Genomic DNA, 123,337 nt, shown 5'->3' with positions numbered 1-123,337 from the left:
ATATGCTTTGTGCATAACCCAAAAACAATCATGAAGGAAAACAATTACCTCCTAAGACCATTCATGTGCCTTCACATGCATAATGGTGAGGAGAGTGTGCATTTTTAGAAGCTACTTCAACTCTGGGCACGCCTGCACAACTTTCTGCAAGTATGGCCAGCATTTGCATGCAACATCGCAGAAGAAAAAGCCCACCGTGTCAGCAGAAGACAGCTTCTTTTGCAAGTACATTGGATAGCCATACATCTCTCTGTACATATTGAGGGCCCTGAGGAGCACGCTGTGTCAGCAAACTGCTATCTCAAGGCCCTCCTCATCTACTTTGGCAGATGAATTTCCTGACGTCTCTTTGGCCGCTGTCAACTCTGACGTGCTACACATTCCTTTGCCTGCCGTCTACAACATGAAAATCACAGTGAAGTGCAGAGATGAACTTAAAAGAAACAAGTTCTAAACTGGGTGACATTAAAGCTAGGAGCTGTAAGAATAATTACATGATTGGTCTTTGTATGGACATGTTTGACGAAGGATGACGTCATCGTCTTTCGCCAGGAAGACACCTGTCGTAGAAGCCCTTCTCAACACTACATAGAGTCAGACTGCAAGATGACATCACACAATTATACATCAAACCAAACCACAAAGGCGTGGCAAGTAGCCTAGAGGTTAGAGAGGTGGGTTGCAGGTTCAAATCCCAGACATCTGACCGTGTTGCTCCAACCTCTCTGTGTGTGGGTCTGTGTCTGTGTTATGAGAATTTTGTTATCAATGTTCATAAACTTCAATTAATCTACTCAGTCTGCAACCCAGAGTTTGTAAGATTCTGGTTGAATGAAGCAGACGAGTCTCAGCTTACTATAGTCAAAATGTTTATTCACGAGAACGTTCTGACGTCCAAATACAAAAACATCCATTTTATACTGGCTTCTTACTCACATACCTTCACACAAACAGTAGATATCCTACGCACATACATACACACAAACAGTAGATGAGTTTTATCCTTCTCCATAGTTCTCACCACTGTGTATCACTACCCAGCCGACAGTTCCATTCCCCCGAGATTAGGGAAACCTTGAGAAGTACTCCCTGTCCTCATAAGACTCTCAGAGTTCTAGCTAGGTTGGTTCAAACACAGTTTAATTGTTCTTCGGTATTTTGTTAGGCACATACATACAAGTTCAAATCTTAAGCTACACCTTGCTCAGACAGTCTGTGTTTTTCCACTATACAGACACATTGTTTAATCTGCAACATGTTTCATAATTTTCTGCAAGCCTAACACTTTCTCCCCTCCACGGGTGGAGACAGGATGTCCTGAAAGGAACACAGTAGTACAACTCGTCTGTCGATAGCTCCTCTTATCATTTGTTTCCCACTTGCACCCTGCTTACATACTAAAAAAAGAACAAAAGGTCCTTGTTCTAATTCTGACTAAAACTACACATATCATCAGATTATAGTTTTATGATTCTAATCAATTTCATACAATTATATGGTTTCAGTGGAATTATTTAATCATTATCTTTCAACATATAAATTATTTTATCAGTCTGTGTCTCGGGGGGGTTTGGATAAAGCAAATAGAACAAATCACTGTCTCACAATTTTTCTTCAAAGAAAATGACCTTCTAGTTGACAATTAATGTTCTTCTAAAAAAAAGACCAACTGCAATATAACATCACACAAAAGAAGAGCAACATGCACTTTAAGACGGTATAATTATACCCTGAACAAAACATCGACACATAAGAAGGTAGTACAAACCCTGAGGCTTTCTGGAAGCGGCATTGCTTGAAATTCCCATCCACTGATATGGCATGCATCTCCTGTGAGCAGTCAGGACCTGCCTTGGGGACGACCCGGAGAGCGAGGTGCTGGGCAATCCGGACGGAGATGGTGGACAGGTTGTAGTGCCCAGAGTCGGGAGTAATTATTAGTTTGTGATAAAGAAGCACATGTTGTGTTTTCTGAACCGAGGGAGTAGTGTTAAGATCCTAGCCTTGATAAATCTGTTAAGAAATCCTCCTAGGGAGATATCGCTCTTGGCATCTCCCTTGGTGTTCCCTTAGGGCAGGGTTTCCCAAACCTCTCCTTGGGCCCAAGTCATTAATTACATTATTTAAACAATCACACAGCTGTGGCACAGCCATGGGTAAAAGACAAACTACAAACCAAAATGTGACACCGAAAAAATAACAAATAAATTGTTCTATATATACAGTGCATTCAGAAAGTATTCAGACTCCTTGACATTTGTTACATTACAGCCTTATTATAAAACCGATTTTTATTCACACAATATGTAAGGGGTGCGTAACTGGTGGCAGAGAAGTCAGACGCAGGAGAACAGAACTGGGTAATAACCGGAGCAGTTTAATATACAAAACCACCGGCATCCAGAATAGCAACGTATGGGTACAAAACCCGTCGCGCACCAGACAACAATGTGCACAAGCACTTACAACAAACAATTCCACACAAAGACATGGGGGGAACAGAGAGTTAAATATACAACACGTAATGAGGGAATGAAAACCAGGTGTGTGGGGAAACAAGACAAAACAAATGGAAAATGAAAAATGGATCGGCGATGGCGATGGCTAGAAGACCGGTGACGTCGACCGCCGAACACCGCCCGAACAAGGAGATGAACTGACTTCGGCAGAAGTCGTGACAGTACCCCCACCCCCCCTTGACGCGCGGCTCCAGCGGCGCGCTGACACCTGCCTTGGGGACGACCCGGAGAGCGAGGTGCTGGGCAATCCGGACGGAGATGGTGGAACTCCCGCAGTATTGAAGGGTCCAACACATCCTCCACCGGAACCCAGCATCTCTCCTCCGGACCATACCCTTCTCAGTCCACGAGGTACTGAAGGCCCCTCGCCCGACACCTCGAATCCAGTATGGAGCGAACGGAGTATGCCGGGGCCCCCTCGATGTCCAGAGGGGGCGGAGGAACCTCCCGCACCTTAGTCTCCTGGAGTGGGCCAGCCACCGCCGGCCTGAGGAGAGACACATGGAACGAGGGGTTAAATCGGCATATTCGGGGGGAATGCGCACGGTGGAGACCTGGTCTGGACTTTCCACCGTAGTAGCACCTACCGGAACCCCAAAACTCCCAGAGCACTCTCGCGACCACCCCGTGAGAGCCCTCCGTTGCCATGAAACAGTGGGGTCATGACAAGCTAACCAGGGTAGGCCTAGCACCACAGGAAACGCAGAAGAGTCAATGAGAAAGAGACTGATTCTCTCCGTGTGACCCCCCTGCGTTACCATGCCCAGAGGAGCGGTGGCCTCCCTAATTAACCCTGACCCCAATGGTCGACTGTCTAAAGTGTGAACTGGGAAGGGCATAGCCACAGGAACGATGGGGATCCCTAAACTATGTGCAAATGATCTGTCTATAAAATTCCCAGCCCGCGCCTGAATCGACGAGCGGTTAAATACATAACACGCAATGAGGGAATGAAAACCAGGTGTGTGGGAAAACAAGACAAAACAAATGGAAAATGAAAAATGGATTGGCGATGGCTAGAAGACCGGTGACGTCAACCGCCGAACACCCCCCGAACAAGGAGAGGAACCTACTTCGGCAGAAGTCGTGACACAATACCCCATAATGACAAAGTGAATACAGGTTTTTAGAAATGTTAGCAAATTGATAAAATATAAAAACAGAAATACCTGATTTACATAAGTATTCAGACCCTTTCTTATGAGAATCGAAATTGAGCTCAGGCTCATCCTTTTCCATTGGTCATCCTTGAGATCTTTATAAAACTTGATTGGAGTCCACCTGTGCTAAATTCAATTGATTGGACATGATTTGGAAAGGCACACAACTGTCTATGTAAGGTCGCACAGTTGACAGTGCATGTTAGAGCAAGAGGCCAAGCCATGAGATCGAAGGAATCTCCGAGACAGGATTGTGTCGAGGCACAGATCTGGGGAAGGGTACCAAAACATTTCTGCAGCATTGAAGGTCCCCAAGAACACAGTGGCCGCCATCATTCATTTTCATATGGAAGAAGTTAGGAACCACGAAGACTCTTTCGAGAGCTGGCCAAACTGAGCAATCGGGGGGAGAAGGGCCTTGGTCAGGGAGGTGACCAAAAACCTGATGGTCACTCTGACAGAGCTCCAGAGGTCCTCTGTGGAGATGGGAGAATCTTACAGAAGGACAACCATCTCTGCAGCACTCCAACAATCAGGCCTTTATGATAGAGTGGCCAGACCGAAGGCACTCCTCAGTAAAAGGCTCATGACAGCCCGCTTGGAGTTTGCCAAAAGGCACCTAAAGGACTCTGACCATGAGAAACAAGATTCTCTGGTCTGATGAAACCAAGATTGAACTCTTTGGCCTAAATGCCAAGCGTTACGTCTGGAGAAAACCTGACACCATCCGTACGGTGAAGCATGGTGGTGGCAGAATCATGGTGTGGGGAATGATGAATCATGTTTTTCAGCGGCATGGACTGGGAGACCAGTCAGGATCAAGGGAAAGATGAACGGAGAAAAGTACAGAGAGGTCCTTGACGAAAACCTGCTCCAGAGCGCTCAGAACCTGAGACTGAGGCGAAGGTTCACCTTCCAACAAGACAACGACCCTAAGCACACAACCAAGTCCATGCAGGAGTGACTTCGGGACAACTCTCTGAATGTTCTTGAGTGGCCCAGGCAGAACCCGGACTTCAACCTGATCGAACATCTCTGAAAAGACCTGAAAGAAGCTGTACAGCGAGGCTCCCCATCCAACCTGACAGAGCGTCAGAGGATCTGCAGAGAAGAATGGGAGAAACTCCCCAAATACACGTGTGCCAAGCTTATAGCGTCATACCCGAAAAGACTCAAGGCTGTAATCCCTGCCAAAGGTGCTTCAACAAAGTACTGATTAAAGGGTCTGAATACTTACGTAAATGTAATATTTCTTATTTTTGTATTAATTTGCTAAAATGTGACATGAAAATAATAGCTTGGCTGTAATAGCTGGTAGCCATGTTGGTTAAGTGTGCCTCAAATTCTAAATCAATCACAGACAGTGTCACAGGCATAACACCCCCACACCATCACACCATCTTCCTCCATGCTTCACGGTGGGAACCACACATGTGGAGATTATCCATTCACCTACTCTGCGCCTCACAAAGACGCGGCGGTTGGAACCAAAAATCTCATATTTGCACTCATCAGACCACAGGACAGATTTCCACCGGCCTAATGTCCATTGCTCGTGTTTCTTGACCCAAGAAAGTCTCTACTTCTTATTGGTGTCCTTTTGTAGTGGTTTCTTTGTAAAAATTTGACCATGAAGGCCTGATTCACGTAGTCTCGTCTGAACAGTTGATGTTGAGATATGTCTGTTACTTGAACTCTGTGAGGTAAAATCTTAGGTGCAGTTAATTGCCGATTTCTGAGGCTAGTAACTCTATTGAACTTATCCTCTGCAGCAGAGGTAACTCTGAGTCTTCCTTTCCTGTGGCGTGAGAGCAAGTTTCATCATAGTGCTTGACGGCTTTTGCAAATGCAGTTGAAGGAATTTTCAAAGTTCTTGAACTTTTCCGGATTGACTGACCTTCATGTCTTAAAGTAATGATGGACTGTCATTTGTCTTTGCTTATTTGAGCTGTTCTTGCCATAATATGGACTTGGTCTTTTATCAAATAGGGCTATCTTCTGTATACCACCCCTACCTTGTCACAACACAACTGATTGGCTCAAATGCATTAAGAAGGAAAGAAATTCCACAAATGTACTTTTAACAAGACACACTTGTAAATTGAAATGCATTCCAGGTGACTACCTCATGAATCTGGTTGAGAGAATGCCAAGAGTGTGCAAAGCTGTCATCAAGGTAAAGGCTGGCTACTTTGAAGAATCTCAAATATAAAATGTTGATCTGTTCAACACTTTTTTGGTTACTACATGATTCCATATGTGTTCTTTCATATTTGTGACGTCTTCCCTATTATTCTGCAATGATAAAAATTGTAAAAAAAAGAACTATGGAATGAGTAGGTGTGTCCAAACTTTTGACTGGTACTGTATGTCATTAAATGACATGTGCTTAACTATGTGGTTTTAATGTACAATAGCTGTGGTTCCTCTTATTTTGGGAGTAATATAACATGATCTATTTTCAATACATGCAACCTAAGAGTTCATGCATGCAAGACAGAGGCTTAGGTTACAGTCAATCGGTCTGAGGGTTTGAAAGTTTTAAAGAACTACTTTTTATTTAATCCCACATTGAAATGAAAGCCAATGAGACAGCTAAAATTGGGCAGTATATTACAACTGTATTTAGTACTAGATAGAAATGTCCTAACAGGGTAATCATGCTGCCTGACAAGTTGAACGATGCTAGCCTTGATGAAGCCCTTACTCTCTTGTGGTTGTTGTAATGTAGCGTGATTTCCTTAGGGTCACGCAATCTGGCTTCAAGCCTACCTCAGGTCAATACCCCCTTCTATCATTTGCTGCTCTGATAAGCAGAAGTAGGATAGTGTATGAGGATCAAAAGCACGTCCTGTTGAGGGATTTGTGATAAAGAAGCACATGTTGTGTTTTCTGAACCGAGGGAGTAGTGTTAATTAAGATCCTAGCCTTGATAAATCTGTTAAGAAATCCCCCTTGGGAGATATCACTCTTGGCATCTCCCTTGGTGTTCCCTTAGGGCAGAGTTTCCCAAACCTCTCCTTGGGCCCATTCAGAAGTTTCACATTTTTGTTTTAAACCTTAACTGGCACACATGGTTCAATTAGTGAACTATTCATCAAGCCTTTGATGAATTAAATCAGGTTTGGCAGTTTAGGGTTAAAACTAAATGTGAAACTTCTGGGAGGGCAGGTGGAGAAACGCTGTGTTAGGGTCAGATGCCCCAGGGTAAAGCTCTATTTAGGGAGATACTCCCCCATCATTAGCTGCAATATGGTCACCTGTTCCGGTAAGGTCTATGTCCTCTGCTGTGACTTCTGATGACAATAATATACAATTAACATGAGGCAGCCAGGACTGGTGAGGTTGTAGTCCAACGGAAGCAAAGAGTGGAGCCGATCCTGGGTAAAACTTGCTATTAGGCTACAAAAGCACACTTTTAAAGGCAACAAAACAAACGGAATAGAGCGCTTCGTAACTGAGGGTTGAACACATCCTCATTTGCGTCTCCATCACAACCTCACTTTTGTGCAGCTGATGCTGGCTATTTAATTGGGAATTAAAGGGGAAGCACCCTATTGGAAGGAGAAGCACTGAGACGGTTCGGACAAATTCAGGGCTGTCACAATATGCTCTCTATTTAGAAACAAAACTAAATAAGTACATAACATTTACCATGTCTTGAGGCCTTCTTAAACCTTTTTTGTCCAGGTCTTTGGTGAATGATGTTGCTGCGGCTGTCCCACTCTATCCATTGGACAGGGGCAAGGCTAATGGAAGGAGCAGGTGACTCGCTTTGCAGCTCGCTCCTTCTGATCCTAAAGTATTTATTAAAATCAAACATAGAATGGGAATCTGTGTGTGATTAAAATTTCAACGGTGCGGTATGTACCCAGAATTCAACTGCCTTAAAAATATACAGTGGAATTGGGAAGAAATGTCACTTACAGCTAGCTACATGTGGAAATTATATTGCTGTGTGTTAGCTTTCTTGTAGTGCCTCCTCAAATGCCACCTGTGCCGCATCACGCTCTTTGCTCAAGCTTTTTTCTCTATTTGGTTGAACATAAGCATTATTGCATGTTGACATAGAAAAGCAAGTACTAAAATGTGTGATCATATACTGTGAGACACAGTCAAATATATAGTAGATTCACACATCAGAAGGAAATTGGTATACATGGTTGATTTTCATTATCGTGGGAACTGCCTTATATTGTGTAAAAGCCAAAGGCCAAGCCTCCACAGTTAACATGTTTTTGTTATTTATCTGCTTTAACTCAACTTTATTAACTAGATTTGTATATTGACATTTACACAATTTGTATACAGACAGCAAAATGAGAATTACAGTTTAGTTTAAAATGTGCAGCCACCAGTGTAGCGATGTAATCATATTTCTATGGCACACACAGGCCATAAATAAACTAGCTACGCCATCAAATATCTAATTAAAAGGCTTTTTATTCGGTTTATTGGTTGCAACCCAGCCTCTCATTAACTATGTACAAATAAGAACAATGTTTTTATGTACTAATTAATGAGATACTGGGTTGGACTTGACCATATTCTACTGTGGAGCGCATGCTACCGCCCACCACACGCTCTTCTACAACTAAAAGGACCAATGAACCGTCAATATGTAAATCAACAAACCACGATTGGATGGATTGGAACTCCAGGTTTGACGATTTGGCCCCTCCTTCACATGAATGAATGGAATTTTCCACTATCTCGCGTTCAGTAAATTACACGACTGCGAGACTGACGATACTTTCAAGTACAGGAACGAAAGATCTCATTTCACATTTATTTTAGGTGAGTATCATTATCGAACGTTGGCAAATATCAATGTCTCACCATTGTATTGACAATTGCAATGTCATCGGTGATCTTTTTCCTAGCAATACATTATTGGAAATGCAGCGGCTAGTTAGAAGTTAGGCAACGAGCTCGCCCGTAATCAAATAGCTCACGCTAGTGCAACTAAATTACATGCCAGAGATTTGAGTACGAGTTGTTGCTATAGATATACTTGATGATTAATGTTTCAGCAACGTTAGCTATAGCTAGCGAAGTTATTGAATTGGCAATTTCCAGATAAATACAAGCTAACTAACGGTAGCTAGCAAGCTATAAGTTAGTCATTATACGTTACCATGGCCTTGGTAATGTTAACATTAGCTAAGTCAGTAAATGAGGCAATGGTAATAACACATATGAATGTTATTGAATAAGGTTGCTTGTAAAAAATATCATAGATGAATACACAAGTTAGACTGGAGTTGAATCTTGTTCACATGCTGACACGGAATGTGTCTTAGCTAACTTAGCAACTGAGCTGATGCCTCGGGGCCAAGAACACTTTCAATTCATGCAAACGGATGCCTTTGAGGTAGGTACACCCAAAGGACACTGATTAGCACTAACTTTTTAACATTACTAGCTACACGCACATTTTACTCAAGAGTAGCAAGCAGGTTGTAATAATGCGTTTATAATACGTGGGTCAACGTGGACAGTACTACTTGAACTGGGAGCAACGAGTTGTGCTCTTTATTTCTTAAATTTTTATTTAACAGGGCAAGTCAGTTAAGAACAAATTCTTATTTACAATGGCGGCCTTACTGGGGAACAGTGGGTTAACTGCCTTGTTCCGGGGTAGAACGACAGATTTTTTCCCTTGTCAACTCAGGGATTCGATCTAGCAAATTTCGATAACTGGCCTAACGCTCTAACCCAGGGGTGGAGAACCTTTTTGCCATCAAGGGCCATTTGGATATTTATAAATTAATTTGGGGGCCATATTATTACAATTGGCTATTTTCTGATTTATTCATGTGTTAATGTGACTTTAATCACTGACATTGGTTTCATTGTTTAAATATGACTTATGTTGTCTCCTTGAGTATTTAGAAAAGTGCTAGTCCTATTTAAATAAATATTAGTATTGTAAATAATGCTATTATGATTACTTGTTCAAACTCACCTCTAATGCGATGGCTGAAACAGTTTATCTTTGACGTGGCGTTTGATGTCAGCTGGCAGTGAAGATGACGCTACTCGCAGCTGGTTTTCCAGGTTTGTGTCAGTCAGTCTTGAGCGGAATCGAGTCTTTGCAAGAATCAGTTTGGAAAAGAACTGCTCATAGCAGTAGGTCGTCCCGAACACAGATGCAAATTTAAGTGCATGTCTCCTCAGAACAGGAAAATGCTCAGCACTAATGTACATTTTGTAGAACTCAAGGAGAGGGAGGTTGTTGTACCTGGCTTTGAACTCATCATTGCTTTGCAGCTCAATGACTTTGTGTTGTAGGCCATCCGGCACATCCGCTGGTTCGACGTTAAACGGGGTTGCAAATATGTTCAACTCCAGTTGTTTACTTTTCACATCCCTAAACTGCTCACAAAATGCCTTTGCGAGCTTTCCCCACTCACCGGCATATTCCCACGTCATCTCAGGCTCTTGTCCTTGCGTAGTAGGAAAATGCACTGTGTTACCCCTTTCTAGTTGGACTTGCCACAGCTTTCATTTCGTACGATGTCACGTTTTACAGGAGATCGCTGAGAAGCTGGTTCGACCCTTTGGAGCTTGACGTTCAAGTCAGACAGATACTTGGTTATGTCCACCATGAAGGCCAAATCAAACATCCACTTGTCATCACTCAGTTCCGCGACAGGGTTCCCCTTCATCTCCATGAATTGTTTACATCATCCTTCAGTCCGTAAAACCGCGCAAGCATATTTCCACGGCTCAACCATCACACCGGTAAACCAGATCACCATACTCCGATTGGTCAGACCAGTATTGAATAGACTTTAGCATGGGTACTTCCTGTTTGATTTTCTGCCTATAGGAAAGGAGGAGCAACATGGAGTCGTGATCAGATTTGCCAAATGGAGGGCGGGGGAGGGCCTTGTAGGCATTTTGAAAAGTTGAGTAGCAGTGATCCAATGTTTTACCAGCGCGAGTACAGCAGTCAATGTGCTGGTAGAACTTCGGTAGTGTTTTCCTAAAATTTGTTTTGCTTTGTTAAAATCCCCAGCTACTATAATTGCGGCCTCAGGATATGTGGTTTCCAGTTTGCATCAACTCCAGTGTAGTTCTTTGAGGGCCGTCATGGTATCATCTTGAGGGGGAATATACACGACTGTGACTATAACCGAAGAGAATTCTCTTGGGAGGTAATGTTGCTTTTGTGTACCTCGTCCTCTAGACTAAAAGTCTATATATAATCTCCCTGGCTCTTCCCCTCCAGAACTCTACTCAGCTGCTCATCAGCACTTGATCTACTGACCACTACAATCTACTTACAACTAGCTAAGATCTCACAGCTCCGTTCTACATCTGCTACCTATCTGAAATATACCATGGCCAAGCAGCAGATCAGGTACTGTCACTGTAGGTTTCTCTATCTCATACTGTATGTTCAATAGATGTTACTAACCCCAGAAAATTAATCATCAGTACAGTTTTCATAAGGGCATGCATCCATTATATTTTATCTATTTCAAGTGCGTTGAAGTTCTGTGATATGCCAATCTGAACATAAACTCAAACTGTTTTTTTCCAGCCTTCCAGCTAAACTGATTAATGGTGGTATTGCTGGCATTGTGGGGGTTACCTGTGTGTTTCCCATCGACCTGGTAAAGACCAGGCTACAGAACCAGAGGCAAGGCCAACAGACCTACAAAAACATGTGAGTCCTTTACTCTGTCCTCCCTTCTCATGTCATGCCGTGTGACTGCATAGCTAAATCTTGATCGTTTATTGGATGATGATAATAATAATAATACATTTTTTTAAACTCAAAGGCATGGAAGGATGACACTAACATACCTGCCAACATGCATGCATTTTTTATTCCATGCACACAATTACAGTTCAAAGTAGCTGGTACTCAACCGTCTCAAGTTGGAGCTGAGCCAGTCAAACGACTTCGGCGAGTTGGAAAAATCTCTAGCGCTCCGTCCCGTGGCCGTAGTACTATTGTCCTTCCGCCAACTGGATGGCAGCTCCCCACTTCGTCCATTGATACCACTTATGTGTGAGGGGAAAAATAGAGAACGAACTGTTAACCAAATATATAACATTTGTACAGATGGCGGCAGGTAGCTTAGCGGTTAAGAGCGTTGAGCCAGTAACCAAAGGGTTGCTGGTTCGAACCCCCAAGCCAACTAGGTGAAAAATCTGTCTGCACTTGAGCAAGACAGTTAACCCTAATTGCGCCTCCTGTAAGTTGCGCTGGATAAGAGCGCCTGCTAAATGATTCAAATGTAAATGTTGGTGTTAGTCAAGCACAACCACTATTTTGTAGTTGGCTCCTTAGTTAAGGCGTCATTACGATGAAGGTAGTTAGCTACAGAGTTTAGTTAACTAAGTGAGAATACTTTCTTGCCCGCACATGCTTTGATCTCCGCAAAGGTAGTGGGTGTGAGGGCATTGACGAGCAAGGAAACGTGCAGGGTTGCGGTAGTTTAGTGCGCGTCGCTGCATGGATGGAAACAGACATGGCAGAGAGAGCTGTTCCGCCCAATACTGTCCTTCAGAGAAAGTTGTTAGGCCTACTAATCTGAACAGTTTATGGTCATTAATCAGTACTTGATCTGTCCTCTTGATATGGCTATGTCAACAGTAGGCTGCTAATGATGTGATAATAGTCAGTTCACCAATGACAACAAGGCATGCTGAATGAATGGTCGCCTAGTAGTCGGACCTAACTTGATGGATGAGGTCAGGGATAAAGATCTGCAACAAGCTCATATAGGCCTAGTTCAGTTGTTTCATATTCCAAATAGCTTACAGTAAACTAGAGTACGACATTGCATCCAGTAATTGAATTATTCAGAATTTTCTCTCCGAACAAAATTTAAGACGCCAGTTTACATTTTCACTAGGCTATCCACATCGACACCTATTATTTAGAATAATCACTACCCCAAAATTTAACCTAGAAAAATTGTCATTGGGACTACAATTTTATTTAGGATCATACACAAGACTTGGATACAATGTTTGATGTAGTTTCAGACTCAAGGTTTCAGGAAATGGCCGTTGGAGTTTTCCCTTCCTGACCGTAGGCCTACATTAGCACCACCTTGTCGGAAAATCCTAGGGAGAACCCTGATTTGAACAGTTAAACATATTTCTAGTTGGCTACTGATGAGCAGGCAATTACCAAGTATCCATAAGTCTATAGCCCACCATTCTTATTGAGGCAGTCTTTTTGCCAACATCATTATTATGCTTAAAAGGTGCTCAACTGGTAAATTCTTCAAGGTTAGCAGGTCTGCACTAAATATATAGGATGGGATATCTTGGTCAGTACTTCAAAGAATCCGGTTGCCATTGTGAAAGCATAGACTAATGCCAGGTTTTGAATCCGGTGTCTGTAACGACTGACTCCCGCCATTGTCCTATTCTTTCCCGTTGAGTAATCCTGAGGAATGTGCGAGGGGAGATGAAATTTCCCTCTGCTCTGTGCACCCATTCAGCTGTCATCTCCACTCCAAGCCTTAAGCCCCTTGATGTTCCTTAGTTGTGTTTCACCTACATGGGTAGACATGGCTGTACTTTGTATTTACATATTATTTGTTGGATGACGTCTCTTTGAAACTTTTTGTCATGATTGCAGCTATTCATGAAATAATTAGTTGTTGTGAGAAATTTCCCTCATTCTGACATGTCTTTTCTCTCTCAGGATGGACTGCCTTGTCAAAACCGTTAGATCAGAAGGATACTTTGGCATGTATAGAGGTAAGAGTAATTTCATTTTTAGTCTTAGTTTTATAGTAGTGGTTCTATACCTAGTCAACGGGGTTATTAGTGAAATTGCAACAAACTGATCAGAATTGAATTATATATTGACTTAAAGTATAAGCTGTCAAGTTGCTGTTCATAATTCATGCAGTAGTTGCTCATTACTGATAGAAAAAAAACAATATTCACATGTGACCTTAAAAATTGATAGATTGTCACCACAATGTAGTGATGTTTATATGCATCCTTCATTATGCAAATTGTTTGTTACTTCATGCTCATTTGAATTTTAATTGAATGACAAATGGTAGAATATTCTCCATCAGTCCTTTATAAAAGGAAATTGTCACATTTTCAATTGATCACATGATCAGTGTTCAGTGAAATGCATTACTATAGCCTTACTGAAACTGAATATTGTATGTAACACATTTATGATGGGCAACAGTGTCTATTGTGGAGAGGAGGTTGGAGCCCGTTTTATGGAGCTCCATTTGTGTGAGGAATGCTTGTTTTTTTTGCATCTGTGTTTTTCATATTACAGACGTGGATCCCCCTGGGATATTGAGAGGCTAGCCGATATGGCGCAGCCACGCTGGAGGCAAATCATTTAATGGTTCTTACTACACTGCTCTATTTCAACTAGGCAAACATTGTTGTTTTTTTATGTGCTATCTGTGAAATATTTTTCTCCTTCATGTCTTTATACAACTTATTCTCACCTCTCCTGTCGACTCTTTTGACTTTCTCTGTTCGTTCACCAACACTTGTGATCATTGACATTCAGTGTTCTTGGGAAAATGTATATCGTAGTAGTTGCTAAGGCTACCTTCATTCTCGTCTATCCATTCCCCACTGGCACGTAGACTAGCCTACACCTTAATCTAAAGTCTTCTTCCCACATAGTTTTCTAAATAAATGTTGGTCTTTCTTACATTAGATTAGCCTAACTTTTCACATTCTCAATTTTCATTTCCCATCCTCTCTGCATGCCCTTTTCTGGTCTCTTCTCATTCATGTTCTGCTTTCATCATGTTTCTCATGTTTTAATGTAACTCATTGTCTTGACTTGCTTGTGATGAATTTTTAAGGTTTGACTAATGGTCAATTGTTTTGTCTTCAGGTGCTGCTGTGAATCTGACCCTGGTCACTCCTGAGAAGGCCATCAAACTAGCCGCAAATGACTTCTTCCGGCAGTATCTTAGCAAAAATGAGTAAGTGACAGTTTACATTTCTGCCATTTTAAAGACAGTAGATTAAGAGGAAGATTGATGTAGTGTAATAGATGTGTAATAACGTGTCCAACTAATCATTGACGAGACCAATCCCATGCATGCTTTCTAATCTGATTCTTTGTTGCAGGAAGGGCTTGACGGTGTTTAAGGAGATGTTGGCAGGATGTGGTGCAGGCATGTGCCAGGTTGTCATTACTACTCCTATGGAAATGCTCAAGATTCAACTTCAGGATGCAGGAAGGCTAGGTAAGCAAGGTCACAGTATTTTCCTGATTTGATTGATGATGGAAGTTTATGCAAATATATGAATGTATTTTTGTTGTTTTTCATCCCAGCGGCTCAGCAGAGAAAGCCAGCCTCGATGTCACCCACTAAGTTGGCTTCCACCAGGGTGCTGAGCAGATCCTACAACGCGGGGCCCAGCACTGCAGTCAGTGCGTTGTCTGCTACCCAGATCGCCCGGGAACTTCTCCGCACACAAGGCATCCAGGGCCTCTACAAAGGCCTCTGGGCCACCCTCATGAGGTAAGGGATTGTTACACATGAATGTGACTCATGTGAAGTAATTTGTTTTATGGGGCGCTGGGCTAGAAAACAAACAGGAATATAACTTATATATATAAAGTTTAAGAACACCTACTCATTCAAGGGTTTTTCTTTATTTTTACTATTTTCTACATTGTAGAATAATAGTGAAGACATCAAAACTATGAAATAACACATGGAATCGTGTAGTAACCAAAATGGTGTTAAACAAATCAAAATATATTTGAGATCCTTCAAATTTGCCACCCTTTGCCTTGATGACAGCTTTGCATGCTCTTGGCATTCTCTCAACTAGCTTCATGAGGTAGTCACCTGGAATGCATTTCAATTAACAGGTGTGCCTTAAGTCAATTTGTGGAATTTTTTTCCTCCTTAATGCGTTTGAGCCAATCAGTTGTGTTGTGACAAGATAGGGGTGGTCAACAGAAGATAGCCCTATTTGGTAAAAGATCAAGTCCATATTATGGCAAGAACAACTCAAATAAGCAAAGAGAAATAACAGTCCGTCATTACTTTAACCTTTCTGGCGCAGGCGTTCCGCTAGCGACCCACCTCGACAACATCCGGTGAAATTGCAGAGCGCAAAATTCAAATTACAGAAATAGAAATATTTAACATTCATGAAAATACAAGTGTCATACATCAAAATAAAGCTTGTTAATCCAGCCGCTGTCAGATTTCAAAAAGACTTTACGGCGAAGGCACACCATGCGATTATCTGAGGGCAGCGCCCCGCATACAAAAGCATGAAAAACATTTTTCCACCAGGCAGGTGCGCCACAAAAGTCAGAAATAGCGATTATAATAAATCCCTTACCTTTGAAGATCTTCTTCTGTTGGCACTCCAAAAGGTCCCAGCTACATCACAAATGGTATTTTTGTTTGATGAAGTCCTTCTTTATAACCCCAAAAACTCAGTTTAGCTGGCGCGCTTCATTCAATAATCCACCGGTTTCCCTCCTTCAAAATGCATACAAAATGAATCCCAAACGTTACCAATAAACTTCTCCAAACAAGTCAAACAACGTTTATAATCAAACCTCAGGTACCCTAATACGTAAATAAACGATAAAATGTAAGCCTGAGAATTGTTATTGTCTTTACCGGAGATAAACAACAAAGAAAGCGCTCTCATCCACACGCATGAAAACACTACAGACAAAATGGGAGCCGCTTAGAAAAACTACAAATTCTATCAAATTTTTCCAAAAACAAGCCTGAAACTCTTTCTAAAGACTGTTGATATCTAGTGGAAGCCCTAGGAACTGCAATCTGGGAGGATTTCGCGTCATAATAAACATGACAGCCATTGGAAACAGTGGTAGGCTGAAATTATTATTTTTGTTGGATGGTTTGTCCTCGGGGTTTCGCCTGCTGTATCAGTTCTGTTATACTCACAGACATTATTTTAATAGTTTTAGAAACTTTAGTGTTTTCTACCCATGCATATCCTAGTTTCTGGGCATGAGTAACAGGCCGTTTACTTTGGGCACGCTTTTCATCCGGACGTCGAAATACTGCCCCCTAGCCCAAAGAGGTTTTAAGACATGAAGGTCAGTCAATCCATAAGATTTCAAGAACTTTGAAAGTTTCTTCAAATGCAATAGCAAAAACCTTTCAAGCGCTATGATAAAACTGGCTCTCATGAGGACCGCCAAAGGAATGGAAGACCCAGAGTTACCTCTGCCTCAGAGGATAAGTTCGTTAGTTACCCGCCTCGGAAATTGCAGCCCAAATAAGTAACAGACACATCTCAACATCAACTTTTCAGAAGAGACTGTGTGTGAGTCAAGCCTTCATGGTTGAATTGCTGCAAAGAAACCACTACGAAAGGTCACCAATAAGAAGAGACTTGCTTGGGCGAAGAAACACAAGCAATGGTCATTAGACCGGTGGAAATTTTGTCCTTTCGTCTGTCCAATTTTTGTTTTTGGTTCCAACCGCTGTGTCTTTGTGAGACGCGGTGTGGGTGGACGGATGATCTCTGCATGTGTATTTTCCACCGTAAAGTATGGAGGAGGTGGTGTTACGGTGTGGGGGTGCTTTGCTGGTGATACTTTGTGATTTATTTATAATTCAAGGCACACTTAACCAGCATAGCCTTCACAGCATTCTGCAGTGATACAACATCCCATCTGGTTTGCGCTTTGTGGGACTATCATTTGTTTTTCAACAGGACAATGACCAAACACACCTCCAGGCTGTGTAAGGGCTATTTTATTAAGAAGACGAGTGATGGAGTGCTGCATCAGATGGCCTGGCCTCCACAATCCTCCGACCTCAACCAAATTGAGATTGTTTGGAATGAGTCGGACGCGGAGTGAAGGAAAGCCAACGAGTGCTCAGCATATGTGGGAACTCTTTCAAGACCTTTGGAAAAGCATTCCAGGTTAAGCTGGTTGAGCGAATGCCAGGAGTGTGCAAAAATGTCATTGAGGCGAAGGGTCGCTATTTGAAGAATCTCAAATATTAAAAAATATATTTTTTTATTTGTTTTAACACTTTTTTTTGTTACTACATGATTCCATATGTTATTTCATAGTTTTGAGGTCTTCACTATTGTTCTACAATGTAGAAAATAGTAAAATAAAGAACCCCTTGAATGAGTAGGTGTTCTAAAACTTTTGCCGGTGTTATGTAATGTATGTATGTATGTATGTATGTGTAAGCAAGCATGGGCGTATACGTACAGGTTGGTCTAATCCTGGATGCCAATTGGTTAAAAATGCATTCCAGTCGGTGTCTATTCCACAAGTTACCACCTGCTAAATCTATGACTTTGAAATGCCTATTTACTCTTTTCCACCTGACTGCGCAATCCACTGTCTCATCAGTCCAGGCAGACAATTTATAAACTTGATAAACTTCTGGCTGCACTGCTTGACGTGACCGTAAGTTAGCCGTAGTTGGCTAGATAGCAAGCAAGGGATAGGAATGTTGTCAGCCAGTCTCGGGCCTTTGCCTCGGGCCTAACAACAACTGTGCCAATTTATACTCCAAACACTGGCTTCTCTGGCATTATAGCTTAAATCTATAACTAAACTGAGCAAAATAAGAAATGTCCCTTTTTCAGGACCCTGTCTTTCAAAGATAATTTGTAGAAATCCAAATAACTTCACAGATCTTCATTGTAAAGGGTTTAAACACTGTTTCCCATGCTTGTTCAATGAACCATAAACAATTAATGAACATGCAACTGTGGAATGGTCGTTAAGACACTAACAGCTTACAGACGGAAGGCAATTAAGGTCACAGTTATGAAAACTTAGGACACTAAAGAGGCCTTTCTACTGACTCTGAAAAACACCAAAAGAAAGATGCCCAGGGTCCCTGCTAATCTGCGTGAACGTGCCTTAGGCATGCTGCAAGGAGGCATGAGGACTGCAGATGTGGTTAGGGCAATAAATTGCAATGTCTGTACTGTGAGTTGCCTAAGACAGCGCTACAGGAAGACAGGACGGACAGCTGACCGTCCTCGCAGTGGCAGACCACGTGTAACAACAACTGCATAGGATCGGTACATCCGAACATCACACCGCGGGACAGGTACAGGATGGCAACAACTGCCCGAGTTACACCAGGAACGCACAATCCCTCTATCAGTGCTCAGACTGTCCGCAATAGGCTGAGAGAGGCTGGACTGAGGGCTTGTAGGCCTGTTGTAAGGCAGGTCCTCACCAGACATCACCGGCAACAACGTTGCCTATGTGCACAAACCCACTGTCGCTGGACCAGACAGGACTGGTCAAAAGTGCTCTTCACTGACAAGTCGCGGTTTTGTCTCACCAGGGGTGATGGTCGGATTCGCGTTTATCGTCGAAGGAATGAGCATTACACCAAGGCCTGTACTCTGGAGCAGGATCGAGGTGGAGGGTCCGTCATGGTCTGGGGCGGTGTGCAACAGCATCATCGAACTGAGCTTGTTGTCATTGCAGGCAAACTCAACACTGTGCGTTACAGGGAAGACATCCTCCTCCCTCAGGTATCCTTCCTGCAGGCTCATCCCGACATGACCCTCCAGCATGACAATGCCACCAGTCATACTGCTCATTCTGTGTGTGATTTCCTGCAAGACAGGAATGTCAGTGTTCTGCCATGGCCAGCGAAGAGCCTGGATCTCAATCCCATTGAGCACGTCTGGGACCTGTTGGATCGGAGGGTGAGGGCTAGCGCCATTCCCCCCCCAGAAATGTCTGGGAACTTGCAGGTGTCTTGGAAGAGTGGGATAACATCTCACAGCAAGCACTGGCAAATCTGGTGCAGTCCATGAGGAGGAAATGCACTGCAGTACTTAATGCAGCTGGTGGCCACACCAGATACTGACTTACTTTTGATTTTGACCCCCCCAAAATTTTTGGTTATTCACATGTCTGTGGAACTTGTTCAGTTTGGGTCTCAGTGGTTGAATCTTGTTATGTTCATACAAATATTTACACATGTTAAGTTTGCTGAAAACACATGCAGTTGACAGTGAGAGGACGTTTTCTTTCTTTGCTGAATTTATTTACCAACCAGTGAAATACTTGTTTTGTGTTTCAGAGATGTTCCCTTCTCCATGGTCTACTTCCCACTGTTCGCCCACCTCAACCGGCTGGGCCAGCCCTCTCAAGATCAATCGGCACCCTTCTACTGGGCCTTCTTCTCTGGCTGTCTGGCTGGCTCTACCGCAGCTGTGGCAGTCAATCCTTGTGATGGTGAGTTCGTAATCTCTGTCTCGGTTTGTTGACCCACTTTTATTAAGCTAGTGGAATGTGGGTTTGATTTACTGCTGTAGTTCCTGCTATAACAAGTTCTCGCACTTTATTCCAGTTGTGAAAACGAGATTGCAATCTCTAAACAAAGGCGCCAGTGAGGAGAGCTACAACGGTGTGGTTGACTGTGTCAGGTACGGAGTCAGTCTTATCACTCTTAATACTTGTATTTTCCTGCCTTTGATCTTTTTGCAACTTCACAACCAGTGAGGTCTATAATAATTGATTTACACACATTCCTGCAGTTCAAGCAGTGATGATTTATTTATTCTCTGTCTCATGGCAGTAAGATCATGCGTAAGGAGGGTCCCTCTGCCTTCCTGAAGGGAGCAGGCTGCAGGGCGCTGGTCATCGCTCCTCTCTTCGGCATCGCACAGGTCATGTACTTTATTGGCATCGGAGAGTTCATCCTGGACCTGTCCCCTTTCAACTAACTACCTGTCTGCGTGAGATGAGCAACCCTGCCTGGCTGTGCATGGGACTCTCACACGTCGGATGAAAAGTATCTCAGAAAAAGACTGGCAGCTATACACCGTCAGTATATATTACAGAAAATAAACCCACGTAAGACTGTTGAGGTGTCAGAGCTTTGGAGCCTGGAAAAGACAGGAAAACCTCCTGTATGGTCTAATGGCTGCACTGCACGTCCTCCAAATGTTTTCCTGGCTTATTTAATGGGCTGTGACCAATGTTTTCGCCAGTTTGCTGAACTGGGGACCGAGAACTGCAAGTGGCTCTGCCTGGGGAGCACCTCTGGTTCCTTTTTCTCTGTGAGGCACAGGAGGTGGGGACCACTTCAACACAACCAATGACTGAAGGCCATTTCACACCTTTAAAAAAAAAAATGTAATTCATTGTTTGTCTGAAATTTTTGGGGGGATAATTTAAGATTCCACTTTTGTGCTGTTGCTTGAATGCAATAGTGTGGAGTCGAGATGTTGTGTGGGTATTTCAAAGCCTCAATCATGTACTGTATTTGCAATCATGTGACTTCTTCAAGCCTTCAATTAATCCGATTTACATGTCTGAATTGTTAAATTCACTGTGGTCAACTGAGGCCAAAAATCTCGAAATATTCTAGAAGTAGCTTTTTATCATTTTTTAAAAAAAGAAACACATTTTTAACTGGCACCATTTCACCAAGGTTTAGTTTGAGATCGATGGACCAAGCACTTAATGGCTATTCCACAGCAACAACTCATGGTTTGTTGCCAGACAGATGACCCCCATCATGGTTTAATGAATTGTCAGCACTGTTAATCTTTTTTTGTATTGTTTTTATATTCTATATACTTGTGAGATGAATTCATATAATGTAGTATATACATTAGAGTTGTGGAGTGTTCTGTTGTTGTCCATGTTACTTCAGGGATATATATATATATATATTAGGTCAAGACTTAGATTAGTTAATGGCCATTATTTAGTTTTTTTTTGTATTAATAACATGCCCCTAAATTTCATGCAAATAGTTTTGTATTTTCCTTATGAGTGGATTGGTATTTCTCCACACTGTAAGGAAGCAATACTTTATCCAGACTGACTGAGCCTGCCAAATGGCATCACTGATACGATCTGCACCCAGGTAATCTAACACAGGAAATGACTGTTACATTGGTTTGTATGTTGTATTTCTAGTTTTGTTTGAGTATATGTTTATCAAATAAACATCTAACAGCTGTCTGCTCTTAACTGGGTTGAATAGTCTCATTTATTTGCGCTTTCTCTCAGGATATCCCAAACATTTTAAAAGAATAGAAACTTGTTCCCATTACTGTTTTATTTTACAGGCAATTAAACCGCTACTAAATGGACATGGTGATAAAAGCGTTCATTGGTTTCTTTTTTTTGTTTGACATTATTAGCATAAACTGGATTCTACAACAGCCTACTGTGAATAGCCTACAACGCCAACAAGAATTCACACAAAATACACGAACTCACTGTAACAGTTCACACATTGCATGCTCTAATAGAGATCACTCAGGACAATGCAAAATACATTTATCCTCTAGACTTCAGAAGGTTAGACATTTACAGAATGACAGTACTTCATAAATGCAGCTGCTTCCCTGACCCAGAACACTGATGACAGTAGTTATTCAGAATGTCAGTCAAGTTGAAACGGGCTCTTTTTGCTGCAAAGGTGCAAGTCCCAACAACAGTTATGTAAAACTCCCAAGACTGGAGTTAAGGTTACTGACCTACATACAACTTTAACAAGCAGATTGGTGACTACAGTAGCCCTGTACATGCAATTAACCCTTAAAATGGGAAATCTGCATTTGCTACATCCATTCTTGGACTTATAAATATCTACCCATTGATTCTTGAAGAATATAACGTATTAGCGCCTCATGGGCTTAGTTTAACTGTTGTACCCCACCAGAACCCCCAGATATGCTTGTTTTACTCCAATGTTTGTAAAGATAGTAAATGTAAACAAACATATGGCCTTAAGATATGGTTAAAACTAATTTTTATATCATGGATGGTCAGTCCTTGCATCCATTGCTCTGTCTATTCATTTGAGAGTGGTTACAGCCCCATCCCTCAGCTTTTTACCAAAACGGGTTGGTAACACACTTTGTTTCAACTGCTGATTGCCCTTTTAAGTTGAGGTTACCAAAGACATTGAATCAATAACGTTAAAAAAGCACACAAAAAAAGGAGTTTGTATTTACACCAATGCTCCTCCGCCATCACATTCTTTCATCAAAAAAAGGGAGACGTTACACGTACATGGAATGGTAGCAGTGTTAGAAGAGGGTGCGAAAAGTGGGGAATGTCTCAGTGTACTGCCAAATCCTGAGCCATGTGCATGGAGAGAAGCGCGAGAGGGACCAGATATTTAGTTAACAGAGATGCCAGAGGAAAGAGAGATGGCCTGGTCCCACTGGCTCCACACAGTGCAGGCCTCTGTCTAGGGGATGGGGAAATCCTGGTGATATTTTGGGTGTGATATCACACCCACACCACCAAATTGACCCCATGGACTTGTATGTTTGTGTTTAAAAAAAAAAAAAAGGCTCCTCTGTCATCCAGCCCAGATGTGATGTCACCTCCTCCATCAGGCATGGCGATTACAAAGGGCTGGTGGGTCTGCAGGGTGGGAGGGGTAGAGATACTGGGTCTTTCTATATCACCTCCCTGTTGTTCCGAATTGCACAGCAGAGGACCATACTGAAGATCATACCAATGACCTGAGGCAAGAGCAAAAAAACATCTATATTAGTAGACTATAAGCTTGTAATACAGTTTTTTTGCAGTATGATGTGTAACATTTTGTAAATAATCATATGTAACATAATGTAATTTGTGCCCGAGTGTCAGTAAGATCCTTACCATTACTCCTGCTACACCAATCCCCACATATCTGATAATGTAGAGCTTTTCATTGAAAAAGCCCATTATTGCATTCAGACAGTCCTGGAAACATAAAGATATAGGATAATGTCACTTACAATACCTTTATTCACTATTTCTTACAAAATAATAAGAGCACATTAAGGGTATATTAACCCTATGCTCTAAGCACAGTTAACGGCACCACTGTACTATAACTAGCTTATAAAACTAGATTTTTTTATTTTGTAATGTGACCAAAACAGCTGTAGGTCTACAGTAATGGCGCTCAGTAGGGGACAAGCAGTAGGCCTATGGTAAAACAATTTTCGTTTTCAACATAGAGGATTCATCTTTGCATCTGCCATTATAGCGTGACAGCGTGGGAAGGGTGCCTTTTCTGTCCCCAGGAAATGCGGTGTCTTTACTGTCCTAAGGAAATGTCACTTCTTATTTAGTGTAAAATGTGGATTCCAAAAGGCTTTAAATATACGGTCAGGTGTCCTTTACTTTAAATACACAAAAATATGGATCTTGAAAGGGAATTTAATAACTTTTGTATACTTTTATTCAATGGATGTAGGCGTTTTTGCCATGTCCCCGGTTGTTATTCATCAACTTCCACGGGAAATATAAGCCATAAAGCCTCTCTGATTCAGAGGTTCGGTTAAATGCGGAAGACACATTTCAGTTGAAGGCAGTCAGTTGTACAATTGACTAGGTATTTCCATTATGCTAGCTCAATCTTGCTCACTGACAGAGCTTTGGCTAATTTAGGCTCCAAATGTATGTTGTAAATAAAACAGGTTGGAAAAAGCACCAAAATAAAAATGAAGTGCCTGAGCTTGACCAATATGTTTTTCTGAAAGTCAAACATGTCCCTTTTCTGATAGAATAATTTAAAAAAGTCCCCTAAAGTTATAAGGTCCAAAAGCCACTGCATAGTATGAATGACACGGCAGCGCCATTGAGGCAACCTCCATTTTGATGTAGTCAGTTTTCTTCACGATTGGCTGATCCTTCCTGATGACCCGGTTGGACACGACTCCAACAGGGTCACCAGGAGGGATTAGCCAATGAAGTTGGAAATCCCACCCAGTTGACTAAATTAAAATGGTGGCAGCCCTCAATGTCGCTGCCCATACTAATATGGCCTTTTGGCCACTAGAGGCCTCTATCAGAGTTGTACCTTTGTGTCTTCATCAGCATCAGGACACAAAGGCGAAGGTATGGAGACACCACAGCAATTCAACTACGGCAAAAAAAAAACATAGGATATCAAAAATAAATATTGTATATCAACACATAGAAATGGACAACATTGACTGTGTGACATGATCATGTACATATGAGAGCAAAAATAAAATGTAGTTTAACTCACAACATTGTGGTACATTTCAGCTACAGCAGTGCGGTTGGAATTTTCTGAATTCTCTGAAATAGATTCACTGTAGAATTGTTGAACGTCTTCGATGATCTAAAACATAGATTAAGGATGAATCAGTAAATCAAATAAGTAAGAGATCGAGATTGCAGTACAAACAAGCGGTTGTCTTTAATTCACGTTTAATTAAATATCGGAACATTGATTAAAGTGGATATACCTTGTCTTTGCTCATGAATCCAAACACACCTGCAGCAACCTCTGCACCAAAGATTACAAGAAGGCAGGCAAAGAACTGCAAAACAGAGAGGGCAGTGGTATATTAATTCACAGAGTATCCTGTACATTTGGCCAGGAGATTTCCCTGGTCAGGACATATGGTCAGCTAAAACTCAGGGCCTACAGTATGCTAATACAGTCGCTAGTGAAAGTCTACACACCCCTAGCATAATCTTCACATGTTGTTGCCTTAAAATTAAATATACAAAAATAATATCTTTTTTTTTTTAACTGATCTCCACAACCGACTCCAAATGTTCAAAGTGAATTCAAAATGAAAGTCTTGTGGTGGCAGCATCATGTTATTGGCAGGAACTGGGGAGTGTCAGGGTCAATAGAAATATCAAAGGATCAAAGCCCAGGTAAAAGGTACAACAACAAAAAACCTAACTCTGGATAAAGTTGTATTTTTCAGCAGAACAATTACACAAAATGTGAAGGCCAGACACACCAGAATGGCTTTCCAATAGGTGTTGATTGTTCTTGAGTGGTCTGGTCTCAGTTCTGACTCAAATTTGCTTAAAAATCAGAGACAAGGTGTGAATATTGCTGTCCTTCAACGATTCCCAACCAAATGTACTGATCTTGAGCAATTTTGACAAAAACAATGGATACTGTTGCTCTAAGAGTTGTGCAACGTTGGTAGAATCTTATTCAAAATAATTCACAGCTGTGATGGCTGCCAAAGGTGCTTCCACCAAGTATTACCTCTGGGGTGTGAAGACATATCAAGACATTTCCATTTTTTAAATGTTCTATAGCTGTCATTCACTTAAAAAAAAATAAGTGAGTTGGTTGTGTAGATCGGTAGGATAAAAAAAATTAAAAAACACTTAACAGTGAACTTCAAAATGCAACAGGTGGAACAGGTTATGATCTAACATGTGCAGTACATGAATGACCTTAGGCTAAAGACACAACCTGATGCTAGGCACCTGAGGTAAATCTCCCACCAATTACCCACCGACGCAAGGAGACACTGTGACTCCTTCACAGCTCCACAGCAACCAAAGAATCCCACCAGCATCATGACCCCGCCTGCACCAATCAGGATGTACACGGCTGAGGAGAGAGAGAGAGAGGAGAGAGAGAGAGAGGAGAGAGAGAAAGAGAGAGAGAAAGAGAAAGAGAGAGAGCAGTGAATCAACAGAGGGTGGCAGCATTAGGCAAGAGTGTAAGACATGGAATCTACCATGCAGCACCACAATCTAACTACTAAGTAAAGTGTTGGAGTATCCAGTATGTAATACTATCTTCATGCTGACTTTATGAACTGTAAGTTCAAATGAGTCACAGAGGGAAAAGTGGTGAAAAGTCTCATCATTAAAACAAAGTACTTTCCCACTTCAAAGTGCTCATTGCACATTATTCAAAGTTACTCTCGGTTGATTTGAATATATTTTGCACACCCTGGATAGCAATGTGTTGCTAAGGTAATCCAATGTTCCACTTTGCTGAATTTGCAGCAGTATATGTCTCTGTAATCTGTCTCATCAACACAACGCTTATACACTGCTCAAAAAAATAAAGGGAACACTTAAACAACACAATGTAACTCCAAGTCAATCACACTTCTGTGAAATCAAACTGTCCACTTAGGAAGCAACACTGATTGACAATAAATTTCACATGCTGTTGTGCAAATGGAATAGACAAAAGGTGGAAATTATAGGCAATTAGCAAGACACCCCCAAAAAAGGAGTGATTCTGCAGGTGGTGACCACAGACCACTTCTCAGTTCCTATGCTTCCTGGCTGATGTTTTGGTCACTTTTGAATGCTGGCGGTGCTCTCACTCTAGTGGTAGCATGAGACGGAGTCTACAACCCACACAAGTGGCTCAGGTAGTGCAGTTCATCCAGGATGGCACATCAATGCGAGCTGTGGCAAAAAGGTTTGCTGTGTCTGTCAGCGTAGTGTCCAGAGCATGGAGGCGCTACCAGGAGACAGGCCAGTACATCAGGAGACGTGGAGGAGGCCGTAGGAGGGCAACAACCCAGCAGCAGGACCGCTACCTCCGCCTTTGTGCAAGGAGGTGCACTGCCAGAGCCCTGCAAAATGACCTCCAGCAGGCCACAAATGTGCATGTGTCTGCTCAAACGGTCAGAAACAGACTCCATGAGGGTGGTATGAGGGCCCGACGTCCACAGGTGGGGGTTGTGCTTACAGCCCAGCACCGTGCAGGACGTTTGGCATTTGCCAGAGAACACCAAGATTGGCAAATTCGCCACTGGCGCCCTGTGCTCTTCACAGATGAAAGCAGGTTCACACTGAGCACATGAGCACATGTGACAGACGTGACAGAGTCTGGAGACGCCGTGGAGAACGTTCTGCTGCCTGCAACATCCTCCAGCATGACCGGTTTGGCGGTGGGTCAGTCATGGTGTGGGGTGGCATTTCTTTGTGGGGCAGCACAGCCCTCCATGTGCTCGCCAGAGGTAGCCTGACTGCCATTAGGTACCGAGATGAGATCCTCAGACCCCTTGTGAGACCATATGCTGACACATGCACATTTGTGGCCTGCTGGAGGTCATTTTGCAGGGCTCTTGCAGTGCACCTCCTTGCACAAAGGCGGAGGTAGCGGTCCTGCTGCTGGGTTGTTGCCCTCCTACGGCCTCCTCCACGTCTCCTGATGTACTGGCCTGTCTCCTGGTAGCGCCTCCATGCTCTGGACACTACGCTGACAGACACAGCAAACCTTTTTGCCACAGCTCGCATTGATGTGCCATCCTGGATGAACTGCACTACCTGAGCCACTTGTGTGGGTTGTAGACTCCGTCTCATGCTACCACTGGAGTGAGAGCACCGCCAGCATTCAAAAGTGACCAAAACATCAGCCAGGAAGCATAGGAACTGAGAAGTGGTCTGTGGTCACCACCTGCAGAATCACTCCTTTTTTGGGGGTGTCTTGCTAATTGCCTATAATTTCCACCTTTTGTCTATTCCATTTGCACAACAGCATGTGAAATTTATTGTCAATCAGTGTTGCTTCCTAAGTGGACAGTTTGATTTCATAGAAGTGTGATTGACTTGGAGTTACATTGTGTTGTTTAAGTGTTCCCTTTATTTTTTGGAGCAGTGTATATTTACAGAGGCCTGTGGATGTCCTCATTAGCTGCTCCACCCCTGCCTGAGCAACAATAACCCTCTCAATACAAGGAGCAGGAAGAGAGACCATCATCGCAGGGCAGGCCTAACAAAGACTCTGCTGGGGTAGCATCTGCTCTGAGACTAGTGTCACGGTCACCACAGCACTGCGGCTCGGATGGTGTCATCTCATCTCCCCTGTGATGCTCCCCCATGCCCCCTCAGCCCAGCCCTCACTACCAGCCCTTCCCTGAGACAGTGAAACAGTGCGACACTTAGACGATGATACGGTAGAGTAATGGTACACCTGGGAAGTCCCCATGCTCAGTGTGTGGCTTAATCGACGACACAGGCAGGAACTGCTACGGCTGCCTAATTAGACCACATGGGGGCCCATGGTGCGCTGAGGTTGTTTTCGTTGTTTAAGAACAATAGACAGGAGGTGAAGCGCAGCGGTCCGCTGTGGCTGCACTCTGGCTGGGGGAGGAAACTGGAAAGAAGAGGGCTGGCTAAGCTCATAGCTGATCTCCTGCTTAGCGATGGAAAACATCATGAGACGAGACAGGCGCCTTGCTTTACACAAGCAAAGCCGGCGATGTTGATAAGACAGCCCTCCAATCCAAACACATGTACAGCTCCTTTTCAGTGTCTGCGATATCTAAGCATTTGCATTTCTGTGCTGCCCCAACATTGGTGGAGGTTATCAATGGGCAATGCAAATCTTTGAGTGTTTAGTGTGCAAATTGACTAGCACTGTAAGTACACTGCTCCCCATTGGCTTGCCTCAGCTTACACAGACACAGAGGCACAGAGGTGACAGAATGGAAAGTGAATCATCTATAGGGAATGCTGCCTCCTTGATATCTGTCCCTCTATGATATCCCTGTCTAATTAGTCTCGTCTTCAGTACAACCGCAAAAAGGTAACCTTTCCCTCACATATTGTTCTTATGCTGCCCAATATAATATTTATCTTGTATCCAAGGCTCCCTTGGACTATGACCAAAACATGATCAATCTTAGTGCTATGTTTTTTGCCCAGACATTTGTAACGTCTCCACATTAAATGTGAACTCAAATGGATCCGAATACGAGGTTATGTTGGCTACAACAAATACAGAAAGCCTTATTGGATACGATTTTGAGTTTGGTTTATGATTCCTGTTGCTGCTGTTCTATTGCTACCATTTCATTACTAATCAAAGCTGTCATCTGATGCTTTGTGTGCTTTGCTTTTTACTGTGAGCTGGTCGAAACACTTACTATCTGCATACTGCTCGCTTTTCTGCAGAAAAGTCTAGGCGTCAAGTTATATGTAACACGATTCCCGAGCCTTGTTTTATATAGCACATCTGTTCAGGACAGGTGATTGTTATGCATTGCCTAGACATTACCACACTCAGAAATCCCTATGTTGGGGGTAGCTCTCTTTGTACCACATGGTTTGGATGCCCAGGCAAGAGCTGGTATGGCATTTGCATTGAAAGCCAAAATGAACTTACAGTGTTATCATAGCCAGCTACATTGCATACATCGTCCCATCAGTGATGACACACCAACCCAAAAGGCTTGGGAATGTACCCAGCTCTTCTTTTACTGCATTTAACTAGGATTTAATAGAAAAGCTGGCATCAGATGTCGGTATCACAGTGTGCAATGAATTATGCAATTTTTGATGATATCATGACTCTCTGGCTGATGGGAGTGGCGGTCGCTAGGAGACAGTCGCCTCAGAGGCCACCCAATGAGCTACAGCAACCTGAGGGCAGCAGCCAACTGGGTGAAGGCATGGGGAAGAGTTGGTAAAGTGAGTCACCATTTTAGGTTACGCTCTAAATGGAAGTAACAAGAATAGGCTGCATTCTACTCATGTCCATGTAGGAGACCAATTGAGAGAGAGGATATTATACGGAACACCGATACTTAATACTGAACGTTGAGAGGCCACTTGAAACACAAGACAGTGTCTTTGAATACATACAGTATACAATGGCTAATATAGATTGTGACATGACATGGGGCAACGTGTGAATAAAATGTTATTTCAAGTGTAGTTTGCATTTAACCGGACGCTCAGGAAAATGCCCCTCCATGCACTTTCTCTTCAACAAGCTTTCGTGGGGAATATGTGTCTGTTGTTGCAGAAATCAACCTATTATTATGTCCTACAAGGGTATGACCGCAGGCGATTTAGTGTAACTTTAATTTTAGAATAATCCATAAAAAAAAATGCAAGGTTCCTGTCATAGCGTATATGTTCCTATGGGACAGAAACAAGAACAGGTTAGATTGATGGGAAATGCTCCAACAAACACAAAGATACCCACCCATTAAATACTGTACTTACATTTACATTTACATTTAAGTCATTTAGCAGACGCTCTTATCCAGAGCGACTCAAATGTATTCCTACCTAAGTAAACGTTGTAGGTAGCTGGGCCATGTTCAGTACTAGGATATGTGCAAAACCTTTTTGAAACAGAGGAAATGTAACACTTTGCTATGGCTACGTTGTGCAAATACTGACCATGGTAACTAAGTACAGTACAATCATTCCAATAGAACCAGTGGGGAAGGTGTTCCGACGGTCTAGGGTCCTGGTCTGACTGTGGACTCACCTATGAAGAAGGTCTCGGGGGCTCCCTCTCCATTCAGGAGCTGGTCTGTCTTTGGGTCAAACATCAGCCATAACCCCACTGCCAACACCAACGAGCCACACAGCTGGGGAGCAGAAAAGATCAAGCATGCACATACCATGAAATAAATACATCCTCAACATTCAGGGAATATTCACTGAATAACAACGCAACACAGTAATCAATGAACACATCTTGCACACTATTGCTTAATGTACACAAATGTGTATTTTGTCATCATAAACCTTGACCTTTTTTTAAAGCATCATGTTGCATACTATAGATGTGAGATACTGTACAGACCGACTAGTGTCTATGAACGTTGTTTAGTCTTGACCTGACCTTGAGAACAGATCAGGACACTGCACAGCATTGGTCCCCATGAGAGCTTAAATAGAATAACCCATTGATTGAAACCCAGTAACACAAGGTGGTGTCACCCATGACTCCATGTGACTTCGTCACATGTACCATCTGGCCTTTTGTAGAGGCCTGGGCAGATGCTCTTTGGCAGATACTGTTCAGTAAAATGTTTTACTCTGAAAACAACAATGACTGTCAAAAAGGCTGTTTCAATGAACATTCAGTATCAAATAATTGACTTCACAACTAACTAGTCCTTGTGTCCTAGTGTCGATGTCGGCGCCAATGCTGAAACCTAATTAGCATAATAAAAACATCCCCATCAAAACCCGTCAGTTTAAGCTAGAGAAAACAGTTTTTTTGCATGGGCTGCGTCTCAATCCACCGCTTCCGCCAATGGCGGCCTTCCGCATCTGCAGTGGAAGGTGGCTAAGCTACAGTGGTGTTTGTCAGGCCATGAGACATCCCGAAAATCTGTCTGTAGCAATCTGAACGAACTAGTATGACCGCTATATGGAAAGACGAGACTCTCACGAGGGTGTTCTCTGTTATGCTCTACGACCCCCACAAGCGGCACGGGACCGCCGATCTGCCAACTTCTGTCTAGTATCCAAACAGTTTGTGCTACACACTAATATGACCCCTCTTTGTTTTGCTCTAGGACACCCACAAGCCTCACAAGACTCGTCTGAAGATAGCTCGGTACCAGCTAAAATAATGTATGGAAGTAGCAATCATTGAAAATAGTTTAGTGCCAAAAAAAGGAGTTAAATATGGGTAAAAATATATGAATAATTTCCTGATCTCTCAGAAATAGGACAGGTACTTTAAAACAAACTTCCTTTTGATTATCTGGTTTTCCATGTACAGTTGAAGTCGGAAGTTTACACACACTTAAGTTGGAGTCATTAAAACTCGTTTTTCAACCACTCCACAAATTTCTAGTTAACTATAGTTTTGGCAAGTCGGTTAGGACATCTACTTTGTGCATGACGCAAGTCATTTTTCCAACAATTGTTTACAGACAGATTATTTCACTTATAATTCACTGTATTACAATTCCAGTGGGTCAGAAGTTTACATACACTAAGTTGACTGTGCCTTTAAAGAGCTTGGAAAATTAAAGAAATTGATGTCATGGCGTTAGAAGTTTCTGATAGGCTAGGTGACATCATTTGAGTGAATTGGAGGTGTACCTGTGGATGCATTTCAAGGCCTACCTTCAAACTCAGTGCCTCTTTGCTTGACATCATGGGAAAATCTAAAGAAATCAGCCAAGAACTCAATTTTTCTTTTTAGACCTCCACAAGTCTGATTCGTCATTGGGAGCAATTTCCAAACGCCTGAAGGTTCCACGTTCATCTGTACAAACAATAGTACGCAAGTATAAACACCATGGGAACACGCAGCCGCCATACTGCTCAGGAAGGAGACGCGTTCTGTCTCCTAGAGATGAACGTACTCTGGTGCGAAAAGTGCAAATCAATCCCAAAACAACAGCAAAGGACCTTGTGAAGATGCTGGAGGAAACAGGTACAAAAGTATCTATATCCACAGTAAAACGAGTCCTATATCGACATAACCTGAAAGGCCACTCAGCAAGGAAGAAGCCACTGCTCCAAAACCGCCATAAAAAAACAGACTATGGTTTGCAACTGCACATGGGGACAAAGATCGTGCTTTTTGGAGAAATGTCCTCTGGTCTGATGAAACAAAAATAGAACTGTTTGGCCATAATGACCATCGTTATGTTTGGAGGAAAAAGGGGGGCGGCTTGCAAGCCGAAGAACAACATCCCAACCGTGAAGCACGGGGGTGGCAGCATCATGTTGTGGGGGTGCTTTGCTCCAGGAGGAACTGGTGCACTTCACAAAATAGATGGCATCATGAGGAAGAAAAATTGTGTGGATATATTGAAGCAACATCTCAAGACATCAGTCAGGAAGTTAAAGCTTGGTCGCAAATGGGTCTTCCAAATGGACAATGACCCCAAGCATACTTCCAAAGTTGTGGCAAAATGGCTTTACAAAGTAAAGGTATTGGAGTGGCCATCACAAAGCCCTGACCTCAATCATATAGAAAATTTGTGGGCAGGACTGAAAAAGCGTGTGCGAGCAAGGAGGCCTACAAACCTGACTCAGTTACAACAGCTCTGTCAGAAGGAGAGGGCCAAAATTCGCCCAACTTATTGTGGGAAGCTTGAGGAAGGCTACCCGAAACGTTTGACCCAAGTTAAACAATTTAAAGGCAATGCTACCAAATACTAATTGAGTGTATGTAAACTTCTGACCCACTGGGAATGTGATGAAAGAAATACTTCTCTCTACTATTATTCTGACATTTCACATTCTTAAAATAAAGTGGTGATCCTAACTGACCTAATACAGGGAATTTTTACTCGGATTAAATGTCAGGAATTGTGAAAAACTGAGTTTAAATGTATTTGGCTAAGGTGTACGTAAACGTCCGACTTCAACTGTATGAATCTGGTATTCAATGTGTTTCTATGGGCTAATAGAAGTAAGGCCAAATTCAATGTTTCATCAATAAAAAATGTATACACTTTTTTTATGATTAAAGGGGTCTTAAAATTCCAAATAAAATGAGTAAGTGATCCTTGATATAACCATCTTCAGACAATTCCATATGTTAGCTTACTACAACCCCCCACCCCCCTTAAGTATTACAAGTAGACATCTAATGGTGTTATGTTGTAATAAAAAAAATACATTATCTAGTCTGTCGTTAACTTCTGGGGACTTTGTCCTTCAGAGTACCATGTACCAGGGCAGCCAGAGTAGACACTGCCTTAAGGTCAGTGTTGCATTTGAACCCCCTAATGATAATGGCAAGGATAAGCGGAGAGTAAGCTGATCCTAGACCTGTGCCTACAGCTAAAACTCAGAGCTGGACAGCCCATGGTGTCTCAGCCACAGGCTGTGCCAGCCTCACAGGCCTACAGTCTATAGATGGGTGACGTAACACACACTGGCATTGGCTGCCCGTTGGCACTGTACCCCAAACTGACGCTGTACGCTTTCTCCTGTCCACTATGACCCGCCTTCTTTGGCTCGTCTCACAACGCCACTGCTTTTTGTCTCTTAACTGGGCACAAAGGGCTGCTGTCTGACAAAGTGACATCACTCTTCCCAGCAAAAAGAAAGTCACATCACAGTGCCAACTTGTATGAGGGAGAGGGATAGGAAATATGGTTGCAAGCAGGTTGGCTGCTAGGCATTTGTAAAGTTCAGCATATTAATGAATACTATGTGTTTTAAATCACTTACAATTTTAGAGGCCAAAACAAAGGCTTCCAAACTGGCTGTGATTACAGGGCAAAACAGATCAAATGGACGTGGTTAAATATTCAACCATTAAAAGTTTAAGACCTGCTGCTACTCTGATCTGTCCCCTATATACATGTAACTGTTAGGGAACCACTACAATATATCAGTTAAATTCATACAGCATTCTTACTAACGGGTGCAACAAGTATAGCCTCTTACAAGACACACCTCAAAATATGTTAACGAGTCAGAAACATCAATACCATGCACTCACTAGTAGTGATGTCACGTGTAATACTGGAGCTCTGAAATATGCATCGAAGTTGCTAACGCCTCGAACACACCTACAGCTTTACGCAAAATCTTACACAGCATCATCTTGATATGTGTGCAACAACAGAACGCACTGCAACTGCCTCTGCAAGGCAATGCTGCAAGGCACACATAGCATTCCATTGGAAATGAATGTACTTCTGGTGTGCCCAATTTCAAAAACACTGTTGGTGTGATCGAGGCGTAACTTCAAAGCAGTGTTCCGATGTGTGTATCACTTTATCAGAAGTAAGTCATCAGCTTCGTTTGATCACGTGCTTTTTCAAACCATGTGTTGCAAAACGCAAGATCCCACTCATATTACTGTGGTTCCAGTGCTTTCTTCGATTAAGCGGCTTTCAAACACCAACCTTTACTGGATAACGTACTTAAAAATATATAGTTAGGATTTTGTACATGTCATTTCACCTGAATGGTAGATTTGAAGGTTGAGTAGGGAACATGCAGGGACATCAGGGTATGAGGTTGAATCCTGTTTAAAGCACATGAGTTTGAAAATAATTTTATGTGAAACCGAACATTCTGCACTGTTGTTCAAATATTATTTTTATTTAGTATAGTATAAGCTTCTGTGTTAAGCATCCTAAATAATGCCATATATTCAGTTTTTGAAAAATAGTCAACATGAAGGCAAAATAGGGAAGCATGACGTAAGATGCAATCCAACTAGGCTATTAAAGCCCAAAACTTACCGCTGTGCCACAGAGTTTTTATACAAATTCAACAGTAAAATGTTTTGTAAAATGTACATTCTACAGTGTCTTAGTGTTGAAATTACAGTGTGCTGTAAAACACATTTGCAGTATTTTGCTGTGCATTCTACAGTGTTTTACTGTTGAAATTAGAGAAACGTCTTACAGTGTAAATCACAACAGTCTAGAGCAAACTATGCATACTGCTGTAATAGATGTCGTTATAGTGCAATTACATAAACCATTTCATTAATATTTAAATAACATTTTATGTGGAGGTTCATTCACACTTTGAGTTGACACTAAACATGAAGTTCAGTCAGTCCTGTGAAGAACTGTGACCTCAGAATACAGATGTAATAAACAAATAAAATCCAAATGTATTAGTCACATGCACCGAATACAACAAGGTGAAATGCTTACTTTACAAGCCTTTACCCATCAATGCTGTTCAAGAAATTGGGTTAAGTAAATATTTACCAAATAAACTTAAAGTAAAACATACAATAAAAAGTAACACAATAAAATAACAATAACGAGGCTGTATAAAGGGGGCAGAGGTTAGTCGATGTGTGGCACCACCTAGTATACCGAGCCGTTGCAACGGGATTTGAAAATTTAGTCCATTAGTACAGTTGCTTGGTCAGTGGTAAGACTATAAACTGGACAAAAGTGGGCTACATGAGAAGTGCAATACTGTTTTAACCAAGTGTTAGTGCGGGTTTTCAGTAAATGTATGTAAATCATGAAGCTCATGCGCAAATTCTCAACAACAAAAGAGTGATCAAACTAAGATCCTTCAACTATATCTGGAGGGAGGTGAGTCGTGGTTAAAGGAGTTACCATGAGAACATGTCTTTGAAGAAATACTGCTGTAAACATTTCATATAACGTGTGCGTGCGAGAGAGCGCGTACACGCGCGCTTTCTATCTCAACCATCAAATAAGAGAATATGATTATATTTGGTAACAACATGTTTCCGTGAAAATGAGTTACATTGATAGAAATCCGACAACAACAGAGGAAATGTACTTTCCCTCCGGACCGGCAGAATAATATAAATGCATCAGCTACAGCGGCGTGAGAGATGGATTTGCTGCAAAAAGCATCTGCAATTTATGAGGAATCACTATAAATCACAATAAATTCTGCACACATGCAACCATGTTTATGATCGAATAAATGTATCGGTAGTAGGATCAACACTTACCCAGAATATGAAGTTGAAAACAAAAAGGAGATATTTCACGCATTTCATCACACCTTGCACTTTACTCATGATTCCAGAGATTCTGTAAATCCGTCTCTAATACGACCAATAAAAGAATGAAAAGACAGCGATACTTAGTTCTACATGCGTCTTTGACATCAACAATAGTCTACAACCGCGCTGCAATCTCAAAATGACAACATTGGAGAAGCTTTACACCCGTTGTTGGACCGCCCATTTCCGTCATTGGTTTATGAGTGGTACAAATTAATCAGATGGCAAAAATGCTGTGCCCTCGTTAAACTTCCACTTAATTTGATTGTATTTGTTTCTTGTAACAAGCCTATTTTATCCTAGGCTGAAACACTTTATCGAAGGACTGCATTTATAAGTGTATGTTTTCAACCCGTGCAATATTAACTATAAAAGGTTTATTATAAGCTATATTATTTCAACAGTAATGTTTCACTAAAGACATTATAGCATGTAGAAAAACATGCTTACGTTAAATAGCAATGTGTGAGTTGATTTCATGCTCAATCAGATGGCATTCTATAGGCTATATTCTATCTACAGATTATATTTTAAGATCTTATTTCCAAAAACTGAAACTTGGTTGGGTGCAAATGTTTACATTCAATAACTTTCTACCCAACCCGTTGAAGTGCATTATGCCAAAAGAAAGCCTAAGACATTTACACATTAGATAAATTGCCATGGCTGTAATGATACACTCTTAGAAAAAAGGGTTCCAAAAGGGTTCTTTATGGAGGGTTAGGGTTATACCAAGAACTGTTTTGATCTGAAGAACCCTTTTTGGAAGACATGGATTCTGTTTCGCGCCTCAGGATATGACCCAGATGCAGACACAGGAGGCGGATGGTTCGGTTCTCAGAATATTTATTATCACAAAGGGTCAGGCAAAAGGGCAGGTCGAGGGCAAGCAGAGGTTCGTAATCCAAGACAGAGTCAACAAGGGACAGAACGGCAGGCAGGCTCGGACATGGAGAACATGCTCTTGAGTCAACCGGGAAAAGACAAGGATGTCATCAAGATAGACAAACACAAACCGGTTCAACATGTCACAGAGCCTGGAACACTGCGTTTGGTCAGACCAAACTGTATAACCAGGTACTTGTAGTATCCGCTAGCCGTATTGAAGGCTGTCTTCCACTCGTCTCCTTTCCGTATCCAAACCAGGTGGTAGGTGTTCCGAAGGTCCAACTTCGAAAAGATGGTCGCACCCTAGATAGGCTCGAAAGCCAAGGAGAGAAGTGGTAGCGGGTAACAATTTTATACAATGATATCATTGTGGCCCCAGAAGTTGAAACATGGGCGCAGGGTTTTGTACTTCTTTTCCACAAAGAAAGCTCCCTTCGGCAGAGGAGACTGAAGGACGCATGATTCCGGCCAATAGAGAGTCTTCAATGTATACCTCCATGGTTTTGGTCTCCTGGCCAGACAGGGAATAAAGCCACCCCTGAGTTGGTGTGGTGCCCAGGAGGAGGTCAATAGCGCAATCGTAGTGTCGATGCGGAGGAAGGGATGTGGCGCGAGCCTTGTTGAAAACCTCCCGGAGGTCCTGGTACTCCGCGAGAACGGCGGAGAGATCCGAGGCTTTACCCAAGCCCACAAAAGGACATCCCAGGGCAGGCTGCGCCGCCTTAAGGCAATGTGCGTGGCAGAACTGGCTCCAACCCAGGATAGAACCAGTAGCCCAATCGATCAGGGGGTTGTGCCTCTGGAGCCATGGAAATCCCAAAATCACAGGTGTATGAGGAGATTAAATTAGTATAAACTGTATGGACTCACTGTGATTACCCGACACTTGCAGGTTAATGGGACCCATACTGTGAGTGACCCTGCCAATGAAGCGTCCGTTCAAAGCTCTGGCGTCCATGGGAATGGAGAGGAGTTGAGGAGAGATACCCAGCTCAGATACCAGGCTAGCGTCCATGAAGCTCTTGTCAGCCCCAGAGTACTCAGAGATTCTGACTGGTCACCCCACAGCAGGATAGCGTGGACAGGAGTATGAGTAATTGGAGTCTCCCTGTATGGCCCATCAGCGTACCCGTACCTACTGATGAGCCTGGTCTTTTATTGGACAGGTGGATATGTCATGTCCTGTTGTACCACAATACAGGCAACTGTTGGAGCTCAGCCTGCGTAAACGTTCACTAGGAGACAATCTAGCCCTGCCCAGTTGCATGGGCTCAGGTGGAGACAAGTGAGAAACCGTGGACGAGCGATTGTGGATGAGAACAGACCTCCTCTCCCTCCTGCATTGCCATAGGTGCCTATCAATCCTTATATTCAAGGGTAACTGAAGGGTAACTCCCGGGCTGTGAGTTGGTCTTTGATTTCCTCCGATAATCCATGAAGGAAGGTGTCAAACAGGGACTCCAGGTTCCAGGCACTCTCGGCGGCAAGCGTGCAAAAGTCTAGCATGTAAAAAAAAAGTCTGCCACACTGCGGGAGTCTTGACGAAGTGGCTTCTGAGCCGCCTCTCTCCGGGAAATTGAGCACCTTCCTTACCTTCGCCACGACATCATCCAGACTAAGGAAAATGGCTGATTGTTAATACCACACCGCCATAGCCCAGGCGAGCGTCCTTCCCGACATCAGCGTTATAAGATACGCAATCTTCGACTGATCCGAAGGAAATTAAGAGGGCTGCAGCTCAAAGATGAGGGAGCACTGGGAGAGAAACGCCCGGCAGGTTCCAGGATCTCCTGCATAGGTAAGCGGGGTTCTCAGGAAAGTGGGGTAGGCTGGGGAGAAGCATCACTAGTAGCAAGGTTACTGAGAGCCCGGGAGGTTTCCGTTGTGGCTTGCTCCAGTACTTGACTATATGGTCATGGCATTCCTCCAAGGTATGGAGTCCCTCCATGAGGTTCTGAAGTAGCTCCTCGTGTCTTCCAATGGTGGCTCCTTGCAGGGAGTTAGTGTTGTGGAGCTGGTCTGAGTCTTCTGGGTCACTCATGGCCAGTTTGTCCTATCACAACTCAAGATTTGACCCAGATGCAGACACAGGAGAAAGATGTTTCGGTTGTCAGAATATTTACTATCCCAAAGGGTCAGGCAAAAGGGCAGGTTGTGGGCAAGTAGAGGTTCGTAATCCAAGGCAGAGTCAACAAGGGACAGAACGGCAGGCAGGCTCAGGGCAGGCAGAAAGGTCAGAACCGGGAAGACTAGAAAATAAAACTAGAGAGAAGCTAACACACGGAAAAAACGCTGGGACGACTTGACGAGACAAGACGAACTGGCAACAGATAAACAGAAAACGTAGGTATAAATACACAGGGGATAATGTAGAAAAATAGGAGACACCTGGTGGGGGGTGGAAACAAGCACAAGACAGGTGAAACAGATCAGGGTGTGACATTATGTGTAAGGCAAAAGGTTATACTCAGAACCTATAACATCATAAAGACTGTTTTTGGAAGTAAGTATTTTTTTGATGATTCTTTGGAAGGCAAGAAGGGTTCTACATTGAACATTTATCATATTTCCCAGCATGCTCTATTGCAGGGTGATTTTCATAATTGTTTGTTTTAATATCTGTGTTTTTTTCATGTATATTGATTGGTTGATTCATGTTATGCTACACAAAGATACATAGCGTAAATGTTTCTAAACTAATCCAATCTGTTAGTAGGCGGACTTATTGTACCCCTTACAGAGATGGTTGTCCCGGTTTATATGATTGAGGCAGTCTCGATAATTATTTCAACCCTGGCAGTCATTTGGAATTTAGGCTGTGGGTAATAAAACATTCCTCTTGTTTGAAAATCATAACTTTATTGATGGGAAACTACATTTCCTGAAGCATGAAGCTTTCCAGGCAATTGTGTAGAAAATAGGTTCATTCAGAGCTTCATTATCAGTTCACAATGCACATTAATGACATCTGCTGATCAGCAGTAAAAAACAAAGTGTGAGTATCAGTTTCCACTGATTTATCAAAACTTCATGGCGCGTCAGTAAAGTCGTTTGCTTTAATAGCCTACAATCAATTGGATTCCATCTTACATCATGCTTCCCTGTTTTGCCTTCACATCGACTATTTTTCAAAAATTGAATCTATAGCAGTGCAGAAAGTGTGGCTCCACATAAAACTATTTTCAAAATAGTGTGCCTTCAACATGATTCGACTTAATACCCTCACATCCCTGAATTGTCCATAGTTCCCTACTCAACCTGCTAAGCTACCAGTCAGGTGAAATGACATGTACAAAATCCCAGCTATATTTATAGGTACGATATCCAGTAGAGGTTGGTGTTTGAAAGCAGCTTAATTGAAGAAAGCACCGGAACCACAGCGAGATCAGTGGGATCTCGCATTTTGCAACACACAGTTTCAAAAAGCATGTGATCAAACTGACATTCAGACGTCATTGATGACGGATTTCTGATAAATTGATACACGCATTGGCACACTGTTTCGAAGTTAGCTGCTTAGCAATTTCGATGCATGCCTTGGAGCTCCAGTATCAAACGTAACATCACTACCTAACTCTGTCTGGATTCCAATAGGAATTAAACATCACATTGCAAGCCAGCACAATGTGATTTACAGGCCTGTAAACCAGGAGTTTCCCAACACCACTGAGTTAGGGTATATGAAGTTTTGATAAATCAGTGGAAAGTGATACTCACACTGATACTGAAACTGAAACTGATACTCACACTTTGTTTTTTACTGCTGACTATACTAGTTATACCCTAAAAGGGTTCTCGGTATATCCCTTCATAGAGGGTTCTAGGAAGAACCTTTAGATAATAAAGTGGTTCTCTGTAGAACCATATGAGAACGCATATGAGAACCCTGTAGATGTCCTGGAACCATTTACAGGGGGTTCTATGAAGAACCCTACATAGATGGTTCTAGGTAGAACTCTCTGCAAAGGTTTCTACCTAGCACCAAAAAGGGATCTCATATGGGGACAAACCAAAGAACCCTACATGGTTCTACTTAGCAACTTTTTTTCTAAGAGTGTAAGTGGGCCATTATATTCGTTCCTAAATTAGAAATAAATAATTAAATGAGCACAGTGTCCAATGGTCTTATATCTAGAATCAATATGTTTATTATGAAATAGTCCTGTGGAATCTTCGTTATGCCAAAAACACCATCATGACTTTTGTAGGTCACTCAGGATTCCACTGTCAAGACATTTTGTGCATCAAAATCACCATTGACAAAAGAGTTTGTTAAACAAGTGTTGATACATTAGAAATGTTGCTGGTATTAAATTCCCACCAAATATATGATTGTAAATTAATGCAGTGTGCTAGCATAATGATTCAGAGACAATGGGTGAAAATCTAAATCAAATCAAATTTTATTGGTCGCATCACATACACATATTTAGCAGATGTTACTGTGGGTGTAGGGAAATGCGTATGCTCCTAGCTCTGACAGTGCAGTAATAGCTAACAATACAAAACAATACACGTACATCTACAAATACATTTTTTCAAATTAAGAAATAGAGAAATATTAGGACTGGCAATATCAGAGTCCGGAATATAAATGTATATGTATATGATGGGATGTGTAGACATTATGGACGGTATATGGATATAATATGTAGTATATCTGTAGAATATGTGAGTTTGAATAGAAAATGTACACAGTGGTGGAAAAAGTACTCAATTCTCGTACTTGAGTAAAAGTAAAGATACCTTAATAGAAAATGACTCAAGTAAAAGTGAAAGTCACCCAGTAAAATATTACTTGACTAAAAGTCTAAAAGTATTTGGTTTTAAATACACTTAAGTATCAAAAGTCAATGTAGTTGCTTAAGTACGAGTACTTTTGGGTGTCAGGGAAAATGTACGGAGTAAAAATTACAGAATTTTCTTTAGGAATGTAATGAAGCAAAAGTAAAAGTTGTCAAAAATATAAATAGTAAAGTACAGATACTCCAAAACACTTCTTAAGTAGTACTTTAATGTATTTTAAAGTACTTTACACCACTGTTTGTACAGCAATAGTTAAATAGGATAGGCCTTGACTAGAATACCGTATATACAGTACATATGAAATGGGTAAAACAGTATGTAAACATTATTAAAAAGATCAGTGTTCAATGCCTCTATGTACATAGGGCAGCAGTCTCTAAGTTGCAGGGTTGAGTACCGGGTGGCAGCCGGCTAGTGACAGTGACTAAAGTTCAGGCAAGGGTACTGGGCAGAGGATGACTAGTGGTGACTATTTAATAGTCTGATGGCCTTGAGATAGCTGCTGTTTTTCAATCTCTCGGTCCCAGCTTTGATGCACCTGCACTGACCCCACCTTGTAGATGGTAGCGGGGTGTACAGGCCGTAGCTCGGGTGGCTGAGTTCCTTGATGGTCTTCTCGGCCTTTCTGTGACACAGGGTGTTGTCGATGTCCTGGAGGGCAGGCAGTGTACCCACGGTGATACGTTGGGCAGACCACACCACCCTCTGGGGATCCCTGCGGTTGCGGAAGGTGCAGGTAGTTGATGTTGAGGGAGAGGGAGAGGTTATTTACCTGGCACCACTACTCCAGGGCTCTCACCTACTCCCTGTAGGCTGTCTAGTCGTTGTTGGTAATCAGGCCTACCACTGTCATGTCTTCTGCAAACTTGATGATTGAGTTGGAAATGTGCATGGCCACGCAGTCATCGTTGAACAGGGTGTACAGGAAAGGGCTGAGCACGCACCCTTGTGGGACCTCTGTGTTGAGTATCAGCGTAACAGAGGTGTTGTTGCCTACCTTCACCACCTGGGGGCGTCCCGTCAGGAAGTCCAGGACCCTGTTGCTCAGGGCGGTGTTCAGACCCAGGGCCTTGAGCTTGTTAATGAGCTTGGAGGGTACTATGATGTTGAAGGCTGAGTTGTAGTCAATGAACAGCATTCTTACATAAGTATTCCTCTTGTCCAGATGGGATAGGGCAGTGTGATGGTGATTGCGTCATCGTGGATCTATTGGGGAGGTATGCAAGTTGGTCTAGGGTGTCGGGTAAGGTGGAGGTGATATGATCCTTAACTAACCTCTCAAAGCCCTTCATGATGACAGAAGTGAGTGCTACGGGGCGATAGTCATTTTGTTCAGTTACCGTCCTCATGTGCAGTGGTGGCCTGCTTCGGCAGCACTGTGTTTTCCTCGAAGCAGGCAAAGAGGGTGGTTTTCCCTTTATAACCCATTATTGTTTGGAGTCCCTGTCACATACAGTACCTGTCAAAAGTTTAGACACACATTACTCATTCAAGGGTTTTTGTTTATTTTTACAATTTTCTACATTGTAGAATAGTAGTGAAGACATCAACACTATGAAATAACACATATGGAATTATGTATAAACCAAAGAAAGTGTTAAAAAAATCTAAATATATTTAACATTTTAGATACTTCAAAGTAGCCACCCTTTGCCTTGATGAAAGCTTTGCACTTTCAGTTAGAAAAGCCAAGGCTAGCCTTTTCAAGCAGAAAATTGCTTCCTGCAACACAAACTCAAAAAAGTTCTGGGACACTGTAAAGTCCATGGAGAATAAGAACACCTCCTCCCAGCTGCCCACTGCACTGAGGATAGGAAACTCTATCACCACCGATAAATCCACTATAATTGAGAATTTCAGTAAGCATTTTTCTACGGCTGGCCATGCTTTCCACCTGGCTACCCCTAACCCGGTCAACAGCACTGCACCCCCCATAGCAACTCGCCCAAGCCTTCCCCATTTCTCCTTCTCCCAAATCCAGTCAGCTGATGTTCTGAAAGAGCGGCAAAATCTGGACCCCTACAAATCAGCCGGGCTAGACAATCTGGACCCTTTCTTTCTAAAATTAGCTGCCGAAATTGTTGCAACCCCTATTACTAGCCTGTTCAACCTCTCTTGCGTGTCGTCTGAGAGTCCCGAAGATTGGAAAGCAGCTGCGGTCATCCCCCTCTTCAAAGCGGGAGACACTCTTCACCCAAACTGCTACAGACCTATATCTATCCTACCCTGCCTTTCTAAGGTCTTCGAAAGCCAAGTCAACAAACAGATTACCGACCATTTCGAATCCCACCGCCCCCTTCTCCGCTATGTAATCTGGTTTCAGAGCTGGTCATGGGTGCACCTCAGCAACGCTCAAGGTCCTAAACGATATCTTAACCTCCATCGATAAGAAACAATACTGTGCAGCCGTATTCATTGACCTGGCCAAGGCTTTCGACTCTGTCAATCACCACATCCTCATCGGCAGACTCGATAGCCTTGGTTTCTCAAATGATTGCCTCGCCTGGTTCACCAACTACTTCTCTGACAGAGTTCAGTGTGTCAAATTGGAGGGCCTGTTGTCCGGGCCTTTGGCAGTTTCTATGGGGGTGCCACAGGGTTCAATTCTTGGGCCGACTCTCTTCTCTGTATACATCAATGATGTCGCTCTTGCCGCTGATGAGTCTCTGATCCACCTCTACGCAGACGACACCATTCTGTATTCTTCTGGCCCTTCTTTGGACACTGTGTTAACAACCCTCCAGACGAGCTTCAATGCCATACAACTCTCCTTCCGTGGCCTCCAACTGCTCTTAAATACAAGTAAAACGAAATGCATGCTATTCAACCGATCGCTGCCTGCAGGGTCTTGTAGATGACCTGGAGCCAGTGGGTTTGGCGATGAGTATGAAGCGAGGGCCAGCCAACGAGAGCGTACAGGTCGCAGTGGTGGGTAGTATATGGGGCTTTGGTGACATGCTCATGTTTCTTGGCCTAATCAAGTCTCTTCTTAATATTGGTGTCCTTTAGTAGTGGTTTCTTTGCAGCAATTCGACCATGAAGGCCTGATTCACGCAGTCTCCTCTGAACAGTTGATGTTGAGATGTGTCTGCTACTTGAACTCTGTGAAGCATTTATTTGGGCTGCAATTTCTGAGGCTGGTAAATCTAATGAACTTATCCTCTGCAGGAGAGGTAACTCTGGGGTCTTCCTTTCTGTGGCGGTCCTCATGAGAGCCAGTTTCACCATAGCGCTTAATGGTTTTTGCGACTGCACTTGAAGAAACTTTCAAAGTTCTTGACATTTTCCGTATTGACTGACCTTCATGTCTTCATGTCATTTCTCTTTGCTTATTTGAGTTGGTCTTGCCATAATATGGACTTGGTGCCTTACCAAATAGGGCTATCTTCTGTTTACCACCCCTACCTTGTCACAACACAAATGATTGACTCAAACTCATTAAGAAGGAAATAAATTCAACAAATGAACTTGTAAAAAGGCACACCTGTTAATTGAATGCCTTCCAGGTGACTACCTCATGAAGCTGGTTGAGAGAATGCCAAGAGTGTGCAAAGCTTTCATCAAGGCAAAGGGTGGCTACTTTGAAGAATCTCAAATGTAATATATATTTTGATTTGTTTAACACTTTTTTGGTTACGACATGATTCCATATGTGTTATTTCATAGTTTTGATGTCTTCACTATTATTCTACAATGTATCAAATATAAAAAATAAAGAAAAACCCTTGAATGAGTAGGACTGTCCAAACCTTTGACTGGTACTGTACATCTCGTGTCTGAGCCGTTGAATTGCGATTCCACTTTGTGTCTGTACTGACATTTTGCCTGTTTGATTGTCTTTCAGAGGGCATAACTGGGCTGTTGGTACACGTCCATGTTCACAGTCACCTTGCCGTGTTTAAATGGGGTGGTTTGTGCTTTTAGTTTTGTGCTAATGCTGCCTTCTTTCCAGTGGCGACCCGTCATTCAGAGCCTCACCTGTTCAGCAATAAAAAAAATCATGCTTTTTTTGTTGTTGCCTGTTTTGCATTAATATATCACATATCAGTTTGCATACAATGTAAAAAAAATATATATATTATTTGGCTTTCTTGACTACGGCTGCTCCAAAATGCAGGTGTTTTAGCCTAGGTCAGTGCTTTCTGTGGTGGTGGGGCAGCCAGTGGAAAATACGGTCCGTAGGGGTTGGTAATGTTCTCTAGTTGCGCAATGATTGGCTCAGTGTTCTGTCACTCATGGGGACACTACGTCACCTCAAAATCTACGGGGAGAGCTCGAATATTCAAGCCCCTTGGGTGCTACCATAGATTTACATTAGAAGTGCCCATCCAAGAAGGCTCAAGGTCATTGGCCACATATAAAATGATGTCAAATGACATTATATCTACCATAGCATTGGACTGATCATGTCAATGTCATACATTCAAAATCTTAACAAGCTAGACAAGGAGTCATCATAAAAAAAAATGTCTCCTGAGTGGCGTAGCAGTCTAAGGTACTGCATCTCAGTGCAACAGGCGCCACAACAGTCCCTGGTTTGATTCCAGCCTATATCACATCCGGTCGTGATTGTGAGTCCCATAGGGCGGCGCACAATTGGCCCAGTGTTGTCTGGGTTTGGATGGGGTAGGCCATCATTGTAAATAAGAATTTGTTCTTAACTGACTTGCCTAATTAAATAAAGGTTAAATGTAAAAATAAAATAAATCATCATGAATCAAGTTGACAATCTAAAAAAAATTGGGGGGAGTTTGTTCCACCAAGGTTTACATGCACCAAGATTCCACAGTAGGAACAACATCCTCTATGCATGTCCTGATGAACTCAGTCAATGTTATTCTCAGAGGCAACCTGGAGCATATCCCAGTCTGCGTGATCCTAACTGCCAAGTCATTGTTCCATTCAACCAAATTAAAGGATGTTTTATTAGAATATCTTTACAGTTAAGTTATCTTTTCTTTTCTTTTCATTGTAAGACTAGCAGAGGACCTCTAAACGTGTATTCTTTGGGCCTCTTGTCCATGGGCAGGAAGTCAAGCAGTTGGCCGTGATGGTCAAAGCTACAGTATCTCTGCTCACTTTGTTTTGACTCTGTATTGGCTGAAGGGAGGTAAACAGTGTCCCCTTCTGGATCTGTGTCAGAATGGCTGCTTTCTCCAACTAGCCTGTGGATCAAACAACTTAAACATTGTATTTCTCTCTGGTGAAGGACATGACAAATAACTGAAGCATTTATACTGGGTCAAATCCCTGTTTGACAAATGTTTTTGAAGCAAAATGTTTGTTGTCTTTCAACTAGGAATAGTTCGTGGTTATTAAATGTAACTAGTCGGTCAAGAAATCATGCATAGAGATTGTTGGTTTAACATTACTACTCTGAGAGGAGTTTGTAGTTGTCTTTACCTGTCCTTTTTCCATGACCAGAATTGTACCAGCTGTCTATGACAGTATGAATGGGATGGGCGATGGTCAGTGTAGTGCAGTCTTTGAACTGTAGGGAGATTGTAGATCATCTAAAAGAACACCAGAGGGGAGTGTGGACATGTGGTTTACTCTCCACTATTCAATGTTGGTAAACTTTCAGTGTTTGGCTCTTCTTCAGCTTTAAAACATCCCTTAAAAGGTCAGCCTTTCAAATATCCCAGTGGAATAAAAATGTAATTTTAGTGTGAATTTGAAAAGAAGCACTGAAGGCCTACTATTCATCCAAATACAGTTTTAATAGTAGATGTGGGAGACTGGGAGTTGCAATCAGGAAAGCATTGGTTATAGAACTATGGGCCCAAAATAGTAGTTTCAGATACATATTACTAGCCAATACGTCCTTGGTCGATTGTTTGTCTGCATTCTTCACCGCAATGTCACTTAGGTTACGTAAACAAAAACATCACCTCTACTTCCTCTGGAATTAACAGAACAAGGGCTCTGAAAACTACTAATGCTGGTCTGCTCTTATATTTCTGGGTTTGGGATCAAAGTATACTGTCTAACTATGACTTCTGTAAACTCTCAGACTGTAGATCCGTGTTCTTCAGTCCCTGTCCCAGGAAACCCACACGTATGCATGTGTTTGTTCCAGCCAAGGAATGCACTTGATTCAACTACACTGTTAGAAAAAAGGGTTCCAAAAGGGTTCCAAAATAACAATTTTTTTGTTTCAATGTAGAACCATTTTGGGATCCACGTAGAACCTAAACGGTTCTACGTGGAACCAAAAGTGTTCTACCTGAAGCCAACACGGGTTCTTCAAAGGGTTCTTTTATGGGGACAACTGAAGAACCGTTTTAGGTTCTAGACAGCACCTTTTTTTCTAAGAGTGTAATCATGGTTAGTTGAATACATTGAACCAGCTGTGTTAACACTGGGCTGAAGATTTTTTTTTAAATATTTTCCATGAGTAAGTTCTGAATAAATGCATATGCCACACATAATAAATGAAATACATATGCAACATACATACATCATTATCTGTGCAAACTTTCATAATATACAATGCATACATTACAACAAGTCAGACCATGTGGGTCTTTTCAGGCTTGGGGTTGAAGACCAGTGCCGTAGCTCGCTTCACAGATGTGACCTCATTGCCCTGTGGTTAACCTGACCTTTATTAGTGTTTACACCCGACCTGCCCAGGTCCTGGGGTCACAGCCAGGAGGTGGATGGATGGCTATCCAGCTGAGTGTTTGGGCTATGGAAATGCTCTACGCAGCCAGGAGAAGATTCCAATCCCTTGATTTAGACCACCTAGCCAGGACTGCTGGACCACATTAAAAGTGTGTGAGGGACGCTGTGTGCGGGGAGTTTCCCGAAAGCAGTGGTCTGTGTCAGTATTGTATTTGCGTTTAGTCATGGGTGAAATAAGCTAAATATGGGAGAAATTAAAGTGCTACTTCAGCTACGGAGCTAATGCAAAACCTTTCAAGGGTGATGAACACGACACACCTTCTAAAAAATAAAAATAAAAAAGTGGCAAAAATATGTTTCCTGGGGTGAGTTTCCTAAAGGCTTCGTAGCTAACAAGGACCTTAGCTATTCTCTACATGTTATTTCTTTCCATGATGCAAACGGATTGAGGCATTTAGGAAAGTCAGCCCGTGGAGAGAAATGTTATCCACGGGGACTTTTTATTTTAGGTATGGCTTGTTCATCCTCCTTGAAATTGACAATTGGAAAAACAAATCTGAATTTGTTCTGAAGTAAAAGAGATACAGTACATCTCAGAGAAGCCATGAGCCAAAATGCTGACCAAAGGACCTCAAAATGATGCTGTATGTTTCTATTCATCCACTTTCTCATGGAGCAGACATTTCTCAAGTGTAGCCACTTCTTTTGACATTAGGAATGTGCCTGTTGTTCATTGGTCCCTGTGACAGCCACCACCCAGACAATAACGCCAAACAACATGCAGTGCATGTACTGAGGTGTTTAATAAATAACAATATCAACAACAAAACAACAACAACAAGTGATAAAGAAATGGTTGGTTTATATACTTGCAGTCCTCATAATCAATAATTTACTTTGTGCAGACGGCTAGGGGAGGGCTGTAGTGGGGCAGAGTCTCAGAGCACTCCAGCGGGTAGGTGGTGGGGGGTTGGGACTGCAGTACTGCAGTGGCCACATGATAGTACCAAGTGGTCCTGTCGTCAGTACTGAAGTGACCACATGACCAGTGAGAGTACGGTCACTGTCGCCAGGACTTTCGGCTGAGCACACAGACACAGGCCACGTTGATGCGGATCAGTCTCCAGGCCACCAGGTTTTTGAAGGTAGTCAGCGCCCGCACAAAAGTGTGCGAGTTGGTGCAGTAGGAGTTCCAGTGTCGCCCATCGATGCCCAGGCAGCCAGTGCTGCCTCCCCGCGCGCCACGGCACGTGGTCTCAAAAAAGTACTGCTTCTTCTTCACGTTGTTAATGTTCACGTCCGGGAGCACCTCCACCTCGTTGCCAGATATATCCGTGGCCTTGGTCTTGTTGCCTACCCAGACGCTTATGCTCTCACACACAGAGTACACCCCCCGGTGCTTCGGCTGACCAACCCTGCGCCTTGCCCTGCTGGTCCCGGACCCCTGGCGTCCCGTGGGCTCAGTGTCGGGCGGCTGGGCACTGAAGAGAACGCGGGGCGAGCGGTAGCGTCGCTTAGTGAACAGTTTGGGATCCACGGTGGGGGCAGAGTTAGGGGTCCTTTTGGGGGCAGGGCCTTGCTGCTGAGCGGAGACCGGGGGGCAGGAGTCCCCTCCCATGGTGGCCACTGCCTGGGCACTGACCATGAGGAGCAGGACCAGCATGGACGACCTCATGGACACACACACCTAGCGGGATCAAACACACACATAGACGTCAACATCAGGGATCAAACACACACAGACATCAACATCAGGGATCAAATACACACACAGACATCAACATTAGGGATCAAATCCTGTTCAAGAATTGGAGAAACTGACTTTGGATTCCGCTTCTTCCATCATAGAGCATACAGACAGGTGGTTTCAAAATAGGTGAGGAACTTTGTCCTATTCATCCATAGAGAAAGTAGTTTGAGGATTATAATGTGTGACACTGTTGTTAGAGTGTGGGCTCAGTGTGATGGCAGTACCGTGCAGGGATTGAGAAATACAACAACAGCTGTGTCGTTGTCAGCTTACTGGTAATGGCAGCTCGCACAATATGCTTTACACAATACATACTGTGCAGCTAGAAAAACATGTTTACTCTTGTGGTGGCATTGAAAAAAATCAAATAACCTTTTATTAGTCACATGCGCCGAATACAACAGTGAAATGCGAGCCCCAAAGCAACAATGCAGTTTAAAAAAATATGGATAAGAATAAGAAATAATAGTAATAAGTAATTAAAGAGCAGCAGTAAAATAACAATAGTGAGAATATATACAGGGGGATACCGGTACAGAGTCAATGTGCGGGGGCACCGGTTAGTTAATTATGTACATGTAGGTAGAGTTATTAAAGTGACTATGCTTAGATGATAACAACAGAGAGTAGCAGCGGTGTAAAAGAGGGGGGGCAATGCAAATAGTCAGGGTAGCCATTTGATTAGATGTTCAGGAGTATTATGGCTTGGGGGTAGAAGCTGTTTAGAAGCCTCTTGGACCTAGACTTGGCGCTCCCTTACCGCTTGTCGTGCGGGAGCAGAGAGAACAGTCTATGACTAGGGTGGCTGGAGTCTTTGACAATTTTTAGGGCCTTCCTCTGACACTGCCTTGTATAGAGGTCCCGGATGGAAAGAAGCTTGGCCACAGTGCTGTCGGTGATCAGGCCTATCACTGTTGTGTCATCTGAAAACTTAATGACGTGTTGGAGTCGTGCCTGGCCGTGCAGTCATGAGTGAACAGGGAGTACAGGAGGGGGTTGAGCACGCACCCCTGAGTGGCCCCTGTGTTGAGGATCAGCATGGCGGATGTGTTGTTACCTACCCTTACCACCTGGGGGTGGCCCGCCAGGAAGTCCAGGATCCAGTTGCAGAGGGAGGTATTTAGTCCCAGGTTCCTTAGCTTATTGATGTTGGAGTTGTGTTTGGCCACGCAGTCGTGGGTGAACAAGGAATACAGGAGGGGACTAAGTACACACCCCTGACAGTGTTATGGATCAGTGTGGCAAACGTGTTGTTGCCTACTTTTACCACCTGGGGGCGGCCCGTCAGGAAGTCCAGGATCCAGATGCAGAGGGAGGTGTTTAGTCCCAGAGTCCTTAGCTTAGTAATGAGCTTCGTGGGCACTATGGTGTTGAACGCTGAGCTGTATTCAATGAATAGCATTCTCACATAGGTGTTTCTTTTGTCCAGGTGGGAAAGGGCAGTGTGGAGTGCAATAGAGATTGCATCTTCTGTGGATCTGTTGGGGCGGTATGCAAAATGGAGTGGGCCTAGGGTTTCTGGGATAAAGGTGTTGATGTGAGCCATGACCAGCCTTTCAAAGCACTTCATGGCTACAGACATGAGTGCTACGGGTCAGCAGTCATTTAGGCATGTTACCTTAGTGTTCTTGGGCACAGGCACTATGGTGATCTGCTTAAAACCTGTTGGTATGACAGACTCGGAGAAGGAGAGGTTTGAAATGCCAGTGAAGACACCAGTTGGTCAGCACATGCTCGCAGTACACGTCCAGGTAATCTGTCTGGCCCTGCAGCCTTGTGAATGTTGACATGTTTAAAGGTCTTACTCACATTGGCTGCGGAGAGCTTGATCACACAGTCTTCCGGAACAGCTGGTGCTCTCATGCATGTTTCAGTGTTATTTGCCTCGAAGCGAGCATAGAAGTAGTTTAGCATGTCTGGTAGGCTTGTGTCACTGGGCAGCTCTCGTCTGTGCTTCCCTTTGTTGTCTGTAATGGTTTGCAAGCCCTGCCACATCCGATGAGCGTCAGAGCCCGTGTTGTATGATTCGATCTAAGTCCTGTATTGACGCTTTGCCTGTTTGATGGTTCGTCGGAGGGCATAGCGGGATTTCTTATAAGCTTCTGGGTTAGAGTCCCGCTCCTTGAAAGTGGCAGCTCTAACCTTTAGTTCAGTGCGGATGTTGCCTATAATCCATGGCTTCTGGTTGGGGTATGTACGTACGGTCACTGTGGGGATGACATCATCGATGCACTTATTGATGAAGCCAATGACTGATGTGGTGTACTCCTCAATGCCATCGGAGGAATCCCGGAACATATTCTAGTCTGTGCTAGCAAAACAGTTCTGTAGCTTAGTATCTGCTTCATCTAACCACTTTTTTATTGATCTAGTCACTGGTGCTTCCTGCTTTAATTTTTGCTTGTAAGCAGGAATCAGGAGGATAGAATTATGGTCAGATTTGCCAAATGGAGGGCGAGGGAGAGCTGTGTGTGGAGTAGAGGTAGTCTAGAGTTTTTTTCCCTCTATTTGGACATTTAACATGCTGATAGAAATTTGGTAAAACAGATTTAAGTTTCCCTGCATTAAATCCCCGGCTACTAGGAGCGTTGCCTCTGAGTGAGCGTTTTCATGTTTGCTTATGGCGGAATACAGCTCATTCAATGCTGTCTTAGTGCCAGCCTCAGTCTGTGGTGGTATGTAAACAGCTACTAAAAATACAGATGAAAACTCTCTAGGTAGATAGTGTGGTCTACAGCTTATTATAAGATACTCTACTTCAGGCAAGCAATAGCTCGAGATTTCCTTAGATATCGTGCACCAGCTGTTATTTACAAAAATACATAGTCCGCTGCCCCTTGTCTTACCAGCCGCCGCTGTTCTATCCTGCCAGAACAGCGTATAACTAGCCAACTGTATGTTGACAGTGTCGTCGTTCAGCCACGACTCCGTGAAGCATAAGATATTACAGTTTTGAACGTCCCGTTGGTAGTTTAATCTTCTGCGTAGGTCATCGATTTTATACTCCAAAGATTGCACGTTTGCTAGCAGAATGGAAGGAAGTGGGGGTTTATTCGATCGCCTACGAACACGTATAACGTAAGCCTTCTCCGGCGTCATTTTACACCAAAAAAATGAAAGCAGCATTACAGTGTGTTGTATTCTAACTCTACACTAGGAGTTCTTATAGTGACCTGACCAGGAAAAACTCTGTAAACAGGTGACTCTTTTTGAGATTGTGACCTGCGCAGAAATCTTAACTGATTTTTGCATGTCACTTCTCTCACGTAAAGCTTTATGAAAATAAAATTATTCAAATTTGAATTGGATTCAATATAAAAACAAATATCTTGTTCAGCTCACCTGTGCAGTGTTTCCGCGTGAAGTGTGGCCCCTGGCGGGGCGGGCTCCTAGAGCACGTGTTCAGAGCAGACTGCCTTCCAGGTTTCTGCCATCAGGACTGTCTGTCTGGCTCTCTATGGCCCCCAGCTTGGCTCTGGCACCTACCTATGGTGAGAGAGAAAGACACAAATAACCTGAGGAAGGCATGCAACCAAAGCGCACGGTTTTAACAACAAATTATTTCTAAAGCCAACTTCAATGGTCCTGCCAAAAGTTGCTGAATATCTCCAGCTTACTCTTTCAGTGTTCATGCGCCTTGGTTGGAAAGTGGGGTAGCCACAGTATTATTTTCCCTCTGCGCTGTGTTGAGTCATGCACAGGGTTTGTAAAGCAGCTCATCAAGCCACTCTAAACACACTGACATGGGAGAGGGATGGCCAAAGAGCGCCAGTGTAATATACTCGTTACATACCAGTACACACACGTGATACACAGGACCTGTGGGATTCATTGTACAGTATGGAACCCACAGGTTTGAACAAAACAGTGCTCAATAAATATATTTAATCAATCCACAGTGAGACTTAATAACCCATATTCCTCACATGCAGCTGAGGTGATATACTGTCTGTATTAGTGTTCCCATGTGTGGTTTCCCATATGAAAACTAAAAACTAGATTTGGGTCTTAGTGTATTAAACTCAATGACTTTGCCACAGCCATTTTTCTCAGAGATCTGTGAACAGAACACTAAACCCTCTCTCGGTATTGCTCTCCCAGGAATCTCCGAAACATTCCAGTGTAATCCCTCTACCCCCTCTCGCAGAGGCAGCATTGTCAGGACAGTGGATAACCATTTGGGCAAAGAGAAAGAGTTTGCTCCTCACCAAATAGCTCTTCTCCAACAACACCTTGTTACTGTCACACAGTCTGACTGCTACTATAAATCAACCACACAGAACACACAGTATCATCCACAGAATCATCCCAACATAATCATTGAGAACACACCACACCAGACAGTCTTTCTCCTGAGGTTAGACAAATGTATGGATGGATGAAGAGGCAAAGAACTTAGCAGAGCTGCTCGTAGTAGACACACAGAGAATATCTACAGAATACAGTTTTGAGCTGTAAGTTCCTCATCATAGTCACAGCCAACAGGCCTAGAAGAAGAAGGGAGAACGAAATGATGTAGTTTGTCAGCTCAATTGCCTTGAACCTTGCCAGATGTCTATCAACACTCTTAGAAAAAAAGGTGCTATCTAGAGCCTAAAAGGCTGTCCACAAAAGAGAACCCTTTGAAGAACCCTTTTTGGTTCCAGGTAGAACCCTTTCCACAGAGGGTTCTCCGTGGAAGCCAAAAGGGTTCTAGCTGAAACCAAAAAGGGGTCTCCTACGGGGACAGCTGAAGGAACCCTTTTGGAACTCTTTTTTCAAGTGTAGTGTACTGTATATAATAGCCCTGTTTGTCTTTCTCTCAGGGAAAGACACGTTTTCCAAACTAATATGGAACTCGAAATGAAAGAATCTGATACATCCTGCTTGTTTTCAGTTACATAACCTTCCAAGAATCTTTGAGACCAGTTACTTTGTACCATGACCACTATATTATTTAAGACTCTGTGGAAGGCACTGTGGTTTTTAACGAGTTTACATTGAATATACATGTATGCAATGACAAAAAAAAATTGCAGCGTCACTGTCAAGTGCAATTACACCCAGTAATCGATATGGTCTGTTGGTTCAGAATAGCGCGGCCCACCCACAACTACTGACCTACAACTCATTAGCTCTAATGGAGTCAGTCCATTTAATGAATTCCGTCTGGCATGACTGACAACCAGACCCCGGCGACACAGACAATCCACCGTCTGCCACACGGGAACAACCCCCCCCCCCCTCCCAGAAAACGTTGGCTTCATTTATATGGTAAAAGTCACACAGTGCCTCTGGTAACCTGAGCCTGTCTGCCCGGCCCCCATTCAAAGCCGTCCGGCGTAGAGGGAGCTGTGGCCCCGGTGACTTTATCTGAGGGCCACCTCTGGGCTTTGAATGACATGCTGCTCAGTGCGTTGCCGTGGGCATTCTTGCGAAACTGCTCACAGCAGGAATGAAGCATAGCATTGTGCTGGCCTAGAGCCTGATATAGCAGGGCTCTGGGGGGGACAAGCACAAAGAACAGGAGAGAGATATGGATACTGGGAATAGTTTGGTCTTTATATTGTAGAATAACTGTAGTTATCGTAGATAGTTTTATGCTGTGTGAGACTCTTTTTTTATCTGCCAAAGTGACTCATAGAGACTCATAGAGAGATGCTGCAATGCTTCATGAAGGTTTAGCAGATGCTAGACCAAATGTGTTATCCTAATCAATGAATCAATCTACACTACCATTCAAAAGTTTGGGGTCACTAAGAAATGTCCTTAGTGACCCCAAAAGCACATTTTTTGTCCATTAAAATAACATCAAATTGATCAGAAATACAGTGCAGACATTGTTAATGTTGTAAATGACTATTATAGCTGGAAATGGCAGATTTTTAATGTAATATCTACATAGGCGTACAGAGGCCAATTATCAGCAACCATCACTCCTGTGTTCCAATGGCACGTTGTGTTAGCTAAGTTTATCAAGTTTATAATTTTAATCAGCATTTGTGGGTTCAATTACAGCCTCAAAATGGCCAGAAACAAATAACTTTCTTCTGAAACTTGTCAGTCTATTCTTGTTCTGAGAAATTAAGGCTATTCCATGTGAGAAATTGACTAGAAACTAAAGATCTCTTTCAACGCTGTGTACTATTCCCTTCACAGAACAGCGCAAACTGTCCCTAACCAGAATAGAAAGAGGAGTGGGAGGCCCCGGTGCACAACTGAGCAAGAGGACAAGTACATTAGAGTGTCTAGATTGAGAAACAGATGCCTCACAAGTCCTCAACCGGCAGCTTCATTAAATAGTATCCGCAAAACACCAGTCTCAACGTCAACTGTGAAGAGGCGACTCCGGGATGCTGGCCTTCTAGGCAGAGTTCCTCTGTCCAGTGTCTGTGTTCTTTTGCCCATCTTAATATTTTCTTTTTATTGGCCAGTCTGAGATATGGATTTTTCTTTGCAACTCTGCCTAGAAGGCCAGCATCCCGGAGTCGCCTCTTCACAGTTGACGTTGAGACTGGTGTTTGCGGGTACTATTTAATGAAGCTGCCAGTTGGTTACTACATGATTGCTTATGTGTTTTTTCATAGTTTTGATGTCTTCACTATTATTCTACAATGAATATAGTGAAACAATCCAAAGGGGTGAGTACTTATTATACTCACTGTAGGTACTAGATCATCATATGACTGTTTTGGTCCTGGGTCGGCTCAGAAAATGCATTTAGCGGGAGATGATAAGGATGAATTTCAAGCACGAATGGTATGTTGTCATACAGTAGAAGGTTTCACCTTTAAGGAGTTGATGCAAAACACATTAGCTCAACTGAAGCCCTGATTTGGAAGGCTTCATTTTATACCCGCTCCAGCTTGTCCAGGAGTTGGGAATTATTGAGCGTGAATATTCTAAGAAGTATAATAGCATGCAATTGAAGCATACTGTTTCCCCTTTTCTTAACAACATTCTTGTTTGAGCTAGTTGGGGGGGAAAGGATGTATTACTGTTATCACGTGATAACTTCGTGGGAAATCATCTTAAATATAACAATTCCAGAGAGTGAAATTGGCAGGTTGTTTTGATTCACTGCAGATGTGTGAGAGTGGAGGAAGGAGGCTGGCGTCTAGGCCTGCTGAAAGCCAAAGAGGACCTGTAGTAATCAGCTGCAGGACGGCTCTGTGTTCCAGCACACTGGCTCTGGCTGTTGTCTTGTGGAAGTGGGATGTAGTCCAGTGCATCTGCTGATCTCACAGATTGAGCCATCACTTACTATTCCATTCAGAATACCAAGAACCCAAAATCAACAAATGGGATTGTAAAGGGGTTGTGTCTACCTGGAGATAATGTGCAGAGCGTGTGTTAGAAATTCCTGCAAAGAGGGTGTTTAGAAATGTCTGGAAAGAGAATGTAGAGATGTCTCAGCCAGTGAAACAGGCCTGCATTCTGCTGTTGTGATTTCTGCAATAAAATAAAAGTTTGATGAAATATTGAAAATCCGGTAGGTTCCCCCCACCCCCAAAAAGAGACATCAGAATAAACACTTTTATCTTTCCTTCCGCCATTCGTCCTTAAATGTTTCAGTGTTGAAAACATAATTCACCAAGACAGAAAAAAGTTCAAGCAGGAATGTACCATAAACTTGTATGGAGCTGGAGTTTAACTAGGACAGTTTCATTAGTCACTGATGGCTGTGTTTGGTCTCTGTGCCTGGAGGGAACACAGCGGACCCTTGTCTCTGTACACACTGTCACTTTATACACATTAGCCTCACTTAAACACATCTATCAAAAAGAAGACAGCCATTTCTGTGAACTACAACCACCACAAAATAATACTGAGCAAAACGCATGAAAGGCTTTGTTTTTCCGGTGTAAATTAAATATTAAAACTAGATGGTAAAGATTCAAAGATCAGAATTGATTTCTCCATTCAATATGATGTCTTCCTGTCCGATCCCGATCCCTGGGTAGGAGAGGTGTTGGTAAGCAACATTGTAGAAATTGTCTAGCACATTGTTCTGCTCACTTAAACAAAGAGCCTCAAATATTTTGTCGACCTGAATTGGTCGATGTGAACCAGTTTAACCTAATGGAAAGAGTCTTAGCAGGAATAACATTGATCTCATATCATTCCAATTAAGTGATGTCCACGAAGTAGGCCTAGAAAAGGCAAATAGGGATAGGATGAAATTGTGTTCCTGGGTTAACATTACAGTTCACAGACACAAAGGACCAATTCAGCTATTATAGGACAAATTATCACAAGGCCTTAAACATTATGCGTGAACAATGTATCAAGACTTGGGAGATGATTTTACCTTGATCGTAGTCTGTCCCAAAGCATCCACACCTGGCCACTGAAATAACATATCCTTTGATGTAGCTGGAGAATAAATGTGTCTATGGAAAAATATTTTGATACAGACCTCACATCAGGCATACCCTACAAAACATTGACGAGAACGCATTTGAGTGCGTCTCACAGCCAATAATGCATTGTACAGTGTTTAGCTTGGACCAATGGCAGCCAGAAGGCCACTTTTGGCTCATTCAAGTCCATCTAGCTCACAATGTTTTGCTGTGAAATTATGGAGGCTCCGTCTGTTTACACCTTTGTTTCATGGGTTTGTGTGTATCTGTGGCTTTACTTGTCAGTCAGTCCACGGCGTTCAAAGCCTCTGCCTCAGATTGCATGTTGCTTTACGACTGCTAGCCGTGTCAGGATGAAAGCATTATGTTTGTTATGGTCTTTCGCCCCCAGAGTTGCAGAATGTGTTAAATGGCACTGCTCTATTTCAAAGGTAAGCCAAGAGCCCCCCCCCCCAAAAAACGCATGAGTTTCAGTACCTTCATGCTGTGTGGCCCTCTCACGTTTCCGGTTCTTGGGTAGAGATCACATTAGTGGGGGGCAATGAAGCGAGCAATCGTGGCCCTGTTGTAACTTTGCAAAGGGCAGATCATCTGAGCAGATGTTCAGATTTACATTATGTCCCTTGGCACTGTATACAACTGTCTGCGGTTCCTCTAAATATTGAAATTAGATCCCAAGTTTAGATGGCATACATAAATCTAGTCACGCAGAATATCAGAGATGATTGACCCTCTGCAAGTAAAATAAACTTGACTTAACGCTTGTGATATACAACATTTTCTCTGGTGTGTGCTATTTCACATGCACTGACCCTCCTTCACCAGTCTGGGCTCAGGGTTCTTAAGAGGGACCTCTCCATGTAACGGCGTTAGAGGCTGTGTAGTGTATCCATCCATCTGACTCGTATAGGAAAAGCTGCCAACAGACTAGAAGAAACATCTTACCCTTTTTTTAAAAAATGATCCAGCCTCCAACTGTCAGTGACAGTCTTACTGTGCACTAATCATACCACGGTCTATTTAGAATGTACTTTACTAAAAATGTATGCAGTAAGTAACAAATATCAACATACTAGGCTCACCCATTCTGAGAATGCGTCATCTAATGAGCAATTGTTTCCCGCCATTCGTTCAGTTGGTAAGGCGCAACAGCTGGATATCAGCTGTTGCCAAACACACATGGGTCTGAAAAAAGGATTCTCCTTCTCAATAGCATGCAGCGAATTCATACTAGATAAAACATTTAAATGAGCATGACATACTTGTAACGATCGTTCTCCTCCTCTTCGTCTGAAGAGGAGGAGTAGGGATTGGACCAAAGCGCAGCGTTGAATGTGGACATAATGATGTTTATTAAAGTAAAGACGAAACACGAAAACACTTTAACAAACTACCAAACAAATAAACGATGTAGACAGACCTGGACTTGAGAACTTACAATATACGAAGAACGCACGAACAGGAACAGACTACATACACGAACGACAAAACAGTCCCGTGTGGTAACATATACAAACACAGGAGACAACCACCCACAAACAAACAGTGTGAACAGCCTACCTTAATATGGTTCTCAATCAGAGGAAACGTAAAACACCTGCCCCCTAATTGAGAACCATATCAGGCAACACATTGCACCCAACATAGAAACACAAAACATAGAATGCCCACCCCAACTCACGCCCTGACCAACTAAACACATACAAAAACAAGAGAAAACAGGTCAGGAACGTGACAATACTTGCATTTAAGGCATACTCAGTTTCAGTGTTGGGGAGTAGTGAACTACATGTAGATCAACTAGTAATTTAACTACAATGAACAAAAATATGAACGCAACATGAAAAGTGTTGGTCCCATGTTTCATGATCTGAAATAAAAGATCCCAAAATATTTCCATATGCACAAAAAAGCTTATTTCTCTCCAAACGTTTGCACCAATTATTTTACACCCTGTTAGTGAGCATTTCTCCTTTGCCAAGATAATCCATCCACCTGACAGGTGTGGCATATCAAGAAGCTGATTAAACAGCATGATCATTATACAGGTGCACCTTGTGCTTAGGACAATAAAAGACCACTCTAAAATGTTCAGTTTTGTCACACAACACGATGCTGCAGATGTCTCAAGTTTTGAGGGAGTGTGCAATTGGCATACTGACTGCAGGAATGTCCACCAGAGCTGTTTTTCTACCATAAGCTGTCTCCAACGTCATTTTAGAGAATTTGGCAGTGTGTCAAACCGGCCTCACAACCGCAGACCACGTGTATGAAGTCGTGTGGGCGAGCGGTTTGCTGATGACAAAGTTGTGAACAGAGTGCCCCATTGTGGCGGTGGGGTTATGCTATGGGAAGGCATAAGCTACGGACAATGAACACAATTGCATTTTAGCATTGGGAATTTGAATGCACAGAGATACCGTGACGAGGTCCTGGAGGCCCATTGTCGTGCCATTCATCTGCCACCCTCACATCATGTTTCAGCATGATAATGTTGCAAGGATCTGTAAACAATTCCTGGAAGCTGAAAATGTCCCAGTTCTTCCACGGTCTGCATACTCACCAGACATGTCACCCATTGAGCACGTTTGGGATTCTCTGGATCGACATGTATGACAGCGTGTTCCAGTTCCCGCCAATATCTAGCATCTTCGGACAGTCATCGAAGTGGAGCGGGACAACATTCCACAGGCCTCAATCAACAGCCTGATCAACTCTATGCTGAGGAGATGTGTGGCGCTGCATGAGGAAAATGGTGGTCACACCAGATACTGACTGGTTTTCTGATCTACGCCCCTACCTTTTTTTAAGGTATCTGTGACCAACAGATGCATATCTGTATTCCCAGTCATGTGATATCCATAGACTTGGGCCTAATGAATTTATTTCAGTTGACTGATTTCCATATATGAACTGTGACTCAGTAAAATCATTGAAATTGTTTCTTCTTGCATTCATATTTTGGTTCAGTATACATTTTGCAGTAGCTTGGTGGTAGTTGAACTAAATTCAAATCTAGGTAGTGTGTTCAGTAGTTGATTACTGTTTTTCCATGTAGCAGTGTAGCCAACTACCGGAACTACACACTACTCTTTTTGTAAAATGAAAACAAACTATGGGTGAAGTAGGCAATAATTTCCTTTCTTTTTAGGCACCAGATCTGCCTAATTCTCCCTTGAAACATAATTTGTGTGTTTAATAGGCTAAATAACACATTATGTTCACTTCTTATGGCTGCAGGGGCAGTATTGAGTAGCTTGGATGAAAAGGTGCCCAGAGGTGCCCAGAGTAAACTGCCTGCTCCTCTGTCCCAGTTGCTAATATATGCATATATATATTATTAGTATTGGATAGAAAACACTCTGAAGTTTCTAAAACTGTTTGAATGATGTCTGTGAGTATAACAGAACTCATATGGCAGGCAAAAACCTGAGAAGAAAATCCAACCAGGAAGTGGTAAATCTGAGGTTTGTAGGTTTTCAACTCATCGCCTATCGAATACACAGTGGGATCTGGGTCATTTTGCACTTCCTACGGCTTCCACTAGATGTCAACAGTCTTTAGAACCTTGTCTGATGCTTCTACTGTGAAGTGGGGCCGAAGGAGAGGGGATTGAGTAAGATCTATCATGAGCTGAACATGCGCTGACCATGCGCGTTCATGTGAGAGCGAACTCTGTTCCATCGCACTTCTGAAGACAAAGGAATTCTCCGGTTGGAACATTATTGAAGATTAATGTTAAAAACATCCTAAAGATTGATTCAATACATCGTTTGACATGTTTCTACTGACTGTTACGGAACTTTTTGACATTTCGTCTGCTTTTAGTGAACGCGCTTCGTGACTTTGGATTTGTTTACCAAACGCGCTAACAAAAGTAGCTATTTGGACATAAATGATGGACATTACCGAACAAAACAAACATTTCTTGTGGAACTGGGAGTCCTGGGAGTGCATTCCGACGAAGATCAGCAAAGGTAAGTGAAGATTTATAATGCTATTTCTGACTTTTGTTGACTCCACAATTTGGAGGGTAACTGTATGGCTTGCTTTTGTGGCTGAACGCTGTTCTCAGATTATTGAATATTGTGCTTTTGCCGTAAAGCTTTTTTGAAATCTGACACAGCAGTTGCATTAAGAACAAGTGTATCTTTAATTCTATGTAAAACATGTATCTTTCATCAAAGTTTATGATGAGTTTTTGTTATGTGATGTGGCTCTCTGCAATTTATCCGGATATTTTGGAGGCATTTCTGAACATGGCGCCAATGTAAACTGAGGTTTTTGGATATAAATATAAACTTTATCGAACAAAACATATGTATTGTGTAACATGAAGTCCTATGACTGTCATCTGATGAAGATCATCAAAGGTTAGTGATTAATTTTATCTCTATTTCTGCTTTTTGTGACTCCTGTCTTTGGCTGGAAAAATGGCTGTGTTTTTCTGTGATTTGGCGGTGACCTAACATAATCGCTTGTGGTGCTTTCGCTGTAAAGCCTTTTTGAAATCGGACACTGTGGTGGGATTAAAGAGAAGTGTATCTTTAAAATTGTGTGAAATACTTGTATGCTTGAGAAATTTAATTATGAGATTTCTGTTGTTTGAATTTGGCGCCGTGCACTTTCACTGGCTGTTGTCATATCGATCCCGTTAACGGGATTGCAGCCCTAAGAAGTTTTAACATATGACGCCAAAGTGATCTGTCCTTGCAATTTGTAGTCTGTGACATTTCAGATTTACATTTTCACCAAGTAATTTGTAAGTAGTGAACTATTTTTTCAAATTACATTTAGTTAAGTAAACTATATTTTTCTTAAGGGTAGCTTGAGTGTAGCTTAACTTCTCCAGTTTGAAGTAATTGGTAGCTTGGTAAACTATATTTTCAGAGTAGCTTTCTCAACACTGCTCAGTTTTCGATGTTTCACATACTACAAAATGTTCTATTTTCGCATTTCCAAACAGCCTACTATTTAGGATACAAGTAAGGGTATCCGGACATGGCCAATCATCTTGAAAGGTTCACCCAAAAATCAAATGACAAATGTTTGCCTTTTGACAAAGGAACAAGAGAACTGACTATCTGAGACATTGAATTCCGATTTAGAGTAATAATTGAGACTCACGTCATTGTGACATAGTCAGCTTGGAGTTAATGTGCAACCAGTCATGGTTCAACACTTCATTGCCTTCCCACCTACCCCTTGTTGATCATTATTAAATGAACTATTCCATCAAGTGTGTCTTATTGCCTACAGAGAATGTAGAGTTTAGGTACAGAGTCTGCGCTTCAAATCATTCTCCACTACCTTAAGAGGCTAAACTGTTTACAGTAATATTATCCAATTAGGACTTCATTCCTTCACTTCCATTTCAAATGGAGAGTTGGATCTTGTTTATCCTCTCGCTAACCTTCATTTTGCCTCTTGTCTTGTCCAATGTTATTGTACTGGTTTTTCCATGAGGATTAAAGATGGATTCTTCATTAGGGGAAACCGTGCAACTGTCCACCCCAGCACCTTTGTTATTGTCTTTGTGGACAAAACGGAGGTGTGGGCGTTGAGCTGTGTGGTAAAACAATTATCAGTACATATTCTGCTGTTCTATCACGTGTGCAATGATGTCTGAAGGACAAAAAACAATGTTTCTTGTTTCCAGTAACTTCTTCAATGTTGTAATATCCCAAACAGACATGACAGTTTCACCATTAAGGATTCCAGCTTTAAAGTGTATGGTTTATTAACAAAAATGACAAATGTCTAAACAAATTGCATAGTAGATCTACATGCACAGTTGATGTCGGAAGTTTACATGCACCTTAGCCAAATACATTTAAACTCAGTTTTTCACAATTAGTGACATTTAATCCTCGTAAAGATTCCCTGTCTTAGGTCAGGTAGGATCACCACTTTATGTTGAAGAATAATGTGAAATGTCAGAATAATAGCAGAGATAGATTTATTTCAGCTTTCATTTCTTTCATCACATTTGCAGTGGTTCAGAAGTTTACATACACTCAATTCGTATTTGGTAGCATTGCCTTTAAATTGTTTAACTTGGGTCAAATGTTTCGGGTAGCCTTCCACAAGCTTCCCACAATAAGTTGGCTGAATTTTGGCCTATTCCTGCTGACAGAGCTGGTGTAACTGAGTCAGGTTTGTAGGCCTCCTTGCTCACACACGCTTTTTCAGTCCTGCCCACACATTTTTTATGGGATTGAGGTCAGGGCTTTGTGATGGCCACTCCAATACCTTGACTTTGTTGTCCTTAATTTCTCCACAACTTTGGAAGTATGCTTGGGGTCATTGTCCATTTGGAAGACCCATTTGCGACCAAGCTTTAACTTCCTGACTGATGTCTTGAGATGTTGCTTCAATATATCCACGTAATTTTCCTCCCTCATGATGAAATATATTTTGTGAAGTGCACCAGTCCCTCCTGCAGCAAAGCACCCTCACAACATGATGCTGCCACCCCTGTGATTCACTGTTGGGATGGTGTTCTTCGGCTTGCAAGCGTCCCCCTTTTTCCTCCAAACATAATGATGGTCATTATGGCCAAACATTTATATTTTTGTTTCATCAGACCAGAGGACATTTCTCCAAAAGCACAATCTTTGCCCCATGTGCAGTTGCAAACCATAGTCTGGCTTTTTTATGGCGGTTTTGGAGCAGTGGCTTCTTCCTTGCTGAGCGGCCTTTCAGGTTATGTCGATATAGGACTCGTTTTACTGTGGATATAGATACTTTTGTACCTGTTGCCTCCAGCATCTTCACAAGGTCCTTTGCTGTTGTTCTGGGAATTAGTTGCACTTTTCGCACCAAAGTATGTTCATCTCTAGGAGACAGAACGCGTCTCCTTCTTCAATGGTATAACGGCTGCGCGGTCCCATGGTGTTTATACTTGCATACTCTTGTTTGTACAGATGAACGTGGTACCTTCAGACGTTTGGAAATTGCTCCCAAGGATGAACGAGACTTGTGGAGGTCTAGACTTTTCTTTCTGAGGTCTTGGCTGATTTCTTTTGATTTTCCCATGATGTCAAGCAAAGAGGCAATGAGTTTGTACGTAGGCCTTGAAATACATCCACAGGTACACCTCCAATGGACTCAAAATGTCAGTTAGCCTATCAGAAGCTTCTAAAGCCATGACATAATTTTCTGGAATTTTCCAAGCTGTTTAAAGGCACAGTCAACTTAGTGTATGTAAACGTCTGACCCACTGGAATTGTGATACAGTGAAATATTGACTCCATACTGAGTGTATGTAAACTTCCAACTTCAACTGTATATCTAAAAATACATACAGTGCATTTGGAAAGTATTCAGACACCTTGACTTTTTCCACATTTTGTTACGTTACAGCCTTATTCTAAAATGTATGAAAATTCATTTAAAATTATGTTTAAAAAAAACGAAAACCTTATTTACATAAGTATTCAGACCCTTTGCCATGAGACTCGGAACTGAGCTCAGGTGCTACCTGTTTCCATTGATCATCCTTGAGATTTTTCTACAAGTTGATTGGAGTTCACCTGTGGTAAATCCAATTGATTGAACATGATTTGGGAAGTCACACACATGTCTATATAAGGTCCCACAGTTGACAGGGCATGTCAGAGCAAAAACCAACCCATGAGGTTGAAGGAATTGTGTAAAGGCACAAATCTGGGGAAACGTACGAAAAGATTTCGACAGCATTGAAGGTCCCCAAGAACACAGTGGCTTCTATCATTCTTAAATGGAAGAAGTTTGGAACCATCAAGACTCTTCCTAAATGAGCAATCAAGGAAGAAGGGCCTTGGTCAGGGAGATGACCAAGAACCCGATAGTCACTCTGACAGAGCTCCAGTGTTTTTCTGTGGAGATGGGAGAACCTTCCAGAAGGACAACCATCACTGCAGCACTCCCCCAATCAGGTCTTTTTGGGTAGAGTGGCCAGACGGAAGCCACTCCTCGGTAAAAGGCACATGACAACCCTCTTGGAGGCACCTAAAGACTCTCAGACCATGAGAAACAAGATTCTCTGGTCTGAAACCAAGATTGAACTCTTTGGCCTGAATGCCAAGCGTTACGTCTGGAGAAAACATGACACCATCCCTATGGTGAAGCATGGTAGTGGCAGCATCATGCTGTGGGGATGTTTTTCAGCAGCAGGGACTGGGAGACTAGTCAGAATTGAGGGAAAGATAAACGGAGCAAAGTACAGAGAGATCTTTGATAAAAACCTGCTCCAGAGCGCTCAGGACCTCAGACTGGGGCAAAGGTTCACCTTCCAACAGGACAACAATCCTAAACTCACGGCCAAGACAATGCAGAAGTGGCTTTTGGACATTTACATTTTTTTTTATACATTCGCAAAAATGTCTAAAAACCTGTTTTTGCTTTGTCATTGTGGGATATTGTGTGTAGATTGATGAGGGGCAAAAAAAATGTTTAATCCATTTAAGAATAAGGCTGTAATGTAACAAAATGTGGAAAAAGTGAAGGGGTCTGAATACTTTCCGAATGCACTGTATCCCTGGGCATGTGTGCCAAATTGAATCACTCAAATCAATAGGGTCAAACAGATCAAGAGAAATAAACATGTGCCCTTTATAGCGCCACCATGAGGTCAATATGAATGTTCTTGCATATGTTGAGTCTTGACAGTGTTTTTTATTTATTTTTATTTTATTTCACCTTTATTTAACCAGGTAGGCTAGTTGAGAACAAGTTCTCATTTGCAACTGTGACCTGGCCAAGATAAAGCATAGCAGTGTGAACACACAACAACACAGAGTTACACATTTTGCAACATGTGTACCAAATTTTTCTACAATATGAATATCCTTGACAGATTTTTGTATTAATGTGCAAGACCACTCCCATGTGAAGGTTTATTGATCAGTCGTGGCTATGTTGTTTTAGGTACCAGTCTGGAAAATATTGAAATGAGAGACCTTTGTCCATAGATGGCACATATCAAGTTTTGTGCAGATCGGTCATTCGGTCCCAGAAGAGTAGCGTTTTTTCAAAATGGCAGAAAATCCATCATGGCGGACCTTATGGGTCACTGAGGCAAATGTGTTCCTTGTGAGGAGAGGGACTTATGTAGCAAATGTCGTGACTTTAGGTCAAATGGGTTCAGGGGCATGGCCTTTCAAAATTTGTTATAAACTGGGTGGTTCGAGCTCTGAATGTTGATTGGTTGAAAACCGTGGTATATCAGACCGTATACCACGGATATGACAAAACATGTATTTTTACTTTTATAAATACATTGGTAACCAGTTTATAATAGCAATAAGGCACCTCTGGGGTTTGTGGTATATGGCCAATATACCACAGCTAAAACTGTATCCAGGCACTCCGCGTTGAGTCATGCTTAAGAACATGCATAGCCGTGGTATATTGGCCATATACAACACCCCCTCAGGCCTTATTGCTTAATTATAGCGCCACCATCTGAACAATCAGTGTCATTTTGTAAATGTCGGATCTCTATGGCAAGATGCATCATTCACCCAAGTTTCGTCAAAATCGGGACGGTTCTGTCTGAGATATCACGTGTGACTAATGTACGAACTGACGTATTAACGAACAGAGACAGATCCACAGTCCCCTCCCCGATGTCATTGTGGGGGACAAAAATATATATTTTTCATCTGCATTAACAGGATACTTTTTCAAGTTATTCTCATTTTAAGGAACTGTATTTTGGCCTTCCATGGCTTCCTGTTTCACTGGGATATAAAAATTAGGTAACACGCATGTAAAATCCCTTTGTCATCCATCACAAATGAAAAGAGACAAAGGATGGTGACGTTCATGACTCAGGGAATGAGTGCAAAAATATTGCTTAAAAAACACTACTAGTGCAACAATTAAGACTTTTTAAACCAGTGGAACAGTGGTAAACATGCCTGGTATTGGACGCAAGTGTATCTTGTCCCCATGCACAGTGAGGAAGATGGTTCGGGAGGCAAAGGCAAAACCAAGGGCCAAACTTGGCAAATTACAAATCTCCGGGTCTCCAAATCTACAATTAGACACCACCTCCGTCTCAATAGACTGTTTCGAAGGGTTGCCAGAAAAAAATGCCTGGAGTTTGCTAAGTGGCATTGGCACTAGGACTGGAACCGATGCTATGGTCAGATGACACGAAAATAGAGGTCTTTGACCCCACAGATCAGTGGTGGGTTTGGCGTCGAAGAAGCATGCATATGCAGAAGACAACTTCATGCCTACCATAAAATATGATGTTATGGGGGCTATTTTTCTTCCACTGGTCCTGGAACCCTTGTTAAAGCTGGAACACTTAATGGTGAAACTGACATGTACGTTTGGGATATTACAACAACAAAGAGGTTATTGCAAACACTTCCCCCCCCCTTGGACATCATTGCATGCGTGATAGAACAGCAGAATATGTACTGCAATTTTTTTTAACCATGCTCCTCGACGCTCCTCACCTCCATTTCAGGGTATGGACAGCGCCCGGGGGCTGTGTGTGGCTGTGCGTGTAGGAGAACCAACCAGTAAAAGCACAGCCCCCTGCATTATCGATGCATTGTGCCGACAACATCAAAGTAGCCTTTCCAGACTCTGAAGTCAGAAGGACTTCAGATTAGGTGTTATCCAGACTAGGTTGCCTCTGCTAGGAGGCTGAAACTTGGCCACAAGTGGATCGTCCAGCAAGATAATAACCCCAAGCACAAAATCCACAAAGAAAATGTTAATTGACCCCAAAATCAACATTTTGCAATGGCCACCTCAACCCCATTGAAAACCTGTGGTTTGAATTGAACAGGGCAGTCCATAAGCGTAGACCAAAGGATATCAAGGATCTGGAAATATTCTGTATGGAGGAAGGGTCTAAGATTCCTCCCAATGTGTTCTATAATCTCATAAAACCTTTTAGAAAAAGGCTCAGTGCCGTGCTGGTATTGAAAACAGTGGTGCCAATCATTTTGAGACCTATATTTTACAGACTTTTTTGTGTCACTTGTAATTAACCAAAATCTTTTTCTCTGAACAGTATAGTATAACATAATACAATTTTATGAGCATGCGATAGCTCAGTATTTGTATTCTTTCTTTATTTGATCTCATCTTTATCAAGAGGGCCAATAAATTGGGATGTGACTGTATGAAAGCAAACTGACGTAGTCTGTCTATGGTTCTCCTCAACCCAATGCAACACATACTGGGTCTGCTACAGATCTCTTTTTTGTGCTTTACTTAGACTTAAATCTTTCGATTTCCATAATCATAATTACAGTTTTTGTGCTCCCACAACTGCACCTACTGGCTTGATACAGGGTAAGTTATTACAGTGGTAGACTCAGGTAGAAGATGTGTGTTATGTAGACTAAAGTGTGCTGTAGATTTTTGTGTTCAAAATATGGTATTTTGAAGGGTTAACTTCAATGTGTTTTTCATAATATGATTTAAAATCGGTTCATTCTTGTTTGGCAGTAATGACATGTTTTGAAACTAAAAGAAAGTGAAGCAAATGTGACATTTGCAATCTGTGATATAGACGGAATAGATTTGCAGCATAAATACAATTTTATATTCACTTTTGATTGAAAACACCTCATGCTCTGAAGCTTATTACTTTAATGAGGTAGGGAGATCTCATGTCTGGGAGTCCAGGCCCACCCACCTACCCACCCACCCACCTGTGGAACAGATTGTTTGGCAGATGAACCGGACCATGGGGTCAAATAGCTGTAGACTCCCTGAGTGCACTGCAACACCGCAGCAATGCAGCTCAGCTCATACCAGATGAGGAAAGACAAAAGAGGAGTAAAGATATCAGGCCAGCAGTCAAATAGGGGTGCTTAGATTTGTCCCGTTTCACACATGTACAAGTATGCTCTAATATATAATATAAATCTAATATTTCTCCCCTGTGCCCTCTCCTGTTTGTTCTTCTACTAGTAATCCTGGGGATCAGCCAGAGGAAAGCCTGGGGGCTTTGGTTCGCACCATGAAACCCCTCCAGCAAGCAGGGAAGGATTATCTGTCCCTAGGGACCTGTTTTCAAGCCCTTCACACTGTCAACTCTGAGAGACATACTGTATCAGGTGAGACTAACCACTGTAAAACACCTTCCCTAAAACCAAACACCTCACGTAATACCTCAGGATAAGAGACTCAAAAAGGAGTGGCCGAATGGCGATTGGGCGGGAAAAGTATTGTATTTTAAGCCACAAAAGAACTTGCTTGTGTGTACAGGTAAGATTTGGAAGTAAGTTCGATTTGCACAGACCCCAAGAGCAGGAAAATGCAGGAAGGTTAGGGAGTGTTTTCCCTTATTAGCACTGATAATAGCACTGATACAGGGCCCATCTCCCATTCAGACGATGCATGGAATTTGCTATTGTTACATTTTCTGTGTTGACAGCCTCTGCTGAGAGAAGGGGTGATGATGAGTGTGATAAGAAGGAAAGCATCTCTGGTCTGATGAACGGCATACAGTTCGTCTAGCTCTTGCGAAATGAAACATCTGTAAGTTGTGTGCTGTCTAGCTCTTGCGAAATTAAACATCTGTATGTTGTGTGCTGTATAGTTGAGGCCCACCCGTTACAAATATCCCAAAATGTATCTGTGTTTATTTGGAATCCAGCAAGCACACAAGTTTATTTCCACAAGTGTCTGTGCGTATCCCAATGCTGGGATGGTTAACACTTTGCTATGATATTTAAATAATAACGTTATTAATTGTATATTAAAATGTCTAATGTGCAAGAATAATTTGCGCTGTACAAACAAAATGATGAACAGGAATTATATTTACTCTCACGGATGGCCAACAATACCTATCTGATAGCCACACCTCCAGTCTTTCCGATATGACCAGGTGGAAAGTGATGATGTCTGAGAAGCCGGTGTTTGGAGGATATATTGGCGCGGGTGCTGTTAGGCCCGAGACGAAGCCGAAGCCAAAATATATCCTTCAAACACTGGCTTTGAAGGCATTAGCGCTTTTAATCAATTTATTCAAACTATTTCATCCTTCCACAACATATAGTCCCGACACAAATCTAGGGTTGCTACCCAAGCCGGCTGGTCGTTCGTTCTATCGGTTCGGTTGCTAGTGGCGCGACCCAGTCATTCAGTCTTTTTGTTCTTCATCTATGGACGCGACTACGACTTACTTACAGTCACTTCAAAAAGTGCAGCCAGAATAACAGCAATGTAGCCGCATTTGTATTTCTTCAAGCTGTTCTCTCGTGGCATTTATTTGCTCACTCGTCTTGACACTGTTGCTCAGAGAAGCTAGCCAACAACATAGCTAACACAATCACTTCAAACTGAAGCTGGAAAGACTGCAAACTAGCTGCACTGAGTTTCATTTTACCTTGTTTGTATATATCCATAAAAATTATGCCAGCTAATTCATGATTTCGACTGACTGAGAAACGCTGCCTGCCTGTCTGTCTGTCTCGTCCCGGCACGTTCATTACTATGGGACAGCTGGAGATTGAATTTGAATATTGAAACAATGTTGCAAATTTTGGAGAGACAGACATCAAGGTTTATACAAATCTCCACTGTTGAAAACTAAATGTTAGTATAAAAGAAATGTGAGATAATGTCTAGATGCTTTTTATAGTGGAGATAAAGTGTGTGGCTGGGCTGATGAGACAGTGGACTGCGCAGTCTGATGGAACAGAGTAAATACGCATTTTAACGTCATAGATTTAGCCGGTGGCAACTTGTGGACTAGACACCGGCTGGAATGCGGTTTTAACCAATCAGCATTCAGGAGTAGATCCACTCGTTGTATAAAGCTCAATAACCCAGCGTCAACAACCCAACTTAAAGAAAACAACGGGTTGTTTGTTACCCAACTGGCAGGGTCAAAATAACCCAACGTGTGTTCTGTCCAATATTTACCCAAATTGGGTTGTTTTTAACCCAGCGTTCTTTGGAGTGCAGGACATTTGAGCACTGCAGAGAGGTAAACATTTAGTACAGCTGCTCTCTTGTTTCCGGCAGCCTCTCAGACTTCCACAATAGGGGTCAGTTCCATTTGTCGTTTGGCACCCTCCATTCCCTCCTCTCACTCCAAAACAACTAACTCTGTGATCTCTATGTAAGTGCCATTTGAGTGACAGCTCTTTGAAGGGAAGTGAACATAGGCCTTGGGGGGATACCTCAGTGTATCTCAACAATTCCTTTGAGTGGCGATAACACATGAAATGAATGTCTGAACATAAATGTTAAAGTCTATAAAATTCGAATTGCTAACTGAATTCATTTGATTTAATAGAAAGAAAACAAAGAAGAAAATGACTAGCTTTGGGAGTAGTGCCTAGCAGTCCATAGAGGAGAGAGAGAGAGTAGTGGGTATCTGAGTACTGCTGTAACCTGAGGAGCCTGAGGCTGGGTTTCGAGGCTGGGCTTTGAGTGACAACTCTCCCTGAGGGAAAAGACGAGATGGTAGCATCCCATTCAACCATGGGCTTCGATCTCTACCTCTACCACCTCTCTGCTGAGCCCTCAACCAGGCAGCCTGGTGAAGGCCAGTACGGGGCTGAAACACCTAGGTAAGAATTGACTATAAGAGCCAAGGTCCTTACATGTTATGTTCAGAGGCGTTTGGCTCTGGTTGCCAAAACAGCCAAATACTCCATCGAAACGTGAAGCGATTCTCAATTGTTTTCCGGTTCTAAAAGCATGAATCCCCTCTATCTTCATATCACATCAATAGTTTCACAAATACAAAACTGTACTTACTGTACACTGTTTTAACCAGTTTTAACACAGTTGCAGCCGACAGTTCTTTACAGTTACACTACGTTTGTGGCGTCTTTTCTTCCGTTAAACACAGGTGTTCGGGGATGCAGATAGCTAATTAGCACAGGTAATTGCCTCTGTCTCTGTCTTCCGTAAACAAGCGCCGTAACATGGAAATATGGCCGCGTGGGAACCCTAACCCTACAAAGTTGTGTGATAATTAAACCTTTCGTTTTTTTTTACGATTACTCGCTGATATAAAAGTTAAGTTCCATACGCTTCCAAAACTATATTGCATGTGAGGCGTATTTGCATTTAGAAAGAGCTTCAGGGCTCTGTCAGAGAGTTGGACAGCTGTTCTCAGCCAGCAAACAGCCTCGTGAATAAACAGTCTATGAATGAGCTAGGTGGCTATTTAAAAAAAAAAAATGGTACCCTCTCCCAGTCACTTCAGGGAGACCAGACCACTGACAGAGAAAGTTTTGGCATGCAAGCAAGTACAATCATAAAGACGTAATAAATTGATTTGGTACACAGAAGATGAAGGTATTTGACTAATTGCAAGAGCTTTATCTTGTTATAATTAGTTGAACAGCATACTTGTACGTTCTATAGCAATGTTTTTTTTCTATGAAAAGCTCAGGTCAAATAATTTTCGACCTTTTCTTTTGACACAATGTATGAGTAAGTATGTTTCCCAATGTGGCTATACAACACAGCAGCAGAGTGGCTGAACTTGTGTAAAGTCTCCTACCTCTTCACAAGTGGATGTCCCAACCAATACTGAGCTATATTCCAGTGTGTGTGTGTTATTCCACAGGTTTATCTCCACAAGTCAGGTCTCAAAATGCCCAGTTCCTTCTCATTGAGGGAAGACAATCCACTCAGCCTCTTGTACTTGTTTGGAAATTGACCGTTCTGAAAAGTTATAGTCAGAAGAGTCCCAGTGCCAGTGCCTCCTTTTAGCTGAGGAGTGCTGCAGGTCCTAGTGCCTGGGTGCCTGGCCCTGTCACGATATCACTTTCATGATCAATGCTGTAGACAATCACCTGTAATCTGCAGTTTATAGTATCTGATTATGAAGCACACACTTTTATGTGATGCCAAAACATGATCTTATTGGGGGGAAAAAAGTAACAAGTCTCTTACAACACAGCATTCACTGGCCAGAACAATACAATGCTTTGCAGACAATGTTAATATCAGTGTGTGTGTGTACAATGCTAATTTCCATGGGTTACCTCACTGTACATTCCTAGAGGTAAAACAGGCTGGGATTGAAAAGTGACCAGTTGACAATAGTCATGTATTTGGGTTAAGACGGCAGTATGTAGCCTAGTGGTTAGAGTGTTGGGCCAGTAAGTGAAAGGTTGCTAGATCGAATCCCTGAACTGACAAGGTAAAAATCTGTCGTTCTGCCCCTGAACAAGGCAGTTAACCCACTGTTCCTAGACCGTCATTTTAAATAAGAATTTGTTCTTAACTGACTTGTCTAGTTAAATATAAATACTTGTTGAATTGCCAGGATGCCCAGTCCCCTTTAGCGACCAGCAGCCTCGCTGGCACTGAGTTTACTTCAGCATAACCATGCACACTGCACGTGTAAAAAATTATATAAGTTAATGGGGAAAGAAACGGGGACAACATCACTTACTGGCATTCCACACATGACTCCACTAGCCAGCCAGAAAAGCTATGCAGCAGAAGGCTTAGGCATATGTCTGTCCAAACCCTCTAGGATAATGTTAATGATAATACATTTCATTTGCAGGACACCTTTCAGGATACTCAAGGACACCTTACATTGAAAGTATATAAAAAATGCAGGTTAAAATCATAGAGGAATAAAATCAATCAATTGTGCAATTTAAATAAAAGGATAGTCACATTTAATGATACATAACATGGGCTGGCAAGTTATACTTGAAAAAGCAATTTTCTTAGGAATGAATCATCTTTCATGTTTGTCATGTAATTGAAGCGGTAAGTGCAATTAACAACGGCCCAGAAATTTGACAAACTATTTACATTGGAATGCTTCCAGACGTATTCATTCCTAAGAGTATTCAGTATTCAGACCACTTGACTTTCCACATTTTGTTACGATACAGCCCTATTCTAAAATGTATTAAAACACTTTTTTCCTCATCAATCTAGAGACACTACCCCATATTGACAAAGCAAAAACAGTATTCTTTTTATGTTTATAGAAAATAAAACACAGAAATATTTTATATTCATAAGTATTCAGGCTCTTTGCTATTAGACTCGAAATTGAGCTCAGGTGCATCCTGTTTCCATTGATCATCCTTGAGATGTTTCTTCAAGTTGATTGGAGTCCACCTGTGGTGAATTGATTGGAGATGATCTGGAAAGGCGCACACCTGTCCATATAAGTTCCCACAGTTGACAGTGCATGTCAGAGCAAAAACCAAACCATGAGGTCTAAGGAAATGTCCGTTAAGCTCAGAGACAGGATTGTGTAGAGGCACAGACCTGGGGAAGGGTACCAAAACATTGATTCAGCCAAACTGAGCAATCGGGGGAGAGGGGTCTTGGTCAGGGAGGTGACCAAGAATCCGATGGTCAATCTGACAGAGCTCCAGAGTTCCTCAGTGAGAAGGGAGAACCTTCCAGAAAGACAACCATCTATGCAGCACTCCACCAATCAGGCCTTTATGGTAGAGTGGCTAGACGGAAGCCACTCCTCAGTAAAAGGCACATGACAGCCCGCTTGGAGTTTTCCAAAAGGCACCTAAAGGACTCTCAGACCATGAGAAACAAGATTCTCTGGTCTGATAAAACCAAGATTCATCTCTTTGGCCTTAATGCCAAGCGTCACACTTGGAGGAAACCTGGCACCATCCCTACGGTGAAGTGTGGCAGCATGGTACAGCAAGGTACAGCAAGGTACAGAGATATCCTGCTCCAGAGTACTCAGGACCTCAGACGGGAGCGAAGGTTCACCTTCCAACAGGACAATGACCCTAAGCACACAGCCAAGACAACGCAGGAGTGGCTTCTGGACAAGTGTCTGAATATCCTTGAGTGGCCCATCAGAGCCCGGACTCGAGTTTCTCTGGAAAGACCTGAAAATAGCTGTGCAGTGACACTCCCCATCCAACCTGACAGAGCTTGAGAGGATCTGCAGAGAAGAATCGGAGAAACTTCCCAAATACAGGTGTGCCAAGCTCGCAGCGTCATACCCAAGAAGACTCAAGGCTGTAATCGATGCCAAAGGTGCGTCAACAAAGTACTGAGTAAAGGGTCTGAATACTTATGTAAATGTGATTTTTTTAAATTTATTTTTTTATACATTTACAAACATTTCTAAAAACCTGTGTTTGCTTTGTCATTATGGGGTATTGTGTGTAGATTGATGTATTCAATTTTAGAATAAGGCTGTAACGTAACAAAATGTGGAAGAGTCCAAGGGTGTGAATACTTTCCAAATGGACGGTATGTGGTCATTTGTAGCTTAGTTGGTAGAGCATGGAGCCTGCAATGCCCGGATACTGGACTCGATTCCTGGGACCACCAATATGTAACTGTCTGCTAAATGGCATATAATACATATGGCTGTTTCCAGTAAGTGTCAAAAAAAGCAGCAAAAGATAAACGTTTGACCTGCACGCATGCACTAGACCCAGCCAAGTTCAGATGTTTATGCAACTCAAAAGTTAATTTGTCTATGCTTTCTTCGACACTTACTGAAAACAATCATATGTAGTAATAATATGTCATTTAGCAAACACTTTCATCCAAACCTGACAGTGATGTGTGCGACATTTCCATATGGGTTGTCCCAGGAATCGAACCCACTATCCTGGCGTTGCTAGTGCCAAGCTCTAGCATCTGACATTTAGTCCGCATGAAACCTAACATGCTATTCTTTCTTCTGTTCTCTGTCGGGTTGGGATTTCCTGCACGGATGTCATCACTCATTCAGTTCTATTTGGGTCTATGGAGTAGACCCATTCATCAACAGTTGATTTCTCCGACAGCAACCACTAACTCCCCAGATCAGTCAAGGATTACTCTTACCCATTCATCAGCATCAAAGGCAGAATTGTATAAGCTCCATTGAAAACCAAATACACAGTGTACATTAATTTGACAGTCCCGTGTGCACCCTTCTACATGTGTACATGACGGCCTACCCCGGCCAAACCCTAACCCGGATGACGCTGGGCCAATTGTGCGCCGCCCTATGGGACTCCCAATCACAGCCAGTTGTGATACAGCGTGGAATCAAACCGGGGTCAGTAGTGATGCCTCATGCACTGAGATGCAGTGCCTTAGACCGCTGCGCCACTCGGGAGCCCGCCAAGCCCTTCTGGAGCAGACATATGGTGAGCAATATTTTTGGAACATCAAATCACAATTAAAAGTATCAAAGTATCAGTATCAAAACGCAATACAGAGAATCGTGAGAATCCCAAATACATATCGTATAGGCACCAAAGTATTCTGATAATATGGTATTGTGAGGTCCCTGGCAATTCCCAGCCCTTGATGATACTGTATCAGTGGACAAGTCACACAAAAAGGTGATCTTGTACAATGTTGCATGGGCGGGCAGGGGGGGGGGGGCAGAAATGGCATACAACAACTGCTTTATAGTATGTACTGTATAAGGATAATGAAACTGTAGGACTGACATATTTCTCAACATGCTCACAACCTGCCATTGGATCAAATAAAATAAAAATGCATGTCCAGTTATAGTCAAATACTGTATGGAAAATGATATTACTGTTACGTTCCCCAGCAAGGAATTCTAAAATTGTCGCTCAAAGAGAAGGCGGAACTAACAAAGAGTGACTGACAATAAGCTGAACCAAACAGGTGGGGTTTTAGGAGGGGTTCTGAAAGACACTCATGGTCATGGGGGTGTCTACTGAAAGTTCACTAGCAAAACAACAACTGAGACCTAAAAGACACCCACCATGAGTGCCCACTAAATTTGCCAAGGTGTAACGCATACTGACTAACGAGGTGACACCAATCGGTGAGCCCTACGCGCTAACAAGCTATACGTGTTAAAGTCCAACCTCAAAACATAAATGGAAAAACCAAAGCCTCTAACATTAAAGAGCTTATGTTCGGTAATGTACTACTGGTATGTGATTGCTGTAGATAAAAGTACCATGTATGTCAAATGTATGTATATGTTGCAGAAAAGCTGTAAAAAACTAAAAAGATGTGTGTCCTCTGAAGAGGGTGGATCGGTTAATAAAATATACATTCAAAATTATATATTTTTTTAACATTACCATCTACTATTCATTCTGTTCAGTGCTCAAAAACAACATTTTTAAATGTGCTTGTTGTATTTTTTCTATTGTATAAAATGGTAGTTAAAAATACTAAATGGTGAGCCTATCATTATCTGATTTATTGGATGGATTTCCCATATCTGTCCCCATCACTAGTACATTTCAATGTTCACACAACGATAATACAACTATCTAGTTGATGTTTTTTCAGGATCTTTTACCACACATGCTGGATTTCCTATCCTCAACAATCATTCAGACAAAACACAAAAGTTGTAATACAATCTGTATTCAAGTTACTCAATACTGAGAACAGGCATTTACACTTTTCTGAAAGATTGTGCTGTTGCTGATGTGATTCTATTGTGTAGATAATGGATTTTGTTTTTTAGCATGTTACAGTTGCATTTAAAATATATTTGTTTTGAGCATGCTGTTATTTTTTTATTTTTTATTATACAAATTATTCACAAGTTGAATTTCAATAAGAAGTAATATAATTGTGTGGTATGACTTTACAATGTACTATATACACCATATAGCTTTATAGGAATGAGTTCCTAATCTACTGAAACTTCTTCATGGCCAACTTGTTTTATTTAAACATTCTAACATGTCTCCCGATGTCTTAGTACTAGACATGGTACTAGTTTTTCCATACCACATCTTGGGAATCATTTTGAACCATCCTTGTTGATGGATATGACATAAAAATACATTGGATGTCTTAGCAGCCCCATTTCACATGTTTATACTCCAAAAATACGTTTTTACAGGGGAGTGAAATAATGTTTATATGTTAAAATGTTGAGATAAATAACCTATGGTGAAACAGAGAGACACTGATGTTTTATATACTACACATCCCTTTACGGATAAGACACATCATTTCACATGTAGAAAATCACATGATTTCACATGTGTCATTTCCACATGTTTTGCAGGTATGAAATCATGAGAAACCATTTTTTTTTTTTACCATTCACATGAGATATTTCACATGAAGTTTCACCTGTGGATTTTCACATGTGAAATTATACGAAAACATGCATTCTTGGAACACTTCACATGCGATGATATTTCACATGTGGATTTTCATGCGATCACACCTTTCACATGTGAATTAACATTTTCACATGAGATTTCACAGCTGATGTCCTGCAAATAACAATTTGCCGTTATGATACACACACAGTGCTTTTAACATAGTGTTTTAATGTACATATTTGACTACATTGTGAGTGTTTATTTATGCAGTAATTATTATTCAACATGGCCTTACCTGAGATTTGAACTATCTTGGTTCACTGCATTCTGATCATCCTACTACCACCATGTCTATGTCAATAAGTGATTTCACTTCTATTCCTACACTCTGGACTTCAAAGTACATCTCAGCTTTATGTTATTCCCTCAAGAAAAACAATTATATATTATAATAATGATTCAGGAGTAGCATAAAAACATAATAATATGCCTCACCAACATTAGACAACTACACAGAAAACCCTACAATTGCTGAAATAAGTCAATTAAATCAATGATGAGAAAATAGTCAGAATAACTGAGAACTAAAACAGCAGTACAGGTGGCACTCTTTTGCTAAGTGCAGAGATGTATTATAGGTATTGAATGTGTAGGGGATATATTGATGTATTTGCAACACCAACAAATAAGTAGCAGTGCTCAGGGACATTGAGGCCTAAATCAAGCATAAACACGCGATAGCTGACACCCTAATAGCTGTTGTTTTTGCAGTGTCGTTAGTGTAACTGCGGTACGGTACATTGTTGTTCCCAGGTGTACATAAAGGTCAAAGGTACACATAAGGTACCTTCAGAACACACATGGTACTTGTTGGTACCTTTTAGGGTACATATAAGGATAATCTAGTATAATGGTAAATTTTTATACCCAATGTGGCCAATTTAATGCTGCATTCATAGCCATGTTAGTAAATACCAGTTGGATGCATTCATGTGCTTTGAACTCGTTGAGAAACGCTGATTGGCTAATGGCAAACAAGCTGTGTAAAGCATAAACTAAAAGTACAACTATGATGCTGGTAAAAACAAATGATTGTGTTCAAAAACACTATTAGTAGATTGCTTTTTATTCATAATGTTTTCTTGCAAATAACTGCAGAAAATGCTATTATCAAGGTAATTCCTTACTAGGTGACGTGTGTGGGAGAAGTGGGCCCTTCAGTATAATTGACAAGTTTCCCATTAGTTAATACCAGTTGGAGGGCCGTTCAAGTGGATTTTTCCCACTTATATGTGATTAATTCCCACTTCCCGCTTGGTTACGAATGCAACATTATGCTGCGTTCATTTGCTAGTCGGAACTAGGAAACTGAGAAAATTTCCAATTTTCTAACTGGTTGTAGTTAATCACATGCCGTCTTCAACGAATTAGTAAGAGTTTCCTAGTTCCGACTAGCATGTGAACGCCTCTATACTGCATTTTGATTGTTGAGTCAAATATAATCTATTTTTAAAACCTCTTATAAAGTTGGCTTTGTAGCATAAATTGGGAATTTGATATTTTTTACTGATATTATGATTGTCTGTTTCATATCTGCAAAGTAGTTAAAACGCTGTCAGTTCCACTTTAATGTTCTAGACCGGTTTCATGGGAACGTTTCAAAAACATTTATGTCTATCAATTGTCAGGAGGTCACCTGATGGTTCCAAAGAAACATTCTCCAAAACAAATGGTTTCATTTTTGGTATTTTTTTAGGATCCCCATTAGCTGTTGCAAAAGCAGCAGCTATAATTCCTGGGGTCCACACAAAACATGAACATAATACAGTGTGACGTCATACAGAACATCAATAGACAAGAACAGCTCAAAGACAGAACTACATACATTTTTATAAAAGGCACAGGTAGCCTACATATCAATACATACAGACAAACTATCTAGGTCAAATAGGGGAGAGGCGTTGTGCCCCGAGGTGTTGCTTTATCTGTTTTTTTGAAACCAGGTTTGCTGTTTATTTGAGCAATATGAGATGGAAGGAAGTTCCATGCAATTAGGGATTCTATATAATACTGTACACTTTCTTGAATTTGTTCTGGATTTTGGGACTGTGAAATGACCCCTGGTGGCATGTCTGGTGGGATAAGTGTGTGTGTCAGAGCTATGTGTACAAACAATTAGGGATTTTCAACACATTAATGTTTCTTATAAAAAGAGGGATGCAGTCCATCTCTCCTCAACTGTTAGCCAAGAGAGACTGGCATGCATAGTATTTATATCAGCCCTCTGATTTCAATTAAGAGCAAAACGTGCAGCTCTGTTCTGGGCCAGCTGCAGCTTAACTAGGTCTTTACTTGCCGCACTGGACCAGACGAAAGGACAATAATCAAGATTAGACAAAACTAGAGCCTGCAGAACTTGTTTTTTGGAGTGTGGTGTCAAAAAAGCAGAGCGTCACTTTATTACAGCCAGACCTCTCCCCATCTTTACAACCATTGAATCCAGATGTTTTGACCATGACAGTTTACAATCTAAAGTAACGCCAAGTCATTTAGTCTCCTCAACTTGTTCAACAGCCACACAATTCATTACCAGCTGAGTTCTAGAACTTAAGGAATGATTTGTACCAAATACAATGTTCTTAGTTTTAGAGATGTTCAGGACCAGTTTATTACTAGCCACCCATTTCAAAACAGACTGCAACTCTTTGTTAAGGGTTTCAGTGACTTCATTAGCTGTGGTTGCTGATGTGTATATGGTTGAATCATCAGCATACATGTACACACATGCTTTGTTTAATGCCAGTGGCAGGTGATTGGTAAAAATAGGAGGGCCTTGAGAGCTGCCCTACGCTACACCACACTTTACATGTTTGACATTAGAGAAGCTTCCATTAAAGAAAACCCTTTGAGTTCTATTAGATAGATAGCTCTGAATCCACGATATGGCAGAGGTTGAAAAGCCATAACACATAGGTTTTTTCAACAACAGGTTATGGTCAATAATATCAAAGGCTGCTTATTATCAGTTTCTTTCAACCAATCATCAGTCATGTGTGTCATTGCAGTACGTGTTGAGTGCCCTTCTCTATAAGCATGCTGAAGGTCTGTTGTTCATTTGTTTGCAGAGAAATAGCATTGTATTTGGTCAAACCCATTTTTTCCCAACAGTTTGCTAAGAGCTGGCAGCAAGCTTATAGGTCTGCTGTTAGAACCAGTAAAGGCCGCTTTACCACTCTTGGGTAGCGGAATTACTTTGGCTTCTCTCCAGGCCTGAGGACAAAGACTTTCCTCTAGGCTCAGATTAAAAATATGACATAAGAGTGGCTATTGAGTCAGCTACCATCCTCAGTAGCTATCTATCTAAGTTGTCAATGCCAGGAAGTTTGTCATTATTGATCGATAACAATAATTTTCCCACCTCTCCCACACTAACTTTACAAAATTCAAACTTGCAATGCTTTTCTTCAATATTTGTGTTTTTATGCATGAGTACAATTGCTCACTGTTCGTTGTTGGCATTTCCTGCCTAAGTTTGCCCACTTTGCCAATGAAATAATCATTCAAATAATTGTCAACATCAAATGGTTGTGATGACTAAGCTATCTGATTCGATAAAAGATGGAGTTGAATTTGTCTTTCTGCCCATAATTTCATTTAAAAGTACTCTAAAGTTTTTTTCCATCATTTTTTATACCATTGATCTTGGCTTCATAATACAGTTTCTTCTTCTTTTTGTTTTTTTATTCCAGCGCCATTTCAACGTATACATTTAAAGATCATCAAATCAACAAGGCTATATATATATATATATATATCTTCTTCTTTTTTTTTTTACCTTTCTTTAAGAACAAATTCTTATTTACAATGACGGCCTCGGAATATTTGGTTAGTTTAATACACTGAAAACACACGGAAAGATACCAAAAACTATTTAGTACAATCAATGTAGCTAAATATCATGTCATAATTTATGAGTGGTAGTGGAAATGTGGTCATAATTTGTGCTCAAGGGGTAATCCTACAGAATTGCATCTTTCAATGAGAAACTGATGTTAATTAAATCAGTTAGGGGGGTTGTAAATGTTGCCAAATAATGACTAATATGTTGTGCTCTGTTAAAAGTACACACACAGTTTTTTTTAATTAATAATAGGGTAAAACAGGTTTATATGCCCCACCAACATCCCTAAAATTGCTGAAATAAGTTAATTAAACCAATGATGAGACAGACATGGTGGAGTAGCAGGAAGATCAGAATACCGTTGTGAATTCAAGTCCCAGGAGAGGACATGTTGAAAAATATAATCATGTATGTCAAAAGTGTGTCAAATATGTACTGTAAGTTGAAAACACCATGTCAAAAGCATTTTGTTTGAGTATCCTTAACCTTGGCAGCAAACAAAGCGCCGTGAATAGATCAGTGGTTCACCAATCAGAGGCTTGATGGCCTCGGCCACAGTAACAAGGGGTGATGTGTAAAGATACTTTTTTGGGGGGCAGAGGGATAGTTTCTTTGGGACACACAGGAATGTTCTCATAACGTTCCTCTGAAACTTATCTTGAATGTTAATATCTTAGATTCTGAGAGCATGGCCACCATGTTTTGTGTACCGTATGTTTGGTGGGATGTTGATCGAATATTGTCCTAATCCTCAGAAAACTGGACACAGGAATGTTCTTGCAACGTTCCAATGAAACCTGTCTAGAACATTAAAATGTGATATTCTGAGAACATGTAAACCACATTCTGTGTAAATTCTGTTTGACATTTAGGAAATGTTATCCTCACTCTAATGCCAAAACATGCTAAAAAAGGTTCTCAGGGGGTTTCTGCTAACATTCATAGAATATACTGTACCCCTAACTAATGGAAAACTGGACACTTAGACATCTGGGTAACATTACAACATTTTTATCTCACCCTAGAATTGTTAGCTAAGATGACATTAAAGAAAAGTTACCGTATGTTTTACATGCTACTATCCAAATACTGTATTGCGGCTTGGATTGAATTGAACCCTTATAAGTATGTGTATGTGTAAACAGCAGTCCTGAGGCCAGTCCTTATGGCACCAGTGGTGTCTGCCACTCCAGAGTCCTGTGTCTGTGAGGGATCAGACCCCCTGCCTCTACAAACAGGGAGCAGACGCTACTTCCTGCTTTAACACTGGGGGGCTTTGTGGGCTTTGGACCCTGGCCTCCTGCTGATCTCCTGTAAATCAAATGTGGAAGACCACAGCCACGCAGCTTACATTCTCATGCTGTTCCACTTGAACGTCTTTAGACACAATACGGGAATGACAGTAACCGGAGAGGAAACATAACTCACACTACGGAGGAGTCTGACGACAGGCTGCTTTCCATCAACGTCCGATCAGTCCAAGTGGTCGCCATGTAACCTGCTTACTACAGTTCAGCTATGGGTACTTTCCTGACTGTTGCAATGTATCATATAAAGTTTTACTAATTGAGAGGCAATACGTTTGAAGTTGTTATTGGAGTTGGCATTAAGAGTCATTGTTTGCCACGTGGGGTCTCTCTCTCTATACTACTGTATGTCACTGACGGTCGGTGCAGTTTAAGATGAGGGAGGACCATTTCTTTTAATGAGCATGACCTTATTTTTATTACAACATTTTGGATGACCGTCATTCGTATTCCATTCACCCAGCTCAAAGTAACATCGATAGGTTTAGGCTACGACGTGATACAAAAATGTTCCCTATACCTTTCATGAGGTTGCTACAACCTAGCCTACGAATTAAGTTTACAACGTAGGTGCACAGGTAGAGAGAACATTTTGAGTAATCAAGGTGACAGACAGTGGCACATTCAGTACTGCCTTGCACACCCTTGCCTGCATCTAGCTGATCTAGGGTGTAATCATTAGTCCAACAGTTGAAAACAAGAGTTTCTATTGGACAAATTCAGCTATGTTTATCCCCGTTTTGTTCCGTTTAAGAAACGTTTTCAAAGAATCGGTGGAAGGAATACAACCCTGATCACTGCAAACACAGTTCACTTTCATAGCAGCTACATACAAACACGATAATTTGCTCATTGTATAATTCTTCCTCGCATCTATGCGCTCTCCTTCTCTCAGATTTTCCCTTCACTTGTGGCCTTCAGTGTACAATACAACAGCTGTCTGTGACCAGGCGAAAAAACCTTTCCAAGCTAAACCTTCATACCATAACTCACAGCTTACATCGTCACCAAATTAGCTAACATCATAGTCAACACAGCTAGATACTAGAACTAAAGTGTTAATAAACCTGCTACAATCATGCAAAACAATGTACAGTCGTGGCCAAAAGTTTTGAGAATGACACAAATATTAATTTTCTCAAAGTCTGCTGCCTCAGTTTGTATGATGGCAATTTGCATATACTCCAGAATGTTATGAAGAGTGATCAGATGAATTGCAATTAATTGCAAAGTCCCTCTTTGCCATGCAAATGAACTGAATCCCCCAAAAAACATTTCCACTGCATTTCAGCCCTGCCACAAAAGGACCAGCTGACATCATGTCAGTGATTCTCTCGTTAACACAGGTGTGAGTGTTGACGAGGACAAGGCTGGAGATCACGCTGTCATGCTGATTGAGTTTGAATAACAGACTGGAAGCTTCAAAAGGAGGGTGGTGCTTGGAATCATTGTTCTTCCTCTGTCAACCATGGTTTCCTGCAAGGAAACACGTGCCGTCATCATTGCTTTGAACAAAAAGGGCTTCACAGGCAAGGATATTGCTGCCAGTAAGATTGCACCTAAATCAACCATTTATTGGATCATCAAGAACTTCAAGGAGAGCGGTTCAATTGTTGTGAAGAAGGCTTCAGGGCGCCCAAGAAAGTCCAGAAAGCGCCAGTACGTCTCTTAAAGTTGATTCAGCTGAGGGATCGTGGCACCACCAGTACAGAGCTTGCTCAAGAATGGCAGCAGGCAGGTGTGAGTGCATCTGCACGCACAGTGAGGCGAAGACTTTTGGAGTATGGCCTGGTGTCAAGAAGGGCAACAAAGAAGCCACTTCTTTCCAGGACAAACATCAGGGACAGACTGATATTCTGCAAAAGGTACAGGGATTGGACTGCTGAGGACTGGGGTAAAGTCATTTTTCTCTGATGAATCCCCTTTCCGATTGTTTGGGGCATCTGGAAAAAGCTTGTCCGGAGAAGACAAGGTGAGCGCTACCATCAGTCCTGTGTCATACCAACAGTAAAGCATCCTGAGACCATTCATGTGTGGGGTTGCTTCTCAGCCAAGGGAGTGGGCTCGCTCACAATTTTGCCTAAGAACACAGCCATGAATAAAGAATGGTACCAACACATCCTCCGAGAGCAACTTCTCCCAAACATCCAGGAACAGTTTGGTGACGAACAATGCCTTTTCGAGCATGATGGAGCACCTTGCCATAAGGCAAAAGTGATAACTAAGTGGCTCGGGAACAAAACATCGATATTTTGGGTCCATGGCCAGGAAACTCCCCAGACCTTAATCCCATTGAGAACTTGTGGTCAATCCTCAAGAGGCGGGTGGAAAAACAAAACCCCACAAATTCTGAAAAACTCCAAGTATTGATTATGCAAGAATGGGCTGCCATCAGTCAGGATGTGGCCCAGAAGTTAATTGACAGCATGCCAGGGCGGATTGCAGAGGTCTAGAAAAAGAAGGGTCAACACTGCAAATATTGACTCTTTGCATCAACTTCATGTGATTGTCAATAAAAGCCTTTGACACTTATGAAATGCTTGTAATTATACTTCAGTATTCCATAGTAACATCTGACAAAAATATCTAAAGACACTGAGGCAGCAGACTTTGTGAAAATTAATATTTGTGTCATTCTCAAAACTTTTGGCCATGACTGTACAGCAAGCAGTTTGAAGTTACACCGGCAGGCCCTGGTGGCAATAAATGTATAAAATAAAGTTTTCCTTGACTTGGAAGAGTTGCAGTGTTGGATAGCCATAGCCAGCTAGTTAACATAGCATCCCTCTCTGTTTGGGCCTGGTGTTTGAGTAGGCTAAACTAGCTAGCTGTATTTGCTAGTTAGGTAATTAAAGTGAAACAAATATATGAAAACTCTCTCTCTCTCTTTTGCCTCTCCTTCATTTTTGAGGAAATAAATTTTTTCAAAACTGTTCATCTATTGAGTCAGCTACTCACCACATTTTATGCACTGCAGTGCTATTTAATTTATCTTTTTAATTTAACCTTTATTTAACTAGGCAAGTCAGTTTAAGAACAAATTCTTATTTACAATGACAGCCTTGTGATTGGTCAACTGTAAGGATTCTTCAATAAAGTCTTTGTAGTCATTCAATGAGAGACAACTACTTTTCATGCACCTTTTTTCAATAAGAAATACTGCACCAAACATCTTAGTTAGATGTAAAATTGTGTGACTAAGATCTCCTCTGCAAAAACGTAAAAATGAATGACAGATTTCTTGAGATTAATTGTGACTATTTTGAGGAATTGTATACTGGCTACGGCGTCTCAAACTGAACAAACAGTACTTTTGGCGCTTTTTTCTTTTAAGGTCTTTTAAGCGAGTAAGAGAGCACACTCGTTCGGTTCGCCTAGCCAACTTCGGCTAGCCGCCAACTGAACTGTATCATGCTGACGCCTTTAGGTATACTAGATCAGGCTTCCTGGTGATTCCAATGCTCATCCAATACTCTCTCACAACTCACTCTTGAAGTCTATGACAAGTTGCACAGACAATCTGCAAAAATATTCGAAAATATGAAAATACTCATACACCATTAATAGGGGAATCTGATTTCAGTGGGTCAATGGATGAGAGAGAATTACCTGTGAAAACTTTCCAGGCCTCCCCTCCTCTGGCTGTGGGGAGTTTTGCCAGATATGGGCACCATTAGCCACATCGAATCAGAACCTGTGATAGAAATATATTTTTTTGTTTAATCATGCAGGGATATGAAGAGAAAGTAACGGTTGGCTACCTGGTATATGTGAGTGGCTCAATTTTCCTGATCAACAAACCGCACCTTGACTACTCCCTCCTTGGTGTTGGATATGGGTGCACTACACTTAAGCCCCTGTGAGTTGAACCATTACCTCACATGTACGTCAACACACTCAGCAGCCAGTCCTATAAAACCAGTGCTGAGATTGGGATTGGGAGATGCTGAGTGGAACTTGTTCAGGCCTAGTTTAGAGAGCATTGCATGGACGTGCATACACACACACACACACACACACCGCCTATACCCCGAGATGAGCCTGGGGGTTGTTGGGTAGATGGCCTTTCAGTGTGGCTGCCGGGGCCGAGAGCACAATGCTGGTGTTGTCTCTGACAGAATGGACAATTTTCACACTGGATTATATTTCTGTTTAAACAGAAGAATTCCAAAACCTCACGTCTCTACGTAATTTTGAATCAGACAATCGCTTGGTTTGAATTTTGGACTTCAAGTGAGTTTAGCAGATCCCGATGACCTTCAATTCAATTAATCTCAACACCAGATAACTGGCCCGTAGTAGACAACTCAACTCAACAGACAAATATTCTGGCCACATTGACCCTACAGTCCAATCTATGAAGATAAATAAACGTATGATAATTGTTTGGAGATTGCAAAAAGTGATTACCATTGGCTGATAATTATTTCATCTAACCATGAGTATTCAGTGCAGTGTGCGGAAAGAGTAACGTATGTCATTTCAATCAACATTATACAAAACAACATCCTGTTCAACGTCCACCTACACCGTACAAATTATATAGCTGAGTATATATGAGTTTGCAGCTGTATCTATCTGACGATTGAAAGATCCATTGTCTCTTGTCCTGGAGGTTTGTTTGTAAAAGGTCTTGTTCCTGTTTGGTCTTTGGAAGGTTGTTCTCTGTGGCACATGCAGTGTGTTGAAAGATGAGGTCACATGAAGCTCGGGTTCTCATACGACCAGACTGTGTACTGCTGCTTATGATTACTGTTATCTAGCCAAATGTATCCGCATTGTAAATATTGATCATTATGTTACCTTCATGTAGGCAGGGGTTGAACACAAAGGATCTTGTTAACTTACATTTACATTTACATTTAAGTCATTTAGCAGACGCTCTTATCCAGAGCGACTTACAAATTGGTGCATTCACCTTATGATATCCAGTGGAACAACCACTTTACAATAGTGCATCTAACTCTTTTAAGGGGGGGGGGGGGGGTTAGAAGGATTACTTTATCCTATCCTAGGTATTCCTTAAAGAGGTGGGGTTTCAGGTGTCTCCGGAAGGTGGTGATTGACTCCGCTGACCTGGCGTCGTGAGGGAGTTTGTTCCACCATTGGGGTGCCAGAGCAGCGAACAGTTTTGACTGGGCTGAGCGGGAACTGTACTTCCTCAGAGGTAGGGAGGCGAGCAGGCCAGAGGTGGATGAACGCAGTGCCCTTGTTTGGGTGTAGGGCCTGATCAGAGCCTGAAGGTACGGGGGTGCCGTTCCCCTCACAGCTCCGTAGGCAAGCACCATGGTCTTGTAGCGGATGCGAGCTTCAACTGGAAGCCAGTGGAGAGAGCGGAGGAGCGGGGTGACGTGAGAGAACTTGGGAAAGTTGAACACCAGACGGGCTGCGGCGTTCTGGATGAGTTGTAGGGGTTTAATGGCACAGGCAGGGAGCCCAGCCAACAGCGAGTTGCAGTAATCCAGACGGGAGATGACAAGTGCCTGGATTAGGACCTGCGCCGCTTCCTGCGTGAGGCAGGGTCGTACTCTGCGAATGTTGTAGAGCATGAACCTACAGGAACGGGTCACCGCCTTGATGTTAGTTGAGAACGACAGGGTGTTGTCCAGGATCACGCCAAGGTTCTTAGCACTCTGGGAGGAGGACACAATGGAGTTGTCAACCGTGATGGCGAGATCATGGAACGGGCAGTCCTTCCCCGGGAGGAAGAGCAGCTCCGTCTTGCCGAGGTTCAGCTTGAGGTGGTGATCCGTCATCCACACTGATATGTCTGCCAGACATGCAGAGATGCGATTCACCACCTGGTTATCAGAGGGGGGAAAGGAGAAGATTAATTGTGTGTCGTCTGCATAGCAATGATAGGAGAGACCATGTGAGGATATGACAGAGCCAAGTGACTTGGTGTATAGCGAGAATAGGAGAGGGCCTAGAACAGAGCCCTGGGGGACACCAGTGGTGAGAGCACGTGGTGCGGACTTGTTGGAAACCGGATTCCTTTTATTGATATCGAAATATATACGGTACCAGTCAAGATGAGTTGGACACAACTACTCATTGCAGGGTTTTTCTTCATTTTTACTATTTTCTACATTGTAGAATAATAGTGCAGACATCAAAACTACTGCAACTCGCTGTTGGCTGGGCTCCCTGCCTGTGCCATTAAACCCCTACAACTCATCCAGAACACCGCAGCCCGTCTGGTGTTCAACCTTCCCAAGTTCTCTCACGTCACCCCGCTCCTCCGCTCTCTCCACTGGCTTCCAGTTGAAGCTCGCATCCGCTACAAGACCATGGTGCTTGCCTACGGAGCTGTGAGGGGAACGGCACCTCCGTACCTTCAGGCTCTGATCAGGCCCTACACCCAAACAAGGGCACTGCGTTCATCCACCTCTGGCCTGCTCGCCTCCCTACCTCTGAGGAAGTACAGCTCCCGCTCAGCCCAGTCAAAACTGTTCGCTGCTCTGGCACCCCAATGGTGGAACAAACTCCCCCACGACGCCAGGTCAGCGGAGTCAATCACCACCTGAAACACCACCTCTTTAAGGAATACCTAGGATAGGATAAAGTAATCCTTCTAACCCCCCCCCCCCTTAAAAGAGTTAGATGCACTATTGTAAAGTGGTTGTTCCACTGGATATCATAAGGTGAATGCACCAACTTGTAAGTCGCTCTGGATAAGAGCGTCTGCTAAATGACTTAAATGTAAATGTAAATGTATGAAATAACACATATGGAATCATGTCGTAACCAGAAAAGTGTTAAACAAATTTTATATTTGAGATTCTTCAAAGTAGCCACCCTTTGCCTTGATGACAGCTCTTGGCATTCTCCTGGCATTCTCTCAACCAGTTTCATGCAGTAGTCACCTAGAATGCATTTCAATTAACAGGTGTGCCTTGTTAAAGGTACATTTGTGGAATTTCTTTCCTTAATGCGTTTGAGCCAATCAGTTATGCTGTGACAAGGTAGGGTGGTATACAGAAGATAACCCTATTTGGTACAAGACTAAGTCCATATTATGGCAAGAAAAGCTCAAATATGCAAAGAGAAACGACAATCCATCATTACTTCTTCAGGATTGGTGGTTCACCTGCGGGATGGTTGAGCTAACGTTGGCTAATGCGATTAGCATGAGGTTGTAAGTAACAAGAACATTTCCCAGGACATAGACATATCTGATATTGGCAGAAATCTTACATTCTTGTTCATCTAACTGCACTGTCCAATTTACAGGAGCTATTATAGTAAAATTGTACCACGCTATTGTTTGAGGAGATTGCACAGTTTTGAACTTGAAAAGTTATTAATAAACAAATTAGGCACATTTGGGCAGTCTTGATACAACATTTTGAACAGAAATGCAATGGTTCATCAGATACGCCTAAAACTTTGCCCATATACTGGTGCCATCTAGTGGTCAAAATCTAAATTGCACCTGGGCTGGAATAATACATTATGGCCTTTCACTTGCATTTCAAATATGATGGTACAAAAAATATAAAAAAAAGGTAGTTTTTTTCTTTGTATCATCTTTTACCAGATCTAATGTGTTATATTCTCCCACATTTCCGCAAACTTCAAAGTGTTTCCTTTCAAATGGTACCAAAAATGTGCATATCCTTGCTTCAGGGCCTGAGCTACAGGCAGTTAGATTTGGGTATGTCATTTTAGGCGAAAATTGAAAAAAGGGGGCCTATCCTTAAGGGGCAAATTTCAAGAACTTTGATGAAACTGGCTCTCATGAGGACCACCACAGAAAAGGAAGACCCATAATTATAAGTTCATTAGAGTTACCAGCCTCAGAAATTACAGCCAAATAAATGCCAAATAAATGCTTCACAGAGTTCAAGTAACAGACACATCTCAACATCAACTGTTCAGAGTAGACAGTGAATCAGGCCTTCATTGTCGAATTGCTGAAAAAACACTACTAAAGGACACCAATAAGAAGAAGAGATTTGCTTGGGCAAGAAACACGAGCAATGGACATTAGACCGGTGGAAATCTGTCTTTTGGTCTGATGGGTCTAAATGTGAGATTTTGTTTCCAACTGCTGTGTCTTTGTGAGACGCAGAGTAGGTGAACGGATGATCTCGGCATGTGTGGTTCCCACTGTGAAGCATGGAAGAGGAAGTGTGATGGTGTGAGGGTGCTTTGCTGGTGACACTGTCAGTGATTTATTTAGAATTCAAGGCACACTTATTAATCAGCATGGCTACCACAGCCTTCTGCAGCGATACGCCATCCCATCTGGTTTGCGCTTAGTGGGACTATAATTAGTTTTTCAACATGACAATTACCCAAAACACCTCCAGGCTGTGTAAGGCCTATTTGACCAAGAATGAGTGTGATGAAGAGCTGCATAAGATGACCTGGCCTCCACAATCACCCAACCTCAACCCAATTGAGATGGTTTGGGATGAGTTGAACCGCAGAGTGAAGGAAAAGCAGCCAACAAGTGCTCAGCATATGTGACTCGTCTCAGGAAACTAGGCTGATGTCACGGGTCACTACTTCAAACGAGAGCCATTTGAATTTATTTTTATTTTTTTATAATATTTTATTTTATTTGGCATCCAGAATGCCTTTTGGAACATGTGAACTTTCATGTGCATTAATAACAAACGTGTATGCCATCTGTAAATGCAAATAAAATAGTTAAATTACGAGCCTAGTTGGTTTAGCCACAGAAAAAGCCAGCAACCTTCCTGCTAGCCATGCTTGGCTGAGATAATGAGTGGGCTGGACATGTCGAGAGATGAGTTCAGATTGTTCTGCCATATAGCACGCTTCTGTCTATTTTAGCTGGTTAGTATGTGTAGTTAATCCTGTCTAAGGCAGCTTTAAAAAAAAAATCTATTGCTTAGTAGAACTGCATTATTGTTGCCTGCCACTTTCTGGAGGACAGAGTTTTGACATTAGTGGAATTACAGTACGATAGCTACGGAGATGGAGAAAACACCTGTATCCGGATTACATCTTCAAACTAAGGGCTACCATGGCATCAGTGACAGGGAGTGTAGCTAGCAAAATTTTCTGATATTACACGTTTCCAATTTTGACAAAGTTGTTTTAATTTGAGGTTAGTGTACTGTTAGCTTGATAGCTAACATTAGCTGGCTGCCTCGCTAGCTAACATTACATGTGTGATCTTATTATTCGTATCTCTGAGCCATTTGCTTGGCTAGTTATAGCATAAAGTTAGCTAGCTAACATTGGACCTGGTTGGTTAGCTACCTGCAGATTCATGAAGGGTAGTAACGTCATGAGTTGGGATTATGGTTCATTGTTTAGCTAGCTAAGTGTGAGTGAAACACTCTGAATTTACGAACGGACAATCTGACAGCACAGTTGCAGTAACCAACGCTCTCGATAACATAAAAACTGTCTAACCAGCTTTGCTAGGCTGAATAATATTCAGTGAGCTGTTCTCTCATTTATGTCTGGAAGTAACAAGCAATTTAGCCAGTTAGCTTCGGTGCTTGACTGCTGTTGTTAGTACAGAACCCTCGGATCAACCCTTAAAGAGATGGGTCGGGCTAAAGCTTAAGAGGGTGTTAACGATGCTGAATTGGTGTAGACAAAGAAAAGCTCTCCAGTTGGTACCAAAACATTCAAAGGCCATTTTCTCAAAAGTGAGGTTTCAAGTTGATCAACTTTAAAAGCAGAATTACTTTCCCATTGTTCTTCAAATGCAGTGTATGATATACAATTGTGTAGCTCTGTGTCTCTGCTTTTATCCACTGTAAAAAACACAATTTCAAATTTTGCTACATGACTGAATGTGGGAACTCCTTCAAGACTGTTGGAAAAGCATTCCAGGTGAAACTGGTTGACAGAATGCCAAGCGTGTGCAAAGCTGTCATCAAGGCAAAGGGTGGCTACTTTGAAGAATTTAAATTTTGTTTTGTTTAACACTTTTTGGGGGGATTTGTTTAACACTTTTTTGGTTACTACATGATTTCATATGTGTTTTTTTCATAGTTTTGATGTCTTCACTATTATTCTACAATGTAGAAAATAGTAAAAAAAATCTGAAAAACCCTTTAATGAGTAGGCCTGTTCTAACTTTTGACTGGTACTGTAATTATATGAATATATAATTTTGATAGAATTTATTTACAGTAATAAAAGCCTATACATTTAAGTGTGATCACATGTTCAAAATGATGGAAATGCGTCATTGTTCTTCGAAACCCTTAGAGATATGTCCACCAAGGATTCACTTCCACAATAAAGCATTGTAAGACAGAGTGCCACTCTCTATGTCACTGGTGGCTTGGCTGGCCTCCCACTACTTCTTCCCTGAGGGGCTGAGTCTGTGCCAGGGTACTTCTCCAAGTGGTAGTGTGTTGAAGGAGTGATATTGAACCATTGGACAACACATCTTACAGTATGTTCACAGTGAAGTGCTCATGGATTTTTCTCTGTCATTGAGTTGGAATGCTCCTTTGCATTAAAATTCCCTCTCTCTGGACATCAATAATGAGCTTCCTGTTCTCATTGACATGAGTAAGGACATTTCTCTGTGGCAGTCAGACACATTTCAACAAGTGCACAGCTTGGTCTTTTATGTAAAACTGATGTTCATCGGCTGTGAGTTATGAACCACAAGTGGATTAAAAAAAGGTGCACGGCTCCATGACCACGAGAAAAACATCCTTGAAATGTCACCATCAAATGCCTCATGCCACTTTGTCCACATAAACAAGTGTTTTTTTATGGGCAGATGATTACTCAATCTATCTGGTTGTGTCTTTCAGTGCAACTATTAAACAGCTACTCAGAAATCACATCCACTTTTCGCCAGCCCCAACCTGACAAGACAGGAGCATAACAAACCCACATATCGTAACCACGTCCATTTCAAACATCTCTCATCCACCAAATAAACTAGGCATACATGGCATGTAGACAGATACTGTGTCAACCACACAATTCACAACCATTTACAGACAGACAGAGACCTGTTGCGTAACATGCCTAATGATTGGGTTCAGTCAGCACTGAACAAATGTCCATAGAGAGTCACTAAGGTGCAACGACCAAAACATACAGTATACTGTAGAAATACATTCATTACTGTATACTACTGAAATATACACCCCTCAAAGCTCTCAAATCCATAACCTAGCTTACCCCAGCTCTTCTATTCTATTGCAACCAAGCTAGAAATCATGAGTTTGAGAGAAAGGGAAAGAGGCAGCCTAACGAGCACAGCACACAGTCTTCTCCCTTCAAAGGGCTGAACTCCCTGCAACCTGTCCTGCACCCATCAAATCAATAAATTGGTCCTTGAAATGAGATCTGTGTGAAAGGCAGGCCACCCTGTCTAGGGGGCTGAAAGGGCTGGCCCCTGGGGTGGGTAACTATTGTATCCCTGGCCCGGGGCATTGAGGCTCATGAAGCCCCCATCCTCCCCTACCAAGAGGATCAGGTGACCCTCCTGTACCTTTGAAATCGGGTACGTGATCAAACATCCCGCCATCTCAAACTCCACCACAGCCCCCTCTAGTGAAATCCAGTCCTCCTCACTGAAATTGATGGGTTGGTTGCTTTGTTCATCAGAGAGAATTTCCATTCTTATGCAAACATATCTAAAACTGGCTTAGGCGAGCATATAAAGTTTGAATCCATTTTAAGTGATTGTAAAAAGGTTTTACTTGTAAATTAATGAAAGTTTACAGGTAACTGTGTTTCCATGAAGTGGTTAACCTTTTACTGCAGTGGGCTAAATCAGGGTCACACAGAGTGATTCTTGGTAGTCATAAACAAATCTACTTTGAAACAAAAGTATACACCTCACACACTAAAAAATACATCTGTACCATGTCAAACAGAGTTGAAATGTATTCAATTTTTGAGTTTTGCATCCCAATATTACACTTTACATACATTCACAGAAGACTGAAAATAATAAAACTTTTTGACATAGGAACACCAGATTTTTGTTGTTTAAAAATATATACAGTACCAGTCAAAAGTTGACACACCTACTCATTCAAGGGGCTTTCTTTATTTTTACTATTTTCTACATCATGTAGTAACCAAAAAAGTGTTAAACAAATCAAAATATATTTTATATTTTATATTCTTGAAAGTAGGGACCATTTCCCTTGATGACAGCTTGGCACACTCTTGGCATTCTCTCAACCAGCTTCATGAGGACTGATTTTCCAACAGTCTTGAAGGAGTTCCCACATATGCTGAGCACGTGTTGGCTGCTTTTCCTTCACTCTGCGGTCCAACTCATCCCAAACTGTCACGAATACTACCGAAGGTGGCTCCCCTTCCTGTTCGGATGGCGCTCGGCGCTCGTCGTCGCCGGTCTACTAGCTTCCACCGATCCTTTTTTGGGTACTATTTAGGTTAGTTTTGCCCGCTAGTGTTTGTGCGGGCTTATTAGTTGTTACGTGTGGTGATGTTACGTGTCTGTTTTTGGGTTTCGCTGTCCTGTGTTGGTAAAAAGGTTTTGGGGTTTGTGTTGCGCCAGTGTTTTGGGCATTCACCCATGTTTGGACCTGTTACTTTTTCCGAAGGACATTAAAGCGTTTTTCCCGTACATTTCGCTCTCTGCAGTTGACTCCTCATTCATTTCACTCACCCGTCGTTACACAAACCATCTAATTTGGGTTGAGGTTGGGTGATTGTGGAGACCACGTCATCTGATGCAGCACTCCATCACTATCCTTCTTGGTCAAATAGCCCTTACACAGCCTGGAGGCGTGTTTTGGGTCATTGTCCTGTTGAATAACAAGTTATAGTCCCACTAAGCACAAACCAGATGGGATGGCGTATTGCTGCAGAATGCTGTGGTAGCCAAAGCTGGTTAAGTGTGCCTTGAATTCCAAATAAATCACTGACAGTGTCACCAGCAAAGCACCCCCACACCATCACACCTCCTCCTACATGCTTCACGGTGGGTACCACACATGCGGAGATCTTCCATTCACCTACTCTGCATTTCACAACGACACAACGATTGGAACCAAAATTCTCAAATTTGGTCTTATTAGACCAAAGGACAGATTTCCACCTGTCTAATGTCCATTGCTCGTGTTTCTTGGCCCAAGCAAGTCTCTTCTTCTTAATGGTGACCTATAGTAGTGGTTTGTTTGCAGCAATTCGACCATGAAGGCCTGATGAACAGTTGATGTTGAGATGTGTCTGTTACTTGAACTCTTTAATGCATTTATTTGGGCTGCAAACGGTGGTGCAGTTAACCCAATCGAATGTATATTTTGCAATAGAGGTATCTCTGGGTCTTCCTTTCCTGTGGCGGTCCTCATGAGAGCCAGTTTCATCGTAGCGCTTGAAGGTTTTTGCGACTGCACTTGAAGGAACTTTCAATGATCTTGACATTTTCCGCATTGACTGACATTCATGTCTTAAAGTAATGATGTACTGTTTATATTTGCATATTTCAGAGGTTATTGCCATAATTTGGACTTGGTCTTTTATCAAATAGGGCTATCTTCTGTGTAACCACCCCTACCTTGTCACAACACAACTGATTGGCTCATACGCATTAAGAAGGAAAGAAATTCCACAAATGAACTTTTAACAAGGCACACCTGTTAATTGAAATGTATTCCAGGTGACTACCTCATGAAGCTGGTTGAGAGAATGCCAAGAGTATGCAACGTTGTCATCAAGGCAAAGGGTGGCTACTTTGAAGAATCTCAAATATCAAATATATTTTCATGTGTTTAACACTCTTTTGGTTACTACATGATTCCATATGTTTTATTTAATAGTTTTGATGTCTTTACTATTATTCTACAATGTAGAAAATAGTATAAATAAAGAAAAACCCTTGAATGAGTAGGTGTGTCCAAACTTTTGACTGGTACTGTATATATTGATTACTTATGAAAAACGTTTATAACATTCCATCCATGAGGCCAAGGAGGCCTCATTAGTCATTGACTACAGGACAGGGTTACCTCTTTCACTATCACATAAAGACCAAAGTGTCATGGGGCAGTGGAGATTGTGTGTTCTCCGAACCATATGGATGGTAGAGGTGAGCAGGTTGACATGAATCTTGCCCTGGAGGCAGAACTGAGCAATTTCCACTAGATGGGCCAGCTGCAATGTTAAAATTCTCTCTCTCTCTCTCTCTCTCTCTCTCTCTCTCCTCTCCTCTTTTTGTTAATTGTTTATCTCTAGTGCCTGTTGGGAGATGGGAGGGGAGAATTCTTCATTCTACTTAATTCTCCATTGAAATTAAAAAGTAATAATATAAAAATAGATTTATTCACAAAATTATTGAATTAGTCCTTTATTACTCCTGTATAAGCAGAGAGAAATACTAATCAGCAGAGCTGAGATAAACACAACTCAGCCCCCCCACCCCCCTGAGAGCACAAAACATTAGGAACACCTGCTCTTTCCATGACATAGACTGATCAGGTGAATCCAGGTGAAATACTTTGATCCTTTATTGATGTCACCTGTTAAATCCACTTCAATCAAATATAGATGAAGGGGAGAAGACAGGTTCAAAAAGGATTTGTAAGCCTTGACAAAATTGAGACATAGATTGTGTATGTGTGTCATTATGTGTGTCATTCAGAGTGAATGGGCAATCCAAAAGATTTAAGTGCCTTTGAACGAGCATGGTAGTAGTTGCCAGGCGCACCGGTTTGAGTGTGTCAAGAACTGCAACGCTGCTGGATTTTTCATGCTCAACAGTTTTGCGTGTGTATCAAGAATGGTCCACTACACAAAGGACATCCAGACAACTTGACACAACTGTGGGAAGCATTGGAGTCAACATGGGCCAGCATCCCTGTGGAACTCTTTTGACACCTTGTAGAGTCTATGCCCCGACGAATTTTAACTCAATATTAGGAAGGTGTTCCAAATGTTTTATACACTCCGTGCATATGGTGACTCACTTCTAAAGGCTTCAGCATGCTGCAGATCGCCTGGCGGCTAGCTGAAGTCAGCTAGGTGAACCGAACGAGCACGCTCGCATACTCCCTTTTTCGCTTGAAAAACGAGAAAAAAAGCGAAAATAGTACTGTTTGTCCATTTTGAGACACTGCAGCTAGTATACACTACCTCAACATACTTAGAATTAATCTAAGATAACTCAAGAAATCTGTTATTAATTTGGACGTTTTTGCCGAGGAGATCTTAGTCACGAAATGTTACATCTAACTGTCACGGATCCCTCCGGAACTTTCATTACACACCCCTGGCCCCTATTCCCAGTGACTAGTAATTGTATAAGTGTGTCCTTGGTTTGCCAGTGTCCTGTCTATTATTGTTACATTGTCCGTCGGTGCGTGTGAGTACCTGTGCTGTGTGTTTTGGCTTTCGTGCCATTGTGGATTGCGCAGATAATTATGGGTCTCGTGTGCGAGTGTGGTATTTATTCAAGGTACTCCTCGCTCTTTTGTTTTGGGTTTCTACCCTGTGTTTTGTTACATGTTTGTTTGGTCTTCGTCGCCGTGTCTTTACATGGCACGCCGTAATTTGGGCACAATAAAAATTAAAAAAACGCATTCCTGCGTCTGTCTCCCGACTCATTTATACCAGCATGACAGAATAATCTACCATTAAGGGAGACAGCGGGAATGGCCCGTCCGACGACGCTGCGACTGGTCCGTCCGGCGTCGCCGCAACTTCGGCAGCTGCAACTGGGCCATCCGACGTCGCCAGAACGGGTCCGTCCGACGACGCAACTTCAGCAGCTGCAATTGGCCCGTCCGACTCTCCCACAACTGGTCCGTCTGAAGCCACTGCAACTGGTCCTCCGACGCAACTTCGGCAGCTGCAACTGGGCCATCCAACGTCGCCACAACAGGTCCATCTGACACCGCCGCAACTTCGGCAGCTGCAACTGGCCCGTCTGTCAACTACACAGATTCGGCAGCTGCATCGGGTCCTGATCGACCCGCACTGTGTTCCTGTGATCATCCTTGTCACGGATCCCTCCGGAACTTTCATTAAGCACACCTGGCCCCTATTACCAGTGATTAGTAATTGTATAAGTCTGTCCTGTGTCCTGTCAATTATTGTTACAATGTCCGATGGTGCGTGTGAGTACCTGTGCTGTGTGTTTTGGCTTTCGTGCCATTGTGGATTGCGCAGATGATTACGGGTCTCGTCCCGTAATGGGTTCCTACCCGTTTGGGTTCCTACCCTGTGTTTTGTATAGTGTTTGTTAGGTCTTCGTCTCTGTGCATTTACACGGCACGCTGTAATTTGGGTAAAATAAAAATAAAAACTATTACACATTCCTGCGCATGTCTCCCGACGCTTTGTACCAAGGTGACACTAACTGAGATAGTTGGTGCTGTATTTCTCAATTTAAAAAATGTGCATGAAAATGAATCATCTCTCATTGAATGACAAGAAAGTCTTTATTGAAGAATCCATACAGTTGACCAATCATGGAAGAACGGGCATAGACTTCAGGTCCCGAACTTCGGCTGGCCTCGAGAAAAAGAAGTCCAAAACTAACAAAAACATCATAAAATGTCATCATAATATATACAACAACTCTTCCAAGCTGTTTTGGCTGGGAAGCATGAGGATGCCTTAAGGAATGGCCCCAGCTCAACTTGATCTTTGAAAGATAGCTTTGGTCCCGTGTGGTTCAGTTGGTAGAGCATGGCACTTACAATGCCAGGGTTGTGGGTTCGACCAGTATGGGTGTGGGTTAAACCAGTATGGGAAAACAGTATGAAAATGTATACACTCGCTACTTACTGTAAATCGATCTGGATAAGAGTGTCTGCTAAATGAAACGTAAATGTTAAAACCCAAATTGCTTTCTTTGCTTTTGCTAATCCTGTTAATGTCAATGCATTGCCACCAGGACCTGTTCCTTCAACCATGATTGTATTTTGTGTTTCAAGGTTTCTAGGTGTTTTCAAATGAACCCATTCCACAGGAGATCATTATTTTGAAAGGTGTTACGCAAGTTTGTGTAATTGTAGGTAAAGGTGACAATCTAGAGCAACAATAAAATAGAATAGTTGATAATCACATATAGAGTAATATAATTGTAGCTAGGTGGAAGCCACAATAATGTTTAATGTAAAACTTAATAGGGTCAACCTGCACTATGAAACCCTTACTGTCCAACAAGTCAACTACAGCCTCCCTCTCAATCTGGACACCAGATGGTGGATGCAGTGGCTCTGGTCTGGTCTACAACAGTGGAATTCTGTGCCACATCTGAATTATGTGGCAGTCTTTTACATAGGAATTAACGTATATCAAGATGATCAGAGATGTTTACTGCAGAGGGAATTTGAATTGTATTGTACATTCAAGTTGTGTGAGACATAAATAACGAAGTAAAAGGAAACAAGAGGTCTGTTCTCTGCGGCAGCGATGGGAAGTTCGTCTCTTTTTACTGGCTCGGATCTTTTCAACTCGTTCATTCAAAAGAAAGAATCGTTAGACTCATTTCATTTATTTGATTCAGTATTGCCTAGAGCACGCAGGACCCAATACCAGTGAACCATTCACCATATAAGGGACTTATTGGAGCTGTCATTTGTGAATGAGACTTTCAAAAGTGTGCTTCGAACAATGTACATTTGTGATTGCTAAGCATACAGATAAGATTATTTATTAATTCCTTTGAAACAAGGTCTAGTTGCGGCCGAAACTGTATAAGATTGTGAACAACTCTTGTCAGAATAAGTACATATAATTCGCGAACTGCAGCAGCCCCCCAAACAATTTGTTCTCGAGTTCGAGTGTTGAGCAGAAGCAGGCTGTGTAGCCTCTGTTTTGGTTCTAAAAAGCTGTCCATCAATAACATTCAATAATCAATTAATTGTGTCCATTATTACGACCAGTTATCAGTTCTAAACATGTATTTTTCTTCTCTATGCTGCCTTCAGCCAGTTGGTGGTAGGAGCACGTGTCCCGAGCCGGTGAGTCGGAGGAGCGTGTATTAACAGTTGACTTATGCTTGATCTGCAACGTGGTCGGAGGCGCCGTATGAACGGTGTGACACAATTAAGGAGCCACCGGAGGCATGCAGAGGCCAAGGTAGAGCTCTGTACTGCATCGGCATCCACCTCGGAAATGTTGTAACAATGCGGAGAGCTCCGTATAGCTCCGCATTGAAATGATTGGTTGACGGTAGGTGGGGGCAGGAGGCCCAGTATAAACACAAACTCGCTACCTTGACAACTTCCTTCACAACAGCTCTGCTCAGCTAATTACAGCCATTTGCAGAGATCAGATTGACCATGTAGAGCCTTTAAATCCTGCTGTAGAATTCATTGCGGCCAACGGGTCAAACAGATGACTAAAATGAACGAGACACTCTGAAAAACGTATCATGACTCTCGAGTCAGTGCAATTTGTCGTTAAAGAAGAATGAATCGTTTGTGAACTGCACGTCACTACTCTACAGTAACTATGTCTGAACAAACTAACACCATGGCACTTATACGACATCTCCAACTGTGCGACATACACATCAGTGTTTACAGAAACAGTAACGGATTATATTTAGAAAGTAACCTAGCCAACCCTGTCAGTCTGAATGGAGTAAAAGTAGACCCTCGTAGATCACCCCTAACTTCACCGCTATCTTAAACTGTTACATGTGTCCTTGTTTCCCAAGGTGAACTCCTCTGGCTGCTGAGCTCTGTTACAGTGTCTGTCCTCTGCAGTTAAGAGGTCCTTAATCTAAGCACTGGTTGTTAGGGCAACCTCGTGTCTAAAGGGCCTGAACAAATAAATAAGTCAAAAAAGTAATGATAACATATCCAATATTATGTTTTTAGCTGTCATATTCAATAAATCCTCTCTGTCTCAATTTCAGTCAAGCGCTGCTGCTGTTGAAAGTCATTTAAATTGTAACAAGATGGGTTATTGTCAGTTTATTCTTGGATTTAGTAAAATGTTGGCCCTGGATAGGTGAGTAACCTTTAGTAGAATACTTCCCTTTGCTCCCTCCCTGTGGCGTACACTGGAATAGTCTCTGGAATAAGCCAAGTCACATACCGGGATGTTGCATTCCTGTTTATAATCTCTCTCAACAGACATTTCGTGAGATTTGGTCATGGGTTATCAAGTCATAATTGACATAAAACATGTCTGCCAAGAGTCTCACCTATTCCAAAGTACCATGCATTCCAACGTTGATGTCCACAGTAACAAATGTAAACATTTGGACATCATTGATGTGGAATTGATCATGTGTAGCCAGGTGAGTTTGAACTTGCCACATGGAGGCAGTAAAGGTATCAGATAATTTCCCTCTAGCACAGCACAGCACATAGGGGCATGGTAGAAATGACACCGTTGGTGGTCCAAGCTTAAATGTTCCATATAGGTTATTTAAGCAATAAGGCACGAGGGGGTGTGGTTTATGGCAAATATACCACAGCTAAGGGCTGTGGCAACGCGGAGTGCCTGGATACAGCCTATAGCTGTGATATATTGGCCATATACCACAAACCCTGAGGTGCCTTATTGCTATTATAAACTGGTTACCAACGTAATTAGAACAGTAAAAATACATGTTTTGTCATTCCCGTGGTATACGGTCTGATATACCACAGCTGTCAGCCAATCAGCATTCAGGGCTCGAACCAACCAGTTTATAATATGTGTTTGCATACATACAGTAGAGTATACTATCAAGTCATTTTGCATCGCATCACCAGAATCGAAGGAATTGACATCTGTGCCCAGTGGGTTGAGCCACCATGAGCTGCCAGACCAGCTTTAATGTGCCTTAGCATAGATTCTACAAGAGTCTGGAACTCTATTGGAGGGATGCAACACCATTCTTCCATGAGAAATTCCATAATTTGTGTTTTGTTGATGGTGGGGGAAAACGCTCTGGAATCTCCCACAAGTATTCAATTGGGATGAGATCTTATGATTGACACACACACACACTTTCACCACATATGCTATTGCTACTGTCTATTATCCTTTTAACTTTACCTCTACCTACACTGAACAAAAAAATACATGTAAAGTGCTGGTCACCAGTTTTCATGAGCTGAAATAAAAATCCCCAAAATGTTCCATATTTGATAGCATCCCTGTTAGTGAAGATGTTATCCTTTGTCAAGATAATTCATCCACTTGACAGGTGTGGCATAACAAGAAGCTGATTAAACAGCACGATCCTTACATAGCTGGATCTTGTGTTGGGGACAATAAAAGGCCACTCTAAAATGTGCAGTTTTGTCACAACACAATGCCACAGATGTCTCCAGTTTTGAGGGAGCATGCAATTGGCATGCTGACTCCATCTGTTGCCAGAGAATTTAATTTAATTTCTCTACCATAAGCTGACTCCAACATCATTTTAGAGTATTTGGAGGTACGTCCAACGGGCCTCACAACCACAGACCACGTGTAACCATGCCAGCCCAGGACCTCCAGGACCTTCTTCACCTGTGCAGACTGTCAGCTTTAATTGGAGGGTATTTTCATCCCTTTCGGGTGAACCGTTTAGAAATGACAGCACTTTTTTCACTTCTACCTAATTTGCTAAATGAAGGACTGCAAGCGCCATTTGAGCCGCGTCTCGGGCTACTGAAACAGGTGCTTCTTTACATTCCACATCACTGTTCATCATTTACTTCCTTTTAAAGACATGCTCTGTAACTTTGCCGATTACTAAGTATTTTTGAAACCTCCCACTTTGGACTGAATGTGTCAATGTATAGTTCATGCATGCATAATCTATGAGCAGAATTACGGTCTGACCTCAACTAGCTACTAAATACTTGATTTAAAAGCGACTGTTTTTTCTGGAAGCTGTTCTGTGCCATTTTCCCTACATTTTCCCCTACATGGGCCAGCCCCCTAGCAATTCAAGTTCTAGCCAATGAGCTTCAGTGTCAGCTTCAGTCGTGACATTCAGCCCCTCATCATTTGAGTGACAGCTAGCAAGACGCAAACACAGCCAACCTGGACACAGGGGTAGACATAACATAGTAAACAAAAATCAGGACTCAAATTAGTATTATACGTTACATATTAATTTGTGGATGGCCGTCATCCATTTTGCTGTTACATAACATCATCCATGTTACAAATTACAATTCGTATGAAATGTTATGAATTTGCAATACGTATGCTATGTTATGAATTCCAATTTGTAGTGGCCAACATTAGCTAGGTGGCTAGGTGAATAACGCTAATGTTAGCCAGGTGGCTAACATTAGCTAGGCTTAAGGTTAAGGTTAGTGTTAAGGTTAGGGTTAGGAGTTAGGTTAAAGGGTTAGGTTAGGTTTAGGGGCAACTAACATGCTAAGTAGTTGCAAAGTAGCACAAAAGCAGTAAGTAGTTGCAAAGTAGCTAAAATGCTAAATATGTCTGTGATGAGATTTGAACATGCAACCTTTGGGTTGCTAGATGTTTGCGTTATACACCTACCCATCCACCCCTGACTAACCACCCTCTTTTCATTTTTGCCTTAGGTAACCTTCTGTCTGATGTAACCATACCAAACATTACATATCATACTAATTTGAGTGTCCTGGATTTTCGTTTACTATGCTACATCTAGTCTATGAGACCATGCTGACACAGCAGTGTGAGAGAGAGCAATGAGGTGGTGCACATACATGACATAGTACACACTTTTCGGGGATAACTTTTGGCTTGTGAGCGCTACTTTCAGAACTACTGGCTGAAAAGTATGCAAAAGTACCCGAAAATATTTTGAAACGGTGTAATTTGTGTAATATTTGAGATTTGTTTAACACTTTTTTGGTTACTACATGATTGCCCCTATGTGTTATTTCATAATTTTGATGTCTTCACTATTATTCTACAATGTCTACAATGTACCTTCAATTCTACAATGATGGAAATTATGTAAAAATGTACCACCAGCCACTTTAAACAATGCCACCTAATATAATGTTTACATACCCTACATTACACATCTCTTATGTATATGTATATACTGTACTCTATATCATCTACTGCATCTTGCCATCTTATGTAATACATGGACCACTAGCCACTTTAAACTATGCCACTTTATGTTTACATACCCTACAGTACTCATCTCATAGGTATATACCGTACTCTATACCATCTACTGCACCTTGCCTATGCCGTCTGTACCATCACTCATTCATATATCTTTATGTACATATTCTTTATCCCTTTACACTTGCGTGTATAAGGTAGTAGTTGCGGAATTGTTAGGTTAGATTACTTGTTGTTATTACTGCATTGTCGGAACTAGAAGCACAAGCATTTCGCTACACTCGCATTAACATCTGCTAACCATGTGTATGTGACTAATACATTTGATTTGATTTTGATTTGATTTGATTTGATGTAGAAAATAGTAAAAATAAAGAAAAACCCTTGAATGAGTAGGTGTGTCCAAACTTTTGACTGGTACTGTATATAATACGCAAAAATGTGTCCCTTTTAAACCATTAGATAGATCGCCGCATTTGGAAGGTGTTTTCTTTTGCCCTGTTTGATTTGTGAGCTTAATGTTTGTATGATGAATAGGCTTCTGGTAAACAATAAACTAAGTAGTAGATTAATTAATATGCCATTTGCCATCATCAACAACAACAAAAATTGTTGGATATTTTAGTCTGGTACCTGCCGTGGTTTAGGGGGAGTTGTAAAAAAGCCTAAATTAGATGAGATGCATCTATTTTTCCAAAACTGCAGCTCGTGTTTAGAACACCTATTTCCATACTTTAATCAACCAGTCCATTTTGAATTCTTGATTTGACAAGGAGTGTAGCTTGTCTTGTTTGTGTATCCCATCAGTTAGATGCGTTTTCATAGGCAGTAGGCCTAATATGGAGCTTGGGTGCGCAGCACGCTTATGTATACGGGAGCGGTCAGATCGAAATTGAGTGAGAGACATGTAGCCTAACGGAGGGAAAAGAAAATGTAGGGATAAGACCTGCCCCCACCACCCCCACACCGCGGTCAGCACCCCCTACTCAAATGCATGCCAGAAATGCATGATATGGCGGACTTCCACTTTGCTACCAGTGAATATATAGCCTGGGTGTAGTCTGTTTCTGCTAGCTCGCTTGACAAATCCGTATAGAATTATCATTAAAAACATGACTGCCACCCAGGTTAGTGATTATACAGTATACTGCAGAAATACAGCAGCTGTAGCATACCATGCACTGAAAGCTCTGAGATCTGATTATATTCGTCTGTCTTTGAGAGCTTGTTAGAATTTGAAGTATGTTCAGATGGAACTGACAGCGTGCTGTACAATCGGGATGATGTCAGTGAGATACACAGAAGGTTCATTATTCTCCTGTTTTTAAGAGGAAGGAAGATAGGACGGGATCATGTATGACAGACATGTCAGACACAGACGTACTACTGACACTGAAATGTCAGAATCTGAAAAGGTATCCAAATTGAAGATGCACACTATAGAAAATGCACTGGTGGAAGAACTGAGCTGTGCAGCACATAAAACCTACTGCATCCGAGGTTATGTTTCATGCATACTCGTCCATGAGATACAGATGCATGATAATGATGACTATATCTACACTGAGTGAAAAAACACATGCTCTTTCCATGACATAGACTGACCAGGTGAAACCAGGTGAAATCTATGATCCTTTATTGATGTCACCTATTAAATCCACTTCAATCAGTGTAGATGAAGGGGAGGAGACAGATTAAATAAGGATTTTTAAGCCTTGAAATAATTGAGATATTGATTGTGTATGTGTTCCATTCAGAGGGTGAATAGGCAAGACAAAAGATTTAAGTGTCTTTTAACAAGTATGGTAGTAGGTGCCAGGTGCACCGGTTTAAGCATGTCAAGAACTGTGTGAAGCATTGGAGTCAACAATTGGCCAGCATCCCTGTGGAACGCTTTCGACATCTTGTAGTCTATGCGCCGACGAATTGAGGCTGTTCTGACGGCGAAAGAGGGTGCATCTCAATATTAGGAAGGTGTTCCTAATGTGTTGTACACTCAGTGTAGATGACAACACACTTTTCATCTAAGGTAGCCTAGCTACCGCTTCAAGTAGTGCATTAACTTATACCGTCCTTATACACAGTATTGTATAATTTTACTTTTGTCTTGCATTACAGATGTGAACACCTTTTTTTTATTCACCTCATCAATTCATCAATCAGTCCATTCATCTTTACACTATATAGGACAGAGTGAGCTGAACTCAGGTTGTTCTTCATTATATGCGTGTTGCAATGAAAGGAAACAAAAGGTGTGTGAAGTCATGTGCACTAACGGAACTGTTTTCTCTGTCACTTGTCACATAAGGTTTACCTTGGCCCTCCTGAGGCCTGACACAAGTATCTGGGGAACCAAGCTAAAGCAAAAGGAAGGGACTAACCTGAATTTTTCCAATAAAATATGTTCTATTGTTTACATTTTTCTACGGTGTGCACTAATGAATACACCCTGGCTTCACCCATGTGCTGCAGTGAGTGTCATAAGTCACATTAGTCCAGCATAACCACGTGTTGCTCTATTCACACCAATCAATGTCGGCGTATTCATCTCTTTTGATCATTTGTGCGTTTGGACATGGAATGCTAGCATCCTCTAATCTGCTCAGTCTTGAATAGATGCTTTGATGTCCCTGTTCTGCCTTATATGACTACACACTCTGCAGCCCAAGAGCAAAATAACTGTTTCCCAGTGATGGCCCAGAATATTTATGCCCCTGTCCCCATCTGGGCTGAGATTGTTCTCCTATTCATAAATCATTGAGCTAAGGCAATTGCACACAGGCACACTGAATTGAAGGAGATCTCTTCTCTTCACTGTGTTAGGTGCACTGACTGTAGACAAATCGCTAACATTTGTTGTGTTTGTGTTTAGGGGGTTGGCACATAAAGAAAAATGTTAGAATGAAACGTGACAGATTATACCGGTTAGATAATGGCTGGAATATGTGTGTCAGTTTCTGTGACCGTGACCAGAGTTGGAGAGTAAATTACATGTAATCTGATTACCAAAAACTGTCATCAGTTACTTTACCAGCAAACAAAAATTGTAATCAAATCACAATTACTTTTGAAAAACTAGATGATTCGTTTGTGGATGACTTTCAAATTCAGAAACCATGTTGATGAAAAATACATTATGACACCTTTCCATTTTCTTAAAGACATTCAATTCAGCGTTGACAAAAAGGTGTACGTGTAAGAGACCACTATGATGACACACCAAATGCATTTGATGGAATCCTTCTGTGTCTCCTAATGCCTCTTAAAGCTGGAATCCTTAATAGAGAAACAGCCACGTTCATCTACCATATTATGTACTGCAATTTCTTTGACCATGCTGTGCCTCGCTCCTCAGCAATAAATAATAACAACGGTGGTGGGATGGCCGGTGGCGCTGTTTTCCTTTACTGTTTTCCCCTACTGCGGATTCCATCCACCAGTAATGTAAAAGTAACTGAAAATAATCAGATTACTCGAACTGAGTTTGGGTCATACTGATTACAATTTTAGACAGGTAACTGTAACATTTAGACAGTGACCTACCCAACCCTGACCGTGATCATGACTGTGAGTTGGAGTTTGTGTATTTTAAGTTAAATACAAATTTGTTCAATTAGCCCAGCAAGACCATGTGAAACATGACTGAGGTCTTGGGCCCTGAGTTTTTCCTTATCCGGTCACATGGTCATGAAAAACTCTGGGCCCTACATAATTAGACACCAGCACAATTTACCAATGGGGAGAGCTGCCGCTTTCAAGGAGCAGGACATTAATCCGGACCCTTATAAGAAATCCCACTTTGCCCTCCAACGAACTATCAAACAGGCAAAGCGTCAATACCGGACCAAGATTGAATCCTACTGCACCGGCTCAGACGCTCATAGGATGTGTCAGGGCTTGCAAACTATTACGGATTACAAAGGAAAGCCCAGCTACGAGCTGCCCAGTGACAAGAGCCTACCAGACGAGCTAAATTACTTATATGCGCGCTTCAAGGCAAGCAACGCTGAAGCATGCACGAGAGCACCACCTGTTCCGGATTACTTTGTAAATCAATCTCTCCTTAGCCAATGTGAGTTAGACCTTTAAACAGGTCAACATTCACAAGGCCAGAGGGCCAGATGGATTACCAGGACTTCTACTCAGAGCATGCGCTGACAAAATGGCAAGTGTTTTCACTGATATTTTCAACCTGTCCCTGACTGAGTCTGTAATACCTACATGTTTCAAGCAAACCATCATAGTCCCTGTGCCAAAGAAGGCCAAGGTAACCTGCCTAAATAACTGCTGGCCCGTAGTATTCATGTCTGTAGCCATGAAGTGCTTTGAAAGGCTGGTCATCAACACCATCATCCCAGAAACCCTAGACCCACTCCAATTCACATACTGCCCCAACAGATCCACAATCTCTATTGCACTCCACACTGCCCTTTCCCACCTGGACAAAAGGAACACCTATGTGAGAATGCTATCCATTGACAACAGCTCAGCGTTCAACACCATAGTGCCCTCAAAGCTCATCACTAAGCTAAGGACCCTGGGACTAAACACCTCCCTCTGCAACTGGATCCTGGACTTCCTGACGGGCCGCCCCCAGGTGGTAAGGGTAGGTAACAACACATCCGCCACGGTGATCCTCAACACTGGGTGCGTGCTCAGTCCCCTCCTGTACTCCCTGTTCACTCATGACTGCACGGCCAGGCTCGACACCAACACCATCATTAAGTTTGCTGATGACACAACAGTGGTAGGCCTGATCACCGACAACAATGAGACAGCCTATAGGGAGGTCAGAGACCTGACCGTATGGTGCAAGGACAACAACCTCTCCCTCATTGTGATCAAGACAAAGGAGATGATTGTGGACTACAGGAAAAGGTGGACCGAGCACGCCCCCATTCTCATCGACGGAGCAGGTTGAGAACTTCAAGTTCCTTGGCGTCCACATCACCAACAAACTAACATGGTCCAAGCACACCAAGACAGTCGTGAAGAGGGCATGACAAAACCTATTCCCCTTTAGGAGACTGAAAAGATTTGGCATGGGTCCTCAGATCCTCAAAAGGATCTACAGCTAAAAATTGTCAAAGACTCCAGTCACACTAGTTATAGGCAAGCAAGCGGTACCAGAGAGCCAAGTCTAGGTACAAAAGGCTCCTTAACAGCTTCTACCCCCAAGCCATAAGACTGCTGAACAGTTAATCAAATGGCCACCCAGACTATTTGCATTGAACCCTTTTTTATGCTGCTGCTGCTCGCTTTTTATTATCTACGCTTAGTCACTTTACCCCTACCTACATGGATATATGAGCTCAATTACCTCGACTTACCCGTACCCCCGCACATTGACCCCCTGTATATTGCCTTAAACTTTAGTTTACTTAGCAAATATTTTCTCACTCTGCACTGTTCGTGAAGGCCTTGTAAGTAAGCATTTCACGGCACAGTCTACACCTGGTCTATTCGGTGGCATGTGACAAATCAAATTTGATGTGATGACTCTGGATGTTGAATTTCACAGGCCTTGGTTGAATGATGTGGCAAGTCCCCAGAACAGCCGATCTGCCTCCCTACCGCCTTCTGAGGCGCTTATCCGCTCCTGGTCCCAAATCAGAGCATTAAGCATCTTATTTTGAAAACATGGAGGCTCGTCCAGACATCAACATCCAGCCTGGCCTCAGAGCCATACAAAATATACTTGACGTATTTCTGAGCACCGCCCACGTTTATGATACTGTTCCTACTAATGGTCTAGTTACTTGAGACAGAAACAGAAGTACAGACGTTGGTTAGGCAGGATGGGTGTAGACGGGCTTAATCCGCAACAGTTTAGCAATCAAAAGGTTGCATGTTCGAGTCGCATCGGGGGAGAACAAGCATTTTAGCTAACCCTTCCCCAAACCCTTATTCTAAACTTAACCCAATTCACATAACCTGCTACGTAAATTCACCTAACCTATGCCATTTTAGTTCTATAGCCTTTGTTGTTAGTTCCCCTAACCGCCAATGTAAACTCTCCCCATAATCCTCCTTTGTTGTTTAAGCATCCTGGCCTCAGATAAAGATACTATTAGTGTTTGTAATACTATTTGTCCTCCAAGACGTTTGATGAGTTATGTCATCCAAGTTGTATGCTATTGTACGGCCGAGTATTCATATGATATTGTATGACCACTATTCCATTCATAATATAACCTCACATAACGTAACTTACTGTAGCATACTAATTGGAGTGTCACAGATTTACATACAGAATAATACGAATTGCCCTGAGAACACATTGCAACATCTGCCCATGAGGACTTAGTGTTCCCCCACTGCCAAAAGATGAAAGCAGTTCTCAGTCACGAACAGACTGCTCAACTGTACTCATTATGACATGGAAAATATCCTCTTTACTAATTAGTGTTTCGTATTATATTGTTTTCAGATTCACAACTTATCTAATATGACATGATTTCATTTTCATGAGCCAGATGCCCCCTTCAAAGCCCACTGCGAAGTCGGCTCAAAACAAAAGTGACGTAGTTAAGCCTGTGGAGTAATGAGTTTCTGTAATGAGCTTCTGTGTTTTCACATGCCAAAACTCTTGTATGTTTTTGCATGTGAGAACCGCTTATCTGCCTTCTCAATGAAAACTAGTTTGAAAATGATATTTTATGGAAACGAGATGTTGTATGTATCTGAACGATGCACCATGCTGCTTTGTTGACAACATGACCGAGTGGCGCAAATTAGTGTACATTTTGAGAAGGGCGCTCCTTCCTCACCGCTCACGTCACGGGCCATTGACCGGTTTTGTCATGAAACTAATTAAGCTGTTCAAGAACCTTCAGAGAGTTCCTGGGTGGTGATGATGGAAAGGACGATGTGTACTCTGCTTTAAAACTGATACTGGGTCACAAATGGCACTCTATTCAATATATAGCACAATTGAGAGCATCCTGTCGAGCTGTATCACCGCCTGGTACGGCAACTGCACCTCCCGTAAAAGCAGGGCTCTCCAGAGAGTGGTACGGTCTGCCCAACGCATCACTGGGGGCAAACTACCTGCCCTCCAGGATACCTACAGCACCCGATGTCAGAGGAAGGCCAAAAAGGTCATCAAGGACACCCGAGCCACGGCCTGTTCACACTGCTATCATCCAGAAGGTGAGGACAGTACAGGTGCATCAAAGCTGGGACCGAGAGACTGAACAGCAGCATCAATCTAAAGGCCATCAGACTGTTAAATAGCCATCACTAGCTGACTTTCTCCCGGTTACCCAACCCTGCACCTTAGTGGCTGCTGCCCTACATACAGTACATGGACTTGGAATCACTGGCCACTTTAGTAATGGAACACTAGTCACTTTAATCATGTTTAAATCATGTTTACATACTACTTTACTCATCTCATATGTAAACTCAGCAAAAAAAGAAACGTCCCTTTTTCATGACCCTGTCTTTCAAAGATAATTCATAAAAATCCAAATAACTTCACAGATCTTCATTGTAAAGGGTTTTAAACACTGTTTCCCATGCTTGTTCAATAAACCATAAGCAATTCATGAACATGCACCTGTGGAACGGTCATTAAGACACTAACAGCTTACAGACGATAGGCAATTAAAGTCACAGATATAAAAACTTAGGACACTAAAGAGGCATGTCTACTGACTCTGAAAAACACCAAACACCGGACAGCTGATCGTCCTCGCAGTGGTAGACCACGTGTAGCAACACCTGCACAGGATCGGTACATCCGAACATCACACCTGCGGGACAGGTACAGGATGACAACAACAACTGCCCGAGTTACACTAGGAACGCACAATCCCTCCATCAGTTCTCAGACTGTCCTCAATAGGCTGAGAGAGGCTGCACTGAGGGCTTGTAGGCCTGTTGTAAGACAACGTCGCCTATGGGCACAAACCCACCGTCGCTGGACCAGACAGGACTGGCAAAAATTGCTCTTCACTGATGAGTCAAAAGCATTTCGCACTCGCATTAACATCTGCTAAACATTTGATTTGATTTGATGGTCAGATTCGCGTTTATCGTCGAAGGAATGAGTGTTACACCGAGGTCTGTACTCTGGAGCGGGATCGATTTGGAGGTGGAGTCCGTCATGGTCTGGGGCGGTGTGTCACAGCATCATCGGACTGAGCTTGTTGTCATTGCAGGCAATCTCAATGCTGTGCGTTACAGGGAAGACATTCTCCTCCCTCATGTGGTAACCCTTCCTGCAGGCTCATCCTGACATGACCCTCCAGCATGACAATGCCACCAGCCATACTGCTCGTTCTGTGCGTGATTTCCTGCAAGACAGGAATGTCAGTGTTCTGCCATGGCCTGCGAAGAGCCAGGATCTCAATCCCATTGAGCACGTCTGGGACCTGTTGGATCAGAGGGTGAGGACTAAGTTCATTCCCCCCAACTTGTTCAGTTTATGTCTCAGTTGTTGTTATGTTCACACACACATTTACACATGTTAAGTTTGCTGAAAATAAATGCAGTTGACAGTGAGAGGACGTTTCTTTTAGTCAATGCCGCTCCGACAATGATCGATTTGATATTTGTATATTTCTAAATTCCATTATTTTACTTATAGATTTGTGTGTATTGTTGTGAATCATTTTTAGATACTACTGCACTGTTAGATGCTACTGCACTGTTGAAGCTAGGAACACAAGCATTTCTCTACACCCAGAATAACATCTGCTAAATATGTGTATGTGACCAATAACATTTGATTTGATTTGATTTAGTGCACTTCTGTTGATCTGGGCCCAGTTTTCCGATAGCAATGGAACTAACATGCTGACCAGACCGCTCGCGCGCATGGGTGCATGTTGATTTTGTCCACCCACATCAGAGGTAATCAGAACACGCAGATTGAAATAGCAAAACGAACTCTGAACTAACTATATTAATTTGGGGACAGGTCGAAAAGCATTAAATATTTATGGCAATTTAGCTTGCTTGCTGTTGCTAGCTAATTTGTCCTGGGATATAAACATCGGGTTGTTATTTTACCTGAAATACTCTTCTGACAATTCATCCAAAGATAACAGGGTAAACCGAGTTCGTTTCTAGTAATCTATCCTCCTTCAGGCTTCTTCTTCTTCTTCTTCTTCTTCTTTGGACTTCATATGGCTGGCAACCACCTTTAAGGTGCATTACCACTACCAACTGGACTGGAGTGTGGACCTCAGTTCATCTTTCAATCACCCACGTGGGTATATCTTCCTAAATGAGGAGAAGGGAAAGGCGAGACTTACAGTGCGTCAAGCATCACAACTAGAACCAAGTTCTATTTTAGAGCCTGACTATGCAGATGCTTGTTGACGCGCGTGAGCAGTGTGGGTGCTATGATTGAATAACATGTATGTGTATATTTATTTTGCAACGCTCGCACATGCGACGCGAACTGTGTGGTCAGCATGTTAGGCTCACAGGTGTTTTAGCGATGTATCGTTCCTACAACGGCCGAAGATGTAACGTTTCCCAAAACACAGCGCAGAGAAAGCACATAACGATGCACTTATCTGTTCTATGAGTGGTATGAGGCAGTCAGTAAATAACAAACGTTTTCAAGTGCAACTAGTATCGAAGGTTTTGGGAAACAGCTCGGAGATTCACCCATGCTCCTACGAATGTTATAACGATGAACTTAGCCTAAAGATGCTTTTGAGAAACCGGGCCCAGGGTTCTGGTTAAAAGTTGTGCGCTATTTAGTGAATAGGGTGCCATATTTGAATCCCCTGAATCTAACATTCTCTTACTGTAAATATGAAAGGATCGAAGTATAAGTATATATTTGGTGTAATTAGTGGCAATAACAGGGGTAAAGAATTCATACTTGGAGAGATTTGTCACCTGTGGTGTTGCTCTGAGGAACTACATGATTCAGTCTCTTCAAAGACTAACAGATCAGTAGAGTTAATTAGGAATAGTTGTTTGAAGTCTGTTCTAATCAGATGTTCAGCTTTGTTTGCTTTTGTTGGGATTTTAAATAGGATTTACTGCTCTGACACAGTAAAAGACACAGTGAGACATTTGAGGGTATTTGTGGTGGTAATGTAAGACAAAAACATACTTTTTTGTGCCATGTTACAAAACAAATTGCCCAGAAAATAGCAAAAGTGTAACGTCTGCTTCCAACTCACTCTCAAACACGTAGATCCCCTGAACGCAGCTCACTTTCCAACTCACACTCTCAAACACGTAGATCCCCTGAACACAGCTCACTTTCCAGCCCACTTTCCAGCTCACACTCTCAAACACATAGATCGCCTGAACGCTGCTCACTCTCCAGATCCCAATAACCTGAATTCTGATCAGCTGTTCACACACCTGTATGTCATTATCACACACTATTTAATTCCGTTCTTTGCACCCCATCATTGTGAGATATTGTTTGTTTTATGACACACTTCTATTTGGAGGGCTGTGGTTCCTATAATTGTGTGTGTGTGTGTGTGTGTGTGTGTGTGTGTGTGTGTGTGTGTGTGTGTGTGTGTGTGTGTGTGTGTGTGTGTGTGTGTGTGTGTGTGTGTGTGTGTGTGTGTGTGTGTGTGTGTGTGTGTGTGTGTGTGTGTGTGTGTGTGTGTGTGTGTGTGTGTGTGTGTGTGTGTGTGTGTGTGTGTGTGTGTGTGTGCGTGAAAGAGTTTTTGCCTGCCTCACTGACGGCACTTTTAGTCTATTGGATGTCCTGTTATCAACCTCTTGCCTGATCTCCCGGACGACGTTACTAGCCTTTTCCCTGCATGTACTGTTGCCTTTTTGGACCCCCTGTGTATGACCTTCTGCCTGCCCCTGGACCCAGCTACCTGCCCCCTCCTGTGGTCCTTTCCAAATAAACACCTGCTGCGCCCTGCACTTGAAACCAGCTCTGTCTCCCATCGTGTCCATTACAAAAAGTCTGAAGATGCAAAGTACATTTTGTTTTATTGAATAATTAAGTAGACTGTCTTATCTTGACTCTTAGATATTTAATGATAGACCTTTCATTGAATGAGTTGCATTCATTTGCATTTACTTCCAGAGACCATCTCCAGTGGCTGCCTAATTATACAGCTCACATGAATTGCCAGTGGCAGGAAATATGCGAGATGACATTGGCACATCCTGCACATTTTCACACTGTCATCACCCAATAACAAGTGAACAGATGTGGGGTTGGTATTTTTGCTTTCTTCATGATCAGGTGTTTTCTATACCGTCTGAGAGCCTGAATTAATCTTTAGGAGAGAATGGCAAGAAGGGAATTTTTGACCATATAGGGAAGATTCTCTTTTTTTCTACAATGTTATTGACTTGTTTATTGTTTACTCCATGTGTAACTCTGTGTTGTTGTCTGTTCACACTGCTATGCTTTATCTTGGCCAGGTCGCAGTTGCAAATGAGAACTTGTTCTCAACTAGCCTACCTGGTTAAATAAAGGTGAAATAAATAAAAAATTCTGTGATTTGCTAGTTACAGTAGTAGGTTAGTGTGGCACATTCACTTCAGTACCCACCACTCTGAGCAGAGACTCTGCAGCAGAATCACTATGGCATGCATCAGATAAGGTTTAGATATTTTCATAGTGTTACAGTGACTTTGCCCACTTATAGCCAATGGGCAATGTGCAGTGCCCCCTCCATTTCAATGGGCATGCCCATGCATGCCTCTGCTCTTCAGGGAGGTCTTTTCCCGTAGACCCCTCTAGACCAGGATGTTTGATCATCATCTCCACTGACCTGGATTGCTGCCTGCATGGATTCTACCAGCCATATTGGTAAATATTCCCCCTAATGGATGGGACAGGATGAGTACAATCAGTTTAAAGGGTGAGTCATCTAACTGTCCAAGATGTTCAAGATGTTCCACATATTCAGTGCCTTTTGAGATGTGTAACTTGCTCAAAAAAAACTTGAGATTTCACCTAACATTCTGTCATAAACGTGGGTTCCAAATATCTCTAACGGTTGCCCCGGCATGAGTTGTTTTATGCACGTGATGCCAGAATGCGCTCACTGTTCCAAAATGTGATTGTTACGCAACAGGACAGTAAACACGCGCTGCCTGCTAATTATCTATGGGCTATGTTTCAATTTGTCAATTTGAAATGATTTTCTAACAAATGTTATTTTCTAACAACAGTTTGAATTGAGGTGTGTTCCGCCTCCTCAATAATTCAGATAGAAGTAGCCCATTTCACTGTTGCGGACAATTTATGTTTGAGGCTTTACTGAGCCGGACAAACTTCTTCTCTCTTCTACTTGAGGAGAACCCAAGCACCTCCCCGGTGTGTCCTCAGATCAACTATGCAGACATTTGTGCAGTCTTGCATGAACTGGCACATTTTCTGGCTGGCGCCCGCATTTCCTTCTTTGCTGTTTTCCTTACAAATAATAACACCGGACATGTGTGCATTCCTTTCCTTTCAAAAGTAAGTGCCTATTTTCTGTATATCGTGTTGTCGTTTCTACTGTAGCATAGAGTATGTATTTCATCAACATCCAACGGTCTCTCCATTTCCAACACGCCCCCCACCGCCATTGGGGTTGGGGTAGCGTATTATCGGATACATTCCTGGGGAGGCTTTTTCTTCTTTCTCATATATCTTCTGTTTTTGTCCTCGTTGCTGTCCTCACTGCAGCTTGTTTCATCTTCTTTATCTCAGCAACTTTCTTCTTCACTGGCATTCTTCCTGCTGCTTGCACTTCATTTGCATCTTGTATTTCGACATTCTCTCTTCTCTCTTAGATTTCTCCAGTTCTCTTCTGAGGTCCTCTAGTGCTTCTTCTTCACTCTCTCTCTCTTCTGTTCCTCTCAGTTCATTTCAGCTCTTCCGAAAGCTCCTAAACCCCTGGCCCACCCCCAAATGGGTTGTGAAGGGGTTGGAGGCCACCAACTCTGTCCGCTGGTGGAGGATTTGGCAGTGATGGATACCAGAGAGGTCCCATGAAAGGGTTCCCCTCTGAAAAGGGCCAGCCAGGCTTGTTCTCTTTCTTCTCTTTATCCTCCTCTTTCTTCTCTGGCGGTTCCACTTGTTTTACTGTCAGTCCTCTTACAGCTTTATCTTTTGCATGTTCTTGCTTCCCTCTCCCATTTTCTGAAATCGTCCTACTTCACTTTCACTTCATTGTTCTGTCAACTTGGCTTCTCATAGATTCCAGTTCATCAGTGATCTGTCTCTGGTCTGCTAGGAAATCTCCATCTGTCCACTTGGTCCAATCTTCTGTTTGGTTCAGTACCCCCCTAGCAAATGTTTTAGACATTACTTTACACAACACACTTGGTTCCCAGTTCAGATTGTCCCTCATGCTCTTGCTATTTCCATGACACATATTTAAAGCTTTTAGAAAAAAAACAAAATGTTCCTCAAATGAACACTTACTTTATTTAACAACCACACAGCTTTCATGCTGGAGCTAATCTCCTGTTCAGTAAATTAGTCAAGCATACATTACTCTCTCATACATTGCTTTCACAAATTTCTCTTATGCACTAGTGTTCCATTCATACAGTATATGCAGTAATAGCACTCTCTCCGTTCTTCACATACATAACGTCATAAATCAAACTCCACTGATGAGACATGCTCATGTAATCTAAAAATGAGTAATGTTACCCTCAGAGACATCAAATCAAATCCAACTTTATTTGACACGTGCAGAATACGTATACATATAATAAGTATAGACATTACTGTGAAATGCTTACTTACAAGCCCTTAACCAACAGTGCAGTTCAAGAAAGAGTTATGAAAATAATTATTTATTATATTTACTAAAGTAAAAAATTATAAAAAGTAACACAATAAAATAACAATAATGAGGCTTTATACAGGGGGTACCAGTACCGAGTCAATATGCGGGGGTACAGGTTAGTCGAGGTAATTTGTACATGTAGGTAGGGTGAAGTGACTATGCATAGATAATAAACAGCGAGTAGCAGCAGTGTACAAAATAAATGGAGAGGGGGTGTCAATGTAAATAGTCCGGTGGACATTTTATTAATAGTTCAGCAGTCTTATGGCTTGGGGGTAGAAGCTGTTAAGGAGCCTTTTGGTCCTAGACTTGGCACTCCCGTACCGCTTACTGTGCGGAAGCAGAGAAAACAGTTTATGTCTTGGGTGACTGGAGTATCTGACATTTTGTTGGGCTTTCCTCTGACACCGCCTAGTATATAGGTCCTGGATGGCAGGAAGCTTGGCCCTGGTGATATACTGAGCCGTACGCACTACCCACACTGTAGCGCCTTACGGTCAGATGCCGAGCAGTTGCTGTACCAGCTGGTCAGGATGCTCTCGATGGTGCAGTTGTAGATTTTTTTGAGGATCTGGGGACCCATGCCAAATCTTTTCAGTCTCCTGGGGGGAAAATGAGTTCCCTCTTCACGAATGTCTTTTGTGTTTGGACCATGATAGTTCGTTGGTGATGTAGACAGCAAGGAACTTAACTCTCGATCCACTCCACTACTGCCCCGTCGAATTTAATGGGGACCTGTTTGGCCCGCCTTTTCCTTTAGTCCATGATCAGTTCCTTTGTCTTGATCACATTGAGGGAGATGTTGTTGTCCTTGCATCACACGGTCAGGTCTCTGACCTCCTCCCTATAGGCTGTCTCATTGTTGTCGTTGATCAGGCCTACCACTGTTGTGTCATCAGCAAACTTAATGAGTCGTGTTTGGCCACACAGTCATGGATGACCAGTGAGTACAGGAGGGGACTAAGTACACACCCCTGAGGGGCCCCAGTGTTGAAGATCAGTGTGGCAGATGTGTTGTTGCCAACCCTTACCACCTGTGGGCGGCCCGTCAAGAAGTCCAGGATCCAGTTGCAGAGGGAGGTGTTTAGTCCCAGGGTCCTTAGCTTAGTGTTGAGCTTTGTGGACTCCATGGTGTTGAACACTGAGCTGTAGTTAATGAACAGCATTCTCACATAGGTGTTCCTTTTGTGCAGGTGGGAAATTAAACTGCGTAATATGTGGAGAGGTTAAAATGACAGTGAAGACACTTGCCAGTTGGTCAGCGCATGATTTGAGTACACATCCTGGTAATCCGTCTGCGGCTTTGTGAATGTTGACCTGTTTAAAGGTCTTGCTCACATCGGCTACCGAGAGCATTATCACACAGTCGTCCAGAACAGCTGGTGCTCTCGTGCATGCTTCAGCGTTGCTTGCCTCGATGCGAGCATAAAAGGCATTTAAATTATCTGGTAGGCTTGCGTCACTAGGCAGCTTGCGTCTGGGTTTCCCTTTGTAGTCCAAAATAGTTTTCAAGCCCTGCTCCATCCAACGAGCATAAGAGCCGGTGTAGTCGGTTTTAATCTTAATCCAGTATTGATGCTTTACTTGTTTGATGGTTCAGCTGAGGGCATAGCGGGATTTCTTATAAGTGTCCGGATTAGTGTCCCGCTCCTTGAAAGCGGCAGCTCTAGCCTTTAGCTCAACGTGGATGTTGCCTGTAATCCATGGCTTCTGATTGGGATATGTACGTACGGTCACTGTGGGGACGACGTCGTCGATGCACTTATTGATGAAGCCGGTGACTGAGGTGGTATACTCCTGAATGCCGTTGGATGAATCGCGGAACATATTCCAGTCTGTGCTATCAAAACAGTCCTGTAGCGTAGCATCCACGCCATCTGATCACTTCGGTATTGAGTAAGTCACTGGTACTTCCTGCTTTAGTTTTTGCTTGTATGCAGGAATCAGGAGGATATAATTATGGTCAGATTTTCCAAATGGAGGGCAGGGGAGAGCTTTGTATGCATCTCTGTGTGTGGAGTAAAGGTGGTCTAGAGTTTTTTCCTTCTGGTTGCACATATGACATGCTGGTTGAAATTAGGTAATACGGATTAAAGTTTGCCTGCATTAATGTCCCTGACCACTAGGAGCGCTGCTTCTGGATGAGCATTTTCTTGTTTTCTTATTTTAACAAATCAAAATCAAATGTTATTTTATTTTATATTTATTTGTCGCATGCACATGGTTAGCGGATGTTAATGCGAGTGTAGTGAAATGCTTGTGCTTCTACCTTCCAGTTCCGACCATGCAGTAATATCTAACAAGTAATAAGAATATGTAAATAAAAATATATGGATGAGCAATGGCCGAACGGCATAGGCAAGATGCAGTAGATGGTATAGAGTACAGTATATACATATGCGATGA

General features: G+C 42.2%; 3 protein-coding genes across 6 annotated transcripts; 1 reads left to right on the top strand and 2 right to left on the bottom strand.

The window, feature by feature from the left end:
* Window positions 1-8,361: 8,361 nt before the first annotated feature.
* Window positions 8,362-21,641, top strand: LOC139535426 (mitochondrial glutamate carrier 1-like). 3 transcript variants are annotated; one of them, XM_071334821.1, is made up of 10 exons: window positions 8,362-8,476; window positions 10,917-11,048; window positions 11,232-11,357; window positions 13,359-13,414; window positions 14,541-14,631; window positions 14,780-14,898; window positions 14,988-15,177; window positions 19,738-19,892; window positions 20,008-20,083; window positions 20,236-21,641. In XM_071334821.1, exons 2-10 carry the CDS (start codon window positions 11,029-11,031, stop codon window positions 20,381-20,383), a joined length of 981 nt encoding a protein of 326 aa, XP_071190922.1. In that variant the 5' UTR covers window positions 8,362-8,476; window positions 10,917-11,028; the 3' UTR covers window positions 20,384-21,641. The 3 variants fall into 3 exon arrangements, with proteins under 3 accessions (XP_071190922.1, XP_071190924.1, XP_071190923.1); XM_071334823.1 differs by lacking the exons at window positions 8,362-8,476; window positions 10,917-11,048; window positions 11,232-11,357; window positions 13,359-13,414 and adding an exon at window positions 13,883-14,018; XM_071334822.1 differs by lacking the exons at window positions 8,362-8,476; window positions 10,917-11,048; window positions 11,232-11,357; window positions 13,359-13,414 and adding an exon at window positions 13,901-14,033.
* Window position 21,642: 1 nt separating this feature from the next.
* LOC139535427 (CD9 antigen-like) lies at window positions 21,643-36,775 on the bottom strand. Its single transcript, XM_071334824.1, has 8 exons — window positions 36,565-36,775; window positions 30,661-30,763; window positions 25,922-26,019; window positions 24,899-24,973; window positions 24,676-24,771; window positions 24,484-24,546; window positions 23,295-23,378; window positions 21,643-23,152 (listed from the first exon to the last, which is right to left on the bottom strand). The coding sequence occupies exons 1-8, from the start codon at window positions 36,631-36,633 to the stop codon at window positions 23,087-23,089; spliced, it is 654 nt and encodes a 217-aa protein (XP_071190925.1). The 5' UTR covers window positions 36,634-36,775; the 3' UTR covers window positions 21,643-23,086.
* A 12,947-nt stretch (window positions 36,776-49,722) lies between these two features.
* Window positions 49,723-74,670, bottom strand: ngfb (nerve growth factor b (beta polypeptide)). 2 transcript variants are annotated; one of them, XM_071334818.1, is made up of 3 exons: window positions 74,519-74,670; window positions 54,032-54,175; window positions 49,723-50,626 (listed from the first exon to the last, which is right to left on the bottom strand). In XM_071334818.1, the coding sequence occupies exon 3, from the start codon at window positions 50,612-50,614 to the stop codon at window positions 50,000-50,002; it is 615 nt and encodes a 204-aa protein (XP_071190919.1). In that variant the 5' UTR covers window positions 50,615-50,626; window positions 54,032-54,175; window positions 74,519-74,670; the 3' UTR covers window positions 49,723-49,999. The 2 variants fall into 2 exon arrangements, with proteins under 2 accessions (XP_071190919.1, XP_071190921.1); XM_071334820.1 differs by lacking the exon at window positions 74,519-74,670 and adding an exon at window positions 54,307-54,427.
* Window positions 74,671-123,337: the final 48,667 nt, after the last annotated feature.

Source organism: Salvelinus alpinus, chromosome 12 (assembly GCF_045679555.1).
Source record: "Salvelinus alpinus chromosome 12, SLU_Salpinus.1, whole genome shotgun sequence".
Taxonomy (NCBI): domain Eukaryota; kingdom Metazoa; phylum Chordata; class Actinopteri; order Salmoniformes; family Salmonidae; genus Salvelinus; species Salvelinus alpinus.
Note: the sequence above shows the minus strand (reverse complement) of the source record. Positions and strands in the feature narration are given on the sequence as shown.

What these genes read in the sequence shown, in the direction of transcription:
- ngfb (XM_071334818.1), bottom strand. Translation starts at nt 50,614, where the DNA reads ATGAGGTCGTCCATGCTGGTCCTGCTCCTCATGGTCAGTGCCCAGGCA.
- LOC139535426 (XM_071334821.1), top strand. Translation starts at nt 11,029, where the DNA reads ATGGCCAAGCAGCAGATCAG. An exon ending in CAACAGACCTACAAAAACAT is followed by an intron (nt 11,358 to 13,358) that starts GTGAGTCCTTTA and finishes TTTCTCTCTCAG; the next exon opens with GATGGACTGCCTTGTCAAAA. An exon ending in GGTGTGGTTGACTGTGTCAG is followed by an intron (nt 20,084 to 20,235) that starts GTACGGAGTCAG and finishes GTCTCATGGCAG; the next exon opens with TAAGATCATGCGTAAGGAGG.
- LOC139535427 (XM_071334824.1), bottom strand. Translation starts at nt 36,633, where the DNA reads ATGAGTAAAGTGCAAGGTGTGATGAAATGCGTGAAATATCTCCTTTTT. An exon ending in GATTCATGAGCAAAGACAAG is followed by an intron (nt 24,772 to 24,898) that starts GTATATCCACTT and finishes TCTATGTTTTAG; the next exon opens with ATCATCGAAGACGTTCAACA. An exon ending in CTGAAATGTACCACAATGTT is followed by an intron (nt 24,547 to 24,675) that starts GTGAGTTAAACT and finishes TTTTTGCCGTAG; the next exon opens with TTGAATTGCTGTGGTGTCTC.